The 142,136-nt window shown below is 39.9% G+C and overlaps 9 protein-coding genes, 2 long non-coding RNA genes and 2 pseudogenes across 17 annotated transcripts in view; 4 read left to right on the forward strand and 9 right to left on the reverse strand.

Moving 5' to 3' along the window:
* Positions 1-3,697, reverse strand: part of LOC146714436 (myeloid-associated differentiation marker homolog) — a 6,519-nt gene extending 2,822 nt beyond the window's left edge. The window contains exon 1 of the mRNA XM_085452735.1: positions 3,612-3,697. The gene's annotated coding sequence lies outside the window, so the exon portion shown is untranslated. The remainder of the gene's footprint in view (positions 1-3,611) is intronic.
* Positions 3,698-5,937: 2,240 nt separating this feature from the next.
* arhgef11 (Rho guanine nucleotide exchange factor (GEF) 11) lies at positions 5,938-30,838 on the forward strand. 5 transcript variants are annotated; one of them, XM_085450908.1, is made up of 43 exons: positions 5,938-6,539; positions 7,479-7,676; positions 8,113-8,145; positions 10,125-10,216; positions 10,319-10,423; positions 11,457-11,506; positions 11,603-11,660; positions 11,745-11,944; positions 12,054-12,125; positions 12,348-12,455; positions 12,911-12,959; positions 13,558-13,595; positions 13,711-13,803; positions 14,446-14,514; positions 14,632-14,736; positions 15,085-15,183; positions 15,343-15,385; positions 16,566-16,662; positions 16,778-16,900; positions 17,398-17,421; positions 17,537-17,663; positions 18,546-18,639; positions 18,966-18,995; positions 19,230-19,356; positions 19,496-19,699; positions 19,913-19,960; positions 20,260-20,408; positions 20,543-20,683; positions 21,155-21,231; positions 21,322-21,447; positions 23,006-23,123; positions 23,211-23,359; positions 23,460-23,535; positions 23,616-23,798; positions 23,900-23,981; positions 24,085-24,165; positions 24,522-24,577; positions 24,667-24,807; positions 24,947-25,174; positions 25,513-25,626; positions 25,769-26,076; positions 27,204-27,336; positions 27,446-30,838. In XM_085450908.1, the coding sequence occupies exons 2-43, from the start codon at positions 7,642-7,644 to the stop codon at positions 27,493-27,495; spliced, it is 4,335 nt and encodes a 1,444-aa protein (XP_085307034.1). In that variant the 5' UTR covers positions 5,938-6,539; positions 7,479-7,641; the 3' UTR covers positions 27,496-30,838. The 5 variants fall into 5 exon arrangements, with proteins under 5 accessions (XP_085307034.1, XP_085307033.1, XP_085307035.1 ...); XM_085450907.1 differs by having other exon boundaries at positions 5,938-7,676; XM_085450909.1 differs by lacking the exon at positions 8,113-8,145 and adding an exon at positions 9,808-9,822 and having other exon boundaries at positions 5,938-7,676.
* A 4,517-nt stretch (positions 30,839-35,355) lies between these two features.
* Positions 35,356-42,746, forward strand: LOC146714438 (vang-like protein 2). Its single transcript, XM_085450913.1, has 7 exons — positions 35,356-35,590; positions 38,146-38,269; positions 38,354-38,961; positions 40,684-40,820; positions 41,072-41,207; positions 41,548-41,794; positions 42,153-42,746. Exons 1-7 carry the CDS (start codon positions 35,520-35,522, stop codon positions 42,408-42,410), a joined length of 1,581 nt encoding a protein of 526 aa, XP_085307039.1. The 5' UTR covers positions 35,356-35,519; the 3' UTR covers positions 42,411-42,746.
* A 4,055-nt stretch (positions 42,747-46,801) lies between these two features.
* LOC146714439 (uncharacterized) lies at positions 46,802-60,298 on the forward strand. Its single transcript, XM_085450914.1, has 11 exons — positions 46,802-47,123; positions 48,234-48,464; positions 48,766-48,876; positions 49,153-49,443; positions 49,794-49,922; positions 50,150-50,227; positions 50,947-51,000; positions 57,646-57,711; positions 57,804-57,890; positions 58,074-58,124; positions 59,165-60,298. Exons 1-11 carry the CDS (start codon positions 47,087-47,089, stop codon positions 59,194-59,196), a joined length of 1,167 nt encoding a protein of 388 aa, XP_085307040.1. The 5' UTR covers positions 46,802-47,086; the 3' UTR covers positions 59,197-60,298.
* Positions 60,299-60,895: 597 nt separating this feature from the next.
* Positions 60,896-65,133, reverse strand: LOC146714440 (uncharacterized). The gene is made up of 7 exons (XM_085450915.1): positions 65,004-65,133; positions 63,144-63,449; positions 62,474-62,776; positions 61,999-62,100; positions 61,838-61,896; positions 61,672-61,743; positions 60,896-61,442 (listed from the first exon to the last, which is right to left on the reverse strand). The coding sequence occupies exons 1-7, from the start codon at positions 65,077-65,079 to the stop codon at positions 61,365-61,367; spliced, it is 996 nt and encodes a 331-aa protein (XP_085307041.1). The 5' UTR covers positions 65,080-65,133; the 3' UTR covers positions 60,896-61,364.
* Positions 65,134-77,668: 12,535 nt separating this feature from the next.
* Positions 77,669-81,776, reverse strand: LOC146714441 (CD48 antigen-like). Its single transcript, XM_085450936.1, has 8 exons — positions 81,674-81,776; positions 80,108-80,413; positions 79,033-79,302; positions 78,854-78,958; positions 78,755-78,770; positions 78,133-78,200; positions 77,958-78,008; positions 77,669-77,855 (listed from the first exon to the last, which is right to left on the reverse strand). Exons 1-8 carry the CDS (start codon positions 81,747-81,749, stop codon positions 77,821-77,823), a joined length of 927 nt encoding a protein of 308 aa, XP_085307062.1. The 5' UTR covers positions 81,750-81,776; the 3' UTR covers positions 77,669-77,820.
* A 1,858-nt stretch (positions 81,777-83,634) lies between these two features.
* On the reverse strand, positions 83,635-85,978 carry LOC146714442 (uncharacterized). Its single transcript, XR_014919301.1, has 3 exons — positions 85,929-85,978; positions 85,768-85,818; positions 83,635-83,901 (listed from the first exon to the last, which is right to left on the reverse strand). It is a non-coding gene; the product is annotated as an uncharacterized LOC146714442 (long non-coding RNA).
* Positions 85,979-86,015: 37 nt separating this feature from the next.
* On the reverse strand, positions 86,016-89,441 carry LOC146714443 (uncharacterized; annotated as a pseudogene). Its single transcript, XR_014916565.1, has 5 exons — positions 89,366-89,441; positions 88,035-88,352; positions 86,549-86,820; positions 86,258-86,362; positions 86,016-86,116 (listed from the first exon to the last, which is right to left on the reverse strand). The product of XR_014916565.1 is annotated as an uncharacterized LOC146714443 (transcript).
* A 3,524-nt stretch (positions 89,442-92,965) lies between these two features.
* On the reverse strand, positions 92,966-109,543 carry LOC146714444 (uncharacterized). Of its 2 annotated transcripts, XM_085450924.1 has the most exons (10): positions 109,433-109,543; positions 104,313-104,429; positions 103,426-103,731; positions 99,374-99,691; positions 98,480-98,755; positions 98,284-98,379; positions 98,186-98,201; positions 93,429-93,496; positions 93,274-93,324; positions 92,966-93,171 (listed from the first exon to the last, which is right to left on the reverse strand). In XM_085450924.1, exons 2-10 carry the CDS (start codon positions 104,413-104,415, stop codon positions 93,137-93,139), a joined length of 1,269 nt encoding a protein of 422 aa, XP_085307050.1. In that variant the 5' UTR covers positions 104,416-104,429; positions 109,433-109,543; the 3' UTR covers positions 92,966-93,136. The 2 variants fall into 2 exon arrangements, with proteins under 2 accessions (XP_085307050.1, XP_085307051.1); XM_085450925.1 differs by lacking the exon at positions 99,374-99,691.
* On the forward strand, positions 109,525-111,110 carry LOC146714445 (uncharacterized; annotated as a pseudogene).
* Positions 111,111-121,360: 10,250 nt separating this feature from the next.
* LOC146714446 (uncharacterized) lies at positions 121,361-123,774 on the reverse strand. The gene is made up of 7 exons (XR_014918820.1): positions 123,670-123,774; positions 123,508-123,523; positions 123,351-123,409; positions 123,141-123,191; positions 123,003-123,059; positions 122,478-122,537; positions 121,361-122,343 (listed from the first exon to the last, which is right to left on the reverse strand). It is a non-coding gene; the product is annotated as an uncharacterized LOC146714446 (long non-coding RNA).
* Positions 123,775-125,166: 1,392 nt separating this feature from the next.
* LOC146714447 (uncharacterized) lies at positions 125,167-126,192 on the reverse strand. The gene is made up of 3 exons (XM_085440017.1): positions 126,186-126,192; positions 125,838-126,104; positions 125,167-125,456 (listed from the first exon to the last, which is right to left on the reverse strand). The coding sequence occupies exons 1-3, from the start codon at positions 126,190-126,192 to the stop codon at positions 125,167-125,169; spliced, it is 564 nt and encodes a 187-aa protein (XP_085296143.1).
* Positions 126,193-138,305: 12,113 nt separating this feature from the next.
* Positions 138,306-142,136, reverse strand: part of LOC146714448 (uncharacterized) — a 15,389-nt gene continuing 11,558 nt past the window's right edge. The window contains exons 3-8 of the mRNA XM_085440029.1: positions 141,627-141,899; positions 141,442-141,546; positions 141,352-141,367; positions 141,205-141,272; positions 140,977-141,081; positions 138,306-138,517 (exon numbers count right to left, since the gene is read on the reverse strand). Of these exons, the coding sequence (XP_085296155.1) occupies positions 141,005-141,081; positions 141,205-141,272; positions 141,352-141,367; positions 141,442-141,546; positions 141,627-141,899 (539 nt within the window). The 3' untranslated portion in view covers positions 138,306-138,517; positions 140,977-141,004. The remainder of the gene's footprint in view (positions 138,518-140,976; positions 141,082-141,204; positions 141,273-141,351; positions 141,368-141,441; positions 141,547-141,626; positions 141,900-142,136) is intronic.

Below are 142,136 nucleotides of genomic sequence, written 5' to 3' on the forward strand. Positions count from 1 at the left end.
GGATATTATACATGGTTATGCTGAGGATATGTCGGCCAGTTTCCACTGGAAATGCCTTTTGGTTCAACTGTCAGCAAGGAGTTTGCACTGTTACATTTTTATATAACTTTAATGCACATAAAAAACAGCTGCTTGTTTAAGTGAAAATACATTGATGGGGTTTTTTGCACTAATAACGTTGTGGAGTTGTAAAGTATTTTGTCTAGTGTCAATTATATCGTCAGTTATATCATTATCGCAAATTTTCAAATGTATATCGTGATAAATAATTTTGGTCATATCGCCCTGCTCTAGCTTATATGTCACCTCCTTTATTTGTTGATGAAAACAAACTGAAATGAAGTTAGCGTCATGCATTGGGATACTGAATTGTATCGTTGACATAATTGCAATTGAACTGATATGCGAGTAGGGCTGGGTACCAAAACACGATACCTTTTTAGTACTGACTGATTCAGTAGGTATCGATACAGAAAAAATAATATTTTTGGCACAAAATTTCTGTACTTTTCTAATTAAATCTCTGTTACTGAGCCTCACAAGTCCTTTTCTTCTGCTGCTGCGGATCACATGCCAGCAGTGGCTTCGCAAATGCGCGATTCATTTGCAGTCTGGATGCAGTGGGTTAAAAATCATCTGTTCCATATTCCACTCTGTCACCAATTATCAGAGGCAACAGCCTTAAAAATTTCCAGTTTTGTATTAACTGTCCTGAGAGTTTGTTTGAGGAGTGACCTCACACGGCTTTGAAGAGGTATCAAAGTCAGAGTATTTAAACTGTTTAATGCTCTGATTTGGAATGGAGTGGGTCAACCATTCTTTTTTTTTTTTTTACAAAAAATTTAAAAAACAGCACAACATCATATGACAAAATGCCCTTAAAATGTTGTGTCCTGATCAAAATGGCAAACCTGGCTGTCAGATGTGAAAATCTTTTAAACAGTTGAAAACTGACTCAAATTTTATTCCTCCTATATCTGGTGTACCTTCAGTCTTGAGGTGTTCAACAGGAGAGTTGTACATCTCTATGGTGCATTCTGCACCACACTAATGACACTCTAATGACACTTACAATGAAATTGAAGGTTGTTGGTTCAGTGCAGGGTGCTGCTGGCCTCCCTTGCTGAGCTGATTCAGTCTGGACTAGTGATGTTCGATTCGTGAACGAATCGTTCAATACTTGAGAATCACTTTACTGACTCAAGAATCATGATTCACAAGCCCCACTGACTCACTGACTCATCCCTGTTGCTGTTAGCAAACTAATTCCATATATCTAGCTTATAATTAAAATTGTGGGGGGAAAAACAACAGCCAGTTTCGTAACAAAAGCATTTCTGCTCTGAACTGGAAGAAAAACCCCTGAGTAGAAGCTCACATCAAGAAAATAGCTCCCCGGTTCAGAGTAGCATCACGCTGCTAACATGCTAACAACATGTTTTGAAGATTAACAAAGACTAACACTGAGCAGTGCTGATTTTCTAACACTGGAATATTTCTAACATTTTGAGTTATTTTCCAGTGTTAGAAAATCAGCACTGCTCAGTGTTAGCCATTGTTAATCTTCAAAACTGACTAGGTTACTTTTAAACATATAACACTGTCAAAAGTGTTAATTTAACACTCAACAGTGTTGTATTTAACACTCAGAGGTGTGGACCCATATAGACACTCTCCAGTGTTAATTTAACACTGGAGATTTTGCTGTGTACCAACAGGACAGTGTACATCACTGTCACAAAAGCGTTTGTTTTCATTCAAAGGCTTTATGGTTTTTCCCTGGTGGGCTGGTCTCTAGTCAAAATGCCAGGGCTGATTTTTTGTCCCAGTCAAGCCCTGGGTACACAGTGGTCATAAACGGATAGAAATGAATGGTTGAAGTTCGAGGAGAGGAGTAAGCAATTAACTAATAAGAAAAATTATGTTTAATGATCAAACCAAGTTAACTGATGAATCCCTGAGATTCTGAATTTGAATGTGTTTTTTTTTTTCAATGATAAGGAAGATTAAAACACAATCACTTGTGACTCATGATGTGCATTAAAGGGTTAAAAATCACTGTAAAAGCACACAGACGGTGTTATTGGTTCTACAATAGAAAATAGCCTTTTGCCATTATTATCCCACAAAATTTAGTTTCATTATAAATAGCTGTCTTATATCAAATCACAATCAAATCAAAATTTATTTATATAGCACATTTAAAAACAGCAGTTTTGATCAAAGAGCTTCACAAGTTACTTGGTGAGACTGTAGAACTTAAAGAAATAAACATTTTTTATTTTTAGTAATCGCTCGTATTTACTGTTAAGATATACTGTTTTATCAAACAGTCTGAGCTTGTTAATATTAAAACAAAATTCACCGTAATTTTCACAATAATTCTAACAGTGTTTTGACATTTTGTTAAAATGAAAAGCACGGTATGTTTTGAGTAATTAACATACAGTTGTAAACTGTAAATTCAAATGAAAAAAGCAGGAAAGATTGTCATTCATACAGAATTATTATGTAAATTGTAGGGTGATTAATTGTAGATAATGTTACAGATTTTTCCTGTTGTTTTCAAAGACAAAAAAAGCAAATAACCGTTTGTCAATATAAAGTAATTTAACATAGATATTACAAGCATTTCCCCTTTTTGATTTTAGGCAATTAACCGTTGCCATTTTACAGTTATTTAGGGTAATTTTTACGTACATTTCTTATTTCTAGGGTGTGGCGAATTTCACTAGAAGATCAACTCTAGCTCACCCCCGCCCCCATAGATCCCGTTCAATTGCCATTAACTCCGGTGTCACATATCCTGTTGCACATAAAGTGACTCAAGAAGCAGCTCTGAAGAGCTAACAGCGAGTATCCAGGAAGCAACAGTAGCAACATCGAAGCAGTTTTTCAGACTGAATGGTAATCAGGCCAGAATATTAGGACTATTTTCAGGTGTATTTTTTTTTAACAGGGATCAACATCCAGAAACACTTTTTTAAACTTCCTGTTGAATTATCACGGTTTAAACACACTCCATGCATGGTGATCTAAACTGAGAGAGATGACTGTTAAATTGCAGCAGCAGCATGGTCCTGATACATCAGAAAAAAGGTGCGGTTGTGCGGTGTAGGTTATGTGGCCTCTTCTGCTGACAGGAAACCAGGTTTGGGTTTACGCTTTTGGTAGCGCGCATACCATGCTTATAGGTTCTTAACAAAACCCAGTCGAGGGGGTCGTGCCATATAAAGCTTAAAAGTTAAAGGGAACCACCCACACTGTTGTAAAATGGGGGCAAAGAAAGTTTCTCACAAATAACAGGTTATGTTAAATCAAATAGGCTATTGCAGGATTTCTTACCTCTCTTAAAATAACAAAGCTATGAAAGAAATCTATGCTCGTTTTCATGCCAGAGGAGGCGTGTTCATTTCTAAGAGTATAACAGAGGCGTTTAACAACCGTTTAACTGAGTAGTTAAGAGGTTTTCCATGTCAGATAGCGGACATAACGCGCCTCGGTGCTATGCCTTTCAGCTCTACTCCAAGAATAGACCGCGATAAACACGAGCTGCTAAGTTTTACTTAAAATCTTTCAGAGCAACATATCATCCTGAGGCGGGATCTTACCGATTTCTGAGCCACCAGGAGTTTTATTTCACAATAATGTTAAAGCTTTAAGTTCCTCGGCGCATCCCCTCTGTTATCCAGCGATATCTGTCTCCTGGTCCTAGCCTGTTTGGCACCCCGGGCGAACACTCCCTTGCTCGTTTCTCCTCCTCTTGTTTTCTGTTTTTTCTAAACTGAGCACCTGATGGCTTTGAACTTTTCTTGTCCATCTTCCATTGGTGTTAATTTTGCACTCCAGTATGAAGACAAATCCCCCAACCTGAGGATCGCCACAACATAACCTAATAGACCTACACTTCAGTTCACATATTATTCACTTTATAGGGTTTATTTCTGTGATTTCGCACAACCCAGGATTCAAATCATGAATACATAATGGGCTTGGATTTACAACATTATGAAGCAGCCGGCCCCTCTCCCCTGTCAACAGGTTGTGTGGGAGACTTTAAATCACCAAACTGCAGTGTAGATTTATTTTCTTACGCTTCTTATATTTATTGTTTGTTTACTTGCACTGCTGTAACTGGAGCCTCGTGGTCTCGTCTCTCTATATACTGGACTGTATGTAGTGGAGATGACAATAAAGTTTACTTTGACTTCAGCAGCGAGCAGGCGCACCGAGGGCTCTCGCGCTCACTTTTCGCGTGTAGAATTTCGAAAAAACGTCGGTGCAAATTATAAGTCTGTATCATAATGTCCGCTGTTTTAGTGTTTGTTGTTTTTATTTTGTTTTATTTTGCGAGTTGTTTATTAGATGCTGCTCCAGCCAGCCAGAGAATCCCCCGCCGCCCCGCCCTCTCCTCCCTGTGCCGCAAGCAGCAGGCGCACCTCGCAAACGGAGGACGCCCTTACTCCCAGCAAATGGGCGATAGAAAACCGATCGGTGCCTATGCCATTCCCGATGTGAGTACGAGCATTTTTTTTTTTTTTTTGCCAATGCCCGTGATGTCGCCCCGTGTCAAAAACCGCTGCTGCCCACGCCCCACACTGCCGTATTTGGTAAAGTGCTAAAACCTCTTCTCGGGGATGGCTTATAACTCACATAATAAAGGAACAAATAAGAAGGTCATTACTGGCATGTCGTGCTCCTCACTAGAGATGCTTAGTTGTGTAGCGCTGCTGGATGGGCGTGGAAGCTTACTGCCAGTAAATAAATAAATAACTAAATGAATAATTAAATCAACCGGCAGCGATAGGTCAAAAGTGTGAGTTATGTCATTTTGTGTCAAAATTCTGACACAATAACCCCACATTATTACTATCTCGAATTTTCTAGTTACTTCTGAGTAGAAATGTCAAGACTCCTGAGTGGAATTTCACAGAGAGGAAGCAGTAAGTGAGGCTGGAAAGAATCACATCAAGCATCCAGAAAATCACCAGGGGCCTCCCAGGGTTGTGTCCTCCTCTCTCCTCTCCTCCCAATAAGCAAACCTCAGAAGACCCGTCTGGTAAAATCGTGAAGTTCACAGATGACATGTCATTAGACTAATCGAGGATGGTGATGAGCGTGCATAAAGATGTGGGGTTGAACGGTACTGTGTCTGCTGTAAAATTCTTCAGATTTCTGGGATCCACAGTCTCCCAGGATCTTAAGTGAGGACAGAGCAGAGGATAGACTTCCTGCACCAGCTTAAAGGTCAGCCTGGCTCAGGAGCTGTTGATCCAGTTCTACTCTGCAATAATCCAGTTTGATCTCTGCTCATCCATTACTGGTTTGGATCAGCCACAGGACTACAATGGTCTACAACGGAAAGTCAAAAATTCATTGGTGCCAACTTGCACTTCATGCGGGACTACATTGCAAACCAATGACACGCTGGACACAAGCTGTTCCAACTGCTCCCCTCTAGGCGCTACAGAGCACATCAGGCCAAAACAACCAGACATCTGTACAGTTTCTGTCCATAGGTCACTCACATATTGTCTACTACTAAAAAACCCACCGTACCTGCTACTGAACCAAAGCATGCATAACTCAAAATTTAGTGATATGATTCCAATACCTTGACTTGCTCACGGAAAAGAAAAATCATTGAAAGAAATATAACGAAACATGAAAAAATATATTTTCCATAATTTGTTAAATATGATGATATTTATTTTTTTTATGAAAATATGTTTCATAAAATCTGTGGCACAAACAAGCTAGAGTGATAGCGACGGAAAAAATAAATATTTATGTCAATTATTTAAAAATATATTTTTATTAAAAAAAATCTTTCCATAAACGGATGCAATTCAAACTTATCCTGTCTGGTTACTGTCCGGTTGTAGTACACAACCCTGACCAAACGAGGGCGCTGTTTACGCTCTGTGTGTACGTCGTGTGATCCTTGAGGATATGGTGGTGGATCAGCAGCCAGACAAGACAGCAAGATAACAGCACAGCATACAGCTTAATGTCAAGGACTTTGGAGAGGAGATAAACATATGCTACGACGATTATTAATTAAATCCGGGTTTTTGTGGCAGACCACGAGAGGGAAGCAGATTCTGCTGTAACCGCTGTGTATTTGGAAAGAAGACCTGAGGAGGAGCTCTTACTGGAATCGCTTTGCCTTCTCGCTAACTAGCTAATATGCAACTCTGCGTGTGAATTTGCACGAAAACAAGACTGCTGGATATAACAAGCCGGGGCTTGCATTGACTCCCCTCCCCTTTCCTTTCTCATTGTGATATCCACCTGCTCACATGCAGCTAAAGTCATGCCGGTCTTTCGTCTTGCAGATATAGCCGGTTAGCAGACTAGCTCGGAGGCTCGGCAGGTGAAAGCCGGGCACGCAGCGCTTCGGTTCTGCGTGAGACACAACGCCATGCCGCTGGTTGAAAGAGGCCGATTCGTAGAGCTGACTTCACCGAGCTAACGCTAGCTGCAATTAGCAGGCCGCTGCAATCATCTTCAAGTCAGCTAATTACACAAAGCCACAGGTGAACGGTGGAGATCACCTTTCGCTTTCTTTCTTTGCTGTGCTTACTTGTATATAAGCTCCATCTGCGGGGTGAGCCAATACCCAGTAATCTGCTAATCGGCTAGCCCTTTAGTTAGACAGTAGCGTTAATGCAAAGCCATTTGTAGCGTCTTGGTTTTGCTGTTGTTTACATTGTTAAGAAAAACAGACTGTTTTCTGTAGCTTACAGCTAGCTCGGGTGAGTGATAAGGCTGTTTGTAAACGTGTATATATATATATATATTTTTGTTTCACTAATACACGCAGTTTGATACTTGTGTATTGAGTAATTTGCACTAGATAGCCACATGTACATCACTACAGATCATATCATATTCACTTTGTGGTGGCTTTATTATTTTTAAGCATTATCAGTGAAAGCAAAGTGAATGAGCAGTACTCATTTGAATGGGGTTATTTAGTCTGGGATCTCTGCTGAAGCCTCCACATGTAAACAAGTCTGAGTCAAGTGAGTGTCAGGTTCGCATTAGTATTTCTTTTAACTGCACGTAATCACCGAATATCCAGTTAATCCTCTGAACGTTATTTATCCATGTTGAAGCAGTTACTTTAAACCTGACACAGACAAAAACAAAAAACAGCAACAAAAAACCCAAAAATGGGATGTTGTTGACCTCCTGGAGCATAGCCAGACATATCAGCCCATTCATTCATGATTGATGATCTTTGTGGAAGTAGGTTGTCCTCTATCCATTTGCCACTAATGTGAGACCTCAGCACCAAGCCACCAACGATCTGTATTTAATTTTAACCACTAATGTAAAGGGGTGAAGACAAACCCTGGGGAGATTTGAGCGTTTATAGTTTTAGCAGCACTTTCCTTTAAATCCTACTGAGCCTAAAACTGGAACCACTGGTGTGAAACATGAAGAGCACTGTGTCTGATCTAAACCCGCAGCCCTGTAGCGTGGAGATCTGATCAAAGCGCAACAGAAAGGCTCATTGTACGGACTGATAGTTGAAGAGGAAACGGAGATCATGGTGGTGATAACAAAAGCAGCCCAGTGACAGCTTTGAATCCCGCACCAGGAAGCAGAGGAGTGTCTATAAAGGCTGCAGATATGAGTCTCCGCCAACCCACCTCCACGCTGGACAGGTAGGAGCCTCACATCCGCTACACCCAGACAGTTTATGTGGGTAAAGGTATGCCTCTTTACGCCTCGCTAAAAAAATGTGGTATTCCCAGGTGAGCATTGTTTTTATCTGATGGATGTGCAGTGAGGCCACCGGAAGAACAGCTCAGACGGCTTGTTGACTTCAGGAAAAAAAGCAAAAGATTGCACAATAATGTTCATTTATGTCATTCAATCTGCATCTCCTCTAATAAAACACTGGATGTAGTGCACCCCGTCTTGTTTGTTAATGTCACCACTTTCACCATATATCCCTGCACTGTGTGATCGTCTTTGTGATGCATCTTTGTTGTCTATCATGTGTCTTTCCTCTTTCTCCTGCTGTATACTGTTTTCCCCGATTTGCACGTGCCCATTACCTCCCACTGCTGTGTCTTTGTGTGTGTCATGTGACGGCAGGGCAGCCAATAAGACAGACAACCAACTGTTCAGGTAGGACAGCTGCCCGGTGGTCGCTCATGTCAGGGTTTGGGGGTTAGTGAAGCCTACAGATTGTACAGCTGTGGCAGCAGATTTCTCAGCGGTTGGCTGCTTGTTTTTTTTCACAGTGCTTTGGAGACATTAGGAACCCAAAATACAAGAAAAAAAAAATTTTATGACCTCGTTACGTGCACGATCCTTACATGAACACTTAATTTTAAGTGATAAAGAAACACTTTGACATCTTTATCTAAATACTGCCGTTTTGTCAAAGCCGCTGCTGCAAGTATAGCTCTGTGCTATGCCTATGTCATAAGAGCTAACCCTTCTGATACCCCTCAATCTAACCTACAGCCCCAATGTTCATGACCCTGGAGATATAACTACATGTGACCATTGACCAACGCATGCAGGTTTAAATGATGGCAATGGTGTTCACCACCTGTGTAGGTGCTACGTAGATTAATTGCAGAAGTCTCAAATCAAACACCAGAAATTGAGAGGGTTCCTACTCTTAATTTGTCAGGTATGGAGTGAACTTGCATTACTGGGTAGCTTAAGCCTCGATTATACTCGTGGTCATGGACACGTACACAGACAGCTGGAGACACCACAGCCGAATATCATTTATGCTATCCTTATTTGAAGTCCACCATGTGGTGCATGTGCATAGTTGGTGCATTTAAATATCCATCCATCCATTTTCTACCGCTTATCTGGGGCCATATCACAAGGCAGCAGCCTAAGCAGAGAAGTCCAACCACCTCCTGTAGCTCATCTGAGTAAACACTGAGGTGTTTCCACACCAGCCAAGAGATGTAATCTGTCCATGGGACTACCCAGGGACATCCTCCTGGTAGAGCACTCCTGGAACACCTTAACAGGAAGGATCCTGTTCAGGTACCCGAATCATCTCAGCAACTCCTTTGTTTGTCAAGGTTATGCTGATAGTGTCTCCTAAGGCACGTTGGTCCGGGGTGAGCTACCTTGCCCAGGATAGATGTACCAGAGCCCTGTAATACCTGGGATAGGCTCCAGCCCCCCTGAATTGGATAAACAGAAGAGCATGGTTGGAAGGATGTAAACCACTGAGTGAAATTAAAGTGTTCAAGTGAAACTACTCAGAGTAGGAAAACAAAGCAAAAGGCTTCTGGAAGGACATGAACTGCAGTGATGTTGGTGATTTTTGCCGTCTGCTGCAGACTGTCGCAGTTTAAAACAAAGCTGTTCCACATTTGAGTAGCCAAAACCAGTTTGATTTGAGAATTAGAGACATTCTCAAGATAAGTTTTTCGTTCAGATTTCTTTTGTTTCTGTTTTCTGATCACCTAACCCTTAAGTAACTGATCGTTTCGGTGCTACTTGCCTATGTGAGGAGCTCTATCTGTCCTGATCACAGCACATTTCTTTGGATTTAAAATGACCTTTGTTTGAATTATTCCCTTCAACCTTCCATCACACCCCTTCATATAAATATATTCCTTGAAGTCATGGCTGCTTTCAGTGTTTACAGTCTGTAACAGTCTGAAGGGCATAGTGATGGTTTAAGCAGCCTGCCCTCTCCCTCAGTCTGTTTCTCTCTGTTGTTTTCTCCGTCTTATTCTTTATTCTGACTTTCTGCTTCTTCCCCCCTTCTCTGTTTCTTCCTTCTTTCCTGTCATGCTTCGCTTTCAGCCCTTTTGCCGCTTGGTGAGTTTTCCTGTCAACTGCTATCTTGTCTCTTCTCTGCTATTCATACACTTATTACTGTTAATACCACAGCAAATATAACCGTGTGCCTCCATTGAATCTCCTTTTCTCTCTTCATTTTCTGCATTCCTGGCTAAGCTTTTTGGCCTGTTCTCTGACTTGATTTCTCCTCCACTGACCCTCATGTTTTTCATTTATTCCCTTCAGAGCTTCCTTGTCCCTCCCAGAGCGTTTCCTAAATTGGCCTGTTCAGTATCATGCCATACTAAAGTCTCTTTCTGTTTCTCGTCTTTCAAATCCAGGATCAACAGTTTGACAATTGGGGACTCGGAGCGTAAATCCTCTGGCCCTCAGCAGAGAGAGCCAACGGCAGAAATCATTTCTGACAGTACAGGTAACTGCGACTTATGATGGGTTATTTTTAGTTGCCGTTATATTCTTGTTTCATTTAATGTCACCCCGCCGCTCATTACGGCTTCTTCTTCTTCTCCCCCAGGCACTGGACTTGTGCACAGATGTGTGGTTGTGCAAAAGGACCAGCTGGGCTTCGGCTTCACCGTGTGTGGAGAGAGAGTGAAGCTGGTACAGAATGTCCGACCAGGTGAGACAGAGATGCTGCGCCTGCGTTGTCATAGAAACGTAGACAGTGTTAAAAGGTGAACGCAGGTGCAATTACATCACCTTTTGGGTTTTAAAAGGCTCATTGAGCATCGTTGCCAACCTCACCTTAGTTGCAAAACCCAGAGAGGAGTAGAGGCGGGTCTGACTGTGAAACAGCACCCTCACTGGCTAACAGCTTGTGATTGACATGTTGTTAGCCAATGAGTGAGCAGATAATACTGCAGATAATTGCCCTTTTTAAACGTAATTTAGTGAAGATTTGTTGTTCAGTATGGTAAACTGAGTCCTTCTCACACACTCAAACATGTTATGCAACACGCCACAGCCCCACCCATTCATAAGTGGGCTTTTTTCTATGCTTAAGTGTTTTCAGGCTAATATTTACTCACATTCACGCCCAAGAGCAACTTGGGGTTAGTATCTTGCCCAAGGATGTTTGGCATGCAGACTGGAGCAGGGATCAAACCACCAGCCTTTATGATTAGTACATGACCTGAGCTACAGCCATCCTGTTATGATGACCCAAAACGAGTGACTGAGACCGTAAACTCGCCAGGATTGTGTTTACAGAATCCAGTTTCCCATCTGTGAACATTAACTAGCATTAAATGAATGCGATACAACAAATAACACCATCTCATTTGCTAATATGCCAGCAGCAATCAGTAGTTCTATTGTTGTAACACCACTTCGGGCTTAACGGCGGCAGTAGCTCAGCTCCAAGGACGGCAAAGTATCCTTGGAACCACGAGGTGCTCTCTGATTTGCTTATCAGAGTGAATGTGATTGAATTTTTGATAGATGGAAGAACAGTGTTTGTATGACTTTGTGTGAGTGAGGCATGTCACCGTGGATTTCTACGAGTCATCACTGTAAAGAACGCTTGTTCAAATGCAGTCTGACCCACGTGCTCTGGTTGGTGACGGATTACAGCCGTGCTGACTATGTGTGAGTTAAATCGTCCTTTATCCTTTGCATGAGTTTGAATGTATGTTTGTATGGATGCTCTTCAGGTGGAGCAGCAGTGAAGGCTGGTGTCCAAGAAGGGGACAGAATCATAAAGGTTTGTACTGCTTTCCATGTCACTGAATGTGGGAATCTGTGCTTTTTGTTCCTATTCAATAGTAACATTACTGATTCTGTCTCTCTTTCTGCTCAGGTGAACGGCTCGTTGGTTGCCTCCATGTCCCATCAAGAGGTGGTAAAGCTCATAAAATGTGAGTATATGTTTGGCTTTAGTGGTTACATGTTTTTGCTTTTCTTGTTTTAACCTCATTCTTTTATCATTTATCATTTCAAAGCTGGATCTTACGTCGCACTTACACTACAAGGGCCGTCTCCATCAACCACCTCCTTGCCCTTAGAGCCCCTCGCCACTGATCACACTCTTAATCAAAGATCATCTCTGGCTGGGGAGGCTGCACCTCCTCCACCTCCACCCTTGCCCTCTGGACTGAGCAGCACCCCCTCCCAAAGGATCACAGGACCCAAACCACTACAAGTACATGAAACTTTCAGGACTGATATCTAGTCGGTAAAGCTTACTTACCAGCAGAGTAAACGTCAGTGATTTACAGGGGTTTTTTTTGTGTGTCACACTCATTTTTTAGGACCCACAAGTACAAAAACATGCGACTCAGATACTCAGGAAAATGCTGGAGCAGGAAGAGGCCGAGCTGCAGGTATCCATGCCACCTGTGCTATTTGTTTATCGATACATATCAGTGAGCTGCCCGTGTTGCAGAAAAATCTAGTGCATGCTGTCTCCCGTTATCACCGTGTACTTGAATAAATATTTTTTTAAGCTCCTTTGGCCTGTTTTGCTTTTGGAATACTAGTTAAGATAAAGTTGTGTGGATAAAATCTGCTGTTTATAACCAGACGGAGACTGACTTGATTTGCAGGACTTGATGGATGAGCAGCTGAGGAACCCGTCGCCATTGCTGGAGGAGCGAATTGAAAGCGCCAAGAGGAGAGCTCACCAAGTCAGAGTCAAGATTCAGCAAGATGTGGTGAGGCAACCTGGCTGTTTTACTCTATTACAGTTTCTGTAATCGCTGAAAAGCTCCTGTAACATTCACTTAATGATCTTACTAGGACAGAGCATACACTAAGACACAATAAAAAGAACAAACCATATTACTAGAAAGGCAACATGACCAGATAAATTCAGTTAAGTTAAAAAAAAATGTTTTCAGGGGAAACATCAAACAGAACGATCTGACTAACATGCTTGGTGCTTTTTTCCATTTGCATCAGGGACATAAAACAATGTCATCCTTTTAAATTGATTTGCTGCTCTAACTGTGCAGTATTGCTCTCATGAAAGACTTTAATTCCTATCCTGCAAACCCTGATTGATCCCCAAAAATGAATTAATTCTATCATAAAGGTAATAAACAAGCGTAACTTCTGTTTAAAGCTTGTGCTTCAAATCCATTTAACTCGCTTTATTTTTGGTTCGTAGGAGGGAACGAGGTCAGAATCTGTCACAGGCTACTTCATAGCAGGAGAAGGTTTGTATCTGTGGGTCTTTGTAAAGCTTCACAATATACAGTGCTGTTTAAAAGTCTCGAGCCACGCGTCATCTTTCTTCTTTCTTTTTTTAAAGAGGAGTTGAGCAACAGGCTTTCTGAAAGTCTTTCAGAGCTTCTATTTGGACTTGTCTGCTTTTTCACTCATCTTCAGTCCAGTCCTTGTACCTGACCATTTTCAGAGGAATGTTTATTTTTTTAAGCTACTTAACAAATAAGCTGTGTTAAGAATGAAAAAGGAAACTAACTGTAAACTGAACCTAACTAAAAGTGACAAAGATAACACAGTATGAGTCCCATAAAGATATTAGCCGGAAACTTGGCGATTCTTCGCGTTGTGTGCAGTGAGTCATTAAAAAAAGTTTCTAGAGTAGATGAGCGGTGTCTTAAAGTCGTGCCATTAAGAATCCAGTGAGGTGAGGGTCCTTAGTCATCTATAAAACACAGTGGAGGCTCTGTCATGGTGTGAAGCTGGTCTTTTGCACAGCACTCTGTGTCTTTTAAGCTTTATTCACTAAAAACTTTAATGATAGATTTGGTTGCTTCATAATCGGTTTCAATTGATTCTTTGCTTTCACAGGGCGACAATCAATAGACTCCAGTGAAGGAGACATGGAGGTAGGCGCCACAATCTCTCTTTTAATAAGCTTGTTTGTGTGTGCTTGTGCATGTGCACTCATCCCGTCCCGCTCGTCCTTCTTCATTCCCTCCTTCTCCTCGTCCTCCTCCCCAGGCCTTTGAGAGTCCCCACTCCTCCCCCTCATTTTCCTTCAGGACCCCCCTGCACCGGCGCCAGACGTCCGACATATCCACCTTATCTGATTTGGTGAGATTGATGCACATATTCACTGCAAAGACTTTTTCCTCTTTCTGCTGCTGGAGGCACACAGGACTAATGACTGAAAGAATCAGAGGATCATCATCACACGATTAAGATAAATGTGTACTGGAGTGGTAGGAGGGCATGCAGGTCGAAAAGAAAAAAAGAAAGTGAGAGAGGGAGACGGAGAAAGGGCACCACGTTAATGTATCACTTTGGAAATTTCCGATTTAGTGGTGTCATGTGATTGTTACCAAACCAGGCTGAATGTTATTAATCACTTTTATAGAGCAGAGTCAGTAACTGAGGAGACGATGCTGTATTACACAACATTTCCAGTCTGTACTGGGAGTCTGCGTTCGTACCTGCATGTTCTGCATGGTTCACTGTGACACGCCGACCCTTCAAGGCAACGGCTGCTTTCCTTCTCAGACATTCAGGCTGTCGCTTCCTGCCTGTTTCTGCCGTGTGGCACTTTGATTTGCCCTTTCCTTTCAAATGCACCAGACAGTCGCTGAGATCATTTTTCAGCATGAATATATTCATTATTTATATCGATCCCTGCACATGAATTATGTGAATTAAAATGCACATGTGTGTTTTCCAAAGTATTTTCCGTTTTCTGAAATCTGTGTGTGTCTGTTCAAGGGTGGAAAGGCTCAGATCATCGGGCCCGAGGAGGAAGATGAAGAATATGACGGCTATGCATTTAATGAGGTGACACAGATAGATGGATATAATTTTATTTTTTTTTTTTTTGGAAGATGTCTCTTCTTTTTTGTACATTTTCCACCAGTTGAGCATCCCTTCATATTTTTCCCATCTTTCTCTCAGATGGACGGTCCATACCAAGATATTGAGCTGTTAAAGGCACGACCAGCACACATGGCAGTGTTCATGAGATATGTCTTTACCCAGCTTCTGGATCCCAACCCTCTGGTCAGTTTATATTATCTTTTGCACAAGGTTCAGTAAACTCCCCATTTTCCCAAAATTTGAATTTTATTGCAGTTATGTCATGTTTCAGACTTTAAGAGGAGGTTAAATGTGGGACGACACTCGAGTTCATATGCGTGTGAAGGCAGATAAGCAAATATTTGTGGCAATACAGTTTAGCTTTTTATTCAAGGCCTCCAATTTTAGTAGTTCAAAATGTTTCTGACAATCCAGAATCTTATGTATATTTCAATTAAATTGGTGCATGTCAGCACTAAGTTACACAAACGCACGTGCATGTCTGTGTTTGATTTCTTACTTTCATGGTTGTTTTCTGTGTTTCTGCATCAGCTGTTCTACCTGTCTGTGGAGGCTTACCTCGGCTCCCTTCCTAAAGATGCCCGCACTCTTGCACCTCAGATCTGCTCCCTGTTCCTGGAACCAGATGCTGTATGTAATGAGTCTAATCCTGTTATCCCTGTATTAACTGACTGGTGATGATGGTACCACAATTATCTTGTGTGCTCCGGTTAAAAAGGACTGACTCTATATTTTTACCATAGAGTAACTGTAAGAAAGAAAACATGTTTTTTTTTTTTTTGGTTACAGCCCCTGAAGATTAAAGTACGAGAGGAGTATCTTGCTGATATCGGTAAGTGAACTAAAAGCGTGTGTTCATGTTTGTGTTGATGTATCCAGTCATATACAGAATTTTCTGTTTTGTGAAAAAGCCTCCAAAAGTCAACCTTTACCACATTTCATTAAGGTAAATTGGCGAAATGAAGGTCTTCAAACTGTAGCATCATGTTTGTGTGATGTAAGAATTGTGCAGGCAGTGAATTCACAGCAACTCAGTGAGCGCCATTCCTGCCTCATGTCGCCTACCCACTTCCTGCTCAGTGCCAGATGTGGGAAATGTTATTAGGAATGCCTGCTCAACTGTTATTAATGCAAATATCAAATTAGCCAGTCGCATGCCAGGAAGTGCACACATTTAGGCATGTAGACATGGTTAAGATGACCTGCTGAAGTTCAAACTGAGCATCACAGGAAGGTTTAAGTGACTTTGAGTGTGGTGTGGTTGTCGGAGCCAGATGGGCTGTTCTAAAAATGCTGATCTGCTGGGATTTTCCCACACAGCCATCTTTAGGGTTTACAGACACTGGTCTGAAAAAGAGAGTGAAAATGCCTTTTTGATGCATGATGACAGAGGAGAGCGGCCGGGCGGTTTTGAGGTAATGGGAAAGCAACAGTAATGCAAATAACCACTCATTATAATCAGGGTTTGCAGAAGAGCATCTCTGAACACACAGCGCATCAGCAGAAGATTGCAATGGGAGAACAGCAAACTCTGACTGTAATTCATGCAAACTCAACAAAATTGGACTTGAGAAGACTGGATTGGATGTGGCCTGGTCTGATGAGTCTCTGTGGATATCATTTCACTGTGGACCAAAATCTCAGAGGAATGTTTCCAGCTCTTTGATAAATCTGTGCCATGAAGAATTGAAGCAGTTTTTAATGGAAAAAAGGGGTCCAACATGGTAGCAGCAACATGTACCTAATAAAGTGGCCAGTGTGTCTCTCTTCCCCCAGTGATCCACCAATGCAGTGCATCTTTTGCCCACAAGGTGGAGCCTGCCAAACAGTTTGAGAGTAGCTAGAGTAAACAAATAGTAGTCATCAAGTTTAAAGGTTCATGTTATTCTGTCAAAGCAAACATGTTATTTATTATTATTATCAATATCATTATTATTATTATTAAAAATATTAGTTTGATTTTTCCTGCTGACTAACTGTACCCTTTGCTATTATGTCCATCGTCCCATAAGAAAATCGACTTCATGCTCAGGAGGACATCCGGGGACCTCTGTCTGAGCTGCAGCAGCTTGTGCTGCCAGAAATCCAGGACCAGCTGCAAGACTACAGGTACATCACAGAGGATTCATTTTGTTTGTTTATTCAGTGGAAAAACATTGTTTTTAAATCCGAAGAAGAGTTTCTCAGAGGGTTACATTAACCTCGTGTCCGTGTGTTTCAACAGGAACAAGCAGATGATGGGTCTCGGTTCTCTGTTTGGAGAAGGAGACCTGCAGCACCTTGATGGAGACACTGTGAAAGAGAAACAGGTGGTGGACAAACAAGTCACCGCCCTGTGGGAAATACTGTGAGTCTGTCTGCATTTATTGTGGTATTTTAGCCCTAAACTGTAAAGTTTAAACCACATCGAGTTCAAAGTGAAGGCAGCGGTTTGTTTTTGTTTGATCGGCTGATTCAGCTTTCTGTGTCTGTGTTGCTGTGTCCAATTAAGTTTATTTACTCGTGCTCTCACCACACGCACACACACAGACTGAGCCAGGTTTCCCTAGCGACGCCGTCAGTTGTTCGGCGTCCAATAAAACTGTTATTACATATCAGTAAAGCTATCATGACAAAGGTCATCATCCCTGCCACTCTGGAAAAACCACATGACATTTCCTCCTCTCACGTTATACACACACAGAAGCTGCTTCCCGTCACATGACTGTGGCTCGGTGCTGTTTCTTGCGTTCTTATTTGCACCTGAATAAAGTGGATTTAAGTTTGAGGAGCTCTTTGGAAAAGGGATTTTTGTCGTGGAGGGAGTTAACAACCTTTTTATGTCTCTTTGTCTTCCTGCTGCAGATCAAAGCACGAGGAGGACAGAAGGTAAAAGAAGAGGCTCGCCTGTTGGAGTGAAATATAACAGCTACACCTGCATTAGAAATTTCCTAATTCTTCAAACTTTCTTTTCTGGTCTCTGCTCTTCACTCCTCTCCTTCAGTTCTCCTCTGGCTTCAGCTGTGATCCTCTACCTGCGTCATTCTGGGATCAAGCCTAGAGACTCCAAGGTCTTCCCCGGCCTGACCACAGAGAAGGACAAGTGGATCACTTTCTTAAAGTCCAAGAAGGTAAGAATGGAAACTTGCCTTTTATCTTGTCACCTTCTGCAGCTGTAATCATTAATGTGACGGCGTCTTAAAGAACAAACAAACTTGGAGAAAGTGAAAAGGACCTGGCCTGTGATTTTCTACCACAGTATTAGGTACACCCTACTGCTACCATGTTGGACTCCCTTTTGCCTTCAGAGCTGCTGTAATTCATCATGGCACAGATTCAATAAGGTGCTGGAAACATTCCTCAAAGATTTTGGTCCATGTTGACATTCATTGACATTCAAGTCATTGTCACGACAATATCCCCCCACACCATTACACCACCAGCTGAACAGTTAATACCAGGCAGGATGGATCCATGCTTTTGTTTATGCCAAATTGAGACCATCCAGATGTTGCAGCAGACAGGAGTGACACCAGGTGTGGTCTTCTGCTGCTGTAGCCCATCTGCTTCAAGCTTTGAAAGAGTTGTGCATTTAGATATGTTGTTCTTCATATCTTAGTTATAATGAGTCGTTATCTAAATTACTCTGGCCTTCCTATCAGCTCACTCATTCTCCTCTGACCCATCACTGAGGGACTTTTGCCCGATGAACTGCAGCTTACTGGTAGTCAAAACAAAGAGCAGCCTTTCTTTCTCATTCTGAAGCTCAGCTCAAACTTCAGCAGGTCCCGACTATGTTTACCTGCCTAAATGTACTGAGTTGCTGACGTATGATTGGCTAATTTGTGTTATCGAGCTGTTGAACAGGTGTACCTAACAAAGTGGCCAGTTTCTCTGCATTGATTGCATGATATTCATTTTGATGTGACTATGTGTTTTCCAATTTTCTCTCTTAAAAGTTGTTGTTTGTCGCACTCGATCTCAGTGACTGAACTCAGACCTCCTCTCCACAGCTGAGCGGTACCAAGAAGGAAAAAGATGGAGAGGATAAAAAGAGAAATCCCATCCTGAAGTACATCGGCAAACCCCGGACCACATCCCAGTCCAGTAAATTAAACAGCACAAACACTTTAGAAGAAGCTTTTTAAATCATCATCCAGGCCCGGCTCATGGTCATGCTTCCTGCGGTCTCTCGACATTGTCTAATAACGGCTCCTGTCAGTGTCAGCTGATGGTTCGCTGACACACAACAAACAGCAGCATGCTGACACACGTGACCCTCTCACTCATTCTGCTTCTATTGATTCCTTTTTGTCCTTTGTTCGCCTTTTAATTGATTTTTCCTGGTTTCATGCGTTGATTTATGGGATTTTCATTGTGTCATTATTCTGATTTTTATTGTTGTTTCTGTTTGGCTCGCTTTGATTTTGTAGCATTCCATGTCCCGCTGTCACCCACCGAAGGTACTTCACTTATAATTTCACTTTTAATTTTACCCTTTTGTGCAAATTTAATTTTAAGAATCATACCTGGTGATGGATTTGAATTTTGTTTTTGTTTTTTCATCAACCGTTTCTCCTTGTAGTGTGTGTGTGTGTGTGTGTGTGTGTGTGTGTGTGTGTGTGTGTGTGGGGGCGAAAGAAAGGAATGTTATTTTATTATACCATTAAAGTAATGAGTAACGTTTGTATTGGCAGTCCGGCCTGGCAGCGTGCGGAACATCATTCAGCAGTTTGAGAATAGCACCGAGACCGGCGAGGAAGTCAGCGACGGCGCTGACCCGCAAAGACTCTCCTCCAGCAGCCTCGGGGATGAAATGGACAGGTAGCTGCGCCTGCAGTATAAGTTCACAGCCAGCTGGCAGCAACTGAGCGAAGCAGACTTTGCTTTATTGTTTGTAAGTTGGAAGTGGTTAAACTGATTTAGCCTTTTGGGTTTGCTTTGTGCGCTCTGTCCCCACCAGCCCTCTACCAGTTCGTCTGGCTCGCAGCGAGTCACTAAAGGCTCAGGGAGAAGGGCGACGGCGGGGCGGCACCTCAGGAGCCGAGTCTGTGCCCCGCTCTCGTAGCGATGTGGACATGGAGGACTGCGCAGATGAGAGGGACGGGCCAGGCCTGAGGCCTCTGCAGCACAGCGCCTCGTCCTCTGCATCCAGCAACTCTGCACGGTAAAGATTGACCAAGCCAGACCTGTCGGGGTGCTCAAACACCAACACACGCACCTTAGCAGCCTTAAGGCAGGAGCTGAGGTCACTTTATTTGAAGGAGAGACTTTTGATCCCCTGAAGCACATGTAAATAAAGTTTTTTGCCCCTGATTTGACCCTGAGAATTATAGGTTTTCACCTAGTGCCGTCTTTCTCTCCACTCTCTCAAACTCAGGTCTCTAGAGAACCCTACACCCCCATACACCCCTCGGTCTAGACGCAGGTGAGTTAAGCTGTTGTCACAGTAGATGGACAGGGCAAAGGAATAAAGATATGGACATTTGAAGATGAAGTTGGGTTCACAAGCAGGAAAATTTTTACTTTGATCATCTTACAGTACTAATACATTTTAAAAGAACTATTTAGACATGGAGTTACAGAGATGATCGTGGATTCACGGCTGATTATTTTCTGTTTGTCTCTTCGTGTGTCGTCCGCCACTGCTGTCTACCCATCGCTCCATCTCTCTGCGGGTACACGTCGGTCCACCTCATCCACCCGTGTTTCTGGATCCCCGTGTAGGAGCGTGGAGTCGCCGCTGGCCCTGCTACCCGATGCTGCAGCACTGGAGGATGACGTGATGGATAGTAAGACCTGGCAGGAGACTGTTACCCCTCAGCTCCTTGCAACACTCAGCCCCAGTGAGGTTGATAGACAGGCTGTCATATACGGTAAGAGCTACAGCATTTAATTCTCAGTACAATCAGCAGGTTTTAATTTGCTTTTATTTCCTAATACACATCTCTCACATATGCGAGGTAGTATGACCCTTTCCTCTTTCCTCATGTGGCCTCATCCTGTTCAGAGCTGTTCACCACTGAGGTGTCCCACCTGCGAACCTTACGGGTCCTGGACCAGGTTTTCTATCAGAAGATGAGGACTGTCCTGAACTCTGACGAGCTGGCCTGCATCTTCCCCAACTTGCCTCAAGTCTACGAGCTCCACGGTCAGTGTTTGTCCACCATAGCTGCTAAAGGCCTGTGAAAGTGTTTATACACAGGCCTGGTTGTGACATTTTAATCAATACAAGCAAGAAAATGGAATAAAGATTGATGTTTGGATGTCTTCATATTAGTTAGATGAGTTAAATATGAAACGTATCCTGTGTAAATGGAAATCCTCCCTTTTTAAGAGCCCTTTGCTGTCCTGCTGTGTCTGTTTGCACACCCGGTGTGTTGTACTTTGAGTTGCTTTGTGTTCACTGCTCTGTGTTGCTAGGTAAACAGCAGCTTTTCTTTATGTTTGCTGAGCCTTTATTTCGAGCCATGTAGACACTCGGTGTTAGACCACTGTACTCCCTCACTAAGGGGAAGCTTTGTCCTGATTCTTAAAAATACCCCGTGTGTTGTTTTCATGATTAATTTAAACATTTCCAGGCTTTGATGTTCTTTGTTGCTTTTGTGTCTCTCGTTTGCAGCGAGTCTGTGTGAGGCGATGAAGAAGCGAAGAGAATCGCCGATTGTTCAGGACATCGGGGATGTGATGCTGACCAGGGTTTGTTTTGCTCCTCCCGTCTCGATGGCAAGTAGAAACATGTTTTCGTGCTCCATATTCAGTGTGTTTACAGTTTGTGTGTGTTTGTAGTTTGAAGGGGCAGCCGGCGACGAGTTTCAGGAACAAGCGTCCCAGCTGTGCTGCCAGCAGTCTCAGGCTCTCGAGCTCATTAAGAGCAAACAGCGTAAAGACCCTCGCTTCGCTCACATTATCCAGGTACACACACACACAGCCTCTGACAAAACATGTAAAATATTCATGCAACACACACTTTGATGCTCCTTGTGCTTATTAAAGCTTTATGCAGTGAACACATCATTTTAAAAAAGTGTGTCATTTACTCACAGTTGACGACAGAAGTGTGTTCATGTGTGTACAGTTTGTCAGATTGTTCAAAACTGTGTCACCTTACAATAACTGCACTTCTAAGTTCAACAGTTCAGATTTAAAAGACCAAAGTAAAAGTCACACAGTCGGAGGGGCTGTTGTTTTTACTGGGACTAAAATATTTTAACATTTCATACTTTGTGTGTTTGCCTTCATTTTTAATGACATGGTCTCTTTTGGCACACAGGAGGTCAGTGTTGCATCATTTCTAGAGTTTTGCTTCCTCCCAGCTGCGTTTTCTTTTTCACTGTCTCAGCTCATAGTCTCTCTATTTTTTGCTTCGTGAGAGGACATGAATTCAAGCTTTCCTGTTGGGTATTGTTATGTTATAACACTCCTTACAGAGGAATCTTAGAAGTTCTGTAGCCGCCGTTAGGCTCTTATGATTTAAATGTAGTTTTTCCCAACATCCTTTGCTCTCGTGAAGCCCTGCATCTTCACACTCCCACATCTGTGCTTTCCTGCCGGGATTATACATTCACTGTGATAATCCTGAGCAAGTTCACACCGAACGTACAGGACGCCGTGTTAGTCTGAAGCAAGCCTTCGTTGTTTTACCACAGTGAGAAAGCAGCGAGCAGGAGGTCGTGTCTGTGGCCGCAGCTGCAGTGGTGCACATGCAGGTTTTTATCTGGCTGCTGATCTTTCTGCTTTCTTTTTATGTCTTTGTGTGAAATCTTTGCATTTTCCAGTTAATTTTTCAGGAAGCAAACATGCTCTGTCATTATCATCAAAAACACAGCGGCCACTTTATTAGGTATACCTTGCTAGTTTCAGGTTGGCCTTCAGAGCTGCTTTAATTCGTCGTGCCACAGATTCAATAAGGTGCTGGAAACATTTCTCCGAGATTTTGATCTGTATTGACATGACAGCATGACGTAGTTGCTGCAGTTTGTTCTTCCACTTAAAGCTGCTCTATTGAACTGTGATGTGGTGACTGGATGTGATTTGAGTGCAGTAAACTCATGTTCAAGAAGCCAGTTTGAGATGATTCAAGCTTTGTGACATGACTTGTTGTCCTGCTGGAAGCATCCATCAGAAAATAGGTACACTGTGGTCATAAAGGGATGGACGTGGACGAGGCAGCCTGTGGTGTTTAAATGATCAGTTTGTACTGAGGGTCCAAAGGAACCAGATGTTCACAGTCCCTTAAATCAGTTTGAGCTTCAGTAGGTCATCCTGACTGAGTTGCTTCCGTGTGATTGGATGTTTGGTGACTGATTTGTGTTGAGGAACAGTTGTTATTAATCGCTTTATATCTGTGATATTCGAGGGTGCACTAAATAGTTCTGTGTACAGGATAGTTATTATACCGTGTATATGTGTCATAGGTGTAATAAAGCGTATAGTTGTGTTTAAACATGACCGCGTTGTTTTATTTGTTCAGGAGTGTGAGGCGAGTCCTCACTGCCGCAGGTTACAGCTCAAAGACCTGCTGGTGTCAGAGATGCAGAGACTCACCAAGTACCCGCTGCTGCTGGACAAAATCGTTAAATACACAGAAGGTGAGGAAAAGCAGATCCAACATAACCCTGACCACAAACTGAGCTGTTGCTAGGAACCATGATCTTATTTGTTTTTGTTGATTTTAGCAGGCTCATCAGATTTGCCCTTGCTCCAGCGAGCGCACGCGTGTTGCCGAGGGATACTGCAGAGCGTCAATGAGGACGTTAGGGAATCGGAGCACCGGCAGCGCCTCAGCGAGTACCAGTGCAGGCTGGATGCTGCTCCTCAGTTCAAGGTGGCGTACAAGTTTAAAACTTTATTTTTCTTCTGATTTTTAAATGACAACGATTCATTTTTGATCTGTAAATGTTTCGCTTCGTTCTTGTTTCACGCAGAATGTGGACCTCACCACGAAGAGAATGATCCATGAAGGTCCTCTCACCTGGAAAGTTAACAAAGAAAAGCTGATAGGTGAGCATCGCTGTGGTCATTATGTCTCATCAGTTTAGTTTCAGGCCTTCTAACCACAAATATCTGCATTCCTCTGTCAGAGATCCAAGCGCTGCTGCTGTCAGACTGCCTCGTCCTCCTTCAGAAGGGCCCGGACGACCGCCTACAGCTGCGAAATCATTCCAGCAGATTGGGTGGAGGCGGGGGAGGCAGCGGTGACAGCAAGACCTCTTTCAGCCCTCTAGTGAACCTGGCGTCGCTGCTTGTTCGCCCGGTAGCTACAGGTACGCTCACAGCCTTCTGTTTCTCTGTTTTTGTAATTTTAAAATAATATTTAATTACCTTTTTTTTTACTAATTTTATTTTTTATTTCTGTTTTCTTTAGACAAGAAAGCTCTTTACATCATCAGCACCACAGATATGCAGATCTATGAGCTGGTGGCTGCAACAACATCCAAGAAGGAGACGTAAGCTCTTTTCTTTGATTCATTCACATTTACCTGAGGAAACCTGTGCTGTGCTGCACTCTTCACTTAATTTAAAATGTCTTAACTTCTTCTTGTTAAACAGCTGGAAAGATTTACTGGAAAAGGCCATCTCTGCCGCCGGCGGATCGTCACCTCTGATGAATCACAGCTCGATACCCATGTCGTGAGTAGATTTGATTTGAATCATTTCTTTGATGAAATGTCCTGATTAGACAGTGAAAAAAATTGAACTTTTCTGTCATTTAATTATGTAACTATCACTTATTTATGTTATTGTCGCATGAGTGGTCATGTTTAAGCAGGAAAAGCTGTCAAACTTTACCAAACTTAAAAGTGCAGAGTTCACATGTTCCAAAACAGTCCGACTGGCAGGATTGGAGTCTTTGGTGGGCTGATTCTGGCCCGCAAGCCTTATGTTTGACCTCCCTGTTTTAAACACAATATGATGATCTGTATGTTCTTTTGATCTGTTTATTTTTAATCCAAAAATATGCGTCATACTCTTTATTCTTCCTCCAGGTCCCCGAGTCTACGCAGTTCTTCCCCCGTCTCGACTGGCAGCAATGCCTACGGAGGTAATGACCACGCCGCGATCGTCGGCCTCAGATCTGTAAACATTCTGCAGATGTTTTAAAAAGCTTTCTCCAACTTCGCTTTCTCCCAGATAACTCGATGACGGAGCAGTCAGACTCCACGGAGACTCATTCCAACAGCGACGAGCCCGCGATCTCCCACAGTACGCCTGTGGACCAATCGGAAGCTTTGCTCAAAGGACAAGGCGTGGCGGAGGCCGCTCTGCAAGACGGTGAGAGCCTCCGAGTATTTTACGTTGGATTCTGTTTCTTCTGATTGTGGAACATAAAAAGTAGAAAAGAAAGAAATCAAACCTTTAAACCTGAATCATCGCTAATCCAAAATTCATCCCTTTTAAAAAAAATTTACAGTTGAAACCCTGCGGCAGCTCATATTACAAGATTTCGGAGAGGACTGTTGGAGCCACGATTCAGATGATACACCCACCAATGAGACGGCCGCTGAAAGCAACTCATTCACAGAGAGGCAGCGACCGGAGTCTCTGGAGACGGTCCTCAGCTGCTGCACCGATGAATGGGAGGCGGAGCCAGAAGAGCTGCTGCTTGCAAAAGCACCCAAACCTCAGGTTGTGAGGAAAGGTAAACACAGCCTGGCTGCCGAGCACCCGTTTTTTCATGATTTTTTTCAGCAGCCGCTCACTCACGATTGCACTAAATTCTCAGATAATTAAACATCTTGAGCTATAATTTGCACCTTTTTCCCCCAATGAGGTGACACGTGGTCACTGTCATCTGCTTATATGACATCTGGGTGTGAATAATGGCCGCCGTCCTTTGCATGTCTTCTCTCTCACGCACTTTATCTTCTCGCTGTTGAGAACGTGACGGCACACTGGTTGCTTTAGTTCAACTCTTCACTCCTTTACACCTTTCAGTGCACTCCTCTTTTGTCACAAGTCTATCCTCTGTGTGCGTAGCTGTGGTTGCGGGTCCTCCTCCTTCTTCTTCTTCTGTCGCTGAAGACATCACTGATGATGTCACCCTCCCCTCCAATCAGTCATCCAAGTCAAGAAGCGAGGCCAAAAAGCAGGGTAATGCTGACCGACCTGGTCCACAGCTCTAGTTTTTTTATAGGTGTAATAAAGAATATAACATCTGATGTTAGCGGTGTTGATTTTACTCTCTGTTCATTCACTAAAACACTTCTTGTTTTGTTACACCTCTGCGATTCAGGAAATACCTTCTACCTGGTCATGCCCATAGAACAGGGCGAGAGCGTGACTGAAGATCTCAACGACCCCCCTACACCCACCGCCAGCCACTTCCCTCCACCTGTAGAGGAAATGACGTTGCCACAGACGCAGATGGAAGAAGAGCCGGCAGCCCGCGGCCCGGAGGCCAACCAATCAGAGACTATGCAACTAGAACAGGAAAAAGAAACAGGCCATTTGCAGGCTGCGCAACACACTCACGTAATCAGAAACGTGGATGAGATTTTTCACACGATTGAGGAGCTGATGACCAAGTTGCGCCACCTGAAGGTGAGTTTTGTGGAAAAGATGGCAACAAAAGAGCCGCCGGCGCAAGCTGGTTTTCTGTCTGTGCCAACTGCCAACTCCACACCCCCGACCATGTTCAGTGTGTGGTTATTAGACCTGAGTAACAGCAGAAGATTAGATATTAAATGCTTTAAGAAACTTTTGAGAAACAAGAATCTGAAGAGAGGGAAAAATGTGCATAATCATCACAGTTAATCTTCAGTCTGTCCAGTAAAGAAACATAGATCATTGTGAATAGGTTTCATTTGCTTTGGTGCGAATGAAGGTGATGACAGGACACCTGTCATAGCCTTAGATTGTGTCCGGTGCACAGATAGTGTAGCTCCTCAAAGATCGTTAACTGTGTCTCCCAGCACAGTCTGAAGGTGTGGAGGAGATGGCAGGAGGTACGCTGTTACATGAGGACGGCTGGTTAGGGTGAAAGGACTCCTGCATAATGACCTCTAGGAGGTCACTCAGGTGGAGGTTTGTGACCAAACTTTAGTCAGACTGTATTGCAGAGACTCAAGGGCCCAACGTCCTTCAACGTCCCAGGATACCCACCGAGTCTGTCGCTTTGATTGTTGTAAACAGACGGTGTCATCACACAGTTACTTCTATTTTTGCTCACCGTTAAGGCGCAGTAAGCAGCTGCAGTATTCTCCTGAAAGATAGGTGTCGCCACTCACACAGCATCACCACATAAGCACTGAAAGTGGAAGAGAAGTCTCATATTTTTGAAACTGTTGCAGCATATCCCGCTGCGCAATCTGACGATCTCTGAGCTGCTTTACTGAGCCGTCATTTAAACGGTGGTTAAAAACCGACATGATCGTACACTGGTGTCAGTTTTGTCACACACAGCCATGCAATAGGGAGAGAACAGAAAGCATAAAAGCACCATTAGTAGGACCTGTGCTCACAGCCGTGTGCCAGTTAGCATTTGGTGGCCTGTTCTCCTCACAGATGAGAGCAGGTTCACCCTGAACACGTGACAGACGTGAAAGAGTCAGGAGACCCCGTGGAGAACAGTTTGGTCTACCCTTGGATGCTCACAGACTTTCCCTTGCTAGCCAGCGTTCACATACCAGAAATAAGTGTGTTTCCTAAAACTGTTAACTCCTTTGCAGGAGATAGAGAAGGCCCACTATAAGCTTCTGGAAACTCTCAGAGAGTCCTCCATCAGTCAGGAGTCTGAGGACCAGCAGTGTCGCTCGGCAACCGTCTCCAGGACGCCGTCTCTGGATCGTAGCTCAGGAGATGGTGAGCACGCACTGAATTTGCAGCTTGAACTCTTACATATTGTTGGCCGATGATAGCAACTTCTCCTCTTGTGCTACTAATTAATGCTTTCATCCTTCAATCACACCAGGCAAAGAGAGCAGACCTGCGGAGCCCAAAATCCTGTCGACTGGATTCTGATGCGGCTGCATGGTAAATCCATTTGCAGTCGCTCAATCTTGATTGGCAGTCTGACGTAGCTATCCACTTTGGGGCTTCCCCTTAGACCCGGTTCCACTCACCCATCAGCCCCGCGTGCACCAGCCTGTGGCGCAGAACATCAAAAAGCCCGTCACCATTTCTTTGTTTCTGTTGCCCTGATATAACAGGAAGGTGAACTGACTCATCGAGGTTTCTGAGCTCAGTAAGCGCAGAATGAACGGAGTCCACGGAAGTTGAGGAATAAATACGAAGGAAAGGAAGAAAAAAGCAGAAGACAAGTTGACTGTGGAAGAGAGAAGTTGGAAAAATTGAAAGTGGAAATGTGAGCAAGTTTGGATATTTGTGAAGGAAAGAAGTGTTCATGTAATGCTTTTGGAGAACTGGTTGAAGGAACAGAGCAGCAAAAATGTTTAAATGTTAATTTAAAGAAGAAGAAAAAAAAAAAATCAGAGGGACCCGTCACCCCAGCACTTTACCCACAACGCACCTGTCTGTCATGTACGTCCTCTACAGCGGACAGATCAGGGACTGAAGGATTCAGGCTTCATTTAGGGAGGGTGGGGTGGAGGGCTGAGACTGCCTCCTGATGGGGTCTCCCTCCCCCTCCCCCTTCGCTGTTTGCTTTACACCGACTTCACCTGCCACCTCGGCCGAAGGACTGTGTCTATATAATTCAGGTTATTTGCACTGGGTAAGGAAACACACACACGAGCATAGCCGAACTCTCATTCATCTCCTACACCGACTGTGGAAGAAACTCTTAATTCATTTCGTTCACACGCCTTCTTTGAAGCAACAGGAAGGCTTTCATCAGTGCAACATGTTTCACATTTTTGTATTTTGGAAACAGTACTACGCTGTTTACTACTGAAAATGCTGGCAGGATTTATTTTCAGCGCCGCTTCAGGGGCGCACAGGGATCTCAGCGGTTCTTACGTGCTCAGCGGATTCATGCAGTTGCTCGACCGTGTACAGCTGTTGGAACGTTTTGGGGAGATTTACAGTATGTTGAGGTGAGACTCAAACCTGGGATGATTCAAACTTAAGAAACTTGAATTTTCACCAAGAACCTGTTGCCAAATAACCAGACTGGCGTCGCCTGTCTACACTTTAGGGTTTAACTGTGCATCCCTCTCTAGTGTTTTGTGTATATGTGTAGTGACCCACCACGGTGAATACTGCGAACCAGCAACTTCTACCCATTTAATATTAAACCCATAAGTAGTGTTTATATCCTCCCAGGCCTACACTAAGCCATGAAAACGACTGCGCTCCACCCCCACTCCAAGCACACATCCACTTTGAAATTGTGGAAGATTAAAAGCTTTGTAAGAACCTTCTGACATTTTATGGGAAAACACTCAGTTTCGTTGCCTTAGCAGGTGGTTAGCGGAGCTTAGCATCAAAACTGGAAGCTGGGCTTGACCAAAAGTAAGCAAACCCACCTGCTAGCACCTCCAAGAGCCAATTTTCACATCTGAACTCAGCACAGCATTGGGAGAATCAAGTCAGGATCGTTGTCCAAATTAGTTTGCCTTTTCTCACATGTAGCGCACAACGGGATATTTTCACAACTGGAAACACTCAGTCTGGACTTAGTGGGCGCTACCTGGTTTGCAGATATAGTAAATGGGATATGTGGTGCTCTCTAGTTAGCACACTGTGAACTATTTGGATTATTACCTACTCTGTTCTCACTGAGCTTAGCAGGTGGGTTTGTTGCTTCTGGGAGGAGCCAGACTGGCTCTTTCAAGTCCTCATGCTAAGCTAAGCTGGCTAGCTGTTAGCTTAAGTTCTGTATTCAAAGCACATACGTGAGACTGGTGATGGTCTACACATCGAGGTGTGTTTCCCAGAAGTCAGGCCGTTCCTTTAACTATTTTTGGGAACATATTTAGGATTGTTTTATTGCTACTGACATTCAAATTTTTTGTTGAACGCCTTGTTTGAGGCACATCTAACCAGCAATGACTGACACTAAAGCCAAGTGATTTTTCTCTATTCTGTCCTTTTTCTCTCAAACTACATCTGTCTGGTACTAATTCTAATACACGGCAGGACAAAATGTGTATTTTAAACTGCAACTAAATAGCAGTTTAAGTGTTTTTTTGTTTTTTGTTTTTTGCCTCTTTAATGCTCATCGCGCTGGGCAGAAACACACCGCGCTGAATTTGATTTGAGCTGGTTTCAAATACTAACTGAGGAGTGAGTAACCCTGATTACAAGCTCCATAACTAATCCTAACACTAAACTGATCAAAACCAGGAGCAGATTCAGTCGTTCGCACTGTCAGATTCTGCCATTTGAACGGATGTTTCACTGCCCAGTGGAAGGTTTTTGCTCTTCAGCCACCAACACTGTGTAGGAGAACGTGTGACTGTCAAATCACACGTGTACAAAACATTAAATGCAAATTTAAAAAAAAAAAGAAGAGAGATGATTAAAGCAGCGCTACTTAATGCCAGGATGGCTGATTTTTCTTTTCACAGCTGTATGAAATTTGTGCTAAAATGTAAAAATGTTTCACCAAAGTGATTTTTTTTTTTTTAACTCCAGAGGTGTTTAAGGGAACACGTTTTTTTTGTTTTCTTTATTCACTTTTTGGCGGCTGAGTTTCAAGCACTTCAGACCAAGAGACTGACATTATTACTATTAAACTTTAAAATCACTATTTTTAACACCTTTTCACATCGAGCTGTCAGCACACAGTTTTCACACTCTACATTTTATTTATAATTAAAAAACAAACACAAAGCACCAAATGGTCTGAGCTGGTTGAATGCTAATCTTTTCTTTTCTGCACATCTTTCGGTGTACTGTCCTCTTTGTTCCTCCAGAGTTTTCTAATTCCTACCTCTACACTTTCCTTTTAGTGATTTCCTTATCATTTTTACATCAGCGCCGCAGCCCTAATGGCTGGAAAGAAGCTAGAATTGATTCCATTGTTTAAAAAGAAGAAAAAAAAAATCTTGCACAGACAAAACTTCCCTGCACAGTGCAAACTACTGTATGCATAAACACATCAATAACTATCATCTCATTCTTTATTTTTGTGTCTTTTTTTTAAAAAGAAGAAATCTTGTTCACATGTAATATAGAGATCAACCCACTTGTTTTATATACGTTAATTTTTTTTTCTGTAAAGCGTTAGTCATTGTATTTGATTTTATTTTTGTAGATATAAAAAAATGATGTATAAATTATTTTCTTCTCCTTTGTTTTTAAAATTGGTGAGATTGTTAGCTGCACAGAAGGAAAAAAGAGCTCATGTCTCAGATTCATGTGTTTTGTGAGATTAAAAAAAGAAACTGGTTAAAGAGGACTGGCGTGCATTGTGACTCTTTGATTCAAATATATTTTGTTGTGCCGTCTTGTTTTGTTTTTCATCTCTCTAAACTTCGACCTCTCCTGTATCTGCACATCAGCCACCTTAGTCATCAGTTATAAATATTTTCCTGGCATTTCTGTCTATCTTTCATGGAACAGAAAGTAGGAAGAGACGATGTAGGAGAGCCCTCGTTTCCTGCCCCCCCCCCCCCCTGTGATTGTGATAGATTGTAACTGAAAAAGTTAGAAAAGTCTGATTAGTGCGTTTTTTTTTTTGGCTTAGAAACCAGATTATTAAAAGATTCATGGACAAGACAGGAAACATAGTTTCAAAATAAAAGCATGAGAGTTTCTAAGGCTTTCTTGGTAAATCTGCTTTTCTGTATTATATGGAAACGATATAAAAATGCAGTTTCCATGTTAAGAGGTTGTAAATAAATAATCAGGTGGCTGTGGAAATACATCCAGGGAAGTTTTTAAGGTTTTTGCGAATATTTTCGCATTGTCTTTGAGTTTGAAAGTTCAGTCTTATTATGAAAATCCCTACCGGAAGCCGAGAATACACTCCAACTGTGCCGGTTCAGTACGTGCGTACGAGACCCCCCTCACAGCGGGACACCGCAGAAGTAGATCGGGGATGAGGTCTGACCCGCAGCCTGTTGTTGATGTTCGCTGGGAGGATTTTATTAAAGAGAAAAGTAAAACAAAGTGTGCGCACAGCGGAGATTCAACATTCACTCCTGCTGTTAACGAGCGAGGAAACTGGACAGATGAGAGAAAGTGAATTGGAAGCGTTTGGAGTCGCTTTTGTTGGACACTCTGCCCTCTGGCACCGCTGCTGCTGCTAACAGCGGCTCTTTGTGCTGCAGGCTGCCGCTTTTTCCTTCAGGGAGAAAGGTAGGACCTCTGGAAAAACCTTCCTGCAGGTATTACAGTAGTTTATTATACATGAATTTCTCCAGCACCACAACACTTGATAGAAGCTGGTGCTCAGCCTCTCATCCGTGGACTTTTACGCACAGTGTGCTTAAGGACGCACTTTGCGCCACGCGTGTGGGTAAACTATTTCACTATCGTGAAATAAAAGACTGGTGACCAACTTATTTGCTGTTGGTCACCAGTCTGTGGCTCACAGCAGCATCACTTCAGCCTGCATGCTCTGCTTTGTTTTAACACCGATTCTCTTTGACGCTTAAAGTAAAATCGCGTTACGTGCAAACCTTCCCTGGAAGCGCCGTCACATCTATCATGTCAGCTGTTTGAGTGTTTGTAGAGTCCTGGATTATTCAACTACTCTGTTTAGGGTTGACTCTTGGAGTGAGGACAGGAGGCAACCCACACCTCGCTGGCTCACTGCCACCCGGAGGACAGGAGACCCCTGTGAGTCACAGAATTAGACATGAGGCTAAACAGCGACAGAGAGTTAAAAACATCCTAAACTGATTTAAAAAATACAAAGTTTCACCTGCTGACAAATGCATTTTATTTAAACACAAGTGGAAGGACACATAGTGATATGAAGGCAATGAAAGCTTTTTAAAAATGCAAATCCACAGATAGTTATCTCTCAGCATCAGCAGAAGTGGACGCTAGTAAACACTGACGACAACAACAACTTAGGACTTTGAGGCAGGCCTCTTAAATTCAAATTTAGTTTAAGTGCTGGCAGTCCCCTTTCCACACTGCACGTGGAAAATCTCACATGACAGTGGACTGCAGTGTAAATCAACTAGTGAATCGATTACAGTGGGATAGCCTTATCTGATCAGTGTGATCGATGTGATTAACTGTGTCCTGTCAGCGTGAGAGAGAGAGATGAGGGGCTGGTTTTGTTCACATTCATGGAACAAAATAGTTTCCAATCTGTGAGAAACATTTACTGTAAATTCTGACATTTTGCATTAAGTTTGTGTTTGTCTGCAGAGATAAAATATTCTACTTGAGCATGTGTCAGTATGCCTCCCATAGTCAAGGACATCCATGGAGGTTTGCACTCTCTAGACACACAGAGGTAACTGTGGGGCTGTTTTTCACTCAGTCCTGATGGTTTGTAACCACCACTCTCTCATGCTCCTTTTTCTGTTTGAGACAGTATTTGAAAAAAACCCAAAAAAAACCCTTTGTCTTGATGAGAGGAATCATGCTCAAACTGCAGCAGCTCTGAAGATAATTTTTCATCGTGTCAACAGGGAATATGAGTTCTTAGGTCAAAGTGATTTCCATTTTTATCCAGAAAGTTGGCAGAGCGCTCTGCCCAGCATGGTGCTGTGACAGGTAGTCCATACAGCCATGTCTCTCTCTAAGGGGGCAAGAATGCCGTTTTATGCCCTGTGGACACAGCAGACAAAAACTATGCTTAGCAACTCATTGCTAAACTCTTCACTTCATTTATGTGTTCCCTCTTTTAGCTCATATACATTCAAAGAAGGTTTTACATGAAAACTGAGGAGACATTTGACTTTTATTGGGATAAAAGTCCTCACTTTTTAAGTAGAGATAGTGTCTCTCTCATGAATCCAAACCTGGAGCTGGTTCCACAGAGGAGGGGCCTGAAAGCTGAAGGCTCTGTTTAACTGTTTGTTCTAAAACATGGCCAGATTTCTAAATAATCAGGTCAGTGTATGTACAGTCAATTATATGTGAGCCACAAGCTCTAGGCCACATCCACACGTACATGGATATCTTTTTCAGTATCAGTATCAAGAGGCCAGTATCACTAATATCATCATCTCACACACATAGCTCTAGCTTTAAACATACAACTAACTCCAACTTACTTTTTAAGTCTTCTGTTTATAAGGGGCTGTTAATCAGAAGAAAGCTGTCTTAAAAAGGAAGGTGTGAAACAGTTTGTCCGCTGTGAACCAGAAGCTCAGGATTCACAGTTTTCTTTCAACCTGTGTTTCTTCATTACGTCAGTGCAAGCAGATATCCTAATATGTTCCCTGATAAGGCACACATCTCCAGCTGAGAACAAAGAAGCCCCACCCATCTGCTGTTTAAATATTTTGTTTGCTAGGAGCAGCCAATCAGAATAAACTTGTCTAACAAGGAGGGGGAAGGGAACTAAAACTGCTTGTTTTTGACAGTGAAGAGAGGGGGTGCACAGAGCCCGAGTATAAAACGAATGAGGGTTATATTTAACTGTGAGTTATGCAAAACTGCATGAGTGAAGTCTAATAAATATATGGAAGTTGAATATAACATGTTCCCTTTTAAAGATGTGGTCCTCATTTCTGCATTATTAAAATAATAACAGCTTCTACAAAGTAAATAAATCAGTGTGTCAGAGAAATATTGATATTTAAGTGTCAGAAATTTTCAGTGACCCTCTGTGGATGTCAGACAACTCCACATGAAGGTCCGATCTCCTAAAATTGAAACCTACTCATGCGCCTTCTTGCAAAATGTCCGTCTTCAGAAGTCCATGTTTGAATCACATGAAAGCCGTTAAGTAAAACCTGAAGTCTCTAATGTGGAGATGTGATGCTTCAGGTCACGGCACAAACTGAGAGCACGAGGTGGCTTGTTATTAGATTAAGTGTCCGCTTTTTCTGCAGGCAGTTTGGAAAGTACCCATGAGAAAACAACCCGGCTCTATCTGCATGAAAACAAAAACAGATTACAGGTCTGTGGATTCAGAGGAATGTCCTTACAATGATGCCAGATTTGCTTAGTTTAAAAAAAGTCTTGAGGTGTGCAGTTGAGGGATAAGAGAACAGGATGGGGTGCTGCTGAGTTGATGTTTTGGTCGCCACGACAACTGCTCCCCCTCCTGTCTTTTCTCACCGCTAGCCTCCCATTCATCCCCATTGTAGTAGCTAAGCTCCGTTGCCCCAGGAGACCACGGGGGACAGTTGGGGAATGTGGGCGAGAATGCAGATCGCAGACCGACCCACAACAAAACACTGCGGAAGGTTAAATATACCGAAATAAATGAAGCTCACTTTAAAAAGCAACAAAGTGCAGGTTCTTTATTCTTTTTTAAACTGCATGTTTCCACGTTTTTCATGTATAAGACAGCAGGAATATTTTCAAGCGGCTGCCATGTTGGGCATCTGTTCCTGTGTGTCCTGCACACTGGAGACTTGCAGCCTAAGAATAGAAGGTGATGTGGTTGCCCTTCATTGGCTGAGAACACACTTGGAGCCAAATCACTCAGTTTGCTCATTTAAAAAAAAAAAAAAGGCAGAATAATGGGCTCAGTTATGCTCTTCCATACACTTAGAGTGCCAACATTTCAACAAAGCTGTCTCTCTTCTTGTTGCCATTCCTCGGTATGTGTCCCTCTGAGACTGTTTTACTTCTGTCTCACATGACAAATTATCTTTTTCCTATCCCTCCTTCTCTTCATTCATCTCTCTGCCTCCTCTCCCCGCTCTCCCTCTCTCTTCTCTCTCAGCTTTCTCTCTCTCCCAAATGGTCTCCATGCCTTTTCCAAACACTCACCCTATGTATAATTAATCTCTCACTCTGTCTTCCTCCCCCATCTTTCCGTCTTCTCCCAAGGCTCCAAGATAGATTCCCTCAGGAGTAAAGTGGATCTGCTGCGCCTCCCTCTGGCCCTCTCTACCAAGTCCATCAGCAACTGCAAGAGCCAGTTGGGAGTGGTCTGGGACAAGGGCGGTTTGGGGACAGGAGTGGCCCGGAAACTCCGCCCACCGCCGATCACTGACATGGACAACGAGTCAACGTACTCGGGATACTCTTACAAGTCATCCCACTCGAGGAGTTCCCGCAAACACAGGTAGAAGAAGTAAGCTGAGCAGCAATGCTGTCCAGTGTTTGTGTTCGTGTCTGTCATTGTCCTCATCCTGTTTTAAAATAGCAGAGCATTTCTGAAAGGCCAAGCTGAGGTCATTAAATCTAAATTCTAATGATCGATGAACTTTTCAGTCATATTACAGCTGGATGTCACAACTCTTACAGTAATAAACCAAATCTGTGATTAGGACGTGAGCAGCGAAACTATCGCTATCAAGTACTGTGATCACATGTCATCATGGTGCATAACAACCACATGACAACAAGCGAAAATGACACTTCTGACATCTTAGAAACCCACTGAATCATTTTAATTTCACAACAGTAACATCTAATTTGTATCCACAAAACTTTTAATATTAGACAAATATGCGAAATGCAGGTGTGATTTATCCACACCTCCCCGGTCCTCTGTGAAAAAAGAATTGCCCTGTTTGTTAAATCATGAATTAACTTTGATTAATTGCACTCGGGCTTTATTACTGCTAGACCTGTCAAATCAAGAAATCACAAAAGATCGCAAAAAGCAACACATCATGCCATGACTTAAAGAAACGGCTGACAAACAGCCAGTTATGTCTAAGCCATTTGTAAGGCTTTGTGATTCCATGAACCGCAGTGAGAGCCATTATCCACTAATGGATAAAACTTTGAAAAGTGGCGAAGAGTGTCCTGCCTACCAAAATGACTCAAAGAGCACACTGACGACTCATCTAGGAGGTCGTAAAAGAACCTAGAACAACATGTAAAGAACTGCAGGCCTCATGTGTCTCAGATAAGGTCAGAGGTTATGATTCAACAATAAGAAAGAGACGGCAAAAGTGCCATCCATGCGAGAGTTCAAGGAGAAAACCACTGCTGAGCAAGAAGAACACAAAGGCTCGTCTCACATTTACCAAAAAACATCTTTGACTCCCAAGACTTTTGGGGGAAAAAAGCTGAACTTTCTGGAAGATTTGAGTCCTGTTAGATCTGCATTAAACTGACACAGCATTTCAGAAAAACACCATCATACTAACAGTCAGACATGGTGGTGGTAGTGTGATGTCTGGGGCTGTTCTGTTGCTTCAGGACATGAATTCTGATCCCTACCAGATAATCCTGAAGGAGAATATCCAACCATCAGCTCATGCTCAAGAGCGGAACAAAACGTCTTCCACATGTGAAAGCCTCAGTTTTTTAGTTTTTTGGCACTGCCAGTTTTAGGGGCACTTGCATTTTAATGCAGGCTGTAGGTTTGGAGAACTGTTTTCCCCTTAATAATGAAATCATTGTCTAAAAACTCCAAAAGTTGATTCTGTTCATCTGGACGTAGCGTTTTCAGTGGGAGAACACGTCCAGAACACGTTGGATTTTGTTAAGAAGGTGAGAGATGTCATTATGGAGGCAGATGAAACCGTGGTCTCGTACGATGTTACATCTCTGTTCACTTGCATCCCAGTCACGGAAGCGTTGGAGGTAGTTTGTAAGAGATTACAGGATGACCTCAACCTCAGCAACAGGACCACTCTCAGCATCGACCAAGTGTGTTTGCTTTTGGAACTGTCTTCATTCCACCTACTTCACATACAAGGGTCAGTTCTACAGGCAGAAACATGGGTGTGCCATGGGCTCCCCAGTTTCACCTATCGTGGCCAATTTGTACATGGAAGAAGTGGAAAAAAGGGCTTTGCTATCCTACCCTGGAACACCACCAAGCCATTGGTTCAGATATGTGGATGACACCTGGGTGAAAAACAAATCTCAGGATGTACCACAATTCACGGATCACATTAACTCGGTGGACCGACACATCAAGTTCACCAGGGAGGATATGAAAATGGGCAGGTTAGCCTTCTTAGACTGTGAGATTTCCATCAGTAATGGGGGACATCTAAAAGCTGACATGTACTGTAAACCTACACATACGGATCAGTATTTAAGGTTTGACTCTCATCATCCACTGGAGCATAAACTCTCCCACTGAAAACGCTACGTCCAGAGGAACAGAATCAACTTTTGGAGATTTACTTACCTGGATGACTGAGCACGCATCAAGACATTGTCTAAAAACTGCATTTTGTCTTTACTTTAGTTATCTTTGTCTAATATTAGAATTTGTTTGATAATCTGGAACATGTAAGTGTGACAAATATGCCAAAAACTAAGAAATCTGGAGGGGAGCAACTATTTTTTCACCACATTGTATTGCTATGTCATCAATGGACAGTCTGTTAATTGACATATAAATCATCTGACTAAAATCAAACAAGCAACTCTAGAGCACGGGCATTCACTAGTAAATAAACAGTAACACATATCTTTAAAGACACTAGATAAAGTCAACACGCTGGTTACATGAAACAGTAGTGTATAATTACATTATATGTTCATAATAACAATGCAGTAGATTATGGAAAAATATAAAATGATGTTTTTTTTCTTAAATAGCAGAGTTTCACCACAACCGCTTCTGAAGAATCAGATCAAAATCTGCTGACATGAATTAAGTGTTGTGCGTTTGTAGACGATAACTACTTTTTTCTTGTGGGTGTGCAGGGAGAGAAGGGACAGGCATCGCTCTAAGAATCGCGATGGCAGCATCCGTGGAGAGAAATCTGTGGTCATCCAGGCTCCGGGGGAGTCGCTGCTGGACGCAGATTCCCCCAGAGAGGATGACAGGGTGAGAGATTCATTTTTCATTTTTAGTCTTGTAACAAATGTTCTTCATAGCCGCAGCATTTCTGACACTGACCTCTTCCTTCAGGATGACAACTGGGGTGAAACGACCACGGTGGTCACCGGCACCTCCGTGGACAGCATCTCAAACGAGGACCTGACGCAGCTATCTAAGGACTCAGACGACTCTTCAGCGCTGGAGTGTCGGCGTTACATCAGCCCAGCGCTGGGAGCCATTCTGGGCTTTGTCTCTCTGATCACTCCACTGGCCTTCTTGGCCCTCCCACAGTTCTTGTGGCGGGACTCACTGGACCCTTGTGGCACGCCGTGCGAAGGCCTTTACATTTCACTCGCCTTCAAGCTCCTGATCCTCCTCATCTCCACGTGGGCGCTGTTTCTCCGCCCGCCCAGAGCCGCTCTGCCACGCTTCTTTGTGTTTCGCTGTCTGCTGCTTGCGCTGGTCTTTCTCTTCGTGGCGTCCTATTGGCTCTTCTATGGGGTGCGGGTGCTGGAGCCCAGAGAGACAGACTACAGGGGGATTGTGGGCTATGCGGCATCTCTGGTGGACGCGTTGTTGTTCATTCAGTACCTAGCCCTCGTGCTGCTGGAGGTCAGACACCTGCAGCCTGCTTTCTCTCTGAAGGTTGTGAGGAGCACAGATGGAGTCAGCCGCTTCTACAATGTGGGACATCTCAGGTTAGTAACTGTGGAAAATCAGGAGTATTTGTCTATTTTTTGTGCCTCTTTTTTTTCTCGAGTTCTCTGAAATAATGCTTTTTAAATTTCAGTGACACTTGCTGCAGAGTTTGGCCACGCTGTAGTAGGGGGCAGCATTTCATCACTGTTTGATCTGTCTGGGTCATGTTTGTTTCAACCCACTGCTAAGATGTCCAAAAAAAGCCCACTTTGTTTCGCACATGCATTATTTTCTCCAAACCGCATGTGGATCAACCCACAAAAAAAAGTCCAGATTTTGTTACGAAGTTTTCCCCACAGTGTCGGTGGAACTGTTCAGTCCTACAACTTTGACTCTTGACCTCAATGCATTGCACTAATTCTCAGTTTTTAGTCATTGCTCTAGTTTTCCTGCAGTTACCAACCAAACCGCAGTGAGTGGTTTTTAAAATATGCAAAGATCGTGTGGATGGTGTTGCTTTCATTTTCTGTGGGTGGTTAGGAAGTCACGCCTGTGCTATGTGTGTTAGACCCCTCTTAACCTTTGGCTCTGCTGTGAAGCTGCAAGCATGTGCTGGTGGTGCAAGCAGAGCGATCGGACTAAAAACTCAACACAACTGCAAAATATGTGGCCATAATTAGGTGATGATTTTATTTAGAGGATTGCAAATCACAATAACAGTCATCTTCAAGTTAAAGACATTATAGATGGAAAAAGGAACAGCCCAGCAACACTCGAGAAGGGGAGAAAAAAAATAAGCTCTGGATGGACCAGACAGCTCAGGAGGGCAGACGTATGCTATAAATGTCCAATTGCACAGCAGGATGGGTGAGAGCTGATAAGGATCACAGATTCAGACGGGATCAGGCCCAGATCCTGTTCAGCTCTGATCATTTTGCACTTAACTCAGGTTGAACATCCTCAGAGTGGACTGAACTCTGATCAACCTTTCTGGAACAGGAGACTCCAAAATTGTCGATCTCACAGTTATTCAAGCCACAGTTTCTTTTGAAACTCAGAGTTTGTTGAACCTGCTTCCTGTAATACGGCCCTGGTGACTGTGGAGGTCATTTGAGTGCAGTGAAGTCATTGTCACGCTAAAGAAACCAAGAATATTGTGACTTTGCGTGTTGCCATGGAGCTGTAAACACTGTGGTCATAAAGGGATGGACATGATCAGCAACGATACTCATGCAGCCTGTGGTGTTTAAATAAAGATCAGCTGCTATGAAGGGACCCAATCTGTGCAGAGGAAACATCCCCCACACCACCAAACCACCAGCAGCAGCCTGAACTGTTGATGAAGGCACGACGGAGCCATGCTTTCATCTTCTTTGTGCCACTACACTTACCATCTGCACCAGCAGGTTGTCTCAATCATGTCTACATGCCTAAATGCAGAGCCCTGTGATTGGCTGATCAGATATTTGTGTTCATATGAGTTGAACAGGTGTTCCTAATGAGGTGGCCAATGCAGCGTACTTCATAGCAGAGGATTGTTGCTGCATGTGATTTATAATTCTTGCAGTGCTGTGCACTTTTTCTTGTTTCACACTGTTATGATTGATGTACGTTGTTAGTCCACAGCAACCGTTTTTTGAGCGGCGCTCCATCTGAGTGACTGTTGCTGTTTCTTCCTGTTTCAGGGGCAGTAAAGCAGCGAGGATGTTAAGGTTGCCGACGCTGATAACAACTCTGCGTCTGTTTTAACAAACTTTCTTCCTCTTTGTTGTGCAATGCAGCATTCAGAGGGCCGCAGCGTGGGTTCTCGATCAGTACTACAGCGACTTTCCGGTTTATAACCCTGCGTTGCTTAACCTCCCCAAGTCCATCCTCACCAAGAAAATGTCTGCTTTCAAAGTCTACAACCTGGGGGAAGGTAACAATTCAGCTGAGGAAAAAAACCTTATCAGTCCGAGTGAAATAAATGACGCTGAATGAAAAAGCAGTTTTCACCTCCACATGTAAAGCCATAGCTTCAGATTGCATAGTGAATTTCACACAAGCACGAGTCTATTAATTTATTTCTTCCAAATTCTACATGGAATAATAGCTGATAAGCTCATCAGAAGTATCAGAGCCACCCGTGTTACTCTGCTCACGAATTAAATGTCACATTTCTGTTCACAGACAACAGCACCAATAACTCCACAGGCCAGTCCAGAGCCATGATTGCAGCGGCCGCTCGGAGAAGAGACAACTCCCACAACGAGTACTACTATGAAGAGGCCGAGGTGGAGCGAAAGGTCCGCAAACGCAAAGCCAGGTACTAACGGGTGCGTGAATACAGAAGTATTCACTGACAAAGATGCAGAAGTTGCAGACTAGGTTAAACTTAAAAGGTTGTTTTCCTACTAAAACATAATCATATAAACATACTCAAAGATAAGAAGGAAGCACAAACACAAAAAAAATGATGTTAAGATGTTTGTTGTCATGAACTAACTAAATTTGTGGAATTCATATTATTACGTTTTTACCTGAAAGTCCTAAAATGATGCTCTTTTTTTTCCCCCTGGGGTAATAAACATAGAAGTATAGAGTTTGTAGTTTGTAATGTACATGACATCGGTTTAGTGGAGTCATGGTCTCCTTAATCCTCACAGGCTGGTGGTGGCAGTAGAAGAAGCTTTTACCCACATCAAACGTCATCAGCAGGAAGATGCAGTCACTTCCTCTCCCAAACACCCGCGGGAGGTGATGGACCCCAGGGAGGCAGCTCAAGCCATATTTGCCCCCATGGCGCGGGCCATGCAGAAGTACCTTCGTGCAACCAGGCAGCAGACTTACCACAGCATGGAGAGCATCATCAGCCACCTGCAGTTCTGCATTACCCACAACATGACACCAAAGGTAAGGAGGGTCAGTTTGTGTGCGTGATTTTCCCCAGTTCAGTCCTGGGAGGAGACACACATCCCTTTAGGGTTGTGTCAGGAACGTAGAAATAACAATATGATACAATAAGCAGAAATGCACTATTTCCAGCTAAAGGTTCAAATAAATGAAATCTGCTCTTATGTAAGTAGACAAAGTATGAAAACAGTGTGAATTTCTTTTATAAATGTTTTACATTTGATTATGAATTGTGATCAAAATTGTCCAGCATTAAAGTAGTGGCAGCATTTTATTTTGACATCACATCCAGCCACATTAAACAGTGTGATGGAGTTTGTTCACAAACCGTTCTGCGCATTTTCTGCTGTCATTAAAGGCTTTCCTAGAGCGTTACCTCGTCCCGGGCCCCACCCTGCAGTACCTGGACAGCAACAGGGGGCGCCGGTGGACACTAGTGAGCGAGGAGCCAGTGACCGCCTCTCTGCGTCAAGGCCACGTCTTCTGTCTGAGGCGCCTCGACCTTTCTCTGATTGTGACAGTAACGCCGCTTCCTTTCTTGCACATAGCCGAAGAGTTTATTGACCCTAAAAGCCACAAGTTTGTCATGAAGCTTCAGTCAGAGACGTCTGTGTAGGAGGGGAGAGGCACCGGGCAAGGCAGAGGAGGGGCAGGATGTCGCATCATATGTACTAATAACTGAGGGCTAATTTTTGGGGGGGATTTTTTATGTAGATTTTGTTTGTTCTTTATTTACTTTGCAGTATTTAAAACCTGATTGTCATGACTGTTTTTCAGAGTGTGAGACAGAATGGTCTTTACTGACATGAATATAGGAAAAACACCAAGGCCACAAAAATAGCAGGTCGCTGACCATCTTCCGTTTACTTGCTTGTATAACTGCTGTTAACTGCCTGTTAACTTCGCTAAGTGATTCTTGATAAATGTGTTATTCCTGCACATTCTGCCTAAGATCCACCCATGATAGATGCATGTATCCACTGATTGGCTGTGGAAAAATATTCAAGTATTCTTATTGTTCAAAATGACCTTTTCATGTGCAGTCAGACCTGGAAGGTTTCACTTTACTTTATCTTTCTTAGGCTTTAGCTCAGTTCCCTTTTCTTTCTTTAGCATCTTCTTTTTTTAACTTTTTCGTTCCTGCCAGACTGACTGTGAAAGGCAAAGAATGAACAGAAAACTTTACCAAAAGTTTGCCTGACATTTATAGACAGCTTTCATAACCTAAATATGGAGACATAAAACCATCTTTTAACTATTTCTTCTCATATTTTTTATTCCACTGAATGGAGGTGAAATGCTTACTTTGCAGTAAATATGGACACATGGATGGACAATTTGACTGTTTCTGAAGCATGTTTTGTATTTTTAGGTGGTTTAATCACTCACTGAGAGCTCCATCAACAGAAGTGTGTTGCATGATGGGGTAAAAAAAAAGAAGCTAAATTAAGAGCAGCGCATTGAGCATATTCCAGCTATCATAGATGAGGTAGCTGGGCTAACAAAGAGAGGCAGACAACCCCATTCAGAATCACCACTTGATCTCATCCCACTAACTTCATGTTTTTGGACTGTGGTCCTCCACAGTCCACAGCCAAAGTACCCAGACAGGCAAACTCAGACACAGACGGTTGTTTGAACCCAGCAACAGTGCTAACCACTACATTATGCACTTCCTACTTTATAAAGCCTTCCTCTCTAAGCGAAAATACTACATTCAATGACATTCTGATGCAAAACGATGCAGGAAAGTGTTCTGTACTCCTAATGTTGGACCTCACGTCAGCCTTTGACACCGTTGACCATTACATTTTGCTTGAAAGGCTGAAATACTGGGTTGGTGTATCTGGGTCTGCCTTAGAGTGGTTCTCCTCGTATCTCTATGAATGATACTTTTCTGTGGCGGTCTCTAAGTACAGGTCATCTTCCACGTCCCTGTTCTATGGTGTGCCACAAGGTTCTGTGCTGTGGCCCTTATTGTTTTTAATATATCTACTTCCTCTCCAGCATATTTTGAGCCCCTTTGAGGACATTTGCTACCACTGCTACGCAGACGACATCCAGCTATATATATCTTTTAAACCAGAAGATGTTTCTAAGCTGCAGACTCTAAACGAGTGCTTAGAAACCATCAAAGGTTGGATGGCTGACAACTTCCTCCAACTTAATGAAGAAAAGACTAAAGTCCTTGTATGTGCTCCAGACAGACACATGTCTGTCTGGAGCACCTAACATAATGAATGCTCTTGGTCCTCTTTCAACATTTGTGAAATCGTCTATCAGGAACCTCGGGGTAACCTTTGATTCTGCTCTTACCCTGGATGTCCACGTCAAATCTCTGGTTCGGTCCTGCTTCTATCATTTAAGAAACATTTCTAAATTGAGCCCCATAGTATCTCATACTGAACTGGAGATTGTTATTCATGCATTCATTTCATCACGATTGGACTACTGTAATTCACTGTTTACATGTCTAAACAAAAACTCCCTGGTGCGTCTGCAGATTGTCCAAAATGGTGCAGCAAGGCTTCTAACAAAAGCATCGAAATACTCTCATGTAACACCGTTGCTTATACAGCTGCACTGGCTCCCCGTTGAATTCAGAGTCCATTTTAAGATTCTGGTTCTGACATTTAAAGCTCTTCAAGAACAAGCACCATCATACATCATTGAACTTTTACAGCCCTATGCCCCTAGTAGGTCCCTGAGGTCTTGTGATCAGGGCCAGTATACAAGACTGAAAACCAAGGGTGATAGAGCTTTTGCTACTGTGGCCGCCAGACTGTGGAATTCTCTTCCTCAGAACTTAAGATCTGCAGACTCAGTGATTACTTTTAAAAAACAGCTAAAAACACATCTTTTTAAAATTGCATTTTGTTAACTTTTGACTGTTTTTGTTTTATACCTTGTAAAGCACTTTGTGATCTTTTATCTAGAAATGTGCTATATAAATAAAACTTTACTTACTTACTTACTTATGTTCAGTCATTTACATTAGCATCATGAATAAATTTGGTCTTAACAGCCTATTTTAAAGTCCTATTGAATTAATAATTGTGATCAATGCTGGTAAAGTCAGGCCTTTATTAGCAGCGGCCCTGTATGGAAACAGGCTGCAAGTATTTCAAATTAAGATCCTTATAGAGTTTCAGTGCATAGGTGCCCTTCATTACTTCAGGGTGCTTTTATTATGAAACCTGTTCAGTTGGAGAAGATTAAAGGATGAAAATAAAATGGTGTTTAAAAAGAGCACGTATTGTTGCATTTCTGAAACTGAAGCAGTAGAAATGCACCTATGCTTAGGTGGTGCAGACATTACACCACCATGGGCAACCAGAGATTATCTAGCCTTGTGCTATGCCTCTATGTGGCTGTCAGCTTTCATTGGTTATGAGTAGATGAATCTATAACACTAAGCCGAGCCTGGTTGTCTTGAGTAATAAGGGAGGTATTAGGATGCTGATTTAAATCTAAGATTTAAGTCTTTTGTCATTCAAAGATGTCTTTTTTTTACACTACAGAGAGTCATGTCACTGATGAGCAGTTTACGTGTACATTTTGAGCGTTTCCTTTTTTTTAAAATGTAATTTTATTTATTTTTTATTTTGCTGTCACTTTGTTGTACTGAAATTAACACTTGTCTCTGAAATTAACACTTGTATCTACAGATCACTGTCTCTTAAGAAAAGACTATTTAGTCTTAAAAAAAGTATTAAATGATGTCAGTCAAACCTCATGTGTGTCATCAGATGTTTGAGTTGTGGGTGTTTTTTTGTTGTTGTACTTTTGGTACTGAAAAAGGGAAGTAATGCTGAAATACGTACGAGTGTGCGATTGCGCCCTAACAAGAGGTGAAAAATTTCCACAGTCATGAGATTCCATGTAGCTAAAGTAAATTGGAATTTGCCATTCTATGGAAAAAAATAATCTACAAGAATACAAAATATGAATGCTATACAATTGAAAATGAGACCACAGTTGTTTTTCTTAAAATTGAAATAAAAATGTGAAATGTGGAAAAAAACAGGTTGCTAACTCTGATAACAGGCAATATTTAGAATAAAAGTGATGAACATGTTATAACTGTAGTAAACTGGATGATATGGTAAAGAGTGTCCCCAGAAGAGAGAGTGATGATTGAAGCAGACTTTAATGAACATATAGATGAAGGGAACAGAGGAAATGAGGTGCTGGGTGGGTGTGTTTGTAAGAACAGAAACACAGAAAGACAGATGATAATAGAGAAATAGAATAAAGGCAGAAGTAAGGATTAAATGGTGGAAGTTGAAGAATGCTGAGAGAGACAGTGAGACAGGCTCTATGTGGTAGAGAAGATTTTCCAGTATTCCAGGAAAGTACAGCTGAAGTGCTAAGATTTTCATTGGGCATGACCAGGATGGACATGATTAAAAATGAGTGTTTTGACAAAGTTAACCCTGTAACCCAACAAAAAAAGCCAGAGTTTTTGGAACTGAGATGTTTATTAACCCTTCTGACAAAAATCCACAAAAAATTCCTTGCAATATCATGTTGTTTATGATAGGTTTTGTATTGTTGATTGTCATTTATGCTTAGAAATATTTACTCATATATGCTTAGAAGTATATAATCACTGGTGGATTGAAAGAATGTTTCATCCTAAAGAGGTTTGTATTAACTCTGTGTAGCATAAAGAAGGGGTGCGTACATTCCTCTACACAGAGTGTCCTGGCATAGATCACACTCCCTAGGAGAGTTTATCTTTTCTTGTTGATTTATGATATAGCAAGCACACGTATATCTGTTCAAGTATAAGAGCCTTTTGTTTAGATAAATCTGCTAGACTGCTAGACTCCTGTGGGGAGTCTTCACAGGGTCACATCTTGACCTCACACACACACACACACACAGGCAAGGTACTCTTTGTGTGTATGTAGACGTCACATGTTAGTGAACTTATGCATATTCATGTAACCTCAATAAAAGGGCAGTGGTACGGGAGAACGGACGAGAGCTACTGGGGTCAAGTGAAGGAACGGCGTTTGTCCGGTTCTCTCCCGTGCACGAGTACCATGAAGAAGTTTGCCTACTTCGTGTCTTGCTTTGCGGTGTAATTATATTGCCTTCAACGTTCCAGCGGATGGGTTCAAGATACAAACCCATCAGTTTATTACATATTTTATTTATCACAGCTGATAGATTGGGTGTTTTTGGCAACTGGCAGATGACACAGCCTCTGAAACCGGATGTAATGAGCCATAAAAAAAATTAGGAAGTTACAACACTTTGACTGTGAGTTTCATATCAGCCACCATGCGACTACGGATGATTATTATTTCGTTCTTTAAAGGTATGTCCTGTGTACATTATGTGAAGCTGTTTAGCATCTACAGATGTGCCAGAGCTCAAGATAAAAAAGGCTCTAAATATTTCAAACATGTTGTTATATAAATGAGTGATTTACTGGTTTCCTTGGGTAGAAGTTCAAAACTTAACTTGTAAATTAGTTACCTAAAATTTTGAATGTAAATGCTACATTTTGTCTTTATTGTTAGATTTATGCCAAGAAATGTGAGCATAGCGGAATGACTTACTGTCGTTCATTTTAGAAGAAAAAGGAAGAAGTTAGATTAACGGCTGCTGTCACATGGCTTCATTTCCGGCTTTTCTTGTAGAACTCAATGTTATATATTTTTGCAAAATGAGACTGCAACCTCAAATGTTTTATGTTCACTAAAATATATTTCCACTGTGCGTGCTAGTAGCTTGACCATTTTTAGCATGATTTTTGAAATGTCTTGATGTTTACAGTAAAAGACCATATATTTTACATCCGTATTGATATCCACCCTAGCTTACTCTTTTAAAAAAGCAATAATACAGTTCTGTGTCAATATATTATTATTATATATATTATGGAATTATTAGGATTATCAGTTTCACCCAAAAAGAAGAAAAAAAACAATACATGTTCAATAATGCCAGCTCATCACTGAAACTGCTGTAAATACTGCTAAAACAAAACAAAACATGAGAATGCAGACATCTAGTGTCAAATCTAGTGTGATTTAACTAAAAAACACCATAAAACATCACAACCTTGTCATTTCCTGTATTGTTTCACATTCCTGTTTTCTTTTAATGAGGAACAGCTTATCATTTTTCTCAGTCACTTCTGATCATGAAGTAGACCATCATGTATTTATGAGCTAGACAGCTGTCATTAGCCATTTTATGATAAGAGCTTATTTTGGGGATGGGTCAAATGAAAACAAACTAAATTCTTTGATTCATATATTTAAAAATCCCTACTAAAGAACCTTTAAGAATGTCTAAAATGTCTTTTTGAAACTCAAAGTTCATGAGTATTATGAGAAGGGCTTTTGCATCCTTTTTTATTTTGTAAACATGAGAGACAATGTGTTTAAAATTCATTCTTGTTTGTTTGCTTGCCTTACAGCAGTATTAGGTGAACAAACAGCAGCAGCAGCTAAATCAACTCAAGACGTCTTTGGGTACCTTGGAGAAAACATCACATTGCCCTCAGGAGTCGACCCATCATGGAATCTCATCAAAATTGAGTGGTCAATACTCACCAACACCACTTGGATTGCCACTTATCGCAATGGGATATCAAACACTGAACGTTTCCATCAGTACACAGGGAGACTCCGTCTTAACACAACATCAGGTAACATTTATCAGGGGTGATCGTGGCTCAAGAGTTGGGCATTCGTCTTGTAATCGGAAGGTTGCCGGTTTGAGCCCCGGCTCCCACAGTCTTCACCCGTTGCCTACTGGTGGTGGTCAGAGGGCCCAGTGGCGCCATTGTCCGGCAGCCTCGCCTCGGCTGTGGCTACACTGTAGCTTGCCATCACCAGTGTGTGGATGGGTGGATGATTGTATATAGTGTAAAGTGCTTTACAAATACATCTACCATTTTTATTGCAGTTTTATTTCTTGATGTTGTTTCAATGTATTTTATACTTTAGGTGACCTAACAATTCACAACCTGAAGGAAAATGATGCTACAGAATACTCTGTAGACCTCCTCAACACTGACGATGAAGAAAAAGTAAATAAGATTAAACTCAGAGTGAAACGTAAGTGGTTTGTAAATAATACTAAGTTAATAATGGAATCCCTTGTATTTGGAATTTTTTTGCACTGTTTCAATCACCCATCACTTATTGCTCTTATTTTAAAGAATTGCAGCATTTATGAACTATTACAGACTTTCCCTTTATTTAGAATTAATTTGTGCTGCATAATTATCAAGTTTTGCTGTTTGCAATCAAATATGCCTCTGTTTAAATTAAGCTACACAGGCTTGTCCTTACTTTGTGTGAATTTATCATTTTCACTCTCCATCCTTGCAGAAAAGCTCCAGCAGCCATCCATCCAGATAGTCACGAGTACATCTGTAGAAAGTGGCTGTTTAATGGTGGTGAACTGCTCTTCTCTGGATGAGGGTGTTAACCTCTCCTGGAGTGTTGAACCAGTCAGTGTGCTCACCATCAACAAGAGTCATCCCAGTGACAGTTCTGCACAACTTTTTGCATTTGTCAACACCAAAGAGAACTTTGCCAGTTTTACCTGCATCTCCAGCAGAGACACAGAGAGTGTTTCATCCAAACCTGTCACACCAAAGTGTGAGAGTAAGATCTGTGGTAAGTTGTTGAATGTGACACTTTCTTTAACATACAAGCATAGCTGAGAGGAAGATTAAACAAAAAAATCTGTAAAAGTAATCATTGTTGGTATCGATGCACCCACAGCTTGAAAGACTGTAAATTGAAAATTAAATCAGACAATATAAGTCACACTTCTGATGATTCCCAAAAGGTTGATTCTGTTCATCTGGATGTAGTATTCTTATCTCCCATTTTCATTCAGGTTCTCCCACTGAAAACAGTACGTCCAGATGAACAGAATCAACTTCTTGGGATTTACTTAACTGGATGATTGAGCATCCATGCAAGACATTTCTGTTGATTATGTTTTTGCTTTCTCCATATAGTTTTAAATTGCACGGCTCCACACTCACCGACAACAGGGACACAGTACTGCGCTGGAAATATTGTAATTTTGGTCATTTTCCTTGTTGGGATGTGTGGCATCACAATTTATATGATTTACCGTTATCGAGGTAATAGAAAAAAACTCACCCTCAGAAGAAAAATTTTATTCAGTTTTCTCCTCTCTGTGCAGAGCAGTAGAGAGCAGTGTAAATAATGTGAGGTTAGATCTTTTGGGGTCCTCGGGTACCCCTAAAAATAAGTATAGCAACTGTGTAATAATAATCTATGTTATATTCTGCCAACTGAAGACTGAAGACAGGATGGGTTTTAATGTCCAGTGTTCTTCATGTTACAGTGAAATCATACAGCCTGCAGAGTGACTTGTCATTAATAACTCAGAATGCTGTTGCTCTGGTACAAAGAAGACAAGAAGGTAATTTCATAACACACTTTACATAAAACATAAAAAAACTGCATATTGTTCTGATCATACAGGGTCATTGCTGATGATTTGGTTGACTCACTCTTTGTGGTTAAGAGACTAAAACAGTGTGTGCAGGTTTCTCCTCTTACCTAATTTGCTGCATCTTGATCTTTTACTTGCTTTGGAAAATTCTGGTCAACACAACTGAGCAATTGCCTTGGATTTGATAACTAAAGTGTCCACCTAAAGTGAAATCTGTGATTATTCATTCCATTCTGTCCATTCTGAGACACTCCACTAGATAATCCAACTATTTAAGTTGCTTTTGAGGGTAAAATGTGTACCTCGCTGAAATTAGGTTTACACGTGTGAAAAGAGTTGACTACATTTGCAAGCAGCTTATATCATTAATAATAATTAAAGGGCACTGAATGTATGACAGTGTGATGGACCACTAGTCGGCTCCTCTCACACCCAGTGTACAGGAAGTGCTTGCTGAGTTGTGGGACACGGAGTAATCAGTTAATCAGAATAAAGTTGGAGTGAGAATCAAGAGCTCTTGTGTCATCCGTGTTTACCTCCATAACAGTATGATTGGGGGTTGAGCCCCCCCTTAAGAGTTTTAACTTAGTCAGCCCTTGTTGTCTTCTAATGTTATAGCCTGCCAATGTGTCTACTGGAGACAGGATCAAATGAGTTGAATTCAATGTGTTTCTTGTTTTTGTCAGTGCAAAGAAGAACTGAAAATGCTGGAGAGCCTTTACAAAATCAGGAAGACCAAGGTGAGCAAACAGGCATATAGTGAAGTTAGCTTGAAAACAATTAAGGGTGAGACTTCATTAAAAAATTAATCTAATTAATTAGAAGCTTTCGTATTTAATCGCACAAGAAAATTTGCTCCAAAGTGCAAATGTCTTTTTCATTGTAAAGGGTTTTAGTGGGCGACAGAATAATAGACATGGACATGAATTTTATAAACTCAAGGTCTTTTAATTTATGGGAAAAAACATTGAAACTGCATTTCAATTCAAAACAGAGAAACAAAACTAATATCCCTGGCCAAAATTGGGCAGATGTAAAAATAAAGTACCATTTTAAGTACTTTAAGCACATTTTCAAAATGGTATTCTTTAAATAATAATAATAATAATAATAAAAAAAATCAACATAAAGTGCACTTTTTCTTCTGAAAAAAACAAGGTGTAAACATAAAAGGTTATTTGAGCAGCTTCAGCTTTAAACTGAGTAACCTTAGCCACATTATTTTGTACAATAGGCTAAAACAATGTTCTCATCAAACATTTTAGTACAAAAAAAGCAAATCCATTGGACTCACAATACATCCATGCTTATTTACTGTTTGTCTCTTTCAGCTAGTTACTTAGATAAACTATCCTATTCATATTGAGTTTAAGGAAGCTCTCTTTCTTGTTACTCTGTGACCTGCAAGTAAGAACAGTCTCTCACATGAGAGAGAAGTGGCAGGACTAATCAAATACTTGTGGGCTAGGACAGACAGCTTTGGATGGGTCCCTGTTCGATTGGACCACCACTGCAGCAGGCAGTCCTTCTTGCTGATGGTGGATTCTGCTCTGTACAAACTCAGGGCCCTGTTACTAGGGATGGGTATCGTTTAGGTTTTATCCGATACCGGTGCCAAATCGGTACTTTTGAAACGGTGCCGGTGCTCAAACCGGTGCTTAAAGAATGGAGAACACAAAATTGGTCCAAAACCCTCTCATATTCAGCTGTTTTTTTGTAAAAAGATAACAATGTTAGTCTTTTCTGCAGCTATGGGGCATATATGGTATCACTCTTGGCTGGAAGCAGTGCTTAAACAATGGAAAAAATACAAACTTTGTCCAAAAACCTCTCATGTTTAACTGTTTTCCACTTTTTCTTTGGTCATTTTAGCCTTTTTGGCCAGGGTGAAGGGAGTATCTGCCACCAAACAAGAAGACAGCCGCATGTAGCTATGATGATGTTTGCTAGTTCACCTTACATGCATTAATGTAATAACGTGGTTAGCCTACTCAGCATAAATTACACACGAACAACATTAAGCTACTCACGCAGAGAAGAACGGCTGCTGCTGCCATTTCTCGGCTTTGAAAAAAACCCACTATGCGTCGCCAGGTGTTTCATCGGATTCGAGGTATTACCTCCTTTGCACAGTATCAGCTTAAAGCACTTGTTGCAGGCTGCTGAGTTTGCATATTTTGCTGTGAAGTACAGCCAGACTTTTGACCGCTTTGCCTTGGGCATTTTTAATCTGGAGCTCTGCTCTAAAAGAATGTACGTACCTGGCCCCGCCTACTATTCTCGGAAACGTAAAATGATTGGCTAGAAGTGTATCACAGCTCAGGAAAAAAAAGCACCGAAATAAAGCACCGAAATGTGCGCTGCTTTTCGGTCTGGTTACTACCGTTTATGTCAGAACCGACACCGGTACCCATCCCTACCTGTTACACACTTACTCATTTGAATCTGTAGCACACTTTCTAACCCCCTGTCTTCTACCTCTGATAGTGGCCTACAATCCAGAGCAATCCATTTTGCAAGAGAATTTGTAAGTTTGTCCGACGTTGACTTACTACTTTTGGTCCTGAAGCAAATCATTTCATCAAGTTTGGGCAGCCGAACTGGTACTGGTAGCGATTCAATTCAATTCAATCCAGTTTTATTTATATAGCAACAAAACACAGCAAAAGTTGCCTCAAGGCGCTTCATAGATACAGAGAAAAACCCAACAATCATATGACCCCCTATGAGCAAGCACTTTGGCAACAGTGGGAAGGAAAAACTCCCTTTTAACAGGAAGAAACCTCCGGCAGAACCAGGCTCAGGGAGGGGCGGAGCCATCTGCTGGGACCGGTTGGGGTGAGAGAGAAGGAAGACAGGATAAAGACATGCTGTGGAAGAGAGACAGAGGTTAATAACAGATATGATTCAATGCAGAGAGGTCTATTAATACATAGTGAGTGAGAAAGGTGACTGGAAAGGAAAAACTCAATGCATCATGGGAATCCCCCGGCAGCCTACGTCTATTGCAGCATAACTAAGGGAGGATTCAGGGTCACCTGGTCCAGCCCTAACTATATGCTTTAGCAAAAAGGAAAGTTTTAAGACTAATCTTAAAAGTAGAGATAGTGTTTGTCTCCTGAATCCAAACTGGAAGCTGGTTCCACAGAAGAGGGGCCTGAAAACTGAAGGCTCTGCCTCCCATTCTACTTTTAAATACTCTAGGAACAACAAGTAGGCCTGCAGAGCGAGAGCGAAGTGCTCTAATAGGGTGATAGGTAGGGATGTGATATAACGATTTATATCGGATGACGATATAAAAACGTCTATCATTTCATTTTACGCTATCGTTTGTTTCGTGGTTTCGCAAAATAAACTGTTTACGGCAATATTTTTTTCATCGTTTTGATGGTCACTGTAGTGACTATATTAATTTCTTAAAGTTCTCTCTTTCTCTTTTATGTAATATAACCTAACTACCAACGGACAAACGCCTGTTTTTATGCGTTGTGGTTAGCAACAACGACGGTAACAGCATCGCATGTCCGCTTGTTTATGTTCCACATAAACCTTTCACAATAAAGGTCAAGATCCTGTTGAGACTTTTCAAAATTACCTGAATCACGTGAAAGAGCAGATTATTTACGGATGAGAAGTAAAAAAGAGCCGCCAGGTGCTAAAAAATAAACCTTAGACTCAAACGTTAGAACAGCTTTTTACCCGTAGCACGCCGTGTAATAAATACTCACAAAGAAAATGGCGGCCGTTACTTATGTCTAAAAATGTATAGTTTCATGCATCAGTTAAAACATTCGACTCCAGGTAGGCAACGCCCAGCTGGAAACACTTCCCGCAAGTCGAGCTGCCCGAGATTCTCAGAATTTACAGAAAATGTTACATTTTTGTGATTTATATCGATATCGGACGATAGAATTCTTATATAGGGATATGAGATTTTGGTCATATAGCACAGCCCTAGTGATAGGTCATTAAGATAAGATGGGGCCTGATTATTTAAGACCTTGTATGTGAGGAGCAGGATTTTGAATTCAATTCTGGATATAACAGGAAGCCAATGAAGGGAAGCCAAAACAGGAGAAATATGCTCTCTCTTTCTAGTCCCTGTCAGTACTCTTGCTGCAGCATTTTGGATTAGCTGAAGGCTTTTCAGGGAGATTTTAGGACATCCTGATAATAATTCAATTCAATTTTATTTATATAGCGCCAAATCACAACAAAAGTCGCCTCAAGGCGCTTCATAGATACAGAGAAAAACCCAACAATCATATGACCCCCTATGAGCAAGCACTTTGGCGACAGTGGGAAGGAAAAACTCCCTTTTAACAGGAAGAAACCTCCGGCAGAACCAGGCTCAGGGAGGGGCGGCCATCTGCTGCGACCGGTTGGGGTGAGAGAAGGAAGACAGGATAAAGACATGCTGTGGAAGAGAGACAGAGGTTAATAACAGATATGATTCAATGCAGAGAGGTCTATTAATACATAGTGAGTGAGAAAGGTGACTGGAAAGGAAAAACTCAGTGCATCATGGGAGTCCCCCAGCAGCCTACATCTATTGCAGCATAACTAAGGGAGGATTCAGGGTCACACTGTCCAGCCCTAACTATATGCTTTAGCAAAAAGGAAAGTTTTAAGCCTAATCTTAAAAGTAGAGATAGTGTCTGTCTCCTGAATCCAAACTGGAAGCTGGTTCCACAGAAGAGGGGCCTGAAAACTGAAGGCTCTCCCTCCCATTCTACTTTTAAATACTCTAGGAACAACAAGTAGGCCTGCAGAGCGAGAGCGAAGTGCTCTAATAGGGTGATATGGTACTACAAGGTCATTAAGATAAGATGGGGCCTGATTATTTAAGACCTTGTATGTGAGGAGCAGGATTTTGAATTCAATTCTGGACTTAACAGGAAGCCAATGAAGGGAAGCCAAAACAGGAGAAATATGCTCTCTCTTTCTAGTCCCTGTCAGTATTCTTGCTGCAGCATTTTGGATTAGCTGAAGGCTTTTCAGCGAGTTTTTTGGACATCCTGATAATAATGAATTACAGTAGTCCAGCCTGGAAGTAATAAATGCATGAACTAGTTTTTCAGCGTCACTCTGAGACAGGATATTTCTAATTTTAGAGATGTTGCGCAAATGGAAGAACGCAGTCTTACATATTTGTTTAATATGTGCGTTGAAGGACATGTCCTGGTCAAAAATGACTCCAAGGTTCCTCACAGCGTTACTGGAGGCCAAGGTAATGCCATCCAGAGTAAGAATCTGGTTAGATACCATATTTCTAAGATTTTCAGGGCCGAGTACAATAACCTCAGTTTTATCTGAATTAAGAAGCAGAAAGTTAGCAGCCATCCAGGTCTTTATGTCTTTAAGACATTCCTGCAGTTTAACTAATTGGTGTGTGTTATCTGGCTTCATGGACAGATAGAGCTGGGTGTCATCAGCATAGCAGTGAAAATGTATGCTATGTCTTCTAATGATGCTGCCTAAGGGAAGCATGTATAATGTAAACAGAATTGGTCCTAGCACTTTTGATATGAAAGGACGGTTGGAGATTGGCCTATAATTAGCTAAGACTGCTGGGTCTAGAGATGCTTTTTGAGTAAAGGTTTAACTACAGCCAGTTTGAAGGCCTGTGGTACATAGCCGATCATTAGAGATAGGTTGATCATATTTAAGATCGAAGAATTAATTAATGGCAGGACTTCTTTGAGCAGTTTTGTAGGAATGGGGTCTAAAAGACACGTTGATGGTTTGGAGGAAGTAATTATTGAAGTTAACTCAGAAAGATCAATTGGAGAAAAAGAGTCTAACTTAATTACAATGGTACTAAGAGTAGCTGTAGATAATATTACATCTGTGGGATGATTATTGGTAATTTTTTCTCTAATGATAAAAATTTTATTTGTGTAGAAGTTCATGAAGTCATTACTAGTTAACGTTAAAGGGATGGTTGGCTCAAAAGAGCTCTGACTTTTTGTCAGCCTGGCTACAGTGCTGAAGAGAAACCTGGGGTTGTTCTTATTTTCTTCAATCAGTGATGAATAGTAAGATGTTCTGGCTTTGCGGAGGGCTTTCTTATAAAGCAGCAAACTATTTCTCCAGGCTAAATGATGATCCTCTAGATTTGTGACACGCCATTTCCTCTCCAGATTACGAGTCATCTGCTTTAGGGTACGTGTTTGAGAATTATACCACGGAGTCAGGTACTTCTGATTAGAGACCTTAGTTTTCACAGGAGCTACAGTATCCAGAGTCGTACGTAGTGAGGAGGTGAAATTATTAACAAGATAATCGACCTCTGTTGGGGTAGCGTTCAGATAGCTGCCCTGCTCTGTGTTGGTACAGGACATTGGAGATGATAACAGTGGGTGGATTATATTCTTAAACTTAGTTACAGCGCTTTCAGAAAGACATCTACTTTGATAAAGTCTACTCTCCACCACTGTGTAATCAATTATTGTAAATGTAAATGTTATCAGGAAATGATCAGACAGGAGAGGGTTTTCAGGAAACACTGTTAAATGTTCAGTTTCTATGCCATATGTTAAAACAAGATCTAGAGTGTGATTAAAGTGATGGGTGGGTTCTTTTACATTTTGAGAGAAGACAATTGAGTCTAATAACAGATTAAATGCCATGTTGAGGCTGTCATTTTTAGCATCTACATGGATGTTAAAATCACCCACAATAATTATTTTATCTGAGCTGAGAAGAAAATCAGATAAAAAGTCTGAGAAATCAGACAGAAACTCTGTGTAAGGCCCAGGTGGACAATAGATGATAACAAGTAAGACTGGTTTCTGAGTTTTACAGCTGGGGTGGACAATGTTAAGCATCAGGCTTTCAAATGAATTAAAAGTCTGTCTTGGTCTTTCATTAATTAATAGGCTGGTGTGAAAAATTGCTGCCACACCGCCCCCTCGGCCTGTGCTTCGAGATTTCTGGTAGTTAGAATGACTAACTACCAGAAAAAGCGCTAACAGCTCTCACAGTTTCTTTGCTCGCTGCAATATGTTTTGCATTTAGATAGTACTGTAAGGTTGAAGTGCTTCGGTGGTATGCAAACGTCTTTCCAATAACACACTTAAAAATGCCAGTTGAGATTTTAAACATATTGATATAAAGAGGAGCTGCTTACAGGATTCATATTGCTCTAAACAGCTTCAATAGCATAGCTGGCACAATAGGTGTACTAGTTCTCCAAGCAGCATTAAAAACCTTAGCTGATTTAGGCTAGATAGAGATTATTGGTTAATTTTAGCTTTCAGAGCCACTAGCCTGCTTGTATATTGCTAGCTCCCAGTCGAGGAGCAGATGTACTTCATTATTTTAGTTAATTAAAGATTTCTATTTCTAATCTCTTTGAATTGTTCTTCGTTGTTTTTTTACAGTACACCTTCAGATCCAGGAGACAGCAAATCAAAAGGATGTTGCCTCTCTATGTCCAGCAGCAGCTGGTATTCAACTGGAATGCCTATAAATGAATATGAATCAGTTTATACCATTTATTAGTTTGTAAATTCTGTTTCTGTTGCATTTAACATTTTAGTGACAGCCCAAAGACTGAGCAAGGAAGAGCAGAAAAGAAATCAGAATGAAGACAGCAATGAGAAAGCAAGTGAGCAAAAAGAAACAAGTAAGATTTGACATGCACAAGCATAAAATCAAAGAGTTAATACTAAGGCTGCTCTTTTTTTCATCCAAATTAATTAATAATTATTTCACATAACTGAAAAGTGTGTTATACTGTATACATTAATGGATCCCCAACCTGCCATTATAAATATTCATTTAAGATTATACGTTTATCATTTACTAGTTCAAACCAAGGAGGAGAACAGAGAGCCTGGAGAAGAGCAGGAAGAACAAGGTGAGCTAATAAGCAGATTGTGAAGTCAGGTGGAAAATATGCATTCATGGATGCTTTGTATGCTTTCCAGTAGAACACGAAGTTTTAAAAACTACTGGTGGACATTTTTCTCAAAATACTAGCAGCAGGGTGATGTTTCAGTGTCTTTATTGAATAGTGCCACTTTAACTGCGTGACTCCCTCTTAGTTGTTAACATCCTGAAACAATGTGTGCAGGTTTCTCCTCTTAGCTCCTTTGTTGCAAATTGTTCTTTAACTTTGGAAAATGTTTGTCAACATGATTGAGCCCTCGACTCATTCCATTGAAATGAACAATTTACAAGTTACAAATTTGGAAAGAGTTGACTACATTTGCAACCAGCATATTCTGCATAAAAGTATGAACCTAGAATCACCTCATTTAATTTTTATGCTGAAAAAAAAAAGGTTTAAAACAAGATTTATTTACTTCAAATTTTGGGAACAGCCACTCATTGTGTTAAAATATATGTGCATGCACAACTCTTTTTTTCATGTTTAATTATTTCTTGAGTTTAAAAAGAGGAAACCAGCTTTTGTTGTAGATTTCACTGATAAAATATGACAAGAGTACTTTCCTTTAATCAAAGCAGTGAACGGTAAATCTCAATATTGTTTGCATTTCAGTATAGAACAAATTAAATCTGCATTTGAAAACCTGAAAGGTATATAATTAATTAGCTAATTTAGCAATGCTCAGTCACATGGTAACTCATACGTGAACTCACGCATATTTACCCTCTTACAATTGGCCCAGGGGCGGGCCCATATTTCAAGCACTTGTTAAATGACTCAGTTACGACTTGGATTACAGACAAAACTTTGATTCTGGAAAGAAAAGAAGGTGTGCTTTATTGGGATATTTTATGTATCACAGTAGCACTGAGCACTTGCAAGGTACTGTTGTCTAAACACAGACAGAAAAATCAGCTCTGCCTAGATTTTACCATATGTGCTTCACATTACTGACAATGACCAAATAACCAAATTTCTTTCTACTTCATTATATGTTATAATTCAAGAATGTCACAACAGCCTCAACAAGAATTCCTGAATGAGTGCAAAAACATGACTGAAAACAGATGGGAGACAACCATCAAATTTGAATGAATGCATTCTGACAGAGTCCTCAGAAGATGGACACAGTATAATGTATACATCTGTTGTCTAACTAATAAAGTTCAAAAATCAAGTGTCATAACTCAGATATGGCTATCATTACCCATTACTGTATAGGCATTTAAAATTCTTAGATTATCTCAAACATATGTTTCTCAAATGTGAATCTCTGTCTGTCTCTTTTTTGCTACTGTATGTACATGTGTAAGATATAATTGTTGCAACCCAGTATTGTACAGATTATTTTAGCTCACTCTGTATTTTTGTTTGTTAAAATGCTGTGTTCATTTGTGTTTACAAGTACTTTGTGCAAAATTACGCTGAATGTTCCTTCTGAATTATTTTCCAAATTGAAGTCTTTTACCACATGAAAATTTGCATTCTTGTACGTCAATTTTAAGTTAGTTCACATAAGCTCAGGTACATTTGTTTTGGATAATAAATAAATAAAGTAAATAAAGGTACAATCATTATATGTGATATGAGAAACATACCTCTATGTATAGGTTATCATGTTGGACCACTGTCAAGGCTGTCAAAATCATGTATTCATTTCTATTTGATTCTCTTGGATTTTCTTTACTTTGATGTTGTACTCATAATGGGTAACCCATCCCCTCTAGGAAGTCAGTTGCAAATTGGTCACAACACATTACTACTTTCAGTTATATTACATTATTGCCTTAATTCTGCAAAACAGAGTTGTGTGTATATTTATCGAATGCTTTTATGTGCTCCGCTCCATGGCACCACAAAGTTGATGCTTATGCATGCTTTGGATCACCCAGTGACAGTGTGTAAGAGTCTTGGGTGTTCAGAATTCAGGCTGTGACATCATACACAGAGACTTCAAATAGTTTTGGCAGTGCTTACTGGCAAATTAAATTTTAACATTTTCCCTTTAAAAAGTACATCTCAATCTTGTGTGCTGTTATATCTCTGTGGTGTAGCTAGTGTGTATCGATAACTTTCTGAACTATGGTTAGGCTCCATCATCCACCACTGTTGTGAATAAATGATCAATTGGAGTGACTGGAGACGATCTGACTCTTCCATTCAACGGCTCTGACTAGCAGGATACAGTTTGTTGTGTTTGGCTGGTGGGGAGTCTGGGGCAGGCAGCAGAATTAAGAGCTATACTATGAAGGAGCGTTAATCCTGAGTTAATGAGGATAGTCATAGTTCAAAAACTCTGAGTCACTGTTAACTATCACTTTGTTAATAAAGATGTCTGTTGATTCAATGTTTGGGACCAGGGATGGATTGGGACTAAAAAACAGCCCTGGATTTTGACTGGGCCCAGCCCAAACTACTACTACTCTACTTCTTTTTCTCCTTGCCTGGCGGTCACAGCAAATGCAGCTGGCATCCAACTTAGAGGTGCAGTGCTGCTCTCTAGAGCACTGGAGTGTGAAAGAGATTAGTGTGTGTGTGTGTGTGTGTGTGTGTGTGTGGGGGGGGGGGCAGGTTTTGAAAGCATGTGTGGAGAGTGGTGGGCCTTCCTGGAGTACCGGCCGTTCTGTGATTCTCCAGAATCCACAGATGCCCAGTCCGCCCCTGTTTGGGACTGAAAATAATTGTAGTAGAATGAGCACTGCATGCCATATTGTGCAGATAGTTTTATAGCGATACGAAATTATTAGTAGAACTATTTTTAACAAAATAATTATTAAGAAAATAATTCACATTAATGCCATTAAATGTATTACAAGAAAAAATCACAATATACTCTGTATTTTACAAAATGTACAATGTTAATGAAATTTCCTCATATAGCTTACAACATCAACACAAAGAAAAAAGAGACACTTTTTTCCAATATTATAAAAGTTACATACTAAATGTAGTAATCAAATGTTACCTCTTTTGTTTTCAAATTAAATGGTAAATGGCCTGTATTTATATAGCACTTTACTAGTCCCTGGACCCCAAAGCGCTTTACACATCCAGTCATCCACCCATTCACACACAGATTCACACACTAGTGATGGAAATTAACCTTGTATTTCCTTATTCTGCCCATTTTATAATTGTTGTTAGAGGCAAAATGGTTAACTCCACCTCTTTTATGTTTACACAAATAATGGACAAACAAAGCTCCATCTAGGACACATCTTGGTAGGGCGACACTGAAACCTTCCTCACACGATTAAGCTGGATCTTGTCATAGACAGTCTGAGGCTGTAAGTGTGACAAAAAGATGGGAAAAACAAAGACATCAAATCAACAGTTACTTTGTCTGTTTTAACATTAACCAGTATTTCCGAAAAATTAAAAGTGAACTATAAAAAGTGGAGTACTATATATTCACCATAAGGCAGGGAAAAGTATATTGTAGCCACCTGAAATATTTCTTAATAACAGAGTACAATTCAGTCTTACAGAATCTCAAACAAAGTTTTGCTCTTACCCCAGGTTTAACTGCTGGGACTCTGTTATCAATGGTTTCGTACACTGAGCAAGGCTGCATGGTCCCTGTCCCCTGAGAGTGGACAGAGACAGGTAAAATCATTGAAAGTAAAACTTTAAAGAAACATATTTTTCCTTATGTGTGCAAAGTGTATAAACATACTTACATCATCATTTGTAAGCTCACCAATATCAGCGTACACAGTGAGGTCATTTGTGTCACTTCCTAGTTATAAATGGAAAACATCAAATAAACTATGAAAATATGACATTATTAAGGTGATTTTAATGTTAGCTAAAAAAATGGACATACTCAAGACTTTCTTACCAATATGTCTTTTTCTGCAGCAACAGACTCCTACTATAGTGACTATAGTGACAAGCACCAAACATCCACCAGCTACACCCACGAAAAGAAAAATGTCTTTTTCTGCAAATGATGACATTGATTATGTTAGGAACATCCTAGAATTAAACAAAAACAACCAAAATACTTTAAAGAAAATATCCAAATCAATGACAACAAAATTTTTGCAGATATGTAGTTTTCAAAACTTGAATGATAATTATAATAATAATTATATAATTATAATTTCAATGTCTAACCCTATATTCAACATCATTCAACATCTTCCAAGTAATCAGACTTTCTATTTTTTAAAGTGGACTTGAGCAACTGTTTCTCCAGGCTTCAATACTGTATAAATTGTTTATCCTGCTATACCATTTCCCAGCTTTGCAATACTTATGATCATGTTGGAGCTGAGGATTGTATCAATATATTATAAATAAGCATCATATACTTGTTATGTGTCCTTTATCTCTTGGAGGCTCTGCTGGTTCTTGTTGTGTGCTGTTGCTGCACTTCATTGTTTGAAATGCAGACTTCTCACTGACATGATTGGAAACTGTGCAGGTGACACTGGTCTCTCCATCCTGCTCCCTGATGATGTATTGTTGCCTGGGACCAGTTAGTGTTTGTTTTCCTACAGTCCACTTGTAGCTGACATCACCAGTTGTGCTGCACTCCAGCAGAATTTTACATGATTCATTTGAGGAAATCCAGGTAGAATTGATTTTTATGACAGGCTGTTTAGATATGGGCTCTAATGAGAAAACAGAAGGAAAAACAGAGTCTGTGTCAGGTCACATGTTGCATCACAGATTAAAGTAGATGTTTGTTCAGTTCTGCAAATGTATAATATAAAATTAGGCCTACCAATGACAACAAACTTCGTTAAATCCAAACAATTATTGTTCACTACTATATCAGCTGGTCACAAAAATACAAAATATAAAATAATATAAAATAGTATTATACAAAATCCTTATTTAACATTAATACATTAAGGTGGCTGAGAATGCACAGAAAGCACACACAAATAAATTGAAATAAAAAGGAAAGAAATTTTTAAAAAAGTGTTTCATTAGGATGCTTTATAATTAGATGAATTATAAAAAAAAGTCTCTTACCATGAACTTGCAGAGTGATGGTGACTGAAGGCCTTTGCGTATCATTCACCTCTGAGACAAAAGTGAAATTACCAGAATCTTGAAGAGTCAGTTTTCTCACTGTTAAAGTAAAGTCTTCAAGGTTCAGCTCTGATCTGTCCTTAAATGGAGATTTTTTAGAAACACCCTTATCTTTGTCTGCGACTTTGTTTTCTCCATATTTCCATGTTGCCACAGTCACACCTTCAGTTGGTAAGCCTGACGAAAGCTCCACAGTATCTCCAACTTTTTTGTGAATCATGTGTTTTCCACTGGAAGCCTCGACATCTGAAAAATACATAGACAAACAACTGAGTATAATGCTCATGAAACTTTGCTGTTCAGTCAGTCAGTCAGTCAGTCAGTCAGAAAAAAAGACCAAATTGCCTGCAACCATATGCTCTAGTTTTAGTATGCAAACATTGATTGCCAATGCAAAAATAATAAAACTGTACACACACAAAAAAAAAGACAAAAAATCTCATTACAGATTGAAGACATACGTCAATTGACATTTATAATATGAGTGACCCGGCATAGCTAAAATTTAAATATGGCAAAAATAATTACATGTTATTGCTCAATAAATGCTTATAGTTTGTTGTTTCTCTATATACACACGATGAGTAATTATTTTGTAATTTTAGGATGAATAGAAATGTGAATTCATAAAAAATGAATAGATAACAAAACTAAATACTCAGACAAAGAGAAAACCATCTGAAAGCAGTTGTTCGTTAGTAGTGGTTATTTATAGTAATAATCAGTACTTCAACACAAGAATAGTCTGTGTGAAAATTGTGTGAACCAAAATTGTTGCATTTTGATATAAAAAATGGTGCAATTAAAGAATTTGTGGACAAAGGTTACAGCTGCCCTCTGTGTTGTGAGCTCATCACTTTTGGCAAGTGTTGCTGCAACTGGTGGAGATACTCAGGAAATGCTTCTGTTGCTAGTGTCATATTTGACTCACAGCTTTTTTTTAATTTTTTTTTTTACTATACTGAGTTTATTTGTCTTTTCTAGTCACTACATGTTTTTCATGTATTTTTTCTTTTCTTTTGTTTTTGTTTCTAAATAGAAGAGAATCAACACAGATCAATTTATGTCTGTACAAAAGACTTCTGAAATGTGTTCACACCCCCATTTCAGTCAGATCAATTACTACATAGAACTGTACTGTATGAGAAGTTATGCATAAGCATAAGAAGTGTACAATAGAAATAACACTTGCATCATATACTTAAAATACTTAAGAAATACAAAAATAAAGAAAATCAGGACGCAATAGAAACAGAAATGCTGATCAGTCCTTGACTTTCTTTTGTTAGACTTCTAAACAGATGCAAGAGGAAATCTGAAGTAGCAAAGATGCAAACCAAACTGCCAATTTAGAAATACAAGATGTAACATGGTCAATGTTCACTAAGTTATAAATACTAATAGTAGGGAGAACACTTTTAAAACATAGCACAAGAACATGAGACTTAATCGGGAGAAAACTAACATAATAAGAATATTTAGGTGTTGAAAAAAATTAAAATCTTATTTATATTTATGTTTTATATGAATGCACCCAGTTCTCAAGTTCATAAGTTCACATGATATTATAGCTTTAAAGTCACCACTACATTTTGTAACACCAGGTTTAGAAACTCACACAACTCACAAAATACACTGCAAGCCTCTTCCAAGGAAGACACGTCACTTCGCAAGAGTTGAAGCACTTCTGATGTACTAACTAAGCATGTATCAGAGTTTATGAAGCAAACAAATACAACACATTAGAATTGTATTTGTGACACACATCTGAGAAAGATCTGAAAGCACAGGTGTACTTACAGTAGAGGCAGACCCAGAGAAGTAGCACAATGCTCTTAACGAAGTAGCTACGATAACAAAGTAGACCACCAAACATCGCTGTGGGGAGAGGAACAACGTCTGTTTCCTCTTCTTGTCTGTCAAACTGTGGCTTCACAAGTAAGTGCAGAAAAAAAACTGAGAGGGTGGAGAGTGGGGGGAGGTTTCAATCAACACAGAAGCAGAACAAGCGGCCATAAACTTGCATGATATGCAGCAAGATTAATGTAGGCACGCTATTTAAAATCCATTAAAACACATTAAAACTCAATTAAACTTAGTTAAAAAAAGATATTTGAGAGGATTTTCTAAAACACTGTTAGGAACAGTTAAGATGGACAACAGCATTGCCTATTTTTGCTATAACAACATTTTTAGGTCACAGAAAGCAGCCTAAATAAATACAAATTCCTACTTACATTAAACATTATCAATACTGGGCCCTTATTATTGGTAGTCAGTCCTACTTTGCATTAACAGTACAAACCCTGCATTTACTGCTACAAACAACTGTATCTAAGCTAGATGTGAAGATAAGATGAGAGATTAGAGTCCTTTTCTAATAACATTTCTGCAGGAAGAACATAACCACATCCTGCCTCAGATATGTTGCACTTAACAGAGTGTTGTCCTAAACTTTATTCACCCCAGAATAGAGGAGAACATGGATCCAGATAATGAACTGCAGAGTCCATTTAAACATTTAAATAAACCACCATCTCTGTTATGACTCAGTTTCTTATTACCACTGCAGCACCCTGTCTGTATATACTGTATGTATACATGTTACACAGTCCGCAAAAATTATATTGCACAAAATGAATAAACAATTAATTAAAGACAAATGTGTTCGAGTTCCCCTCTCCTGATCAAGTCTTTTCCTTGCTGAGCTGGAGATTTCTTTACAATAAGGAAATGATTTTGGTCTGGAGGAACACTGGTGGAGCTTTGTCCAATAAGTTGTGAAATATTTCAACACTGCTGCTAAGTGCTGTTTTCCTCTGCACACTGTGGAGATGAAAATATGCTTATTTTCTTATTTCCTCTGCAGGGCTTCAGTCTGTGCTTGCACGATGAGGCCTATAATAGTATATGCCTTAAGCAGAAGTTAGGGTTCTGTGGGCACTTAACACAGGAGGAAGTGAACTACCCATCATCAAGATAAAGCTCATTTCTATGCAGCCTGCTCAGAGAAATTACATGTAAAGAGGATATATGACCATGCTGACCTGCCTGGTCTGTCCTGACTGATCTGATTCGCTGCAGCCAACATTTCCCTGTTTTGAAATATTGGGACTGTGTGTGGTAAACCTTGTCTCCCAAACTATGTGACATACAACTGCGAGAAAAAAACAAAACACTTTTCAGACACATATATATTTTTAAACACACCCAGAGACACATGGAGTGAAGTAAGAGTCTCGGTGGACTAAGATGTAGGTGTATGGACACCATCTTTATGAATTCCCCAGACAAGTGCCTAAAGAGGTTCGCCACTGTCTATCATTGGGGTTTACGTTTCATTACTGCCTGTGGAAACTGTGCACATCACTGTTGTCTGTATGCTGCTGTCAAGTGGCCAACTCTGTCTCTATCAGGAGAATCTCCCATTGGTTACTTTTTATCTAGAAATCTCCTCTTGGGCTGTTTTTTTTGTTATCCGCGTCTATATGTGCAAACCCCACAACCAGTATAGCCAACACTTTCACAATATAGAGAACAGCTCTCTTGGTCAGTGTTGCTGCTTTTAATGTCACTTTTGCAATGAAAAAGGTTTTTAATTTTAACACCCAATACATATCATTATACAACAACAACAACAACAACAACAACGGATTGCATTTATATAGCGCTTTTCACAAAGCCCTAATGAGAGAAAGTCAAATATCACACTTGCAGTTTACATAATAAGGTTGATCTATTGTATTTTTAGCTTCAGATGAGTGTACGTTAAAGGTGAGTGCATCTTAACTGCAGCTAAGCAGCCAAAGCCTGATCTCCCACAGGCAACAAAAACACTGGTAAGCAGTTAGGGTTGTATCACAACCCATAAAGGAGAATTGCTGCCTTTGGACAATTTTCTACTTTAGTGTCAGCTTTGCGGTAAAACATAAGCACTCAAAGAAAGAGCCTGTGTGTGTGTGATAAAAAAAGCCCAGAAGCGATCACAGCTAATGCAATGATTGCAACAAAATCTGTCATTAAGCTGTCCGTTTGACATAATGGCAGCTCATGAAACAGAACAATCCACCTTAAAGGTTTCCAGAAGCCTTTCAGTAAATCCCCCCCCCCCCCCTATATTTGATTCAGTCTGACATTAGTTTATGTTGTTACTTGACTAATGTGTGGAAACTTGCCACCATAACTGTGGTTACATAACTACAGAAAAATGTCACAGCTCAGTCATATCTGTGAACTCGAGTCCTCTAAACTTAAAGTAATAGTGAGCTAATTAGATTGCATCTTTAAATGGGTATAATTATGAAAACGCTAAAATACTTGGCAACTGTAAGATTGCAACTATGTAGCAGTGATGACTTAGGGCTGATTGCACAGACAGCTACAGTGCTTTTCTCGTATTATGATTCGGATCAGCTGGATTATTTTTATATAGTGTTAGTGCATAACAGCAGTCATCTCCATGTGCTTTAAACTGCAAAGCAAAAACCTTAACAATATAAGAGAGAAAACTTCAGCAGAACCAAACACAAAGATAGGGGCAAGGGCAAGAAATGTGAAAACAAAACAGAAGTGGAAGCAAGTGTCAAAGTCAATTTGATTTAAATAGCACATTTAAAACAACACATGTTGACCAAGGTGTTGTACAATAAAAGAAATACAAACGTAGGGAGACATGATACAAGTTAGGAGAAAGAATAATAAAATTAGAAGATTTGAGTAAGAAGTAAGATAAATGAAACTAATACAAACTCATTCTGATTTAAAAGTCATGGAGTAAAAGTGGGTTTTCAGACAGGTTTTAAAACTGTCCAATGTTGGGGAGGTCCTGATTTGAAGTGAAGTGGAACAATTTAGGAGCAGTTACAGCAAAGGCCCAATCTCCTCTGTGCAAGGCGTTAGTTAAGTAAGTGTAAAGACAAAGATAGGAAGTTAAATGACAGAAAATGCACAAGGAAAGGTAATTACCAAAATAAAACAAGAAGCCAAAAACTCAGAAAAAGGAAAGAAAAAGTTGTGGAAACAGAAGAACGGAACAAAATAAATACAAGGAAGGAAATCAGTGAAACAGACCTGGAGAGAAACTCAAATATTAATCGACACCCAACAGAAAGCCACATGCATTATTATATGTGTATAGAAAGTTACTCTTTATGATTCTGTATGAGAAGGCTTTTGCTAAACCTTATGTATATATCAATACAATAAACATAGTTTTAAGACATTTTACAATTTTTGTACTATAATCAGAAATAAGATGGACTAATATTGTCATGAGGGGGGTCTTTATTAAGAACCTGAAACTGTGTAGCTGCTGCAGTGTCTCTTTGGCCAGCACCACTGTGGTTTTCCTGGTGTCACGTGTTCATGTGAAGCAGAGAGAGCTTACCGACAATGACTGAAACTCACAGTGTGGTGTTCACAGTGGTCTCTTCACGTATGTGCACGCCATGAAGTTGAACGTCTTTTAATTTAAATTTTTTTCTTGTTTACTTCAAGGAAAATGATCTCTCTGTAAACACACTGCTGATGAAACAAAAAAAGTTTTGATGTTTCCTGTTTTAAAGCGTAGCAACACAAACTGTGTGTAACACCTCCCACATCTATGCTACTGACGATCAGCCACTGATGTTACTTCTCTGTAGATCAACATCTTTATGAGTTGTGAGCGACATTGTTTTCACATGTAATCACAAAAAAACATCTGAGCTTCAGTTTCATACTTTTAAATAAATCCAGTGTTTAGGTTACTTGTGTCAGACCTCGCATATCTTTCTCTTGTAAGAAAATAAAATCAGAAAAAAATAAAACTAGCATCATTAATTTTTTTTGAAACTACAAATAGTCTGGTTTGATGATGTTAACAGCAGCTTTATGGCTGGAAACATTTGGTTAACAGATCCGCAGACAGATATTTCACTGGTGGTTTACCGGTATAACTTTGTACCAAGTAGAATTTTGTAGCTGCACTGACTGCATAGTCAGTTAAGATTAGGCTGGAGTTTATCACCATTACCACCATTATGTTTAAGATTTTAATTTTTAATAATATGTCTTTAGATGGCTGACAGCCTCATAGGCTGAACTGACTTGGAATGATCCTGGGAGAAGACATGTTTTCCTTTGGAGTTGTAGAGCTACGCGGGGCTGTGACCCCTTATGAAAAACAGAGGAGCTTTTTATAAATCGTCGAAGATGTCTGCTGTAAAATCATTTTACCCAGGAAAAAGGACAGTTCAAAGGAATTATTCAAAACCCCAAATTACCATGACATTGTTCACTATGATGAAACTTCTGATGTCAACTGTAGCATCAAGTAGTTCAGACATGTTTGTTCAAAGACAGTTACTGTGTACGCTCAGATGACTCTGACCACGTCTAAATGTACTGAGGCCTCTTAGCCGCTTTGAGATATTACACAGTTTCCTGTTTTCTGAGATATGGTGAGGGGAATTGGATGACACAGTTGCTTTTTAAAGAAGTGATCATACCATAAACACTCCCTTTCCCTTCTCCATCACGTCATTTTCTATTTATTTCAAGCATTTCCCACTAGTTTGTGTATAGGATCAACTGAGCTGGTCAGCCTTTGAGGAAAATAACTGGTGAAAACTTGAAGTGTAACAGATGTGTGGTTAGTGACATTTCAAAACAAGAAGTGATACAGTACTGGTAAAGTGAGGCCGAACAATGACTCATTCAAGAAACAGAACCAACACAGGACACCCTTAAGGGCACTCCCTGAAATATTTACTGGAAAGATCTTCAGCACAAACCCGATGAGTTCAAAAGTTTGTAACAATGTTACAATAAAGTTTCCACCAATTTAGAATTCAGAGGTGCATGAACACTGCTACAAATAATGACATAGATATTACAATACAAAGCACATTTGTCCTCTAATATTACATATTTAAACGCAGTGAAGTTGTACACTTGACTCTTGCAAACCACCATAAAAATGGAGCAGAAAGCAAAACCACAGAGCCCCACCACGTGGCTAAAAATGGTAACCAGCAAAAGTGATACCAGTGCCTTTAACCTTTGGCAATACACTCTTCTTCACACACACACACACACACACACACACACACACACACACACACACACACACACACACACACACACACACACACAAACGCTGAGTTGAGCATGCCTGTGTGTGTGTTTGTGATTAGTGTACATAGACCTGTTACAAACTGTTAACTAACAAAGTTGATCACATATCAACTCAGATGCTGACTGTAGTTCATTCATTCAAACCTTCAGACATTTCAACCGCAGTTAAAAATACTTACCTGCATTAACAGACACATGAGGTCATTGGTAGCTCAAGCTCATGGGAAACAAAGTCTCTGTGATACCAGGTAAATCGTGTGATAGTTTTAATGTTTAGCTTCTTCTGTTTTATATTTTCAAATCAAGTTTGAATCATAATTATGTTTACTTAAGAGAGCTGCTAGCTGTTTGCAGATACACAGGAAACCAACCAGGACACTGTTGGTCAGCGTTAGCGGGTGCATTTCATGCTAATATTTCCTCTTGCAGAGACATCTTCCCACAGCAGCACCACTTACATACTTTAAGCAACACTGTTTAAAGAGTCTGTTAATGCATTTTTGTCTGGAAAAATTTGTGCCACCATAATTTAGCATGTCAGAAATCTTGCTTTCTATACGTGTGATGGAAAAACTATCAATATCAGAAAGTGCACCAGAGAATACAAAAGAATAAGATGAGCATGGCTTTAAGTTTGCCTTAAAAAAAAAAGAATGTTTTTAATCCAAATTGAATTACTTTAAATCCATCATTCAATCACTAATGAATACTGAGTTATTAACCCTTACAATCTCTTGCCATACATTATCCAGCATCTTCAGGGCCACTCATTAGTTCAGAACTATCACCACAGCCGTCACCTACTGTTCTTTAAAAAGGATCATATGTAATAGTCTTTTTGTCTGTGAAATATTCAATACAAAATTAATATTTTGGCATAATGATTTCTTTGTTATTATACTCTATACTCAGAACTCAATAGGGAGAATAAGTCATGCTTAATATCTATAGTGACATGAACAACGTAATGTGTTAGGAGTAAAAGGCCACATGGTTTAATGGTAATTAGGCCACTGTTGTGAAGTCTGTTTCAAATCCACACAGTGGGCTGCTGGATGTCATTCTGTAAGAATCTGACGGTGCTCATCCTGTTCTTCCTTGCACAAAGATGCAGGTAGTCCTGCTGATGGGTTAAGGATCTCGTACAGCCCAGTCCAGCTCTCCTAGAGTAGCTGCCTGTCTACTGGACTCTCCTCCAGGCCCTTGAGACTGTGCTGGCAGACACAGCAAACCTTCTAGCAATGGCACATATTGATGTGCTATCCTTGATGAGTTGGACTATTTGTGCAGCCTCTGTAGTATCCAGATATTGCCACATACTACCAGTAATGAGAATGACCACAGTCAAATTCAAAAATAGTGAAAAACAGCCAGAAAAGGTGAGGAGGGAAAAATGGCCTCCACTGTAAAACCATACCTGTTTAACAAACAAACAAGCTTTTATTTTGTTACATACAGTATCATATGTAGTGAAATGTTCTTGTGTCCATGCTGGAGATGTAGCTGCGGCGTTCCACTGCCTTTTTTTAAGCATGAAGGGTCTAGACAGGACCCTTACTGGGTGGGACTGAACTTGCGACTCCTGCTCCAAAGATGTGTCATGTTACCACTACACTTTCCAGCTGTTTTGGGACTTGTCTCATTGTTGCCCCTCTACTGCATCTATTATTGATTGATTTCATCGATGCCAACGCTGAGTCTAATTAAAGGGTCGAGACGTGGTGGTGTTAGACATTGCAACAGCCTATCCGGTGTACAAATTAGCCTTTGTGCACATGGTTGCAGAATTTTCACTGACACTAAAGTGCAGTCACTTCTTCTTCTTTTCTTCCCAACACTAAATTGGTGTGTTTCTGGTCAACATTGTGTGAACAGGATTGTTTTCATGGTTCCTCTATAAGAGATGTGCTGCTGTGATAGACACACACTTTGAGTCTGCAAACTGGACAAACACTTTGCAACTGTTATTTTTGTGTGCCAGCTATATTTGAGGTCACACCAACAATGTAAAATTAGACGTGGGGCTTTTGTTCATGTCAGTTTCTCACAAACATACTGTGACACCAAAAGTGTAACAGAAAAAGCAACACCTTTTCTCCTGCCATTTGTGTTTCCACATTATTGCAATTATATTTGCCCAGTTAGATTTGAATATATGTGATTATATTGTCGAACACAAAAACCTATTACATTTTCATGCTTACTAAAATGTTTTTGTAATTGTCCTCTCAGACTCTGGTTTTTTTTTTTGTTTTTAAATCACTCTACTCACATACAGCTTGCCTTGCATACTACGCAAGCTGCTGATAATAAATGGTGATCAGGAGGAAGAAGATGGCATCCGTCTATAGCATGCATCATTGACAGCTAGAGCCAGTGGCGGTCCTAGCCTGTTTGGCGCCCTGGGCGAATACTCCCCCCCTCCCCCGTGTTTGTTCGTGTTTTTTGTTTTGTTTTTATTTTGTTTTATTTTGCGAGTTGGTTATTAGATGCTGCTCCAGCCACCCTGAGACTCCCCCGCCGCCCGCCCTCTCCTTCCTGTGCCACAAGCAGCAGGCGCACCTCGCAAACGGAGGGCGCCCTTACTCCCAGCAAATGGGCGATAGAAAACCGATCGGTGCCTATGACATCCCCAATATACGCTGGCTGATGTCGGGGCAGCATGAGTACCGTGATGCCCGATGCCCGTGATGCTGCCCCGGGCAACCGCCCATGTCGCCTGTATCAAAAACCGCTACTGGCTAGAGGAAGGGGCTGACAACAAGTGTACCAGAGGCACTGATGCTCTGATCATCCCACTAAAGGAAAAGGCCCTAAGCAGCATATTCACAGAGGCAGGAGTCTACCTGCAGCCTGTGACAAGTTACCCTTGAAACAGTAGTGATGGGATTTCCGGCTCTTTTTAGAGAACCGGCTCTTCTGGTTGTTTTGTTGCTTTAATTAATTTATTATTAACAATAATATAAAATTATGCACAAAAGGAATTACTAATGTTAAAAAAGTGGTTTTATTTATATATGTTTATATATAAATATAAACCTCTGTCAGTGTGCCCCAGGGTGGCTGTGGCTACAATGTAGCTTGCCATCACCAGTGTGTGAATGGGTGGATGACAGGTTGTGTAAAGTGCTTTGGGGTCCTTAGGGACTAGAAAAGTGCTATACAAATACAGGCCATTTACCATTTTTTTTTATAAATATATGTGGTGGCCCCTAGAGACAAAGCATGTACAAACTCCAAAACACATTTCTAGTGTTAACTGAACTTCCAAAACAGAGCTACCTAGATCACTTAAATTACACAATTGAAAGCATGTGTGTATTGTTTGTGTATTTATACACAGGCACTCATATATATTCAAATAATTTAAAAGAATGTTCATTTACCTGTTACTACCACACACCAAATCCGGTCGTTGGTACTTGCTGGCTTGTGTAGCCACGAGGTAACAAAAGCTCAACACTGCCCCTAGCATCCTGGAGCACTTCTGTTGTCTTTTGTACATGTTTTGGAGTTCGTACGTGCTTTGTCTCTAGGGGCCACCGTAAATATACTTTTATTTATTCACTCCACATAAAATGTAATAAATAAATCATATAATACAAAAACCAAAAATTTACATTTCAACTTTTAACTATTTAAATTTTCACCTTTTAAACAAATTTAAAATGAAACAACACAAAACACTGCAAACCACAACACAATTAAATATAAATTGAAATAAAAAAAGAACATGCACATTCTCTGTCATATGGACCTGCATGAATAAACTTTCTGAATCCTTTGTCATCCGCAACTGAAAATAGTTGTGGATGATTACTATACCTTTCTAATGTGACGTTGTTGTCCCTGGCTCTCTCTCTCTCTCTCTCCCTCCCACTCTGTTCCTGTGCTACTGAGTGTAACTACCGCCCCTCCCCCTCTGCCCAGCGCAAAGCACAAGGCTAATAAGAATAAATTACACAGATTATGAAGATCTTACATGTAAAAACCACTGTACGTGGTCCTAGATCAGTACTTTTTAAATAGATGTGATTAGTGACATGCAGACATTGATGCTGATTTATTTGTTTAATTGGAAAACTAAATCCAGCAAAGTCACAAATTGTACTCAGTAACCAGTTGTACCCAAACAACGATGGAGTCACAGAGCAGGGCAGGGTCACTCTGCCCCCTCCTGGAACAGTTGTGCTATTGCCACTCAATTTGGTTCAGCTGCTGTTCAGCTTTCAACAACGACACAACAAAGAAACCATCAGAACCAAACCAATTTACGCAAATAGATTGAAATAAAAGTGGTAAATATTTGTATTTATACTTATTCAGTTACATGTGTAGGTATTTCAAAAAACTAATAAAGTTTGAACATGATGGGAAAAAAAGTATATTTCCAAAGTGGCAAAAACTTTTCTAAATTCTTGGTATATACCTGGTCCACCTTATTCCCAGGCAAGCAACAGTCAAGTATCCTATTGTAAAGTGTCCTTGGGTGACCTGAAAGGCACTCATAAATAAAAATTTATTATTATTATTATTATTATTATTATTATAAGTAGTACTCAGTGTTGTGGAAGTATCAAGTCTCAAGGAAAGGTGCAGTAATACTACACTGCTGTGTACACCAAAATCACATATTTCAAAGTAAAACTCAATAAAACAACATTATTTATATCACTGTGCTTATATGAAAATTAAATAGATTAATCAATTAATTAATGCATTTATTTAAAAAAGTGCTACTGGAATAATAACATAAAATTGTTACAACTGCACACTTTGTTGCTTCAAATAGTGATCTGAAAAATGGTTCCCCATCACATGTTGGAAAATCCAAGACTTTTTCCTAAAGATCAAAAAAACAAAACCCAGTTAGCCTGAATGATGATAGGGGACCCAGGTCAATATTAACTCAGGAAAAGACTCTGGATTTAACATAGCATAGCAGTAATTTACAGCTGGGAAGTTAATAGAGTTGAACCTGATGATCATGATCCTTCACCATGCAGATTGCATTCTGGTGTCTTGCACCATCAACTCAGCTCAGTAAGTGGCAGTGACACCAACTTATTTTAGCTTTAATTGCAGAAGAAGAAGAAAAAAAGAAGAAAGCGAAGAAGAGCTGTAAATGCAGTAGTTCTTGTCTTCAGCGCCCTCTGCTGGGTCAGTAATGATCACATAAGAATGCATAAAAAGAAAACCCATCTGTTTGAAAGCAACAAATGTCAGTACACACTTTGTGTCATGCTTGATTGACAATGTTAATTACATTAAGACTGGTAGAGGGAAAATAAGTTATTTAGTGTAAAAGTCTTGAACCACCTCTCATTTGTGTATATCGTGATAAGAAAATGAGAAATAGGTGCAGTGATTCACTTAAACATGTTCAAACATATAAAGTAATAGTGTATATAAGACAAAAACAGAGGTTTTAAAATTCTATCATTTTTTACCATCTTTTAGATACATTCAGTATTGGGGTCCCCCCTTTTCCTACAAACATACATCAGGAGTCAGGGGGGTTATTGTGCCTAAGAAATTACTCAGTTACGATGAACACATTTTCACACCCATGTACAATGCAGGAAGGTTCATAATTCTAATTTACATTTCCAGCACATGTTGTCCTTCATCACTTTCATTCTATGTAATCTCAGGGTATGATAGTGTCTGTGTAACCCCCCTCTCGCCTCTCTAACATACTTTCTACAGTCTGCCAAAATCCCCCGCCAATTTGCTTGTCCTATGTTTATTCTCAGATCTTTTTTTCCATTTTGTCCATTTTTGTCTCCTATGATAGAAACCAAATCATGCATGGCATAATGCAGACACCCAGAGTCTATTATAGATAAGATGTATTGTATAAGCTGTATAAGGGCTCTGAAGCTGTGGGATTTGGTTTCTTAACAGGACCCTGACCTGTGAAGGGAATATTTCTGTGGCAGCCTTGTTGCATTCTGTTTAAGAGTGTTCTTACTTTTCACAGGGTTTTATGGTAAAAATGGCCTGTATTTGTATAGCGCTTTTACTAGTCCCTATGGACCCCAAAGCGCTTTACACTACATCCAGTCATGCACACATTAACACACTGGTGATGGCAAGCTATATTGTAGCCACAGCCACCCTGGGGCGCACTGACAGAGGCGAGGCTGCCGGACACTGGTGCCACCGGGCCCTCTGACCACCACCAGTAGGCAACGGGTGAAGTGTCTTGCCCAAGGACACAATGACCGAGACTGTCAGAGCTCATTTGTTACTTTAATGGACTGCCTAATCTCCAAGAATCTGTGTAGATCTTAGGTTTAAAAGTTATGTGGTGACCATAAATATGCTGAAGAATGTCTCGCTTCCAGACTGTTTTCAGTTTTAATGCCAACTTTCAGAAATGTCAGTCTCACTCTTTTAGTGTGCTGATCTATGTATTTTTATCTGAAATGATTTTCTGTTTGAGGACCACATGTTTGATGGTTTTGAGCAGCATCATCCTACTTTCATGTTTCATTCTAAAAAACAATTTCACTTCAATTTCAGGTTGAAGCTGAAATGACAAAATAAATGTTCAGTTTAATGCACTTTTAGCAACTATATATTATTAAATATTGAATTAAATATGAACAGATTAAATTATTAAATAACAAACACTATATGTCATAAGTGCTAATATATGTGGAAAACTGGTATGCCACTCTGATCGAGTTCAGAGCTACAAAAGTAGATACTCATGTTAGTTTATGTTGGTTACCCACATGTTTATAAAAAGAAGACAAACTTACATAATTTGTAAAGGTTTACAGAAATTTACATTTTAAACATTATAGTTTTCACTAGTTTTGTTAACAGTGGATTTTAACTAAATAAGCAGTCAAACGGACAGATGTGAGCAAATGCCAGAAAAGTTTTTTTTTTCTTTTTCAATTTATTGTTTCCTCTCAGAGATTCATAAGATAATTCAAACCAGGTCATATGAAACAGACAGGCTTACATGCAACTTTATACATTAAAAATGGTGTTATACCTTCAATGTTACAATGAGCTGTTTGTAATTATCCTCTTAAATCATCCAGTTTTTTTAAAAAAAAAAAATAGTGGTCACCACAGTGGAAGCTATTCAAAAGCTGTTTTCTTGTATGTGTGTCAGTGTTGAAGGTATACTTGCACATAAACCACTATATTGGACACTGATGTGTCTCTCCATACCCTACAACCCACTGGTTGTTTAATGTACTATAGATGTATGACGTGTTTCATTGTAATTATTGTTTTTTAACCCCTTCATGCATGAATTATGACAACCTCATTTAAGATTTGTTTCTTAAGTATTTTTATACATCTTTTCATGCCTAAAGATGCATAAAAATACATAAGAAACAAATCCTGATTGAGGTTGTCATAATTCGTGCATGAGGGGGTTAAATAGGATGATTTGATATAATAATTGATAAAATAATTACATTTAAAATAAGGCACCCAAAAAATACCACAGACATGCAGAACTGCAGCTCGTCTAGTCTGATTTGATGCACTGTATTTGTGATCCACCTGAAATACAGTAAGAATAGTTTAAGAATGTCACAAATGAAATTCTTGAAATCCCAGAGTTCCCATTTATTACTTTGATGGTTCATCATTGTCATACTGTACCTGGTCCAGCATCTTCAGATCCTCTAACTGTCTCATAAACACAACGATCACCTGCAAGTTAATAACAGTTCAGTCAAAGTCACAATAATTAACATCTCCAAATGATCTAACATTGAATAATTCCTGAAGAATATAATATGACTGATGAAAGCAAGTAAACAGTGTTAGACCTGACCGTGGGAAAGAGCCGAGTACACATGCTGTTGATTTTCTTCCTGGATGATTGTTTCAGACTGTGTGAGCCTGAAATAATTAAAACATATTCTTATTAGTAGAATAAACGTATTTTTTAAAATTCCTGCTGTTAATGAGTTTCAGCAACTGTAACGTCTGTGTTGGAGACGGTGTGGAGCGTGGACCCACGTGCAAACATAAGGCCGAGCTGCATTGAAAAACAATACAGAAACCTGAAACACAAAACCTTGAACTGGGAAAGAGAAACCCGAGACCTGAAAAAAACAAAAACAAAAAAACTGGGACTTGGGAGGTAAGAAGAAAGAGGAGAACAGAGGACTAAATAGACACAGATAATGAGGGGATGGGAAACAGGAGGGAACACAGATATGAGAACATAACTGACTCAATGTGACACATGGTACACAGGAGAGGCACAGCATCAAAACCTGAAGACTAGAAATCACAATCCTAAAGATAACTTATAGGGAGCTAGAAATACAGAAGCCTATACCATGAAACACACAAAATCAAAGAATATGGGCTAAAACGAAACAAACAAAAAAAACGACACACCAGAAACACAAACACTGGGGCCCCAAACCCAGGACCATGACACCAACCTTTTGTGACACAGACCTGTAAAAAACAAAACAGAAAGTATTATGAGATTCGGAGATTAGGAGAACATTTTTAATAGTAGCATTAACAAGAAATCTTACCCTTTGACTTTATGCAGTAAAGCAGAAAGAGGAACAGTAGAGTGATCAATACACCAGTAAACAGCCCAGCAATGAACATGAGAAGAGAAGAAGAAGAGCTGCACTCTGAAATCACAAACAGTAATAATTACTTATATAAGCAGAACATGTATTCACAACCTCAGTCACTCTCCACATACCTGTTTCTTTTCTGTGTGAATGATCTTTGCTGCACTTCACTGTGTGAAATGCAGACTTCTCACTGACATGATTGGAAACTGTGCAGGTGACATTGGTCTCTCCATCCTGCCTGATGATGTATTGTTGCCTGGGACCAGTTAGTGTTTGTTTTCCTACAGTCCACTTGTAGCTGACATCACCAGTTGTGCTGCACTCCAGCAGAACTTTACATGATTCATTTGAGGGAATCCTGGTAGAACTGATTTTTATGTCAGGCTTAGCTATGGGCTCTAATGAGAAAACAGAAGGAGAGAGAGTCTGTGTCAGAGCTTAAAGTATATGTGGAGTTCTGAAAATGTATTATATAAAATATAAAATAATATATATAACTAACATTACAACAACAAATTCAGATAAGTACTTTTAACTGCTTTTCCAGTTGGTAACATCTGGTCTAAAAAATGCAAAAAACAAAAAAGCTCAAAAACAGTGAAAGACAGTGAAATTAAATGGCATTAATAAGCTCAGACTTTTTTCTTCCAGTTAAAAGACGCACTGGAGCATTTTGCACAACCTTCAGATGCCTAATGGACGCATCACTAGCATCACAATAAAGGACATTGACAAGAATAAAGTCAAATCAAGAACAATGATGGGTTAGGGTTATGATGAGCAAAAACAAGTAGGATTTGCTATTTGAGCAAATATCTAAATGATTTCATCTTCATCTTAATTTTCAAGTTACTAAAAAATCTGGGAAACACACAATAACAGATGTGCAGTAAAAAGAACAACAACAAAAATCTGAGGTTGATTAACCATTACAAACTGTTGCATTGTATTTCACACAGATTAGTATCAATAAACAGATATGTAGATATAAAGTTCAAAATATAAAATAAAGTCATTTAATTAGTATTTTACACAATACGTATTCAACATTAACACATTAAGGTGACTGTGAAAGCACAGAAAACACAAGTTAATCAATAAAGTAATCAAGAGGAAAGAAAGTTTAAAAAAGAGCTACTGGGGTTTCTTTTCATTAGGATGCTTTTAGAATTAAAACAAACAAGCAAAAAAAAAGTCTCTTACCGTGAACTTGCAGAGTGATGGTGACTGAAGGCCTTTGCTTATCATTCACCTCTGAGACAAAAGTGAAATCACCAGAATCTTGAAGAGTCAGTTTTGTCACTGTTAAAGTAAAGTCTTCAGGGTTCAGCTCTGATCTGTCCTTAAATGGAGATTTTTTAGAAACACCCACATCTTTCCCTGCAACTGTTATTTGTCCATATCTCCACGTTGCTGCAGTCACACCTTCAGTTGGTAAGCCTGATGAAAGCTCCACAGTATCGCCAACGTTTTTATGAATGACGCGTTTTCCACTGGAAGCCTCCACATCTGCAAATATATAGAAACATATCTTTGTGACAGTCCACTGTTTGAGTTAGAAGTGAGTGAGTCAGAAAAAAACTGGCCAAACTGCCTATAACCTTATCCTCCAGTTATAGTATCGAAAGTGCGTTTCTTAAAGCAAAAACAAAAAAACACACAATTAAAAAAAGGAAAAAAGTATACTTATAGAATGAAAACAACAACTTATGTCAAATAACATTTATGATATAAATGACCTGGCATAACTAAAATTCAAATATGGCAAAAAATATTACACAACATGGCTCTACTAATGATTTTTTATGTTCCTACTTCTACATGGACAACAAATAATTAATAATCTTGTAACTTTTGGATAAATAGCACAACAAATGAATAAAAAAGAAACAAAAAAAAAAACACACCATAGAAAATAAACAAATTGAAGTTATGGAAATTAAACTTTCAGGAAGGGATTAGAAAAACATGTGTCTGTTAAACTCAATTGTTCATTAATAGCAGATACTTATAACAACATATACTTTAACAAAACAACAGTCTATGTGATGATCAAAGCTATAGTGTTTTGAAAGAAGAAAAAAAATGGTGAAACCAGAGAATTCATGGGCAAAGGTTACAGCTGCCCTCTGTGCTGTGAGCTCATCACTTTTGGCAAGTGTTGCTGCAACTGGTGGAGATACTCAGGAAATGCTTCTGTTGCTAGTGTCATGTCTGACTCACACTTTTTTGATAGCACTATAATCATCTACGTTGTCCTTTCTAGTGAATACATGTTGTATTTTTTCTTTTTTTTCTTTTAAAATATTTTATTTTTATCTCTACTCTAAACAGAAGAGAACCAACACTTAGATCCAGATGTCTGCAAAAACACGTCCACACCCCCGTTCCTGTCAAAACAATTACTGCATAGAAATGTACTGTATGAGAAGCAATATAAGCCTATAAGCATGTTTAAAAGTATATCGTACAACAAACACTGAAAAAAAAAATCAGGAAGTAACAGCAGCAGAAGGGGCGATCAGTCCTTTAGTTCCTTTAATTAGATTATAAAAATTAACATGTTATACTTTAAAGCCACTACTGCATTTAGAAACTCAACAACAAAAATACACTCCAAGGCTCTTCCCAGGAAGACACATCACTTCTCTTCCACTTCGCAAGAGAAGTGCTCCTGACCTCCAGGTACTCTTGTTTGCCTCATTTTAGAGTTAATGAGGCAAACAAATACAACACGCCACAGAGATCTGAAAGCACAGGTGTACTTACAGTAGAGGCAGACCCAGAGCAGCAGCACAATGCTGTGCATGAAGTAGCTACGATAGCAAAACCAACCACCAACCATCGCTGTTGAAAGAGGAACGACGTCTGTTTCCTTCTGTCAAACGGTGCTTTCACATGTTAGCACAGAAAAAACAACTGAGAGTGTTGATTGGGGGAGCTTTCTATTAACACAGAAACAGAAAAATCCGTCATTTACTTTATCAGAGATGTGAAAGTAACAGAGTTTAGAGTAACTATCTATTAACAATTCAGCAGGAAGCATGAAGCACCAGTGACTGCTGAATATCCAACAGCACAGCTTTGTATATACTGCATGTACATACTGAGAATCACAGTGTGCAAAAGTGGATGAGAATAGATAAGATAAGAGGGATAAAAATGACTCGGATGGACAAGTGTGTGTGAATATCCTTTCCCCTGAAACAAGGGCACGGTTGTGCATGAAGAATAACAAAACATGCATGTTTTCTTGTTTTCTGCAGTCTGTGTCTGTGCTTGCATGATGAGGCTTTTAATAGTGTAGGTTGTGGTTTGTGTGGGGACTTAACACAGGAAGAAGTAAACTATCCATCAGCCTGCTCAAGACACATTTTAAAGATGATGGTCTAACTGTGCTGACCTGCTGATCTGACTATCTGCAGCTAAATTACCAAAACTTAAATTTAAAATGCAGGAACTCCTCTGTGCAAAAGCTATGCTATTTGTTCTACCAGGAATATATATTGTTAGGTCTGTGTCACCAACAAATTACAAAAAGAAAATACAAACCAGTAAATAAGCTTCCTGGGGCTTTAGCTTTAATTATTAATCATTTTAATAATCCTATTGCGCTTTTTCTTAATTTGTTCTACTAACAATAACACAAACACACCAGAAGACAAATGGTGATCAGGAGGAACAAGAGATGACTGCCCACAGCATGCATCACTAACAGATAGAGGAAGTGGTTCATAACAACAGCATAAATATACCTGAGGCACAGAGGCTGTGTCCATGATACCAAAAGACACATAAGCAACATATCATCAGAGGCAGGAGTCTACCTGCCTGTTAGAGGGATGGGTGAAAAATGCAAGTTGAGGGTTATATTGAAGAGTAAATGTATAAAATGGGGTAAGGACCCGATGCAGGATTCAGAATAAAGTGACAAACTGTAATCGTTTCATTTTATGTTCTTCTTCTTATTATTTTTTATTAAATTTTAATTTTATTTATTCCTTCTTTTTCAACTTTTCAAGAGGCTAAAGCGTGCCTGGACTATTGAAACTTCCACCAAGCAGGTCCCACATCGCCCCCTGGTGGTTTGACTGTCCCTTCTTGTGTCAGTATATTTCTGGGTTTTCCTGTTGAACACATTCATGGTAATCATATTTTTTGTCTCTTTCTGGGAAAATGCAACTACATTTACTATGACAGGTATTTCAGCTTCTTTTATTCATCTTTAAAATGACCACATTTTTTCTTCTGAACCAGTTCAAGTTAGTAATTGTTTCCTAACAGCCATCTTGGATTCAAGTGATGGTTTTAAAATGTTTCTGAACAAAACCCTGCACACATTTCTTTTTTCTTGGTATCAGTTTTGCTTAAGGTTTATGTATTGTTAATATTAATGCATAAACAAATACATGAGTACCTAAACTTTGGTTCTGCAAAGTTTGGCATCATGTTGTTTGTACAGCTGAATGCATTTCATTTATCTTCTTGTGGGTGTCTCCTGGTTCATTTTACATTCACAGATAACATGATTAAATAGCATCAGTGTCAATGAATTATCAAGTCTCAAAGAAAAGTGCAGAAATTCTGCACTTCAGATTCAGTACAGGTGGTAACTGGCTTCAGATAAGTTGAAATAACACTCCTCTGTGCTGTGCTTAATCAGTCAATTAATGTATTTATTAAAGAAAGTGCTACTGGACTAATAGCAAGAAGTCATTATTTTACACTATTTGTTGTTTCAAATACAGATGTGAAAAGTGTTTAAACATCACATGTCACAAAAATCCTTTTTAAAAAAAAAAGAATTAAAAACAAAACAAAACAAATAACAGTTTCCTGGTGATGTTTGAATCCCTGTCTAACATGGCTAAATCTCTTCCTTCTCCTTCCTTTCCAGCTGAACGTGGCTCCTTTAGATCAGATCGCTGTGATTCATCATCTTCTCTGCCCTGCTGGTTTTGCTGTTTGCTTTCTGTGAGTAGGTTTGGCTTCAATTTCTGTGAAGTAGAAATAAAATTAAACTAAAAAAACAAACACAATAAAAGTTAAGAAAACAAGAAAGGTGTTGCCACAGCATATATGATGAAAAATAATAAAATAATTCTCCAGGAAAATCAACAGCCTAGCAGAATATGTGCCACATTGTTAAACACTTTAATGTTAAAATGTGGCTGCATTATAAATGACACCAGTTGACAATCTGATGAGACAGCATGGCATATTTATTTTTTATAGGACTGATGTTCATGAAAATCTCCAGGCAAGACTGCAGCTGTGACACAAGTTTGTATTTGTATTTGTTAAAGGTAAATATCTACCAGGGTGTTATTGTATTTGCTCTTTCATACATGTTTGAAAAAAGTTTGAAGTAATTTGATTAGAAACATTGATGCAAAGCTGGATAATATTCAGAAGAGTGAGTGATCTAGAGTTGCATAGATTCAGCAAGGTTTTTTCCCATTTTGCAGAGATTTTGCTTTTTTATTAATATGACAGCATCACACAGTTGCTGTAGATTTTTCAGCTCAACCACATCCCAAAGTAGTCTAGTACTACGTGCTAAATCTAAGCAGTGTATACATGTAGCTGATGCGTTTAGTTATGTGGACACAAGACTGATGGTATGTATTTGCTGCAACGAGACCTCTTTCTCAAATATTTATTTATGTTTCTTGTAATTGAAGGGCAGTTTCATTGCTGCTACTCACAGCGTTCTACTGGTTTTCATATATATGTTTGAAAACGTAGTAATTTAATTGTAAGTAATTTGACAGAAGACAGAAATGAAATGCTCGGCAGTAGTCAGGAAAGTGAGTTGTGACTAACAAAGTACAAAACGTTTTGATGAGGTGTTACGTTCCGATAAGAAATGCATTGATGCAATACAAAATATCTTCAGCAGTGAAGTAAGCATAGAAAGACCTGTGTGCACAAAAACAATGGGGAAGTCTAATGTGGGTAGGGAAAATACATTACCTAAGTGCAGTACTGTCATTGTCCTGAGTCTGACGAGTCAGTGTTTTGTGTTTCCTTATATTTTTGTATGTGCTTGTTTATTCTGTTTTATCCTTTAAGGTTTGCTATTTGTTAGGGTTTTGTTCTGTGTCTGCCTTCTCCCACTTCTCTGTGTTCCCTCTGTCTGTCTATGGCAGGGGTGGGCAACTCCAGGCCTCGAGGGCCGGTGTCCCTGCAGGTTTTAGATGTGTCCTTGAACCAACACAGCTGATTTAAATGGCTAAATTAGCTCCTGAAGTTCTCCAGAGGCCTGGTAACAAACTAATCATGTGATTCAGGTATGTTGACCCAAGATGAGATCTAAAACCTGCGGGACACGAGCCCTTGGGAACTGGAATTGCCCACCCCTGGTCTAGGTGTCACACGGTCTGCTTGTGAATCTGTCTGTTTAACTCAGTGTCTTGTCAAGTTCTTTGTGTCTGCGAATTTCCTGTTTTATTCTGAAAGTCTTTTTCTCATGTGAATGTGTTTAGTGTACGTTTCTCCTGTCCCGTCAGCTCTGATTTCTCCCAGGTGTGTTGCCCTCCTGTCTCTCATCCCCTTGATTACTGCTGTGTGTATTTAAGCCCTGTGTGTTCTCCTGCCTGTTGCTGGTTCGTCTGCGTTCATATCCTCCGGCTCCCTGAGTGATTTCCCTGCGTCTCTCTGTTCCTCTCCACGTTCGGTTATCACTTCAGGTTTGCTTTTTAGTTTTCCCAGTTTAGGTTCTCCGTTCTGTTTCTTGCCTCCCCTCCCTTAATAAAGTCTCCTCACTTCAGAAGTACCTGCGTTTTGGGTCCTTAAATAATTCCACGACACGTACTGCAGAACCTCATATCACCTCATATCACATCATTGTCATACTGTACCTGGTCCAGCATCTTCATGGCCTCTCATTGTCTCATAAACACAAAGATCACCTGCAAGTTGGCAACAGTTGAGTCAAAAATCATAATAAAGTGTAAATGGTCTAACATTTAATCATTCTTTAACAGTGTAATGTGACTGATTTAACAGTGTTAGACCTGACCGTGGGAAAGAGCCGAGTACACATGTTGCTGACTTTCCTCCTGGTTGATAGTTTCAGACTGTGTGAGCCTGGAATTATTCAAATACATTAATATTCATGCAATAAAAGTATGTTATTATCAGTAGAACAAAAGTATTTTTGTACATTACTGCTGTTAATTAGTTGCACTAACCTGTTGCAACACAGATCTGTAAAAAAATAGATAAATAATAATTTTGCATATTATTTGCATTTGTATATTAAAAACATATTTTACTAATGAACATGATAAGAGAAGAAGAACTTAACCCTGCAATAATAAACAGTAAGCATAGTTCAGAGTTTCTTACCTGCATGTCTTTTATTGCAGAGACAAACACCCACAGCTGCACTGAATATAATGACAAGTATCAAACAGCCACCAGCTACACCCAGGAAAAGGAACACGTGTTTTTCTGAAAATTAACACATTGTTCATTAACAGCAGCCCATAATTAAATAAAAATATCAGCATATCATCAGCATAATATAAATACATCAGCTCTCTTCCACAGTTTCTACCACATCATTGCTGATCTTTATTATAAGCATTTAAAGAAACATCAAAAGAAAGAAAGAATAAATATGCACACTGGACATACCTGTTTCTTGCTGTGTACTGTTGCTGCACTTCACTGTTTGAAATGCAGACTTCTCACTGACATGACTGGAAACTGTGCAGGTGACATTGGTCTCTCCATCCTGCTCTCCCTGATGATGTATTGTTGTCTAGGACCAGTTAGTGTTTTTTTTCTTACAGTCCACTTGTAGCTGACATCACCAGTTGTGCTGCACTCCAGCAGAACTTTACATGATTCATTTGAGGGAATCCAGGTAGAATTGATTTTTATGACAGGCTGTTTAGTTATGGGCTCTAATGAGGAAAAAAGAGGACAGAAGGAGACAGTGATAAGTAGTTTAGCAGGACAATAGTCTAGACAATTCCATATATATTGCTTCATATATTTCATGTCTTCAATATGTATCTTATGGTCACAATTTTTTAGCCATCCTTCTCCCACCAACGATGTCGAGATCCAACTTTATTAGATCCGATTAAAATCAAGGCACTAAAAAAGACTAGAATTCTTGGAACAGAGTTTAATACATTGAATCATATGAACAGCAGGAAAAATACATGCATACATCTAGCAAGAGAGTTACATAGCAGAAAGCAAGCAAAGCTAAACCCCGGGGTGTACAGCCTTAAGCACAGACAGCAGAGTAACAGAGTAGAAGTAGTAGTAAAAAAAAGTGCTGGGGTGTCATCTGTATCCCCGCCCCTTGCTGCTGGATAACTTTCCCACCTGTCCTCCAGCCAAACACAGCTGCAGGGTCAGGTAGCAGCCAAGGTCCTGGCCAGTGGCCAGTCAGGACTCTGGCTACCCTTTAGCTTTGGCTTATCACAATAGGTCACAGGTGTCAAACTCCAGGCCTCGAGGGCGGGTGTCCTGCAGGTTTTAGATGTGTCCTTGATTCAACACAGCTGATTTAAATGGCTAAATGACATCCTCAACATATCTTGAAGTTCTGCAGTGGCCTGGTAATGAACTAATCATGTGATTCAGGTGTGTTGACAGAGTCCCCTCGAGGCCTGGAGTTTGGCACCCCTGCAATAGGTCGTGACACGGTAAAACATCGCACATTAATCCTAATTATTAAATCTTACACAGTGAGTGGCACAATCTTTTAATATAGAATCTTATAACTACATTAAAAACTTAAGTGTAGATTCATAGTGTGTGTGTGTGTGTGATTATATCGTATGATACTGAAATCGTGATGTTTTCAGGATCTCTGTTTAGTGTTACTGTTTTGGTTGTGCTGCATGAAAGACTTGGGGGAGGTTAGTTACCGGAGCTGGAGAGTGAGTTATTCAGGAGAACTCTCCCCTTACATTAACTGCCCTGTTACTGTACCATCTTAATAAACCATGTGCTTAAGACTCTACGTGAAAGTTGAAATATATATGTTCAGTACAGATAAATATATAGTGTATATAGTTATATAGAGTCACACATAAATCCACCACAATCTACAATGTAATAATAATATTACATATAAATTTATATTTATATAGTATCTTACCATGAACTTGCAGAGTGATGATGACTGAATCCCTCTGTTTCTCTTTTGTTGCTGAGACAAAAATGAAATCACCAGAATCTTGAAGAGTCAGTTTTCTCACTGTTAAAGTAAAGTTTTCCAGGTTTAGCTCTGATCTGTCCTTAAATGGAGATCTTTTAGAAACACCCATATTGTTTTCAATGTGTTTGTCTGCAATTATTAGTTCTCCATATTTCCATGTTGCCGCAGTCACCCCTTCAGTTGGTAAGCCTGATGAAAGCTCCACAGTATCTCCAACTTTTTTATAAATAACATGTTTTCCACTGGAAGTCTCCACATCTGAAAAAAAATATACAAATACCAAGTATAATATTTATGAAAAGTAAGTGAAGAAAAACAAGACCAAATTGCCCCCAACCTTATTCTTTTGTCTAAAAATGCTAAAATACCAGATTTGGATAATTAAAAAAAAAATGTATCACAGAATGAGGAAAATATGTCAGGTGCCAAAAATTTAAACAGGTAACTGAATAATATGCCACCAATATCATTAATTTTATGTTGCTGTTACTAGATGGAAAAACAATAATAATGGAAAAACACAGAATTATAAAAAAAATGTTGCTGTTAAAAAGTAAGTGTTCGTTCAAAGCGGTTACAATATTAAATACAATACCTTTGATTAGTAGTTTAGCAGCATTTTGTAATGTTTACGCTCAATGGAAGAAAAGCAACACTTGGATCCACTCATATATTTCTGTTAAATTTCTAGAATGTCCAACTCTCTCCATTACTATCAAAGGAAGTTATATATTTATACAGTTATAAATATGTGGTAAAGCATACCATAAAACCAGCACTTAAAAATATACAAGAAGCAAGAGAAAGATAAAGAATTATAAATCCTGAAGTTGGTTTGATTTGATTTCCAAACAGAAGCAGCAGGATCTCTGTTGATGTAGCAAAGATGCAAAACCACTTGTAAGTGCAAGTGGATGAAAGTTATAAATACTCAAGCAGAGAGAACAGACCTGTAACAAACTTTTTTAATTAAGAGAAAACTTTGACCTTCAGAATAATTAGGGGTTGATAACATGACATTCTTTAAATATTTCTTTAATATTAATGCACATGTTATTATTATAGCTTTAACCCCCGCTGAATTTAGTAATACTGCATTTGGAAACACACATGAGAAATACACTGCAAGCCTCTTCTAAGGAAGACACACCACTTCTCAAAAGCAGAAGCACTTTTGACCTACACACTCTACCCTAACCATGTATCAGAGTTAAATACAAGTTTTACAAAATACATGCATCACAAAGATCTGAAAGCACAGGTGTACTTACAATGGAGGCAGACCCAGAGAAGCAGCATAATGCTGTGTATGAAGTAGCTACGATAACAAAGTCGACCCCCAACCATCGCTGTGGGGAGAGGAACGACGTCTGTTTCCTATTCTCATATATCAAGCTCTGCCTTCACAAGGAAGCACAGAAAAAAATAAATAACCGAGAGCGGGTGAGGTTTCAGTCTAAATAGAAGCAGAAGAAACGGTCATAAGCTGGCCTGATGTACACAGATCAGCTATAAAATATTAAAACAAAAAGTTAAACAAAAAATATTTTTAGCATATACCATTGCCTGTTTTTACTATGTCACAGAAAGCGGCCTAAATGTTCAGGACCACTACAAAATGCTACTTACATCTAATAGCAATCCTTGGCCCCAATTACTAGTCAGTCCAACTCTGCATTAACATTACAGTTCCTGTGTTTACTGGTACAAGCAGCTGTGTCGGAGGTCAGAGTTTCTATCTAATTGTATTTCAGCAGGAAGGACATTTATGTGAGTGCTGGGCCAAGCTTCATTCACTATTCACTCCTGCATGTCCGACATAGAGGGCAGTATGGATCCAGTAGATTAACCCATCAAGTTTGCCAAGTGAGTGTGTTTATTAGTTTGAATTGGACTTAAACATTTTAAAAAACACCAACTTTGCTCTGTAATGCAAGAGGAATCATCAAGCACTGGCTACAGCTGACATGTTTCATATCATTCCTATTTTTTATTTTTTTTACAGGAAGTGATTTTGGTCTAAAGTGATACTAGTGAAACTTTGTCCAGTATATCAGTAAACATTTAAAAAGCCCTGCTAAGCATTGCTTTCTCATTCTCAATATGTAAAGGAAAGCAATGCATATTTTCTTGTTATGTCTGCAGTGTTTCTGATCTTGCTTGCATGATAAGGCTTTTAATAGCACAAAGCTTAACCAGACTTTGTGGCTTGGGTGGGGACTTGGTATACAAGGAAGTAAACGACAAACAAACAACATTATTTCTATGCAGCGTGACATGATATTGCTGAAGTTATTGTTTTAAAAATAAGATTAGGACTATTTGTATATAATACACTCAACAAAAATATAAACGCAACACCTTTGTTACTGCTCCCATTCCCCATGGGATGGACGTAGAGACCTAAAATTCATTCCAGATACACAATATAACCATCCCTCCCAAACAGTGGTCACAAATCAGTCCAAATGTGTGGTAGTGGGCACATCTGCTATATTGAGATAATCCATCCCACCTCACAGGTGTGCCACATCAGGATGCTGATCTGACATCATGAGTAGTGCACAGGTGTACCTCAGACTGCCCACAACAAAAGGCCACCCTGGAATGTGCAGTTTTGTCTCACAGCAAAATGCCACAGATGCCACAAGCAATGAGGGAGCGTGCAATTGGCATGCTGACAGCAGGAATGTCAACCAGATCTGTCGCCCGTGCATTGAATGTTCATTTCTCAACCATAAGCCGTCTCCACAGGCGTTTCAGAGAATATGGCAGCACATCCAACCGGCCTCACAACCGCAGACCTCGTGTAACCACACCAGCCCAGGACCTCCACATCCAGCAGGTTCACCTCCAAGATCGTCTGAGACCAGCCACCCAGACAGCTGTCTGCAGCACAAACTGTCAGAAACCGTCTCAGGGACGCTCAACTGCATGCCCGTCGTCCTCATCGGGGTCTTGACCTGACTCCAGCTCGTCGCCGTAACAGACTTGTGTGGGCAAATGCTCACATTCGATGGCATTTGCCATCGAATGTGAGCATTTGCCATCGAATGTGAGCCATGATTCATCCGTGTGCACTTCACGGATGAATCATGGTTCACATTGTTCAGGGCAGATGGCAGCTGAGAATGTCCCAGTTCTTGCATGGCCAGCATACTCACCAGACATGTCACCCATTGAGCATGTTCGGGATGTGCTTGACCGGCGTATACGACAGCGTGTACCAGTTCCCACGAATATCCAACAACCTCGCACAGCCATTGAAGTGGAGTGGACCAACATTCCACAGGCCACAATTGACAATCTGATAGACTCCATGCGACGATGTGTTGCACTGCATGAGGCAAATGGTGGTCACACCAGATACTGACCGGTTCTGGGTCCCCAGACCCCCAATAGCGCAAAAAAACTGCACATTCCAGGGTGGCCTTTTGTTGTGGGCAGTCTGAGGTACACCTGTGCACTACTCATGATGTCAGATCAGCATCCTGATGTGGCACACCTGTGAGGTGGGATGGATTATCTCAATATAGCAGATGTGCCCACTACCACACATTTGGACTGATTTGTGACCACTGTTTGGGAGGGATGGTTATATTGTGTATCTGGAATGAATTTTAGGTCTCTACGTCCATCCCATGGGGAATGGGAGCAGTACTTTTGTTGAGTGTATGTAGGAACTCCTGTTTGTAAAAAAACAAAACAAAAAATGTATTCTTATTTGTCTGCCAACATTACATATTGTTACAACTTTGCACCGTCATGCAAGAGGAATAATCAGACACTGGATGCTGCTGACATGTTTGTTGTGAATGAACTCAGTTCTACCACTGCACTTTGTCTGTTTAAACTGATGCGTTAACATTGTCTAACTGCTGCTTCCTCATAGCTCAGCAAACTAGCTGCAGAAGTGACAAACTAACAGTACATGACTAATAGCAAAAATGTATCTACAATATTATATGAATCATCTGATTAAAACAACACACTTCCGCAGCTGATCCGACACATTATTGTGTCCTCAGAAACAATTCCATTTTTTTTTATGTCTATTATGTTTTATTCAACTTCTGTGTTTTATTGAATTTCCATTGTGTTTCATATGCTTCTGTTGCACTTTTCTGTTTTTTTTATTTTTCTATTTGTCTTCTTAAATTTCAGTCTGTTTGACCCTGGCTCCCTTGAAGTCTGGCTCCTCTGAACCAAAATATAAATATATGAAGTGTTACTGAAGACCTCTGCACTGTACTGTATTATATAAAAATAAATATAGGAAATATGTATTAACTATTACCTATTAATATCTATATAGTATTTTATCAAGGGTAAATAATAGATTCGAATAGAATAGATCTTTATTGTCAATGTTACAAGAATAATGAAACACAGTTTGTCATCTCTCTGTTAGCAGCATGTAGATTTTTACATTAAAATTCCTTTAGAATAAGAGAAAAAAAAGACTTAAAGTTTGAGAGGTATCTACACAGGGAATGTATGTAACAACGTAAGTATCTACACAGATATGTACAAGTTATATATGTAATAAAGGAGCACATGCAATATAAGGTGCAATGTGATCAGTGGTAGTGCACTTTGAGTTCTTCACACAAAACTTTTTGCAAACAACATTCCTTCCTCTAGTCTTACTAGTCTAGTCCTAATCGGTAGGACTAGAGGAAGGAATGTTGTTTGCAAAAAAATTATGAAATTATGTAAATGTCCATAAATATTAACAGCACAGTTAATCTTCAATCCGGGTAGAGAGGGGGTGGTGGAAATAATGCACACCACAGTAGAAAAAAACCCCAAATCAGTTTCTCACCATCAGCATTTGTGTAGAAGCGTGCACTGAGAACTAAAACAAAGACTGGAATCTCATCAGACAGGTTTATTAAACATTTCCAACTTAGACAAAAGCAGAGATCAGATAATACATTTCTTATTCATAAATGACTTGCCAAACATAATATAGGCATTTACAATCCTGAAAAAATAAATTTCAGAACATGTTCTTGGACATCTTAAATGTTGCAGCTCGTCTAGTCTGATTTGATGCACTGTATTTGTGATCCAGCTGAAATACAGCGAGAATAGTTTAAGAATGTCACTACTGAATTGCATGAAATCTCAGAGTTTTCATTTATTACTTTCATGACTCATCATTGTCATACTTTACCTGGTCCAGCATCTTCAGATCCTCTAACTGTCTCATAAATACAACGATCACCTGCAAGTTAATAACAGTTAACAACATTAAATGATCTAACGTTTAATCATTCTTTAAGAGTTTAATGTGACCAATCAGAGCACGTAAACAGTGTTAGACCTGACCGTGGGAAAGAGCCGAGTACACATGTTGTTGATTTTCTTCCTGGTTGATTGTTTCAGACTGTGTGAGCCTGAAATAAGTAAAATATTTTATTATTAGTAGAACAAAAGTATTTATTATATTACTGCTGTTGATGAGTTTCAACAACTGTCACATCTGCTGTGGCAGATGGCGTGGATTGGAGAGAGTGTGAACCCAAATGCAGACAACAGAGATGGAGAGGAATGTTGAGAGAAAGCAAAGAAAAGCTGATGGGAGAATGCGATAAACTAATGGAAACCTAAACTGTTTCAGTTCAGCGTTCAATACAATCCTCGCCTCACAACTCATCAGGACACTGACAGACCTGGGCATCAGTTCCCTCATCTGCAAATGGTTACTGGACTTCCTGACCAACCGCCCCCAACATGTCCGGCTGGATAACCACTGCTCATCTACAATCACAATGAACACCGGTGTACCACAAGGCTGTGTGATGAGCCCTTCCCTCTACTCCCTCTCCACCCATGACTGCAGACCTGCCGATGGTTCCAACACCATCATTAAGTTTGCAAATGACACCACGGTGACGGTGATTGGCCTCATCAATGACAACGATGAGGCCGCCTACAGGGAGGAGGTGGATCGTCTGGCTGAGTGGTGTGAAACAAACAACCTGCTGCTCAACACTGAGAAGACCAAGGAGCTTATAGTGGACTACAGGAGGAATGCTGACCCACATCCACCCATCCACATTAAGGGGACGGCTGTGGAGCGTGTGAGCAGCTTCAAGTTCCTGGGAGTCCACATCTCCGAGGATCTCATCTGGACGACCAACTGCTCCAAGCTGGTCAAGAAGGCTCACCAGCGCCTCTTCTTCTTGAGGACTCTGAGGAAGAACCACCTGTCCTCAGACATCCTGGTGAACTTCTATCGCTGCACCATCGAGAGCATCCTGACCAACTGTATAACAGTCTGGTACGGGAACTGCTCTGCCTCGGACCGGAAGGCGTTGCAGAGGGTCGTGAAAACTGCCCAGCGCATCGCCGGAGCACCACTTCCTGCCATAAATGACAACTATAGGAAGCGGTGTCTGAAAAGGGCTGGGAAAATCATCAAAGACCCCAGTCACCCAGCACATGGACTCTTCATCCTCCTGCCCTCTGGGAGGCACTACAGGAGCCTCCAGACTAAGACCACCAGGTACCGGAACAGCTTCTTCCCCACAGCTGTCAGACTCCTGAACTCTGCCTTCTGACATCTGACCCACGTTAAACTCATGGACTGAACATACACACACCCACAACCACCTACACACACACACAATGGACAAAAACAAACAAATGGAAAACTACACCCTAATACGTCTGTGAAGGTTCTCACTCATCCAGGTCATCGTAGTCAAAGGAGCTTGCAAAGAAAAGCGTCTGGACTTCTTTAAGTTACTTGAAGACGTTTCACCTCTCATCCGAGAAGCTTCTTCAGTTCTAAGGTCAAATGGTGGATAAAATAAATAAAATTAATAAATGATCACAGACAGAAGCAGAGCAAATCAGGATGAAAGTCTCAGCCACGCTCTCCAGTGCCAAAGTCCCTCCATCCAACCTCACAATACAGGAAAAGAAGGCCGTCGCTTCCCTGAGCAAAGACCACAACATTACTGTTTTACCAGCTGATAAGGGAAGATGCACCGTGGTCCTAAACACTACAGATTACCACACAAAGATCACTACTCTCCTCAGTGACAACAATACCTACGAAGCCTTAAAGCGAGACCCCACAAGCAGCTACAAAAAGAAAGTTATAGCTTGCCTTCAAGACTTTGAAAAGGACAAAATTATTGACCGCCTTACATATCACCGCCTTTACCCAGGGGATGCCATACCCTGCATTTACGGACTTCCTAAAATCCACAAGGAAGCTGTCCCACTCAGACCCATAGTCAGTAGCATAAACTCAGCCACTTACAACATTGCTAAACACCTTGCTACCATCCTTGCTCCTCTCATGGGGAACACCCCACACCACATCAAGAACTCCACCGACTTCACCGACAAGGTCCAGAAACTTACCCTGGATCCAGATGAAACCATGGTGTCCTTTGATGTAGTCTCTCTCTTCACTTGCATACCCACCACGGAGGCCGTGGAGACTGTCAGAAAATGACTACAAGAAGACAGCTCCTTGAAAGACAGGACCAACTTCACACCCGATCAGATCTGCACACTGTTAGACCTCTGCCTCACCACTACATATTTCAAATACAATGAAGGCTTTTACAGACAAAAACATGGCTGTGCCATGGGCTCCCCCGTGTCACCTATTGTAGCCAACCTTTACATGGAGGAAGTGGAAAGGAAGGCTCTTGGCTCTTTCAAAGGAAGAGTACCCAGCCACTGGTACAGATATGTGGACGACACCTGGGTCAAAATCAAGACACAAGAAGTGGAATCCTTCACTGCGCACATTAACGCCGTGGATAAAAACATCAAGTTCACCAGGGAAGACACAAAGGATAACTGTTTGCCTTTCCTGGACTGCGCTGTGCACATTGAAGAGAACGGCAACCTCAACATCGAAGTTTACCGGAAGCCCACACACACGGACCAGTACCTCCTCTTTGACTCCCATCACCCTCTGGAACACAAACTTGGAGTAATTAGGACCCTACACCACCGGGCAGAACATGTTCCCTCTAAGTCTGAAGGAAAAAAAGAAGGAACACACACATGTAAAGGAAGCACTCAAAACGTGCAGTTATCCTAAATGGGCGTTTTTAAAGTCAGCAAAGAGGCACAGAAAAGAAGACCAGACACCAGCGAGGGAGGATAAGAAAGACAGACGCAACAACATTGTCATCCCCTATGTAGCCGGTGTATCAGAAAAACTCAGGAGAGTTTTCTCCAAGCATGACATCCTGGTGCATTTCAGACCCAGCAACACGCTCAGACAAAAACTGGTTCACCCGAAAGACAAAACGCCAAAACACAGACTTAACAATGTGGTGTATGCTGTACAGTGCAGCGAGGAATGCCCAGACCTCTACATTGGAGAGACCAAACAGCCACTTCACAAGTGCATGGCACAACACAGAAGAGCCACCTCCACAGGACAAGACTCAGCAGTCCATCTGCATCTTAAGGATAAAGGACACTCTTTCGAGGATGCCAATGTTCACATTTTGGACAGAGAGGACAGATGGTTTGAAAGAGGAGTGAAAGAAGCCATCTATGTCCACTGTGAGCGACCATCTTTGAACAGAGGCGGTGGTTTACGACACCAACTCTCTGCCATCTATAATCCAGTTTTGAGATCCCTTCCCAGACGCCTTAACGCCCACTCACATCCTGGGCCATCTGACCTCAGGAATTCGCATGATAAGGTGGGGCCAGGTTTCAGAATGAACACACCCGAAACTCTGGCTGATTGGGACCCACACCCAGTTTCACACCTTGGCTCAGGCGATTAGAGGCTCATCAGGGGGTCCTTTTGTCCCTCTGTTACTCCCACTAGGTTTATATGTGGGACTCTCCACCATTTGACCTTAGAACTGAAGAAGCTTCTCGGATGAGAGGTGAAACGTCTTCAAGCAACTTAAAAAAGTCCAGACGCTTTTCTTTGCAAGCTCCTTTGACTATACCCTAATACACACAAAAATAACATGGACTGAACCACCACTACTGTAAATGCTGTATAGACAATCATTCTGTACAATAAAATAATTATAATTCTACAACTGTTTACAACCGTTTATAACTTGCATAGCTCATATTTCTGTATAGCTTTATATTTCATATTTCAGTGTAGTTTTCATATTTATATCCTGTTCACAGCCTGTACACACTTATAGTTATAGCATATTCATAACATACCCTCATACTGTGTACATTGCAACATACCCATAATAGACCCATATTTTGTACACTCATACTTATAATAATATATATCTATATAATATACCGTATAGATATATAGATATATCTATATATCTATATTATTGCTAAAGCACTTTCTGGATGGATGCAAACTGCATTTCGTTGGCTTGTACTTGTGATGTGCAATGACAATGAAGTTGAATTCTGTTACATTCTTACTGTGGAAGGTTAAACATAAAAACACAAGAGGCATAGAAAAACTACACAGAAACCTGAAACACGAAACCTGGAACTGAGAATGAGGAACTTGAGACCTGGTAAAACCTGGGACTTGGGAAACATGAGAGAGGTAAGCAGAAAGAAAAAAAAAGGGACTAAATACACAAGAATAATGGGGGGCTTGGAAACAGGAGGGAACAGAGCTCATACTAATCAGAAACAAAGAAATGGGTAGGAAGCAAAACTGAATAAACTACGGGAAAAACAACTGAATTTTTTATTTCAAGCATGCAAATATAACTGAAACAACAAGAGAAAAGAAGAAAAAAACTTTAAAACCAACAGGTTTAATCAATATCTCTATGTCTACACGATGTGTGTGCTCGAAAAGGAGTAGGATGAAGTTTACACTTTTTCTGTTCCTACTGAGGAACAATCAAAATAAAACAGGAAACATGAGACAAAGCCTGAGACGTGAACAGACATAAGAACATAACTGGGTCGATGTGACACATAGAAAACAAGAGAGGCACAGTAACAAAATCTAAAGACTAGAAATCACAAAATACTAAAAATAACTAAGGGAGGTAGAAATACAGAAAACGAAAACATGAAAAAACACAAATCAAAGAGTATGAAAAAAACAGAAAAAATTTCGTCCCCACACCGAGGACCATGACACTGACCTTTTGTGACATAGACCTGAAAAAAAAAGTAAGAAAAAAGTATTATGGGATTAGGAGATTAAGAGACCATTTTTAATAGTAGCAACAAAAAATCTTACGCTTTATGCAGTAAAGCAGAAAGAGCAACAGTAGAGTGATCAATATTCCAGTAAACAGCCCAGCAATGAACATCACAAGAGAAGAAGAGCTGCACTCTGAAATCACAAACAAAAATTAAAAAAAATATTTAATGATTTTAATAAATTATTAAAACAAAACAGTTATATTGTATTCACAACCTCACTCTCCACATACCTGTTTCTTTTCTGAGTGAATGATCTTTGCTGCACTTCACTGTTTGAAATGCAGACTTCTCACTGACATGATTGGAAACTGTGCAGGTGACATTGGTCTCTCCATCCTGCTCCCTGATGATGTATTGTTGCCTGGGACCAGTTAGTGTTTGTTTTCCTACAGTCCACTTGTAGCTGACATCACCAGTTGTGCTGCACTCCAGCAGAACTTTACATGATTCATTTGAGGAAATCCAGGTAGAATTGATTTTTATGACAGGCTGTTTAGTTATGGGCTCTAATGAGGAAAAAAGAGGACAGAAGGAGACAGTGATAAGTAGTTTAGCAGGACAATAGTCTAGACAATTCCATATATATTGCTTCATATATTTCATGTCACTTATGGGCTCTAATGAGGAAACAGAAGGACAAAGAGAGTCTGTGCCAGGTCACATTTTACATCACAGTTTAAAGTATATGTTTGTGCAGAGTCCTGCAAATCTATTTTATAAAATTAGGCCAAACATCAACAACTTCAAACAACAACATTATCAGTCCCAAAGTTTATTAAATTGGGGCAACTACTGTTAACTCCTGTATCAGATGGTCTCATAGTATCTAAACCTAAAAATTAAAAACCACCTCAAAAACAAAACACATAAAAAATGAAGACAAGAGATTAAAACTCAGTCAAATAATGACCACTATATAAATTATGATAAAATACACATGTTATCTGTAAGCTAAAGGATTTGCTACTTGAGGAAAATATATAAATTAAGCTATGTCTCTCAGGAAATCAGGAAACAAAACCAGACAAAAAAGATGTGGAGTATAAAAGGGAGGTTGATAAACTATTTCAAAATATCACATTGTATTGTATCAAGATGCTTGTTTACTCAATAAAGTATCTTACCATGAACTTGCAGAGTGATGATGACTGAATCCCTTTGTTTCTCTTTTGTTGCTGACACAAAAATGAAATCACCTGAGTCTTGAAGAGTCAATTTTTTCACTGTTAAAGTAAAGTTTTCCTGGTTTAGCTCTGATCTGTCCTTAAATGGAGATCTTTTAGAAACACCCATATTGTTTTCAATGACTTTGTCTGCAATTATTATTTCTCCATATTTCCATGTTGCCGTAGTCACCCCTTCAGTTGGTAAGCCTGATGAAAGCTCCACAGTATCTCCAACTTTTTTATGAATAACATGTTTTCCACTGGAAGTCTCCACATCTGAAAAACATACAAATACCAAGTGTCATATTTATGAAACGTCAGTGAGGAAAAACAAGACCAAATAGCCTCCAACCTTATTCTCTCCTCTAAAAATGCAAAAATATCAGAATTGAACAATTTTAAAAAATGTGTTTGGTGACTAACATTTAAATATGGAAACTGAATAATATGTGCCTGTCCTGGTGGTAACCAACCAGAGGTGACACCAGAGGTGAAGGGAGCCACCAAGCTGAAGGAGTCCTTGGCTTGATTAGCCTGTGGGGCAGCTTATAGGTACTGACGGGCCAAGTGGAACGCGGTTTAGCAGTGGCTGAAGCAGTGCTCTACCTGCACTGTGTATAGTGTTCCACTTGGCCTGTCGATCAGCACTGCTGACTTCAACTGAGAACATTTTCTGGTGGTGGAAGGAATACTTAAGGACCTCCTTAATCCATCTGGCAAGTCTTCCCTAGAGGAAGCAGAGTCTGCTGAGTGTAAAAGCGCTCAGTTTACTGGTCGATCTACGCCCCTACCCTCACCTATGGTCACGAGCTGTGGGTAGTGTCCTAAAGGATGACATCACGGATGCAAGCAGCAGAAATGAGCTTCCTTCGAAGGGTAGCTGGCCTCTCCCTTAGAGATAGGGTGAGACGCTTGGCCAACCAGAAGGGACTCAGAGTAGAGTTGCTGCTCCTCCACAGCGAAAGGAGCCAGTTGAGGTTGGTTATGGTTATCTGACAAGAATGCCTCCTGGGTGAGGTGTTCTGGGCATGTCCCACCAGGAGAAGGCCCTGGTGGGACAGACCCAGGCAGACCCAGGCCAGCTGAGAGATATAATCTCTCAGCTGGCCTGGGAACGTGTTGGTGTTCCCCTGGACAAGCTGGAGGAGGTGGCTGGGTAGAGGGAGGTCTGGGTTTCTCTGCTTAGGCTGCTGCCCTTGCGGCCTGGCCCCAGATAATTGGAAGAAGATGGATTGATGGATAGTTCAATCAGCAAGAACAAACTTCCAGACAAGTACTGTTTATTGCTGTGTCTGTTGGTCACATTTAGCCTAAAATGTGATAAATAAATAAAAAAAAAAAAGCAGAAAATCAAAAATCTGCTCACGCAGAGCAGCAATGATGCAAACAACACTGCAATTTTGGAGCCACAAGATATAACAGGCCCACTGTTCATGTAGTTATAAATACTAGGGAGGACACATTTGCAACGAACAGTTAGGACAGTGAACATGAGACTTGTTTTAATCAGAAAAACTAATGCTCTTACAATATATAATCTTTAAAATGTTTATTTTTTTCTTTAATGTACAGTGGGGCAAAAAAGTATTTAGTCAGCCACCGATTGTGCAAGTTCCCCCACTTAAAATGATGACAGAGGTCAGTAATTTGCACCAGAGGTACACTTCAACTGTGAGAGACAGAATGTGAAAAAAAAATCCATGAATTCACATGGTAGGATTTGTAAAGAATTTATTCGTAAATTAGGGTGGAAAATAAGTATTTGGTCACCTCAAACAAGGAAAATCTCTGGCTCTCACAGACCTGTAACGTTTTCTGTAAGAAGCTTTTCTGTCCCCCACTCGTTACCTGTATGAATGGCACCTGTTTGAACTCATCATCTGTATAAAAGACACCTGTCCACAGCCTCAAACAGTCAGACTCCAAACTCCGCCATGGCCAAGACCAAAGAGCTTTCGAAGGACACCAGGAAAAGTATTGTAGACCTGCACCAGACTGGGAAGAGTGAATCTACAATAGGCAAGCAGCTTGGTGTGAAAAAATCAACTGTGGGAGCAATCATCAGAAAATGGAAGACATACAAGACCACTGATAATCTCCCTCGATCTGGGGCTCCACGCAAGATCTCATCCCGTGGGGTCAAAATGATCATGAGAACGGTGAGCAAAGATCCCAGAACCACACGGGGGGACCTGGTGAATGACCTGCAGAGAGCTGGGACCAAAGTAACAAAGGTCACCATCAGTAACACACTACAACGGCAGGGAATCAAATCCCGCAGTGCCAGACGTGTTCCGCTGCTGAAGCCAGTGCATGTCCAGGCCCGTCTGAAGTTTGCCAGAGAGCACATGGATGATACAGCAGAGGATTGGGAGAATGTCATGTGGTCAGATGAAACCAAAGTAGAACTTTTTGGTATAAACTCAACTCGTCGTGTTTGGAGGAAGAAGAATACTGAGTTGCATCCCAAGAACACCATACCTACTGTGAAGCATGGGGGTGGAAACATCATGCTATGGGGCTGTTTTTCTGCCAAGGGGACAGGACGACTGATCCGTGTTAAGGACAGAATGAATGGGGCCATGTATCGTGAGATTTTGAGCCAAAACCTCCTTCCATCAGTGAGAACTTTGAAGATGAAACGAGGCTGGGTCTTCCAACATGACAATGATCCAAAACACACCGCTCGGGCAACAAAGGAGTGGCTCCGTAAGAAGCATTTGAAAGTCCTGGAGTGGCCTAGCCAGTCTCCAGACCTCAACCCCATAGAAAATCTGTGGCGGGAGTTGAAAGTCCGTGTTGCTCGGCGACAGCCCCAAAACATCACTGCTCTCGAGAAGATCTGCATGGAGGAATGGGCCAAAATACCAGCTACTGTGTGTGCAAACCTGGTAAAGACCTATAGTAAACGTTTGACCTCTGTTATTGCCAACAAAGGTTATGTTACAAAGTATTGAGTTGTATTTTTGTTATTGACCAAATACTTATTTTCCACCCTGATTTACGAATAAATTCTTTACAAATCCTACCATGTGGATTCATGGATTTTTTTTTCACATTCTGTCTCTCACAGTTGAAGTGTACCTCTGGTGCAAATTACTGACCTCTGTCATCATTTTAGGTGGGGGAACTTGCACAATCGGTGGCTGACTAAATACTTTTTTGCCCCACTGTAGATGTTCCAGTTTTAGAATTTACATATTTTTATGACTTTAAAGCCACCACTACCTTTAGTAATACCACATTTGAGAACCCACAAGAAAAATACACTGCAAGCCTCTTGACATGTCCCTTTCTTAATATGAGAAGCACTCCTGACCTCAGAGTCAGTGAGGCAAACAAATGCAACACGTCGCAAACGTGGACTTACAACGGAGGCAGACCCAGAGCAGCAGCACAATGATGTGAATGAAGTAACTACGATACATACAAATACTGTTTACCACTGTGTCATGTTGTCATGCTCGCTGGGTTGGACCCAGGGTTAGAGTCTACTTGTGTGGTTCCTATTTTTCCTGTGTCATGTTATATCCTCCAGCAGTCTGCATATTAAATTCAATTTTGTTTATAAAGCGCCAAATCACAACAACAGTACCCCAATGTGCTTAAAATTGTAGCGTAAAGACCCTAAAATAAAAATAACAGCAGTTTTCCTTCTCTGGTTAAATTCTAGGTAAGTCCAGGTATCTTGGTTTTGTTATATTTATAATGCCTGTCTGATATCTCTGTGTCCTCTTTCCAAGTTTGTTTGCCTTTCTGTCTTTGTGTCAAGTTGGTCTTTCTTTTTCTTCCGGTTTTATTTTAGAGTCAGACAGTGTAAGTTCCTGTTTGTCAGCTCCTGCCTCATGCCAAGTTTATTCTATATATTCTCAGCAGTAAAGCTGCTTTTAAGTTTACTTCTCATTTTTCAAAGAATAAAGAAAAACTCATGAGCTCACAAGGAGATTTTTTATTAACAGTAATCAAGGACTTTGTTTAAAAAAAAAAAAAAGGGAAAAAAAGTCTCTTACCATGAACTTGCAGAGTGATGGTGACTGAAGGCCTTTGCTCATCATTCACCTCTGAGACAAAAGTGAAATCACCAGAATCTTGAAGAGTCAGTTTTCTCACTGTTAAAGTAAAGTCTTCAGGGTTCAGCTCTGATCTGTCCTTAAATGGAGACTCTTTAGAAACACCCACATCTTTGTCTGCCACTGCTATTCCTCCATATCTCCACGTTGCTGCAGTCACACCTTCAGTTGATAAGCCTGATGAAAGCTCCACAGTATCTCCAACTTTTTTGTGAATGACGCGTTTTCCACTGGAAGCCTCGACATCTGAAAAACATACAAACAACTGAGTATGATATCTATGAAAGTTCAACATGTGAGTGAACTGGTGAGAGAAACAAGTCCAAATTGCCTGAAACCTTATCGTGAACGTGTGATAGTTAAAGTAAAAACAACAAAATCTGAAAAAAAACAAAATAAATCTCTTTGCAGAATGTGAACATCATCACACATAAGTGACAACTCTGATATGACTGACTTGGCACAACAAAAATGTAAACATAGCAAAAATGTTTACACACTACGGCTCCATGAAATGTTTTTAGGTGTTTCTCTGTGGACAAGCATGAATTCATAATGTTGTCATTTTCATATAAATGTGACAGCAAATGAATTTAAAAAATGAAATAAAGTGTCAGAAGCTGTTTCCCAGGAATTCAAAAAATGTCTGTTAAAGGTAATTGTTGATTAGCAGCAGTTAGAACAATAATAAATACTTTAGCACAACAATACTCTGAAATGGCAAAGCTGCAGCTATCAGCTGTGTTCTGAACTCACTCATGTACCACAGTTCATGAGGCAACAAATACAACACGTCACTAACATCTGGAAGCAAAAGGTTTACTTACAGTGGAGACAGACCCAGAGCAGCAGCACAATGCTGTGCACGAAGCTACGATAACGTCGTCCACCAGCCATCACTGATACACAGCCTCTGTTTCCTCTTCTCATCTGTCAAGCTGTTTCTTTACAAGTAAGCACAGAAAAAAATTACTGAGAGTGGGTGAGGTTACCATCAAAATAGAAGCAGAAGAAGTGGTTATAACCTAGCCTGATGTACACAGATCAAAGCAATCACACACTTAATAATTCAACTATTAGACATTAAAGTTACAGTTAAATAAAATATATTTAAGAGGATTTTTTAAAAACACTGTTAGGTACAGTTACAGAAAGTAGCCTAAATGTTCAAGAGAATCACTATAAAATCATATTTACATCAAACAATAGCCAGTTTTACTCTGCATTAACATTACAAACTCTGCATTTAATGCTACAAACAAGTGTATCTGAGCTAGATGTAGAGGTCAGAGATTAGAGTTTAATAATAACATTTCAGCAGAAAGAACATAACCACATCCTGTCATCAGATATTTTAAACTGCTGTCCTAAACTTTATTCACTCCTGCATGTCCACAATAGAGTACAGCATGTACTGAGATAATGAATCGGAGAGTGAGGGTGTTTATTGGTTTGAACTTGACTTAAACATTTAAAGAAGCAGCAGCTTTGCTCTGTCATACAAGAGAGATCATCAAGCACTGGCTACAGCTGACATGTTTGTGGTGAATAAAGTTGCTTCCACCACAGTCACCACTCTGTCTGTGTGTACTGCACGTAAATACTGATATGCATGAAGAAACGACAGATAAATATTAAAGAACAGTGAGGTGCACAGACAGGAGGCTGCTCTCTTCAGGGGAAACGTTTCTTCCCCTGAAGAGAGCAGCCCATGATCAATCCTGTTTTTAAAGGAAATGGTTTTGGTCTAGAGAGATACTGGTGAAACTTTGTCCAGTGCATTGGCAAATGTGTTAACAGTTTTTAAGTGCTGCTTCTTCATAGCTCTGCATACTATATAAATAGCTCTTAGTGTGGTGCTTCTGTCAAAGTCATCTGTGGTTAGCTACAACTTTATTTCTCATGGAAGTCAGAGCAAAGTGCTTATCTGTAAACACACAAGCATTAAACATAAGTCATAATGTATCAATCAGATCGCTCTGTGATGCTCACACAGCAGATTAACATCATTGTGACTAGTGATCGATGTGAAAAATGTAACAGTATTTTGGGTTAGTGATGCTAGCAGTGGTTTTATGGTTGGAAATGTTTGGTTAACAGATCAACGCACACATATCTCACCAATTCTAACTTTGTACTGACTGCATAACAATGTTCATCCACATGACCTTTAGGTTTAAGATATTGGCTTTTTATTTCTATGCCAAAAAAAAAGCTGATGGTTATATTGCTCTGAAACATTGTACAGAAATCCATTTGTCTCACAGGACAAACTGACTAATTATTTTGAAATATGAAGAAGTGGAGAGAATGACACTGTTTCTTTCTGCTCATACTACAAACACTCCCTTTCTCTTCTTTCTTCACACAATTTCCGACATCAATTTCAAACTGCTCTACAGTAATTTAAAAATAGTCCTTGATCATTCAGCAGAATCATCTGAGCTGCTCGGAGGCTTATTTCAGGCCTTTCAGGAAAACACTTGTTGAAACCCTGAGACGTCGCACCATCTTTGCTAACATTTCAAAAGAGGTCATGCAATCCTGGTTTAAGTAAACTCCAGAGGACAGGAAGTGATCGTCTGCTGCTCTAGGTGCATTACTTAGAGATGCACATCCCTCTTATTCACCATTAATTATGGATTTCTTCTCAGTTGAGGTTACTTTTAAAGTTAGTAATGCCCTTCAGATCACAGTTCAGTGTCACACTGCCCCCTGCTGGTATGGTTGTGCTGATATGATGCAAAATAAGAAAATACAATAAAAGCTTTTGGAGTCTATCATCATAAAAAAAAGTTTATTTGGGTACATGCACATGTTGGCATTAAAGAAAATGAAATGGAAGACGGTGAGGCTGAGAAAGTTAAATGGGACAAGAGGGAAGTGAGGGTGGCACTTAGTAAAATTTGAGTTTTGGAGCAGAGCAGGGCAGCTGGTAAAAACAGAAAAGTAGTCATACTCTCTAGACTAAGAATAGCTCATGATTTAAATTCAACCATTAACCATTAAATTAAACTATTGAGAAACTTAAAAGAGAAATGACAAGAAAATGAAACTGTGCAGCATGTGATGTCTGAATGTAATGAACATAGGAGAACCAGAGAGATTTCCAAGATAAAATACAGAAACAAGGGTCAACAGGAGCTAAGTTTAGGTATTTTATTGTAGAGGGTATGCATGATGGGATTACAGTACTTCTGAAAGTACTGTAATCCTCTCTTTAGTTTTAAGTTAAAGAAAACATCTAAATTGAGTCTATGGATAAAATGTAATACACATTGCCGGAACCTCACCATGTGACACAGGCGGAAGTAAAGAAAGGAAAGGCCCCATTACTGTTACTGCCCCACGTGTGTTGTTGTGTGTGAGCTGTCGCAGTAACAATGCCTCCAGTTCAGTATCTGAGAGAGTTTATCGACAAGCGACTAACTGCTGCTGAACATTTTCTTGGAGTTTGAAAAAAATTATCGTCCAGTACGAGGAAGAGATCAACCGTTGGCGCAGACTGCTGGATATCACCTGGAAACCCGAAATAAAGCTGCACAGGACAGACATCCCACAGCAGCCTGTCTGTAAGGAGAAGGAGGTTCTCCCCGAGCAGCAGCTCTGGAACCAGGAGAGGAGCTCCAGTCTTGACCAGGAGGAACCAGAACCTCCACAGATTAAAGAGGAACAGGAGGAACTGTGCAGTCAGGAGGTGGAGCAGCTGGGACTGAAGGAGGAAACTGATACCTTTATGGTGACTGCTGCTGAGGAAGGAGACCACAGTGAACCAGAAGCAGGCAGGGAGCAACTCCTCGCTCACAGCTCTGCTGTAGCTGACAGTCAAGAACACAGATTCAAGATCAAGTAGAAAAAGACACAGAAAATCCCACTATGTCAGAGAGCGTGTGTAACTTTGATAAAAGTAGTAAGTCTTTAAAATGTGATGTGTGTGGAAAAGCTTTTAAGTTTAATTATCTAATGAAGAGACATTATACATTTGGGGTGGCTGTGGCTCAGGTGGTAGAGCAGATCAGCTGATTATAAGGTCTGCATGTCAAATATCCTTGGGCAAGATACCACGGTAACCCCAAGTTGCCCTCCGATGCGTTCATCGTGGGTGTGAATGTGTGTGAATGTAGATTAATTTGCACTTGTGTTTAGAAGTGCTTGTCTGAGTGGGTGTGAATGGGTGAATGAGGCATGTTGTATACAGCGCTTTGAATACTCTGGGAGAGTAGAAAGGCACTATATAAGAATCAGTCCATTTACACTAGGCTGGTGATTGTAATTGGGGCAGATTTCTTGTGCAATGGGAAGTCCTCATGCTGATCACCTCCAGCCTAATAGGTGGTGGTGACTCCAACATCATCTGCAGTTGGGAAGAAGTAGTAGAAGAAGCAGCAGCATCAGAAGAAGAAAGAGAAGAAATACTGTGGTTGTTATCTTAGTAGCAGTGTGCTCTGCTGGATCATTGACATGATCTGTCAGGACAATCATATATAAGTGCATGAAACTGCGTAAAACTCAAAACACACCTTTTCTCTTTGGCGTTTAACCCAGTGTGAGTTGTCATCTGTGTTAAACTTCTTATCTTTTGTGTGACCCTTGTATTCTTGTTCTCTTATTTTTTTCTTTTTGTACAACACTTTGGTCAGCTGTTAGTTTGTTTTAAAGTGCTTTAGAAACAAAGTGAAAGTTTGTCTGCATGGATTTTAGTTTTGACAGCATTTCTTAGACCACATTTTTTACAACTGTATATACTTTATATTCTGTGTATTTATTATTTCACTCCTATTGCCTGTTCTTATTGACCTTATCTTCAACGTATGCTGTCTGGTTGCTTGTTAATTGTCCCTTGGGAAATAAAATAAAGTCTTCTTTTTCTGAATCTGATCCTCATTTTAGATTCGACAGCATTTCTAGTAGAAATTGGCAGATGAGTTAAGGATGAATTTAGGCTGTGTATCATCTCTGTGGGCGTGTCTTGATTTCCAGATTACATACGATCAATTAGTACTCAATGTTGAGGAAGTACCAAGTGTTAAGGAAAGGCACAGTAATACTACACAGCTGTGAACAACACATATTTCAAAATAAAACTCAATAAAACAGCATTATTAAAATTCATTGTGCTCACATGTAAATTAAACAGATTAATCAATTAATTAATGCATTTATTAAAGACAGTGTTACTGGGCTAATAACATAACACTGTTATGTTTGCACACTTTGCGGTTTCAAATACTGATCTGAAAAATGGTTACTCATCACATGTCATAAAAAAGAAGAACAAAAACCCTCCAAAACAGTTAGTCTACATGACGAATAGGTCACCCAGGTCATTATTAACTCAGGAAAAGACTCTGGTTTAACATTTTAACATTAGTAGGCCTATTAAGAGGAATATCAGGAATTAGCAGCTTAAAGGTTTACCAGGAAGCAACCAGTGTTGGAAAGGTTACTTTAAAATGTATTCCACTACAGATTACACAATACATGCCCCAAAATGTATTTTGTAATGTATTTTGTTACGTTACTCAATGAGAGTAACGTATTCTGATTCTGATTACTTAATATATTATCATGCTTTTTACAACTACATGAATGTGCTATTGCTGTGTGATTTATTACTATTCATGAAGGTTACTCCCCATACTAATACCAACTAGATTTTAAATAAAATGAGTGACATTAGGGTGGACATTAGGTAAGGCTGCACGATCTCGTATAGAAAACTATTCCGTGCTTATATAAAACAGGTCAGCGGCTCCTAAGGGACCTCTGGCTAATACGTCGGGTTCTGTGTTGGACTCGTCACCGAAAACTAGCTGTACTTTGTTGTCTGTGCCAACTTTGCTAGCGAGAGACAGAGAGAGGCGTTGAAAGGCTGCTCCAACGGGACTTATTGTTTCGGAGGAAAACACAAACACAGTGTACAGTCGAGTCTTAACAGCTTACTTACACTCGTCAGGCGCTCTTTTTGGCTGCAGTGGTTATTATTATATTTACATGGTCCCATCTGTTTCTTGTCAGTGACAACTTGTACTTTCCGAAATGTTCCGACCTTTTTCTCCCTCCCTCGCACGCAGACACATAACGGGTGTGGCAGTTTATGCTCCCTGCAGCACGGACTACACTGCCCATGAGGCTACATTCTTTAGGGCTGTGCCTGTAACACTCTGCCTATTGCCTTCATATTAAATCATATTTTGAATAATATTTTTTAAAAATATTTCTGCACAGTAGAGGTGATCTGGTCCGCGAGATTGAGACACAGGCACTAGAGCCTCTTAATGCGAATTACCAAAAATAAAGAGGGCATAGCCTAACATATGAAACAGGAAAAGACCACCGTGTAATCTATTTATTTCAGCTAAGTAACAAAGCGAAAATATAAATGTGCCTGTTTGATGACTTTGTTTAAAAGTCAAATTATGTAAATTAAATGTTATTTAACTAGTGTATTGTGCCAAGTTGGTGGTGTTTTAGTACTTTGTCTTGTTTCTGCACATAAAATGAACTTGTCTTTTTGTGTGTGTATGTATGTGTGTTTTTCAGCATCAGTCACTACTGAAACAGCAGCAGAGATCCAACCACAGCAGATAAGTCTACAGCACGAGGATGAAGATCGGCTGTAGTGTAAAATGTGTTCTCCAAGGGTAAAAGAAACAGCGCACCTGCTGGAAGAAAACCAAAAACTGAAACAAGAACTGCCCAAAAAGAAATTAGACAAGGACTTCCTGAAAGACAACAACTCTAAAGTGAAGTTCTACACAGGGCTGCCATATTTTGCTTAACTAATGGGGGTGCTACAACAAATTAGCCCCAGTTTACCAGATACTGACAGAAGAATTTCTCATGTTTAGATGCTCTTGTTGACTCTCATACGTTTAAGACTAAACCTACCACTTGAACATGTTGCAAACCTCTTTGATATTAGCTGGACAACCACATCCACTGTGTTTAACATTACTGTGAATGTACTGTATGCCCACCTCAGCCCATTGGTGCACTGGCCTGGAAGACATTGCATACAGGCCAGTACGCCACACCAGTTTGTTGAGATGTTTGGTGACCATGTGACAGTTATTATTGACTGTTTTGAACTTTTCATAGAGAGAGCACAAAATGTACGCGCTAAGACAGAGACATACTCCACATACAAAAGTAGGCACACAATGACATAACTCACAGGCATCACACCACAAGGGACCATCTCTTTCATTTCTAAAGGATAGGGAGGGTGTACCAGTAATAAATGTATAGCTGAAACATCTGGCTTTCTACAGAAGCTTTCACCTGGGGACATAGTGCTTGCAGACCGGGGTTTTGATATTAAGGAAAGTGTTGCCTTAATGGGTTCCATTTTAAAAATCCCAGCGTTTACCCGGGGTCGTAGTCAGCTACAAGCAAAAGATGTGGAAGAGACACGAAAACTTGCACATGTCAGGATCCATGTTGAACGAGTTATAGGTTGTCTACGCTCAAAGTACTCCATACTGAATGACACCATAAGTCTAGGTTTAGTGGTGCCGTGTGAAGGTGAAAAAATGACTTTGCTGGATAAGATAGTCGCTGTTTCATGTGCGCTCACAAATATGTGCCCAAGGGTTGTATTGAAGAAATCAAGTGATGAATAACTGTTTTCCAATATGTTGTTTTGAAATGTTTTTATTTTATGTTTTTGCATTGTTGATTTGTTTTTCACCGAAGCAGCTAATAAAGCATGATGGAATACAATTTAGCCTCTTTGTTGTAAGATTCTATAATAAAATGAAACAATAATGCCAGTTATAAATAAAGACAATAAATGGAATGAATTATGAAACACTTATTTCATTTCTATTGAATCTGAAAATGTGTAACACTACAACCTGAAAAGACGAATAGATTGCGTTGGCCTGTACAGGAGAAAACATTTTAACGACAGCTGTAAAATGAAATAGTCCAAATCAGAAAATAGATACAGCAAAGTAAACTGGTCCTGGGCTTGTTGCAGGGATCTGAAGTTACTAAACACTCACACTTAGGACCATATAATTAAAAATACGAGCGTGATGAAAGTCGGGCAGCACGCTAACGTCTTTAGCCCACTCTGTATGCTCGTATTTGTCTGACCCTTTCACTCCTTTGATTTTTTTTTCCTCGTATCTTTTTTTTGCCTTTTCGTCAAGTCTGTCTTTGTACGGACCTGCCGTGTTCTCCGTTGTTTTGTACATAACTGTTTTGGGGGAAAATAAGTAGGGATTAAAACCGTAGAATTAATGATTACCGGTGCTGGAAATGCTAGCGCTTGATGCAGTGTTTTGATTTTGCTGCCACTCGTACCTACAATGCAGCGCGCGCAAGTCACGTGGTCTGTCGATCTCTATTATGAATACCACCTTTTTAAACAGTAACTGTAACAGAATAGAGATACTCATATTTTGTATTTTAAATACGTAACGCCGGGACATGTATTGTGTTACTTCCCAACACTGGAAGCAACAATAGGAATCAATCATGATCCCATTTTTTTCACCGTGCAGACTGCATTCTGGAGTCTCGTACGATCAACTCAGCCCAATAAGTGACAGTAGCTGTATCCCAATTCAGGGTCTGCAGCCTTAAAGGCTGCATTTTAAGGCCAATTACGTCACAGTGGCGCGCCGAAGGCTGTCCCAATTTAAAGGCTGCTTGAAATGCAGCCCTCAAATGCGTCCTTCATTTCCCTGAATTTTAAGGCTGTGGCGGTGTAGACTTCGTGGCCCCAACATATCCCAACGCGGCAGTCGGTGTGGATAATTTTGCCGCAGACAACAGAAGTGTAGCGGCCGAAGAGTAAAGTAAGTACTGAATATTATGCCACTTATTTATGTGCAAATGTTTAATAATGGGGAACATTAAAACATTACTGTTGGCCACATGTCGGCAAAGTTATTTGCCATTAGCGATGTTTGTACTTTCAGCGTTTACTTGATTTTAAAGCCTTTAAAATAGAATAATACAATAGCTGACCTTAATCTCACAGGGAATGTGATGATTTATGGATAATTAAAGTCAGTCATGTATCCACAAACACAACAAGCTGAAAGTCAGTGCTGCGCGGTTTGCAGTCCTGAATATCATGGCACAAGCAGGATTCACTGCACTGTTAATGTGACTCTGTTATATTGCTGCCTCTGTTCGGTGGTGTCGAGGCAAATGGGCTTTAATGTGTGTTTGAACGAGCTGACGGTTCACTTGTTAAGCTGAAAGACAGATGCTTTAATCACAGGAGTCACACATGTGTCCACTGTACCATCTGGGTACAGTGAAATATGCAAGTGAAGAGAGAGGTTTAACATGGTAAATGGCCAGTCTTTTCTAGTCTAGTCCCTAAGGACCCCAAAGCGCTTCACACTACATTCAGTCATTCAACCATTCACACACTGGCGATGGCAAGCTACATTGTAGCCACAGCTGCCCTGGGGCGCACTGACAGAGGCGAGGCTGCCGGACACTGGCGCCTCTGACCACCACCAGTAGGCAAACATGGGGTTAGTATTTTGCCCAAGGATATTTGGCATGCAGCCAGGAGGCAGCCTGGGATCGAACCACCGACCTTCTGATTAGTGGCTGACCTGCTCTGCCACCTGAGCTACAGCCACCCCACAATAACACAAACACTAAATCCTCCTTTGCATCCTCCCATATTTAAACCTAGTGGGGGGTTACTCCCACTAGGTTTAACCTAGTGGGGGGTTACTCCCACTAGGTTTAAATCTGGGACTCTCCACCATTTGACCTTAGAACTGAAGAAGCTTCTCGGATGAGAGGTGAAACGTCTTCAAGCAAGTTAAAGAAGTCCAGACGCTTTTCTTTGCAAGCTCCTTTGACAATCTTTACTGAAGCTCAGTATTAGACACAGAGTTCAATCACATGTGCTGTACCAGTGTACCTGCACATGTGATGTGACAATAGAAGTGATTTGATTTGAGAGTTCAAACTCACTGCTGTAATAACTAATAATGATTAATATAATAACTATAATATTGGCCATATCATATTTTCACTGACTTTAGTCTCATGAATAACATTAACTAATTGTTATTTACTAGCTAATCTTATATGACTGTTCAGTACAGATATGAAGCCCAACAATCATGTTTTACAGTCCTGTGGTCTCAGCCTCAGATACTTATTAAATCACACAAAGCTCATGTAGAAACAAACAAACAAAAAAAATATGTTCTCCTTCATTTCTGTCAACCACCGTCCCATTTCACAAGCCTCGCACTACCGGCCTTAGCGGTCTTTGAGTACGCGGCCCTTGAGGACCGTTGAGGCTGTGTACTTTAAGGCTGCAGACCCTGAATTCGGATACAGCTAGCGACAAACCAACTTCTTGGATTTAACTGCAGAAGAAGAAAAAGAAGAAGAACTGTTAATGCAGTAGTTCTTGTCTTCAGTGCCCTCTGCTGGATCAGCAATTATCATATAAACATGGATAAAAAGAAACCCAATCCGTTTGAAAGCAACAAATGTCACCACACACTTTTGTTATGCCTGAATGGCAACATTAATTATATTAAGACTGACAGCAAAGTAAGTTATTTGCTGTAACGTGCAAAAGTCTTTAGCCACCTCTCATTTGTGTATCATAAGAAAAGTAGAAATAGGTGAAGCGATTTATTTAAACATGTTCAAACATACAAAGAAATAGTGTATATGAGACAAAAACAAAGCATTAGCATTTTTTTACCATTTAAATTTTTATTGGATTTTCAACTTGAAGAACTGATAGAAAAAATGAATAAATATAAATTAAACGTGATCTGTTGGCACAGGGTTCAGGGTGATTGCTTTAAAATAATCCTGTAAGCTGTAACTAGACCAACCATAATAACACAAAGTGTTCTTTAAGATACATTCAGTATTGGGGTCTCTCTCTTTCCTGAAAACATACATCAGGAGTCAGGGGGATTGTTTTGCCTAAGCAATTACTCAAGCAATACTACTAACAGATGAACACATTCGCAGTCTCATATAATGCAGAAATGTTCCTAATTCTAATTTACATTTCCACCACATGTTGTCCTTCATCAGTTATGTTCTATGTAATCACACAGTATCTGTGTATGATTTTGTGTTGTGTAAACTTCCCTCTTGCCTCTATAACAGGAGCTGGGAGCCAGGTCTTCGGTGCCGAAACATACATGTGTGTCCTTTCAATAGAAGTTTCCCAGCATAAACTATCACAGTGTGTTGGGTCAATTTCTACACTGCCAGCCAATTTTCTTATCCCATGTTTATTCCGAGGTCTTTTTGCCACAGTTTAATACTAGTGGATTCGTCACCAGCTAAAAGTTTTGTTAATTTATAAAAATGTTATTGTGGTAATTTCCAGTAGTCTAAAATGGGATTTTCAAGGCAAATCTGGGCACTGTTTCTGATTTGTAAATATTTCAGTGTTGTTTACCCTCTAATTAATATTTACTCATTAATTCTTCATAAGATTAAAATTGTCAATTTTTGTATAACTCTCTAATGGTAGATATACCACTAGACTGCCACTGCTTTCAATATAATGGTGTTTTCCCATTAAAAATGGTGGGATTCAACCACACAGGGGGCATACCTCTGTGAGTGGTGTGATAATTTTGTACATTTGATGTACTTTGGCCCGTAATGAGGATGGGGTTTTTCAATTAAATTTGATTTATACAACAACAGTCGCCTCAAGGCACTTTATATTGTACAATAGATCCTACAATAATAGATACAGAGAAAAACCCAATAATCATATGACCCCCACTTTGGCGACAGTGGGAAGGAAAAACTCCCTTTTAACAGGAAGAAACCTCCGGTAGAACCAGGCTCAGGGAGGGGCGGCCATCTGGGTGAGGGAGAAAGGGTTTTACTCAGAGTAAATGTGGAAGTGGAGTCGTACTTGGAGCTGTCTGGAGATGAGGTGGAGGAGGCTCAGATATTAGAACAGGAAGGTAAAAGTTCAGATGGAGGACATACCAGGTTGTGAGGACACTGACATAGGGCTCTGAAGCTGTGGGATTTGGTTTATTCTACAGGACACTGACCTGTGAAGGGAATCTTTCTGTGGCAGCCTTGTTACATGTTGGGAGCATTCTCACTTTCCAGAGGGCTTTATTCTTTCCCTTCTTATCAGAGACATCACAATAGTTTCTTACTTTAATGGACAGCCTGATCTCAAATAATCAGTCTTATCTTGTTGAATCAGCTAAAACCAGAAACCAGTAGATTCAGATCTTGAGTTTCTGAATCATGTGGTGGCCAAATATCTGCTGAACAATGTTTCACTTCCAGATTATTTTTAGTTTTACTGCCAGCTTCAGATGTCCGGTTCATTCTTTTTAGTTAACTGATTTATTTATTTCTAAAACATGGTTGCCTATTTTCTGTTTGATGGTTTTGAACAGCAGTATCCTGCTTTCATGTTTTATGCTAAAAAACAATTTCAATTTATTTTTAAAGTTAAAACTGAAGTGATAAGGATGGGAAATGTACAGTTTAATGCACTTTTAGCAGTATTAAATACAATTAAAAAGACAAAAGGAGAACCTTTAAACTTGTAGCTGCTGTGTGTGTATGTGTGTGTGTGTGTGTGTGTGTGTGTGTGTGTTTAGTCAAGTGAAAATGTTCTTATTTCCACTTCTAGATATCATAATGACTAAAAACATCAGAGCCCTACATTAATCAATCCTTATTATGGACAGTTGGTGTCATCAAGTTTTGTTTTTGAAGAGGAAAAATGTCTGCAATTTCAATAGACTTGTGCTCTCTACAGGAAAGGGCAGAGCAGGTACCTGCTGCGGAGACTCAGGTTTTGGAGTGAAGGGCTCACTGCTGAAGACCTTCTATGACTCTGTGGTGGCCTCAGCCATGTTTTATGGTGTGGTCTGCTGGGGTGGCAGCATCTCTGCCGACAGGAAGAGACTGAACAGGTTGATCAGAAGGGCCAGCTCTGTTCTAGTATGCCCTCTGGACCCAGTGGAGGTGGTGAGTGACAGGAGAATGGCGGCTAAGCTGTCATCCCTGTTGGACAATATCTCCCACCCCATGCAGGAGACTCTGACAGCACTGAGCAGCTCCTTCAGTGGCAGGCTGCGGCACCCACGGTGTGGGACGGAGAGATTTCGCAGGTCTTTCCTTCCTACTGCTGTCAGACTCCACAACAAAGACTTTTGCAGCTGATCAAACACACAAATGTGCAATAAGGCTGCTACATGTGCAATTCTTTTTCTGACAAAGTTGTACTTTTGTATTTTCTTACTCAGTTGTATATAGCATTTGTATTCTATTTTATTCTATTGTATATAGTATTCTATTTTATTCTATTGCATTCCAGTGTTTTATAATTTCTGCTACATAACTTTGCACTTTTGCTGTAATGAAACAAATTTCCCACCTGTGGGACTAATAAAGGTCATCTTACCTTATCTCTGTTAGCCAAATTTGGCATCAATAGAGAGCCCAGGATGTCCCCATGACAGCACAGCAGGAGTCATAGATAGCATGCCTGGTGCTTGATGTAGTGCTTGCAGACTGCTATCCCCAATAGGGGACAAAAATTAATTACTGGGACTTATGAGGATATTTGTGAAAAGTTGAAAATATAAAGACTTGACACCACCAGAAGGAGCCTTCTGTTTATATCATACTGGGGAGCTAAAAAAAAGTTTTTATGGGTTAATAAAAGTCTAATTTGTTTGAACTATGGAAACCTACTTTAGAAGAGCATAAAAAATATTCACAGATTCTCTTTAATCAAAACACATGATCTCTATAGTTTGCAACAAGCTCACCAATCAAAAAATTGAGCCTACCATAGCATAATAAAAAATTTGAATAGGTATAATGTGAAGAAAAGTACTTTTAGGCTCTTCAATTAAATAATGAACCTTTAAAACATTTACTATAGTTTTCACTAGTCATGTTGACAGTGTATTTGAACTAAATAAGCAGATGTGAGAGAAGTGTTTCCCTCGAAGATTCAAAAGAAAATCCAACCAGGTCAACCAACATGAAACAGACACAGGCTTTCATACCATTTCATACATTGAAAATGGTGTTAATCTTTAAAGCAGCAATGAGCTGTTTGTAATTATACACTTAAATCATCCTGTTTTAAAAAAAAATAGGATTTGACATAAAAATCACATTTAATTTAAGACATCAAAAAAATACCACAGATATGCAGAACTGCAGCTCGTCTAGTCTGATTTGATGAACTGTATTTGTGATCCAGCTGAAATACAGTAAGAACAGTTTGAGAATGTCACAAATGAAATTCTTGAAATCGAAGAGTTCCCATTTGTAACTTTCATGGCTCATCATTGTCATACTGTACCTGGTCCAGCATCTTCAGATCCTCTAACTGTCTCATTTCACTAACTGTCATGTCTGCTGTGGCAGATGGTGTGGAGTGGAGAGAGTGTGGACCCAAATGCAAAAAATGTAGACGGAGAGGAATGTTAAGAGAAAGCAAAGAAAAGCTGATGGGAGAATGTGATAAACTAACAAAAACCTAAACTGGGGACAGTTAAACATAAAGACATGAGGTGCAGCAGGAGTCATAGATAAAAACTGTAAAAACCTGGGACTTGGGAAACATGAGGGAGGTAACATGGATAAGGAGGGGATGGGGAAAAGTAGGGAACATGGACATGAGACTATAACTGACTCGATGTGACACATGGTACACAGGAGAGGCACCACAATAAAACCTAAAGACTAGAAATCACAAAATCCTAAAGATAACTTAGGATTACAAAGCTAGAATTAGAAATACTAAACCATGAAAAACACAAAATCAAGGAATATGAAAACCACTGAGTCCCCAGACCCAGGACCATGACACTGACTTTTTGTGACACAGACCTGTAAAAAACAAAACAGAAAATATTATGAAATTCAGAGATTAGGAGAACATTTTAGTAGCATTAACAAGAAATCTTACCCTTTGACTTTATGCAGTAAAGCAGAAAGAGCAACAGAACAGTGATCAATACTCCAGTAAACAGCCCAGCAATGAACATGAGAAGAGAAGAAGAACAGCTGTCCTCTGAAATCACAAACAGTAATAATTACTTATATAAACAGAGCAGTTACATTGTATTCACAACCTCAGTCACTCTCCACATACCTGTTTTATTTGTGTCTGTGTCTTTGCTGCACTTCACTGTTTGAAATGCAGACTTCTCACTGACATGATTGGAAACTGTAAAGGTGACATTGGTCTCTCCATCCTGCTCCCTGATGATGTATTGTTGCCTGGGACCAGTTAGTGTTTGTTTTCCTACAGTCCACTTGTAGCTGACATCACCAGTCTCCAGCAGAACTTTACATGATTCATTTGAGGGAATCCAGGTAGAACTGATTTTTATGACAGGCTGTTTAGTTATGGGCTCTAATGAGAAAACAGAAGGAGAGAGAGAGTCTGTGTCAGGTCAGGTGTTGCATCACAGTAGATGTTTGTGCAGAATTTAGCAAATTTATTATATAAAATTAGGCCAATTAACAATAACAAAGACAAGTATTTGACTCCAGGTATCTTGGTTTTGTTATATTTATCATGCCTGTCTGATGTTTCTGTGCCCTTATTCCAACTTGCTTTTCTCTTCTTGTGTCCAGTTGGTATTTCTGTTCCTGTGTTCTGTTTCTACCTGTTGTATTTTAGTGTCTTGTGTCTAGTTCTACTTCCTTTGTTTTGATGTGCTCCTACCTATTTCCTTTCCATGTGTTATACTGTGTGTATATATTCAGATTTTCCTTGCCCTTTGTTGTGTTCTGCCTCAAGTTGTTTGTGCTTTTCTTGTACGTTTGTCAGATTTTTCACTCCTTGCTAATGTCAAGTTCATTCATTTTCATTTCATTTATTTATTTATAAAGCACATTTGGTGGCTTTTTGAGTTGCAACTGTGACATTTACTAGTCGCATCATTGTTCTGACACACAAAACAAAGGTATCGACTAGGCTACAAACTAACTACACAACACATTTACTTAAGACTCCAAATAAGCTATAAGTCACAAATCTCTGACATCTCAAAACTCTCAATCTGTCTCTCTTTTGCTCTCTCTATGTCACTGCGAAACATTGAAACGGTCGAAAACACTTACGTTCCAGTCCTGCGCATGTGCAAAAGCGAGTGAGAATTAATGAATTTGAAGAAAAACTATCTGGAGTGTGTACAAACTGCTATTAATCTTTTTTAGGGCTGTCAAAATTGAGAGCAATCAAAACAACTGCTGTATAATGCACTCCGCTATCTTTATTTAATTGGTCACATGACTGCATCACATGACTAAAATCCATCATTGTTTTAGAAAGTCTGCGTTTTCGAACGTCCACACTGTGACGGGACAGCTCCATTTTGAAATGTATGCATTTTCGAGAGCGTTTTCAAAACACAGCGTTTTTCCTTGAGGACGGGAGGCCAAAACGGAGGCTGGGGAGAGTTCCACAGCTCGGGAAAACCTCCTTTGTTATACCAGTGCCAAAGACTCCACGTCCCAAGGACCTCAACTGCTACAGGTCGGTGGCTCTGACATGCCACCTGATGAAGATCCTGGAGCGGTTGGTCCTGACTCAGCTTCGGCCCCTGATGAGCTCTTCACTGGACCCACTTCAGTTTGCCTACCAGCCTGGCATTGGAGTGGATGATGCCGTCATTCACCTCTCTCACCTGGAGACCGCTGGGGGCACTGTGAGAATCATGTTCTTTGAGCTCTCCTGTGCCTTTAACACCATTCTTCCCACAGTTCTAAAGGACAACCTGGATAATTCAGAACTGTTCCTCTTCAACATTTACACCACGGACTTCTGCCTCAACTGTGCCCAGTGCTTCCTGCAGAGGTTCTCTGATGACTTCCTGATGACTCTACAATAGTCGACCTCATCATTGATGGGGGCAACAGGGAATACAGAGAACTGACCCAAGACTTTGTGGACTGGTGCCAGCAGAACTACCTCCAGATCAACGCTAGTAAAATCAAGGACCTGGTGGTAGACTTCCGCAGCAACCACTTAACATCCAAGGTATGGACATTGAGGGTGTGGATTATTACAGGTACCTTGGTGTTTATCTGAACAATAAGCTGTACTGGACTCACAATTCAGATCCTCTCTACACAAAAGGGCAGAGCAGGCTGTACCTGATGAGGAAGCTTAGATCTTTTGGAGTGAAGGGCCAACTCCTGAAGACCTTCAACGACTCTGTGGCAGCCTCAGCCATCTTTTACGGTGTGCCTTGCTGGAATAGCAGGATCTGTGCTGAGGACAGGAAGAGACTGAACAGGTTGATCCGAGGGCCAGCTCTGTTCTAGGATGCTCTCTGGACCCAGTGCAGGTGGTGAGTGACAGGAGAATGGTGGCTAAGCTGTCATCCCTGTTGGACAACATCTCCCACCCCATGCAGGACACTCTGACAGCACTGAGCGGAGGAGAGGATTACATAGGATCAAAATTCATGATGCAGGGGAAAACCACAAAAGGTGACACTTTGTGGTAAAAACAAAGTACAGCTCGCTGAACTATAAATCCCAAACAAAAGGAGCAAGAATTGAAGGCGTGTCCATGAGCCCGCTAAGGTCTGCTGAGGTCTGTGTGAAGTAAACTTCATCATCAGATGGTGAGTCCATGCAAATGTCCTGCCTTCATAGATAAGTCTGTGGAGAATTCACATTGCAGTACAACAACTATGAATGCACCCCGAGAAGGGGACTTCAAAGAAGTATCACAGGAATGACTACTCCAGCTTTCTATTTACAATTTAGTGTAATCAGGCCTTATAAATAAGAAGATAAGTAAAGATTTTTTTTCAGTTGTAGCCCTGCTTCTACACTGTTTCCAAAATAAGTAATGAAGATGTGAAGCTTGGATAATAAAAAAGGCATTTTAGTTTCTTTATTTGTCCTCCTTCATTCGTAAAAGCACAGAAACTTCAAACACAAATGAGTAGAAGTCAAAACTAGAATGAAGGCTCCAAATTTGATCTTATTTCACTTTGAATCTGGTGAAACTTTAGTCCCAAGGAAAGCTGCACTATATATAAAGACACAGGGGGACGCTGTTTACTAAGCATTTAAAGACACGCTAACACTTAACGCTTCTAAAGGGCTCAGTAAGTCTGCACATAACTTCACTCATGCTGTAACTACCACCACAAAACAACTGTAAGTGAAAACAACATTGCAGCATTGGCAGGGACAGCAATAACAGTTACATAAACATAAAAAATACAGTAATCACAGCTTAAAACTCAACATTAAACACACTGTTCCACAGGCACAGCAGGGAACTACACTCCAGCCACTCCCAACATGTCACAGTATATAAAGTGTATTTATATGGCACACAGAATCAGATAACACAATGAAAAATCTGCCTGCAGTTTTATAAAGTTTTATAAAATTAAAAAAAATTTTTTTTTCAAATGATACTTAATCCATTCAGGATATAGAAAACATCAGTACAGATACTGAACTGAACTCAAAGCCACATCATCAGATAAAGCTCATTCATAATGAAATGGCAGCTTTTTAAAAAAACAGGCATGTTTTCTTCTCATTTCTCCTTTCAATGCTTTGTAAAATTCATATGAATTGATTCTGAACAAGGATAAGCAGAAGCGAATGGATGGATGTATAAAGTAAATTCTGTCCTGCATTCAACTGCTTTTGTTTGTTATTAATCTGGAAGAACATAATCATGATTATTTAATGGTTAAAGGTGATTTGGTAATGAATTTACTCAATTTAAAACCTATTTGATAATCATTACAGTCACAGGTCACAACATGAAAATTCCTTGTGTTTCTTGTGGTTTGATTTCAGAATAGACCGCTTTGTCAGCTGCTTCAGTGGCTGATTTTCCTGCAAATAAAAAACATTTTTAGTAACATCTTACTTCAAACTGACAACTTTACCCATTTATATAGTTTTCCCTGATGGATAAATGAAATGTAAAAGAGAAGAAAATATGGTACCTATTTTATTGCTTTGCTTACTTTTGTTACTGTTGCATTCAGCCTTACTGTAGGTGGCATCTGCGTACAACAGGCTGTCATCTATGAGAGGATGGACAGATCATCAGGGTAAAATAGGATGACATTCTTACCTTTACAGTTACAAATCCACTTCCAACAGATCTGGGGCTCTGTACAAAGCTTAATGATAATAGCACCATCACTCAAAAAAGTTGGTATAGGGGCAACATAAAGCTGGAAAAGGAAGAGTTGCAAAAAAAAGCTAATCTTAGACAGGTACGATTTGCAAAAGTTCACCATTCTGCAAATAAATTGTATAGAAATTTTTATTTTATTCTCTGTCATACTGCAGGCTTACTGGTGATTCATCAGATATTTAAAAGTCGAATGGAAAGCAGAGCCTTCAGCTTTCAGATCATCTGATTGTTGTGGTTTTCTCTGTATTACTGTAGGGCCTTTATCTCACAATAAAAAGTATATGAGTCAATTGTAATTTAGCCCTATATAAATAAAATTGGATTGAACTGAATTAACTTGAATTCTTACCTTTCTTAGTGAAGTTTTTAAGCTCAATCAAAGAATATGTGAAATCCCTGCATTCTGCTAAAATGAAGAATTAATACATAAAAATGAAACATAATCACAATGAGTCTGCATACTTATATGAAACTATAAATGCGTTACCCTTTTCTCTGTCATCGTAGTCTCTGATTGATTCATATATACAAGCATCACCTGCAAAAACAAGTCAGTGCTAGATTAATAATGAAATTTCTATATATGAATTTGATTATCTTTTAAATAAAAAAACTGCAAATATCTGAGTCAAAGTATAAAATAAATAAATTAATAAATAAAGCAACAATAGCAAAACTTGTCATAGTTAAGGCTGACCTTGGAGATATTTATTTTGGCTGTGTTGAGCTTCATCCTGGTTGATCATGTGTTGAGTCCTGGTGAAGCATAAAATGTAGTAAAATGTTTGATTTGATAAGAAACACAGGTTGTAATTCTACTATGCAAAAATGTGAAGTAGGAGATTTGAACCAACCTGATAAAAGATTTATCTGTAAAAAAGACAAGTACATGTTTTTCTTTTAATTGTTCTGGTGCTGTGACATTACATGGAGTGTTCAGGATACATCTGTGACTCTGAATAATTACATAATAATGGGATCATAATAAATCTCGTATCAGAAGGAAAAAGTCTCACCTTTTAACAGTTTGATGTGACACAGCAGCAGAAGAAGAAGAAGAATCAGTAAAATTCCACAAAGAAGTCCAGCGATCAACAGAGTAGGAAACGTTTCAGTCCTGGACTGTGCTGTAAGAAAGAATAACATTAATTATGAGGTGAGGTGCAACCAGGTAGCGTCAGATGGACTAAAGCATAATGTCTCTTATAATATTATAAAATAGAGCCTCACAAACAAGTGGAATAATCACAAAGTATGCATATGTAAGTGTTAAAAGCTTCTTTAGGCTGCTCCCTTGTCACAAAGACTCACTTGACATTGCAGAAATTTTTGAAGAGTCAGTTTAATATGATGGATACTTTGTAGTGTTTATGCCACAATATCCATGTTTGTGAAGCCCTGAAATCTGACCTGGTGCTTTGTGATAACTTATCCATGCTTATTTTGAATGAAGAAGGTTCAGCTTTAAGTTAAAGTACCCTCTGACTTCAGCTGCTCAGTATTTCAGAGTCGGTCTTAATCCCTCCTACAAACTTGACATATATTTTACTATTCTCCTAATGTTAAATTAGTTCTGTTTGCATCTTGTATGATCTAAATTACTTCATATTTTCTGTTCTGAAGGTAGTTCAGATCTACAGTGATCTATAATTTGTGTGGTTTCTAGTTATAATCTGGATTGTTTTATGTTGTAATGTAATATATTAAGCTCCATAAATTTGTCCTGTTTTGTTATTGTTGTTGTAAAGTGTTGGTAGGTGTTGTAAAGGCGGTGTGTAGTGGGCCGCCATGTGGTGACGAAAGGTGAGGCAAGTAAGCAGGAAGGAACAGTTTTCTGACCGTCATTGTGATAGTTGTTTCAGATATAATATCATAGAAATGTAAACGGAGCTACTACTGGAGACATATGTTTTCTACTTTTCGGGTTTGCTACCAAAAGGCATACAAGTGATCTAAGAAAAGGACGAGTCAGAAACTTTACGTCCTGCAGAAGTGGCAAAGAAGGACCGAAGATTGCCGCTACACCATCTATGGCTAGTCTAAACCAAGGGTTTTACAACAGTGTGGTCACCATAAGATTGCACTGGCCTGATGTTGTGAGCATTCAACATCAGTATACCTCTATGTAGGTTTCCAACAACACATAAGAAGCAATAAGACCAAACTGCTATGCTATGAGTACATCCTTCTTTTTGCTAAGCACAGAACGGTAAAAGGGTCCAAGCTGTATTAATACTGATGTAATTCACTTTCCTCCACTCTGTCCTCTCACACAGGCTCATAGTGCATTTTATCCTTTCAGTGCATACATTTTTTGCTCAATTGCATTATGATGCTTTATGTTATTTGTAAATTACTCCTTTCCATTATTTTGTGTGATGTCTCCTGGTTCCGACGACAACAACAGATTCACAAGAAGACAGAAGGCTTCTCATAATAGATACAAACAGAAACATGAAATCAACAGAGAAAACTTAACACAGTATATTGATAATCATGAGTGAATGTATATTTCAAACTAAATTACTGAACTCACAGGTTATCTCAATGGTGACTTCATAACTTCTATAAGTGTAGTAAACGGGGTTTCCTCTTGTTCCTATGCAGCTGTAGTTTCCTCCTTGAGATACTCTGATATCTCTGTTTTGTTGATCTTTGATTTGAACTTCAGAGGTTGTTTGGGTTCGTCTGACCCACTCATATTTCCATCCATCAGAGCTCTGCACAGAGCAGGTCAGTGTCACACTGCCCCCTACTGGTATGATTGTTGTTGCTGCTGTCAGTGTGGCCCTGGGTCTATATGCTGTTATGAAAAAGGATGAAACACAATGATGCATTAAATGTCTCTTCGTCATTTTTTGGTTTAGATAACAGAAACATCTTCACTTTAAACTTCATGAAGCTTTTGATGTTTCTTATGTTTCTTCTTTTCCTTTAGAAATGTAATTAAATTTAATTTCATTCATAATTGCTGTTGTTAAAACTCACACACCTGCTAATGATAGATTACAGAGTCTGTGAGTATTGTTGCACTGACTTTACTGTGAACGAAGTAACAGGTACAGTGATCTTGGTTAAAATTCAAGTTCAATGACAAATTTAATTAAATGTTCTCTATTTTATAATTCAGTTGAGTATTTGAACAGGGAACATATATTTGTGCTGTCGGTCACTGAAGACTTACCTAATACAGTTATGAACACAGTATTACTGTTCTTTATATGATGTGAGCTCACCCTGCTACCAGAGCACTGATATTCACCACTGTAACCTGTAGATGTAATTTCTAATCTAAAGTCTTTGTCTGTGTCGTAGCGCACAAATTCTCGACCGTCCTTCTTGATTTCGTAATACCAGTCAGTGTCTTCTCCTTCATTCATGTCACATTTGAAGGTAACAAACTCTCCAATGAAAAAACTGGACGAGCTGGGTTCAATAGTTAGCACAGCATCTAGAATCCAACACAACCACACAGTTAACAATCTGATACACTTTTATGCACGACACAATCTGTGACAGTACGTTCATACACCGTTCATATATATAATTTACTATTCAAAACACAAACTGTGTTTATATTCATAAAATTATAAATATAGTGATGAAGAATGAAATAAAAACAAAAATGTGAGGTGCTTAAGACTGATACAGTAGTTAAGATTAATATTTATTGAATAAATAAAAAAGTTAAACTTTTCAGTCACCTTGAGTGTTTCCAGTGCAGAGGAGGATACAGAGCACTACAATAAAGACAGAAACTTCAGACATCAAACTAAAGGCACTCACATATGTCTGTGTAGGTTGTCAGTCATGCAGATCATGTATTTATGCTATATCTGAGTGTCTAAGGAGCTCGGTGAGAAACTGATTGGAAATCTTTAGGTTTCCTGAAGGTGTTTCATATCTCTGCTGAGAAGCTTCTTCAGTTCTAAAACCAAATGGTGGAGAATCCCAGGCATTTAAACCCTAGTGATGGAATCCCTTAAGAAATCTGAATTCTTATCTGTTTATTTCTTCATATCTATTTGTGTTATTTCAGCTGTTACATTATATACGGTACACAGCACCTGGAACACAAAAATATGAAAATGCACAGAAACATTAATAAACAATCTTAATGTGGTGTATGTGTGTGTGTGTGAGAGAGAGAGAGGATGTCAAGTCTGAGTGTGTATGTGTCTTAGTCATGAAATGTACTTGATAATGAGGGTGGCAAGTTGCAATAACAGACAGACAGAGATGGATTGGGGAGAAGTGGGCCATTTGCAGCCCTCAATAGTACCAAAGACTTAAAAGGTTTCAAAATTATTTTAAGACCTTGCGTCACCCTATACATGTGGCCTACTGACATCACCTGATGCAAAATGTTAGTAGGGATTGAGGATCCCAAGGAGGGATCTTTGAACTGCATTGTAGGTGGCAGACAGTAAAGAAAACCACCACTAGGGTTTAAATATCTTCATTCTCAATCTATTGGTTTTAGAACTGTAGATGAGAGGAGGAGTGTCTTCACAAAACTTCAAGAAGTAAAGTTATCTTCTGTCCAAGCTCTGTAGACACTCAAATAGCTCATAAAAAACACGTGTGGTTGTACAAGTGTCTACTATGATTTATATACATCAAATTATCACTGATGGAGAAACAAACCTTTCTTAGATAAACTAAAGCAGCTCCACTCTGATCTGAGTCAGTGCACTACAAGCTAATCCAGGCTACAAACAAACATGTTGGTAACAAACATGAGAGTCCTCTGATCACATGACCTGCAATGGTACAAATGACTGATGCTCTGTTCTTCTTACATGTTTATGGATCAGTATGAATCAAACAATAGGAGTCAGTGATGTACTCACAGAATAGGCCCAGCTCACAGAGCAAAGTGGCTCCCATCCTCACATCCAGCAGTGACACGTCTGAAAACTTCTACAACTTTCTGCAAAGAGAGAGAGTGAAGCAGCAGCACAGCAGATACCAAAGAGCTGAGAAGGAAACAAAGATTTTTTTCAACTTCTTCTCTCTGCTTCCTTCCTTTTCTCACTGACATGACATACTTAACAGGATCTGACCACAGCATGACATGTTTATACTCTTTTATATTCATTTCAATTTTCATCTGTCCAGGGTGTACCCCACCTCTCATCCTAAAACAGCTAAGTCAGGCTCCAATCCACCTGAGAACCAGAACTTCATAAACAATTAAGAAAATAGATTCATAGAATAATAAAGTTTTAACTGATGCTGATAAACAGAGATGTCAATATAAAACTAAAACTACATCTGAACTGACAAAGCTGAGCTTGACTCATTTAGTATTTCATTACACTAATGCAGATTTTTTTTTAACATGAAATTGTGGTTTGGTGATAAATTCACCCACATGTCGTGAGCAAGCTCAAGCTAAACAGAAATAGTGTCGTTAACCAGAAGTGGGCGTGAGGCAAGAGGAAGTCCTGCCCCCTCTCTCAGATTAGAACGCTATGACCTTAAAAGTGCTGCTGTGTTTATGGTGATGTCAGCTGGGCTAAGTTCCTGAGGCTCATGGGTAACTTGAAAATTGTTGGCCACATCAGTGTGACAAAGTTTCACACTTTGTACTTTATTTTTTGCAGAAGAATAGGAAGAAAATAAAAAGTAGAAACACAAAGTTGCTTCACCCACAGTTACACCTGTTTATTTTTATTTATATTTATTCTTAAATGGGCACCTGCTACACACAGAGCTTAATACAAACAGGACAACTCACTGGCAGTGAGTGTTTTCCCTTTTCTGGCTTCTGCAAACCCTCAAAGTGACAGAAGCTTTAATTTCATTTGAAAAAAAAACCTCACAAGAGATACCACAGAGTGGGTTTTTTTTGCAGAACTTTTCTAGTTTTAATGACTATTAAAAGTTAAAAACGTAAGCCACATTTAAAAAGCTGTTTATTCTGTACAGTTTAAGTACTTTAAATTTCACTGCAATTCTATGATCACCATATAATGATGCATGTCGGTGGACAAATATGTGATGCAGATGAGCTAAATGGCTTCTGTTGAGGAGCTAAATAAAGGCCTATTATAACTTTTATCTGGATCAGTCATATCAGATAGAAACTGCTACATCAACAGTTTTGTAGCAGATAAATTCTTTGCTGTTTTTTTGCTTTTGGCAGAACAGGAAGTCTTTAATGTGCAGGAGTATACTGAGTGTTAACAGGGCAAATTTGTCTAAACTAGCTGCTGGGGCAGTGCAGTGCAGTGCAGTATGCATCCCGGGTGTTTGGATAGAAGGTCCAGAGTTGTACTGTCCCTGTATTGGTCCCTGTGCTGCCTGGCTGGCCTTGTGTGGCTACATGCGTTTTGGTTTTCTCTCTCTCCTCTCTCCTGCTAGGTGCTGCCTGGGCGGAGCTCATTGTGGGCTCCAGCCCTAGGCCCTCACACCTGCAAGCAATCACCTGTGGTTCATCAACTTGTCTGCTCTCACTACTTAAGGCAGAGGCTGGGAGCACCTGCCACTAGGCTATTGTGTAATGTTTGTTTGTGTAGCTCTGGCCTTAACAAAAGTTTTGAGCTCTCTCTGTGTTTTCTCTTGGTGTTAATTATTCTATTCTTGTATATAGATCTTTCGTGCTTTGTCTGGAACCCTGGTGACTGGAATCTGTACGGTTGTGCCGCGATCAAGTGTGGCATATGTGAGGAAGGAGATTCCTGTGTGAAGTGAGCCGACAGTGAGGAGCTGTGTGAGAGAATTACTCTGTTTCCCTGATTCTCCCATGGAACCCTGGCAATTCTGGACACCCCCCCCCCCCCCCCCCACCTGCATTTAGTGTGCTGGAAATGTGAAAATAAATAATTGTTCATTGCAATTGTGATTGTCTGCCTCTGAGTCCATCCCACTTTGTTGTGACAATCCCATGTTTTAAAGTCTGCATACCGCTATAAAGTTGGGTGAGTGGATTCCAGATTATCATTGTCAACACTTCTGTTCTCCTCAAATTTTACACCTTTTCAACACTAAAACCATATTTTTAATCTCTCTACTACTGCAGTATAAAACCATTTAATTCAATTCAGGTATGTATATTTTTATTACATTAAATTTAAAGAGTGAAATGGTAGTATTTCTAAAGTTATTTATTGATATTTATATTATGAAAAGCAGGTTTTTGACATTTTAGGTCTTTTAAGTTTTTAGGTAAAATAAGCACACACAAAACAAAAGCAAACAACAAGAACACAAAGCTGGCAAACCCACCCGATTGACCAAAATCAACTCAAAATACTCCCACACACAACAGAACCTCTCTTCCTCCGTATCTCTGAATAGAATGATCAGTGGTTTGCTGTCTCTCACCATCAAAACACTCCACAAATCCCACAAATGATACACTCCCTTATAAACCATTGAATCAGGTACTAAAGCTTCGGACATCACTGATCACGTGACTCTGGCCAAATGAGTCAAGCCTTGACACTGTGCTTCGGAAGCAGTGGGTTGGTTTCTTTTGGTCACATGCGCTGGAGCGTCAGCTTCAAGCGGGCCATCACTAACAGGAAGGAACCTCTGGCAGAACCAGGCTCAGGGAGGGGTGCCCATCTGCTGCGACCGGTTGGGGTGAGAAGGAGGAGAGGATAGAAGACATGCTGTGGAAGAGAGACAGAGATTAATAACAGATATGATTCAATGCAGAGAGGTCTATTGACACATGATGAGTGAGAAAGGTGACTGAAAAGGAAAAACTCAATGCATCATGAGAATCCCGCAGCAGCCTACGTCTATTGCAGCATAACTAACCCTAACTATATGCTTTAGCAAAATGTTTTAAGCCTAATCTTAAAAGTAGAGATAGTGTCTGTCTCCCGAATCCAAACTGGAAGCTGGTTCCACAGAAGAGGGGCCTGAAAACTGAAGGCTCTCCCTCCCATTCTACTTTTAAATACTCTAGGAACAACAAGTAGGCCTGCAGAGCGAGAGCAAAGTGCTCTAATAGGGTGATATGGTACTACAAGGTCATTAAGATAAGATGGGGCCTGATTATTTAAGACCTTGTATGTGAGGAGCAGGATTTTGCATTCAATTCTGGATTTAACAGGAAGCCAATGAAGGGAAGCCAAAACAGGAGAAATATGCTCTCTCTTTCTAGTCCCTGTCAGCACTCTTGTTGCAGCATTTTGGATTAGTTGAAGGCTTTTCAGTGAGTTTTTTTGGACATCCTGATAATAATGAATTACAGTAGTCCAGCCTGGAAGTAATAAATGCATGAACTAGTTTTTCAGCATCACTCTGAGACAGGATATTTCTAATTTTAGAGATGTTGTGTAAGTGGAAGAAAGTAGTTCTACATATTTGTTTAATATGTGCGTTGAAGGACATATCCTGGTCAAAAATGACTCCAGGGTTCCTGACAGTGTTACTGGAGGCCAAGGTAATGCCATCCAGAGTAAGAATCTGGTTAGATACCATATTTCTAAGCTTTTCAGGGCCGAGTGCAATAACCTCAGTTTTATCTGAATTAGAAGCAGAAAGTTAGCGGCCATCCAGGTCTTTATGTCTTTAAGACATTCCTGCAGTTTAACTAATTGGTGTGTGTTATCTGGCTTCATGGATAGATAGAGCTGGGTGTCATCTGCATAGCAGTGAAAATGTATGCTATGTCTTCTAATGATGCTGCCTAAGGGAAGCATGTATAATGTAAACAGAATTGGTCCTAGCACTGAACCCTGTGGAACTCCATAATTAACCTCAGTTTGTGAAAAGGACTCTCCATTTACATGTACACATTGGAGTCTATTAGATATGATACAAACCACTGCAGCCTGTAATACCTACAGCATGTTCTAATCGCTCTAATAGGATATTATGGTCGACAGTATCGAACGCTGCACTAAAGTCTAACAGGACAAGCACAGAGATGAGTCCACTGTCAGAGGCCATAAGAAGATCATTTGTAACCTTCACTAAAGCTGTTTCTGTGCTGTGATGAGCTCTGAAACCTGACTGTAACTCTTCAAATAAACCATTCCTCTGCAGATGATCTGTTAGCTGTTTGACAACTACTCTTTTTGATATGAAAGGAAGGTTGGAGATTGGCCTATAACAGGGGTCGGCAACCCTGGGCACGTGTGCCACAGCTGGCACGCAAAGGGTTAACTGTTGGCACGACCGAGACGGCCGCCGCTCCGAGTGTCAGGTGAACTAAACTTCAGGTAAGAAGTTATGACCTGCAATCTATCTGGGTCAGATATAAACCAAGTTTAGGTGGAGTTTATTTTCGTTGTGCTGACTTTTTACAGTCAGTTACAATAACTCGTACTGCGTACTAGCTAGCATGACAGAGTTTCTATACAGCTGGGTGGATGCTATGATGTTACTGATAGTGAACTTTATTTAATTCATAAGGTTAGTTAGTAGAGTTGCCAACCGTCCCGTAAAAAACAGAATCGTTCCGCATTCAGAGAAATTATTACGCGTTTCGTACTGATCTGAAAAGGAACACAGTTTGTCCTGTACTTCAGCTAGAATGAAAAAGACACAAAGCTGGAGTTATTCTGTCTTTTCACTGTCAGCTGCTTCTTTTTCTCTCTCTCTCTCTCCCTCTCTCTCCTGTTGCTACTTCAATCACGATCTGATCAATGATCAGCTGATCGGTATTTCTGTCGCAAGCCCCTCTCTCCCTTGTCTATCGCCCACTTTGCGCCAGAAAGAGGAAACCAGCGGTCGCGCTAAACAGATACACAGATAAACAGATACATTGGTAGATTCGAGACAGAATTCACAATGTGTTTTCAGGACGTTCAGGTGTATGGACCAATATTTTCTTTTCTGATCAAACCAGAAATCTTTAATGAGCAGCTGGATTTGTCTTGCATTAACTGGCTGAGTTAATGCCAGTTAATGCGACATCGAAATGCAGCTGATTGAAATAAATACCTCGGCTCTGTGGGGGTCAAAGTTTGCAGAACTACGAACGCAGCTGGAATCCACAGCTGTGCGTGTTCGTGGAGCTTGAATTTTCACCTGCTGGACATCACTACCTGACAAGTTTAACTGTCTTCAGAACATTGCAGAGGCCTTATTGACCAACCCGTTCTCACTCCCAAAGCGTAACATTTTACGCTAGGTGACAAATCGTCACCATATTACGTTTTCGGCTACCCACCACGTTCCTAAATGACGACCTCGGAAAAAGAGGAAATATGAGAACCGTCTGGACTGAACCTACACATGTTCGCTCTTTTTCTTCAAATCGCTTAGAAACACGCTATTTAACATCATTAAAGTCCTGGTTAAGGTCAGGAATAAGGTTATGGTCAGGGCTAGGGATAAGGTTAGGTTTAGGGCTGGAATACAGGGCTGGAACGTCTACTACCGCGGGAGCGTCATTGCACTGGATTCCAGCCATAACCCGCCGCGTACCATAGGAACGCCGAAGGTCTCCTTTCGCGTTCCTCAGGAACGCCGCGGGACGTGACAAAACGTCGACATGTTACGCCTCGGGAGTGAGAACGCTCTGTATTGACAGTATTTGGCTCTACATATCTGTGTGAGCAGATTTTCTCTCACACAAAGAGTGTCCTCAGGTAGCCGTCTGAATGCTGGACACCAGCTCTGGGAGACCAGAGATCACATTAACATGTGTATCTCTGTATTAACAAACATGCCTTATTGGCCCAGTTTATTTTCTTATCATTTTTGTGAGGAGACCATAAATAGCATTTGTATTTTCTGTTGTACAGTTCATTTGCTGTGTTGGAGTTCTTGTGATGGATAAAAAGTGGGGTTTTTTTTGCTTCAAAATAGCTGATAACTATTCGGTGATAGCTGCCAACATCTGCGAACAAATATAATTCTATAAAGTGATTCTGTATATAGTGTGTAACTGTTCATGTAGAGCGTCATTACATTTATTGCTAATGCAATCATATGGAACACTGACTTCTGAGGAAATTTTAGATGGCACTCATCATCAGAAAGGTTCCCTACCCCTGCTGTAAGCTGTATAAGGACTCTGAAGCTGTGGGATTTTGTTTCTCTACAGGACACTGACCTGTGAAGAGAATATTTCTGTGGTAACCTTGTATTGTGTTTAAGAATGCTCTCACTTTCCAGATGGCTTTATTCTTTTCTTGCTTATCAGAGAAATCAAGGTCATTTGTTAATTTAATGGGTTGCCTAATCTCCAAGAATCTGTCTGACTTGTTGAATTGGCTAAAACCAGGAACCAGTAAATTCAGATCTTAGTTTGACAAGTTATGTGGTGACCAAATATATGCTGAAGAATGTTTCACTTCCAGACTGTTTTCAGTTTTAATGCCAGCTTCAGAAATGTCCATCTCACACTTTAGTATGCTCTTAGCTTAACTCTTAGCTGCTGTGTGTGTGTGGTCAACTGAAAATGTTCTTATTTCCCCCTCTAGATATCAAACAATCTGTGCAATTTCAGTCATCTTGTGCTCTGTGAGGCCACAACAAATGTGGCATCAATAGAAAGCCCAGGATGTTCCCTTGACTGCACAGCAGGAATTATACATTGCATGAATGATGCTTGATGGTAAAGTCTAATTCGTGTGAACTATGGAAACCTACTTCGGAAGAGCATAAAAATATTCACAGATTCTCTTTAACCAAAGCAAATGATCTGTATAGTTTGCAACAAACTCACCAATCAAAAAAAAATAGCCTAGCATAGCACATAGTAAATAAAGATTTGAATAAGTATAATGAGAAAAATAAATCATTTTGATCCACTTCAAATAAATCATTAATAAAATAATAACAGATTTTCAAATACTAAAATAGGAAACAAAATTTGTCATATGTGTATAAATGGTGTGCCAATCTGGTCGAGTTCAGAGCTACAAAATTAGAGCCAACTTATATAAATTCTACTCATGATAGTTTATGAATACCTACATGCTTATACATAGAAGAAATAAGATTATAGATAATTTTTGAAGGTTAACAGTATTTTACATTTTAAACATCTATTATAGTCAGCTCTAGTTTTGTTGACAGTGGATCTTGAACTAAATGAGCAGGCAAACAAAGATTCACAAGATAATTCAAACCAGGTCATGTGAAACAGACACAGTCTTTCAAGCTATTTTATACATGAAAAATGTTGTTAAATCTTCCATGTATGAGCTGTTTCTAGTTATAATCTTGAATCATCAATAAAGGATTATTTGATACAATCATTTTTAACTTAAAACACCAAAAAACAAAACAAAAAAAAAAAAAAAAACACAGACATGCAGTACTACAGCTCCTCTAGTCTGGTTTGATGCACTGTATTTGTGATCCACCTGAAATACAGTAAGAATAGTTTAAGAAGGTCACAACTCAATTACATGAAATCCCAGAGTTACTATTTGTTACTTTTATGGCTCATCATTGTCATACTGTACCTGGTCCAGGATCTTCAAAGCCTCTACCTGTCTCATAAATACAACGATCACCTGCAAGTTAGCAACAGTTGAGTCATAATAAAGTGCAAATGGTCTAACATTTAATCATTCTTTCTAAACAGTGTTAGACCTGACCATTGGAAAGAGCAAAGTACACATGATGTTGATTTTCCTCCTGGTTGATTGTTTCAGACAGTGTAACACTGAAATTATCAAAATACATGAATATTCCTGCAATGGAAGTATGTTATTATCAGTAGACCAAAAGTATTTTTGTACATTAAAGCTGTTGATTAGCTGCACCAACCTGTTGCATATTTAAAAACATATTTTACCAATGAACATGATACGAGAAGAAGGGCTTTACTTTGCAATAATAAACAGTAATCATAGTTCAGAGTTTCTTACCTGCATGTCTTTTATTGCTATGTCTTTTATAGAGCTGCACTGAATATAATGACAAGTATCAAACATCCACCAGCTGCACCCAGGAAAAGGATCGAGCATTTTTCTGAAAATGATCACATTGTTCAAAGGAGGTTGCAAAGAAAAGCGTCTGGACTTCTTTAAGTTACTTGAAGGCGTTTCACCTCTCATCCAAGAAGCTTCTTCAGTTCTAAGGTCAAATGGTGGAGAGTCCCAGATATAAACCTAGTGGGAGTAACCCCCCACAGAGGGACAAAAGGACCCCCTGATGATCCTCTAATTGCCTGACCCAAGGTGTGAAACTGGGTGTGGGTCCCAATCAGCCAGAGTTTCGGGTGAGTTCATTGTGAAACCTGGCCCCACCTTATCATGTGATTTCCTGAGATCAGATGGCCCAGGATGTGAGTGGGCGTTAAGGCATCTGGGAAGGGATCTCAAAACTGGATTATAGATGGCAGACAGTTGGTGCCGTAAATCCCCACCTCTGTTCAAAGATGGTCGCTCACAGTGGACATAGATGGCTTCTTTCACTCCTCTTTCAAACCATCTGTCCTCTCTGTCCAAAATGTGAACATTGGCATCCTCGAAAGAGTGACCTTTATCCTTAAGATGCAGATGGACTGCTGAGTCTTGTCCTGTGGAGGTGGCTCTTCTATGTTGTGCCATGCGCTTGTGAAGTGGCTGTTTGGTCTCTCCGATGTAGAGGTCTGGGCATTCCTCGCTGCACTGTACAGCACACACCACATTGTTAAGTCTGTGTTTTGGCGTTTTGTCTTTCGGGTGAACCAGTTTTTGTCTGAGCATGTTGCTGGGTCTGAAATGCACCGGGATGTCATGCTTGGAGAAAACTCTCCTGAGTTTTTCTGATACACATAGGGGATGACTGAGAACCTTCACAGACGATCACATTGTTCGTTAACAACAGCTCATAATTAAAAGAAAAAATAACAACAATGGGAATATCATCAGCATAATATAAATAAATCAGATCCCTTCCACACTTACTATCACATCATTCATGATCACTAATATCATAATTTAAAGAAACATTAAAAGAAAGAAAGAGGGAGTAAATATGCACACTGGGGGATGGGCTGGTTGCCAGACAGACAGGTCGCCAATCTGTCGCAGGGCTAACACATAGACACAGACAACCAATCACACTCATATTCACACCTATGGGCAAATTAAAGTTTCCAATTAACCAATCCCCACTTTTATATAATGTATTATATAAAATTAGGCCAATCTACCATGATAAGCTTCATTAAATCCAGAGTACTATTAGTACTATTCTGTTGGTCATATTTAGGATAAAATGTGTTCAATAAATAAAAAAAAAATCTGAAAATCAAAATGCATAAATAACATACATTAAAAAGATCTAAGAATTAATTTTATTGTAAAAATAGATAATCAAATAACAGGAACAAAGAAAAACATCTCTGATTATTATATAACTGGCGATGAAAAATGAATATTGGTATTGTTGTAATCTACAGGGTTCACATTTGAGCAAATATAACAACTGGATTTTGCCTCAAGGTGTGTGTAGTGTTTGTATTACTTCCCTTATTTAAAAAAGTGATGGAAAGACAAAAAATGATGTGTAGTGTCAAAAGGATGTCACACTGAATTTCACAAGGACTTATATGCGAGTTGGTATATGTAGGTATATGTGAACACATATACATAATGTCATGGCTGTGTGCAGGCAGGCAGAGAGGAAGGAGCCAAAATGCAGGACTCACGGAGGCGAAAGTAAACTCAGAATAAACTGCTTTATTGCAGGCTGCTGATCAAACAGAAGACTAACTAAACTGGAAAATATAAACTAACAGGCAGGCAAAAACAGGTAACAACGGATGAGAGAAAGGAGGGGAACACACCTGGGAGAAATCACAGCTGACGAGACAGGGGAAACATAAACTGTACACACTCACATAAGACAAGGACCTTCAGAATAAAACAGGAAACTAACAGACACAGACGAGACATCATGGACAGACAGAGGGACATACGGGCAGAGAAGACTAAGCACAGGCAAAACCTAAACTAAACATGAGGGCAAGAGAACAAAACCTAACCCAGAAATAATAATCATCATCATCATCATCATCAGATAGCTAAAGAATCAGAACATAATTATAATGAGCATAATCTGGAAACACACCAAAATAAAAGAAACTGAAAAAGCAGGGTCAAAATGACCCAGAACCGTGACACATAATTAGATGTGGTTTATCTGTCCTGTCTCACGTTGGTGTGGTTCTGGGTTTTCTTATGGTTGAACACATTCATGGTAATTATGGGGTTTTTTTGTCTCTTTCCGGAAAAATGCAACTACATTTTTATGACAGGTATTTCTCTTTCTTTTATTCATCTCTAAAAATGACCACATTTTTCTTCTGAACCAGTTCAAGTCAGTAACTGTTTCAGCCATCTTGACTTCGGGTGATGGTTTTAAAATGTTTCTGAACAAAACCCTGCACGCATGCTTCTGCATGTTTGCCATCATGTAATCTATATGGCTGAATGGATTTCAGCCATTTATCTTCTTGTGGGTGTCTCCTGGTTCATTTTACATTCCCAGATAGCGTGATTAAATAGCATCAGTGTCAATGAATTATCAAGTCTTAAGGAAAAGTGCAGAAATTCTGCACTTCAGATCCAGTTCTGTTGTAACTGGCTTCAGAAAAGTTGAAATAAAACTCAATAAAACAGCATCGTCTGTGCTGTGATAAATCAGTTAATGTATTTATTAAAGAAAGTGCTACTGGACTAATAGCAAAAAGTCATTATTTTACACAATTTTTTTTTCTTTCAAATACAGATTGGAAAAGTAGTTACACATCACATGTTTAAATTAAAAACAAAACAAAATAACAGTTTCCCGATGATGAATGAATCGCTGTCTGGCTAAATTACCCCCCTCTCCTTCTTTTCCTGCTGTCCATGGCTCCTTTAGAAAAACAGATCGCTGTCATTCATCATCTTCCTGCTTTCATGATCCTGCTTTTTTGCTTTCTGTGAGTAGTTTTGGCTTCAATATCTGTGAATTAGAAAGAAAATTAAACTAATAAACAAAAAAAAAAAAAAAAAAAAAAAAAAAAAAAAAAAACACGATAAAAGTTAAGAAAAGGAAGGAAAGTTTTGTCACAGTCTATATTATGGAAAATAATAAAAATAACTCTCCAGGAAAATGAATAGCCTAGCAGAATATGTGCCACACTGTTAAACACTTTATTGTTAAAATGTGGCAGCATTATAAACAGTGTTGGGTGTAATGCATTACTAAGTAACGCGTTACTGTAATTAAATTACTTTTCCACTGAAAAAGTAGAGTAACTGATTACTGTTCATTTTTAGGTATTTTAATTACAGTTACTTACAATGCACTTGTGTTACATTGTAAAATAATTAAACTAGCTGAAAATCATTATTTAATTTCAATAATTTATCTTCTAAACGTAGAAGTAAACTCTGCCGCTTTAACATCGCTGTAGTGCAGCTGCACGTCATTTCGCTCCAGTTTGCTGCATAGTCGTATTCTAAAGCGGAAGATGTCGGACTCGGCTGAAGCGAGTGGCTGTTTTATGAAATGGACATATTCCCGTCTCTTCACTTTTCTGAAACAAGCAGACAAGAATATTACAGTAATATGTAAAAACTATCGGTCGCTGTTAATAGCACAAGTAATCTACTGAAGCGCCTGACACGAGAGCATAGACGAACACTTCTGAGTGATCCTTGTTCATCATCCATGGATAACACCGCGGCAACTCCTGCCAAGCAGGCAAAACGTGATTTTACTTCAGCAGCACAGAAAGCGTCTGAAGGTGAGCTTAAAAAAATGATTGCAGGCTACATTGTGGAAGAGATGCTACCGCTGCGTACTGTAGAGTCTCCGTCTTTAAAAAAAAAATTATTTATTATTTAAAGAGTTTAATTTCTATTGTTTGTTCATTCAAGGTTTATAGGGATTTTAAGAAGTATTTAGTTAAATTACTTATTTAGTAATTAAGTTACTTTTCTGACACAGTAATTAGATAAGTATTTTAAATACAATATTGACTAAGTAATTAGTAATTACTAATTAATTACTTTTTTAAAGTAACTTACCCAACACTGATTATAAATGACACCAAATGACAATCTGATGAGACAGCATGGCGTTTTAATTTTTTTATAGGACTGATGTTGAGGAAAATCTCCAGGCAAGACTGCAGTTGTGACACAAGTTTGTATTTATGTATGTTAAATGTAAAACACTGCCAGGGTGTTTTTGTATTTGCTCTTTCATACATATTTGAAAAAAAGGCAATTTGATTGAAAACATTAATGCAGTGCTGGATAGTATTCACAACAGTGAGTGATCTAGAGTTGCGTAGATTCAGCAAGATCCTTTCCCCATTTTGCAGACATTTTGCTTTATTTTGATATGACAGCATCACACAGTTGCTGTAGATTTGTTGGCTGCTCATCCAAATTTCCCCTTCAACCACACCACAAAGTAGTCTACTTCACTGAGATCTGGTGACTGTGGATGCTGCTGGAGTACAGCATTTTTTCCCCAGTCTTCTATCGTCCAACTTTCCAAGTGAGATGTAGTCTGAGTTTCCTGTTATCTCACATGAGTCTCATCAGGTGTGGTCTCCTGCTGTTGTAGCACATCTGCTTCAAGGACTGCTGTCTACTAGGTATTTTCTCTTTTCCAGACCACTCCTTTTCAATCCTAGAGATGGCTGTGTGGGAAATGTCTGAAATACCGAGCCCAGCCTGCCTGGCACCAATAACCAAACAACTTCCATTGATCCTTCTTCCTGATGCCCAGTTTGAATTTCAGCAGGAAGTTTTGACCATGTCTACATGCCTGAATGCTTTAAACTGCTGACTCATGTTTGGATGATTAGATATTTGCATTAATGAACCATTGAACAAGCCTACTAATTCAACTGCTACTAAATGTATGTAGCATGAATTTAGTGGACTATAGTTTACTGATGCATTTAGTTTTGTGGATACAAGACTGATATGTATTGTATGTATTTATTATAACTAGACCTCTTTTGAGAACATGTTCATGTTTGTTTCAACCGAAAAGCAATTTGATTGCTACCACTGACAGCATGTTACTGACAGAACGCACAAATGCAATGCTGGACAGTAAGTGAGTTGTGACTCGCAAAAGTACAAAAGGTTTTGATGAGGTGTCGGATTTAGATGAAGAATGCATCAACAGATATCTTTAGCAGTGAAGTAAGTGTAGAAACAAAAGCTGTGTGCACAAAAACAATGGGAAAGTCTAATGAATGTGGGGAAATTGCATTACGGATTTGAGAACTCCCTTATTATTGGTGAGAGTGAATTTTCTGATGTCAGACTTGCACCAAAGCAGTTGAGGATGCTAAAGTAACAGCAGTGAAATATTGCAGCACCTCATATCTGACTTAATGTTACTGCATTTTTGATCTACCTGAAATTAAAAACATTTCAAATAAATTGAATTACGTGAAATCCCAGAGTTATTCCGCTACTTTCATGGCTCATCATTGTCATACTTTACTTGGCCCAGCATCTTCAGAGGCCTCATTGTCACATAAACACAACGGTCACCTGAAAGATAATAACAGTGGAGATTCAGTCACAATAATTAGCACTGATAAATGATCTAACATTTAATAATTTTTAACAGTATAATATTACTGATGAAAGCACATAAACAGTGTTAGACCTGACCGTGGGAAAGAGCTGTGTACACATGTTGTTGATTTTCTTCCTGGTTGATTGTTTCAGTATGTGTGAGTCTGAAACAATTAAAATATGTTATTACTACTAGAATAAAAATATTAGTATATATTACTGCAGCTGATGAGTTTCACTCACCTTTTGGGACGTAGACCTGTAGAAAAAGAAATTATTATGAGATTAGGAGATTAAGAGAACATTTTTAATAGTAACAACAAAAGCTCTTACCCTTTGACTTTATGCAGTAAAGCAGAAAGAGCAACAGAACAGTGATCAATGCTCCAGTAAACAGCCCAGCAATGAACATGAGAAGAGAAGAAGAAGAGCTGTCCTCTGAAATCACAAACAGTAATAATAAATTATATAAACAGAGCAGTTACATGTATTCACAACCTCAGTCACTCTCCACATACCTGTTTCTTTTCTGTGTGAATGATCTTTGCTGCACTTCACTGTTTGAAATGCAGACTTCTCACTGACATAATTGGAAACTGTGCAGGTGACACTGGTCTCTCCATCCTGCTCCCTGATGATGTATTGTTGCCTGGGACCAGTTAGTGTTTGGTTTCCCACAATCCACTTGTAGCTGACATCACCAGTTGTGCTGCACTCCAGCAGAACTTTACATGATTCATTTGAGGGAATCCAGGTAGAACTGATTTTTATGTCAGGCTTAGTTATGGGCTCTAATGAGAAAACAGGAGACAGGAAGCGTGTCAGGTCACCTTTGGAATCACAGATGAAAGTAGATGTTTGTGCAGAGTTCAGCAAATGCATTATGTAAATTTAGGCCACTAAACAATAACTAACATCATTAAGTGCAGATGACTATTGTTCACTACTGTGTCATGTCGTCATGCTCGCTGGGTCATGGACTGAGGGTTGTGAGTTTACTTGTGTGATTCCTATTCTTCCTGTGTCAC

This window comes from Copadichromis virginalis, linkage group LG3 (genome assembly GCF_057382275.1).
Source record: "Copadichromis virginalis isolate Kocher_CV1m ecotype Utaka linkage group LG3, C_Virginalis_male_GT1.1, whole genome shotgun sequence".
Taxonomy (NCBI): Eukaryota; Metazoa; Chordata; class Actinopteri; order Cichliformes; family Cichlidae; genus Copadichromis; species Copadichromis virginalis.

Excerpts from the sequence above, each read along its gene's own strand:
- arhgef11 (XM_085450907.1), top strand. The coding sequence starts at position 7,642 with ATGAGTCTCCGCCAACCCACCTCCACGCTGGACAG. Across the intron at positions 11,945-12,053 it reads CAGGACCCAAACCACTACAA|GACCCACAAGTACAAAAACA; the intron begins GTACATGAAACT and ends CTCATTTTTTAG. Across the intron at positions 20,409-20,542 it reads TAGACAGGCTGTCATATACG|AGCTGTTCACCACTGAGGTG; the intron begins GTAAGAGCTACA and ends CATCCTGTTCAG.
- LOC146714438 (XM_085450913.1), top strand. The coding sequence starts at position 35,520 with ATGGACAACGAGTCAACGTACTCGGGATACTCTTACAAGTCATCCCAC. Across the intron at positions 35,591-38,145 it reads AGGAGTTCCCGCAAACACAG|GGAGAGAAGGGACAGGCATC; the intron begins GTAGAAGAAGTA and ends GTGGGTGTGCAG. Across the intron at positions 38,270-38,353 it reads CCCCCAGAGAGGATGACAGG|GATGACAACTGGGGTGAAAC; the intron begins GTGAGAGATTCA and ends CTCTTCCTTCAG.
- LOC146714439 (XM_085450914.1), top strand. The coding sequence starts at position 47,087 with ATGCGACTACGGATGATTATTATTTCGTTCTTTAAAG. Across the intron at positions 49,923-50,149 it reads TATGATTTACCGTTATCGAG|TGAAATCATACAGCCTGCAG; the intron begins GTAATAGAAAAA and ends TTCATGTTACAG. Across the intron at positions 57,891-58,073 it reads AAGTGAGCAAAAAGAAACAA|TTCAAACCAAGGAGGAGAAC; the intron begins GTAAGATTTGAC and ends ATCATTTACTAG.
- LOC146714440 (XM_085450915.1), bottom strand. The coding sequence starts at position 65,079 with ATGTTTGGTGGTCTACTTTGTTATCGTAGCTACTTCGTTAAGAGCATT. Across the intron at positions 61,897-61,998 it reads CTGCAGAAAAAGACATATTG|GAAGTGACACAAATGACCTC; the intron begins GTAAGAAAGTCT and ends ATTTATAACTAG. Across the intron at positions 61,443-61,671 it reads TCCCAGCAGTTAAACCTGGG|CCTCAGACTGTCTATGACAA; the intron begins GTAAGAGCAAAA and ends TCACACTTACAG.
- LOC146714441 (XM_085450936.1), bottom strand. The coding sequence starts at position 81,749 with ATGGTTGGTGGTTGGTTTTGCTATCGTAGCTACTTCATGCACAGCATT. Across the intron at positions 78,959-79,032 it reads TTCACACAGAAAAGAAACAG|AGTGCAGCTCTTCTTCTTCT; the intron begins GTATGTGGAGAG and ends TTGTGATTTCAG. Across the intron at positions 78,009-78,132 it reads GTACTCGGCTCTTTCCCACG|GTGATCGTTGTGTTTATGAG; the intron begins GTCAGGTCTAAC and ends ATTAACTTGCAG.
- LOC146714444 (XM_085450924.1), bottom strand. The coding sequence starts at position 104,415 with ATGAGAAGAGGAAACAGAGGCTGTGTATCAGTGATGGCTGGTGGACGA. Across the intron at positions 98,756-99,373 it reads CATCACTCTGCAAGTTCATG|AGCCCATAACTAAACAGCCT; the intron begins GTAAGATACTTT and ends TTTCCTCATTAG. Across the intron at positions 93,172-93,273 it reads ATCTGAAGATGCTGGACCAG|CTGGATCACAAATACAGTGC; the intron begins GTAAAGTATGAC and ends GCTGTATTTCAG.
- LOC146714447 (XM_085440017.1), bottom strand. Across the intron at positions 125,457-125,837 it reads TGTGTTCATAACTGTATTAG|CATATAGACCCAGGGCCACA; the intron begins GTAAGTCTTCAG and ends TTTTCATAACAG.